At 43.0% G+C, this 144,179-nt stretch overlaps 4 protein-coding genes across 6 annotated transcripts in view; all 4 read right to left on the bottom strand.

The window, feature by feature from the left end:
• Window positions 1-825, bottom strand: part of TUBB3 (tubulin beta 3 class III) — a 10,466-nt gene extending 9,641 nt beyond the window's left edge. Inside the window, exon 1 of the mRNA XM_075281966.1 lies at window positions 617-825. Within this exon, the coding sequence (XP_075138067.1) occupies window positions 617-673 (57 nt within the window). The 5' untranslated portion in view covers window positions 674-825. The remainder of the gene's footprint in view (window positions 1-616) is intronic.
• A 14,202-nt stretch (window positions 826-15,027) lies between these two features.
• Window positions 15,028-15,984, bottom strand: MC1R (melanocortin 1 receptor). Its single transcript, XM_075281967.1, has one exon. It carries the CDS (start codon window positions 15,982-15,984, stop codon window positions 15,028-15,030), a length of 957 nt encoding a protein of 318 aa, XP_075138068.1.
• Window positions 15,985-69,425: 53,441 nt separating this feature from the next.
• TCF25 (TCF25 ribosome quality control complex subunit) lies at window positions 69,426-93,447 on the bottom strand. 2 transcript variants are annotated; one of them, XM_075281970.1, is made up of 18 exons: window positions 93,196-93,447; window positions 92,231-92,365; window positions 92,069-92,143; window positions 90,688-90,833; window positions 89,844-89,909; window positions 89,428-89,510; window positions 89,162-89,292; window positions 87,666-87,765; window positions 87,496-87,589; window positions 85,998-86,090; window positions 84,418-84,523; window positions 77,816-77,975; window positions 77,105-77,192; window positions 76,572-76,730; window positions 74,771-74,861; window positions 73,161-73,240; window positions 72,622-72,694; window positions 69,426-69,679 (listed from the first exon to the last, which is right to left on the bottom strand). In XM_075281970.1, the coding sequence occupies exons 1-18, from the start codon at window positions 93,373-93,375 to the stop codon at window positions 69,515-69,517; spliced, it is 2,025 nt and encodes a 674-aa protein (XP_075138071.1). In that variant the 5' UTR covers window positions 93,376-93,447; the 3' UTR covers window positions 69,426-69,514. The 2 variants fall into 2 exon arrangements, with proteins under 2 accessions (XP_075138071.1, XP_075138072.1); XM_075281971.1 differs by having other exon boundaries at window positions 90,688-90,830.
• Window positions 93,448-100,090: 6,643 nt separating this feature from the next.
• On the bottom strand, window positions 100,091-140,806 carry SPIRE2 (spire type actin nucleation factor 2). 2 transcript variants are annotated; one of them, XM_075281964.1, is made up of 15 exons: window positions 140,481-140,806; window positions 120,897-120,940; window positions 111,021-111,365; window positions 110,871-110,939; window positions 107,827-107,991; window positions 107,390-107,476; window positions 107,176-107,299; window positions 105,290-105,453; window positions 104,293-104,509; window positions 104,096-104,217; window positions 103,799-103,933; window positions 103,420-103,487; window positions 102,538-102,565; window positions 102,121-102,236; window positions 100,091-100,713 (listed from the first exon to the last, which is right to left on the bottom strand). In XM_075281964.1, exons 1-15 carry the CDS (start codon window positions 140,725-140,727, stop codon window positions 100,506-100,508), a joined length of 2,139 nt encoding a protein of 712 aa, XP_075138065.1. In that variant the 5' UTR covers window positions 140,728-140,806; the 3' UTR covers window positions 100,091-100,505. The 2 variants fall into 2 exon arrangements, with proteins under 2 accessions (XP_075138065.1, XP_075138066.1); XM_075281965.1 differs by having other exon boundaries at window positions 105,290-105,378.
• Between the last annotated feature and the right edge of the window lie 3,373 nt (window positions 140,807-144,179).

Genomic DNA, 144,179 nt, shown 5'->3' with positions numbered 1-144,179 from the left:
TCCATGTAGTGCCCCTTATCCTGCTGCAATACCCACTTCGCCCTTTGTTCCCGTGCTGCAGTAATGGGTGTGGTTCTGCAGCAATGGGCTGCTTCAATGGCTGAGCCCACCCAGCATCTGATCACTGTCTGGTGCCATAGACATGTCACTGGCACAGACACCTGTACTACACTACTGCAAATGCTACCATCATCCACAATTCTACACCCTAGTACCCCTCTATAGCACTGACAGGTGCTGATATGTATAGGGGGCAATAAATCAACGACTTCTGGGAGGGGACACCAGTCAAGGTTATTTAAGGTTTCAATGACACAAGCCAATAACTTGTAACATCAAATTGTCTATTCATTAGGTGACAAGGAAGAGATAACTGATTCTATAGGAATGATACTGGTAGGGCTTGCAGGAAACAATCAGTAGGTAGGGTGTACAATTCTGCAAACATTTTACTACGTAAACTAAAGCTAATGCAAAAAGATGCGCATATATATATATATATATATATATATATATATGTAAAATAAATTCGAACTATGTATTTATCTCTACCAGCCTGCAGCAGTGGGCACCTGCCTAGATACCTGCACGTGGAATGTATGACTAGGGCACCTACCTTGGCCCCGATCTGGTTGCCGCACTGGCCGGCCTGGATGTGCACAATTTCCCTCATACTTGCTCAGGTCTGGCTTTGGATGCGGGCACTGGAGGCGGTGGTTGTGCAGACAACACCTTATAAACATAGCTACGTGACGTCATCATTCCCTCAAGCCAATCACAAACTACCTGCGACACGCCGCAACATCTCTGCAACATCAGCACCGGCGGCGGGGACGCGCACGACACGCCCAGCTTCTTATCTGCCTGAACGCGCGCTGTCCCTTCCACTACACAGCAGGGTGGCGGGAACGCCCTTGACTGTGTATAGCGGGTGCCGGGCTGGGTCCTGCGCGCGCCCTGATAAGACATGGCGGCGGTAGCTGCATGAGGGGATTATGAGGGGCTCGCTCCCCCCCCTCCTCCGGCTATGGCGTTTGTAATAGCTCAAAATTTAGGCCGGAACTGCGCAGTAACTTTGGGCTCTTAAGCCATCATGTGCTCAGAGAACACTGGCCCAGATTTACTAATACTTATTGTAAATTCGCCAGATTTACCTCAGTGTGAGATAAAAGTGACCTTACACTGTCTAGTCCCAAATTTATATAACCTTTTATTTGCCTTATTTTGACCCAAAATATTATAATGCCATTATGGAGCATGATTTATGTCAGACTCTTTTTCTGGGAATCCACTGCCATATGACTAGCAAGTCGAAAACCTCTAGCCCAGATTAGCAGCCCCATTTATAACAGTGTCTAGTCCTAACTATTGTAGTATACCTGGACCACCGTGCCGGCCTGCAATGTCGCTAATGGAGGTGAATGAGGTCACCATTTTGTGACTCAGGATTGCAGCGACAATGGCAGACTAGGACTCACAATGACTCTGTCTACTTGTATTACTTGTGACATTACAGGCAACATGGCCGAAGTGACTGTATCCCTAGCCATAGGCTGCTATAGACTGACAGACAAGATATGTATTCATAAAAAGGAAAATTTGAGCCTGGTATGAGGAAGTCTCAGCATAATACTTGTAGTGGGTGAGTATGTGGGGATAAAATGGCCGCTTCAGATCTAAATGGCTTCTTACCTTGAAAAATTACCAGATGCGAAACCCAACATTTAATTGGATAAAATTGTCATAACAGAATCAATCATAACAGTATGGCATAGTGTGGTCCATGGTATTATGACCATCAGGACTCCCACTTATCCAGAAAGCAGGGTGCCCAGGTACTCAAGTCAAAGGGAGATATGGAAGAATGCCTGCTAAGGGCTCGTTCACATCTGCTCCCGGTCTCCATTCTGCAGGTTTCCATTTCCTGCACAAAACAGAGGCAGGAGACGGAAACCTGCAGGACTCTTTCATACCCATTTATTTGAATGGGTTTGAAAGATGTGCGGCGGTGAGCATTTTATGCTCTCTGCCGCGAAACCGGTTTTTTAAACTCGGACATGCAGTACTCTGTGTCCGATTTTTAAAAAACGGTTTTACAGCGGAGAGCATAAAAATCTCACGGCCGGACCCGCTCTGACAGCTTTCCGTCTTCTGCATGCAGAAAACGGAAAGCTGAGAACGGAGATCGAACGCTAGTGTGAACCTAGCGTAAGCTATTCCTTTATGATTTAGAGGCTGTCATGTAGGATGACCACACATTAGCTGTAACAACTTCACTTACCTGGCATACGCGGGGCTTTGCCATTGCTTTTTAGCATATCAACTTTCCTCTCAATGAATAGGGGTCTTTGATGTCAACCTCAAAAATAAAACTTTTATGAAATATCAGCAGGATAAACTTCTTAAAGGCCACAAGGCTTTAGTTACTTCACAGCTGAGATTCATAATTCTCTCAGGCGGCTTTTCATCTATGAAAAACGGTCTATGTGCCAACCGTATGTCCCGGCCTGACCGCGGCTGTGTGAATGCAACTCACTACGTAAAAGTGAGTTATGAAGTGGGCTCCTGAATACCAGGATCACTAATATACAGCTTTATTTCAGTTCAGTACGATAAATCTGGGAAATATGTCTGTCAAATATACTGTGTGTCATAGATACAACACAGACATGTTTTCCTTGACTAATCCATAACTTTAAACCAGGACAGAAGAGAAAGAGAAGGATGGCACTGCTGCTTCCCAATAAATGTACAGAGGGGTGTATGAACTCTCCTCTATGCTTTAACTTGGATCGAGAGACCAATTAACAAAAAGACAATAGCGGTGCTCCACAGGCCCAGAAAAAACAGCAAATTGCAATGTAAGAAACAAGAAAAAACATGGGCGGGCACTCACCAGTCGGTAGTCAGTAATTCTTCTTAAAATCAGTGCCTTTATTAGGTATTTTTTAAAAAACTTCCTTTGGAGGGAGAAGAGGCATTTTTAGGCAAAAAAAAAAAGGGCAACAGCCGTTTTGCGTTCAACCGAACGCTTTTTCAAGCCAGGTTTCCGGTTAAAAAAAAAAAGTGTCCCAAGCCAGTCATCATTGGCCTCATACCTGTACCCTATTGCAGGCCGACCTGTTCTGAGGGCTCCCAGGCCTGCCATAGGAATATTACTATTGCAGCTCTTCTATGATCAGCCTCAATAGTAGTGCATCAAAAGTCACATAGACTGCGATATAGTTGCATTGCAGTCTATGGGACTAGCAATAAGAAGACTACAGGTTCAAGCTCCCTGGGGGCTAATAAAATAGTACAAAAATTAAAAAAAAAAAGGTTTTAAAAATATAAAAGAAAACCCAGAACTTAAAAATGACAGAGCTGGGAATGCCCTCCCTCCTGACGCTACTCGTCCATAGACTAGTACTGGGGGACATTCCTCACCGCTCAGTGTCATGGCTTGGCAGTAAGGAACACCCTCTTTGACAGTACAGCGCTATGGACTCTACTGTCAGGAGGGGTGTTCCTCACAGACTGTCAGAAACGCCCTTTTCACGGGGAAGAGCTATGGTAATGGCACCAATAGCTCTTCACCAGGGGAACATAACAGGAAAGCCAATAGTGCGCTGAATTCAGTGCACTGTCGGCTTTCTAGAGATATACAGTATAAAACTGCATGTGCCCGAGGGCATGAAAGGTCCTCTTTAAATAGGCTGGGGGCAGTGAAATTTTTTTTAAAAAGACTACACCATACTCACCTTTCCATGGGGTTCCGGTGCCTCCCTGCTCGATTTAGCCTTCTCGGTCTTGTACTGATGTGTGGCGGAAATACCAGCCACACGTGACTGCTAAAGTCAATCAGCTGCTTTAGTGAAGGGCATACAATGTGACATCACAGGTCTCTTGCTGAGTCCGCTGATTGGCCTGCTGAGACCAATCAGCAACTTCAGCAGAACTCAGGAAGAAGATCCCATGAGAAGGCGCCGTAGCAGAAGGACTGGAACACGCTGGGAGGACATTGGAGCACAGGGAACAGAAGTAGATTCATCTAGTCATGCAGTCACCATACTAAGTCACTTCCTGTAACTGACTGACATGTCTGTCACTGTCAGACCTTAGCCTGGTGTAAAAAACATCTGACAGGTTCTTTTTAAAGATAATCATTTGACAGCATGATATGGATGTCTAAGTATTTACAATACAGTGAACTCACTTGCTTGAAGACAAACATATGTTATATAATATATATACCCAGAGGGTCATACAAGCTGGACCGTGAGCTGAAAGGGGCTCTATCACTAGATATACGTGTTATGAGCTAAAGATATGCCTGAACAGCCTTTAACCCTTTCCCGACATCCGCTGTACTATTACAGCGCATGCCAGGTGTGTAACTATGGCGACCGCAGTAGACAATCGGTGCTAATGTCTCCGATCGGTCCCCGGACCAATCAGAGACATTAACTCCTCCGGCGCCGCGGTCAAAGGCGGCGGAGGCGCATGGGCGCCGCCATTTTGCCAGTGATCGCCGGCACCTGGAGCATGCTCCAGGGCCGACGTTACGTTTCCATGACAGCCGTGAGCCTTGTCAAGGCTCCCAGCCGGTCTGCTTTCTCTTGATGATTTTTTGCAATGCATTAGCATTGTAATGCATTGCATTAGTAATCAGACCCCCTGGAGTTCAAGACCCCTAGGGGGTCTAATAAATGCAAAAAAAAGAATGAAAAAAAATATATAAAAATTATTAAAAAGTATTAAAAATTCAAATCACCCCCCTTTCCCTAGAGCACATATAAAAGTAGTTAAATACTGTGAATCACATATATGTTAGGTATCCCTGTGTCCGAAATCGCCCGTTCTACAAATCTATAAAAATATTTTTCCTGTACGGTAAACGCCGTAGCGGGAAAAATAGTCAAAAGTGCCAAACCGCAGTTTATTCACTGTTTTGATTATGATAAAAATTTGAATAAAAAGTGATCAAAGCAAAAGCATTTCCCGAAAATAGTAGAACTAAAAAGTACACTCAGCCCCGCAAAAAAAGACGCCCTATGCATCTCCGTACACTGACGTATAAAAAAGTTACAGCTGTCAGAATATGGCGACTTTTAGAAGAAAAAAAAATTAACACAATTTTGGATTTTTTTTAAGGGGTTAAAATGTAAATAAAACCATATAAATTTTGTTATCCCCGGAATCGTACCGAAACACAGAATACAGGGGACACTTCATTTTGGCTGCACAGTGAACGCCATAAAACCAAAGCCCATAAGAAAGTCGCAGAAATGCACTTTTTCTTCAAATCCACCCCATTCTGAATTTGTTTCCACCTTCCCAGTACATTATACAGAATAATTAATGGTGGAATCATGAAGAAAAATTTGTCCCGCAAAGATGAAGACCTCACATGGCTCTGGGAGCGGAAAAATAAAAAAGTTGTGGGGTTTAGAAGGAGGGGAGTCAAAAATGAAAATCAAAAAATGCCATCGGCGGGACGGGATTAAGAAGGCTATTCAAGTGCTGCTATTAGTTTGTAAAAAGACCACCCCCCCCCCCCCCCCGTTTTTGTTTCTTAGGCTGAATTCACACGGAGTAAATTGGAGCACGATCTGGCACGTATACGGCGTATCAGAGTTTGTGCGCTCAAAAAGATCCCATTGATTTCAATGGGAGTTACGATCGTATACAACGCGTAATTTTGCGCCCGTAATTTTGTGGCCACTTTACTCCGTGTGAATTCACCCTTACCTTGGAAATCGATATGCAAATAAGCTTGATCGTGCACGGTGGCCGTTGCGTGCAACCCTTAGCATCATAGCTTCTGGACGCCCACCGCTGCCTCGAAGCCCCCTTCCCCCCGCTTGTTCACTGACTCGATCGTTGGCAGTTTCTATTGAAATAACGTGCGTGCGCAGTAGCACTCCCTCCGGCGCACTACTGCGCATGCTCCAGTGCCAGCTCGCAATGTTCTCTATGGGAAAATGGCGCTGGAGTGCACGTGTGTTATTTCAAGCACATTTACATATCAATTTCCAAGATAAGAAACAAAAACGGGGGGTGGGGGGGGGTCTTTTTACAAACTAATAGCAGCACCTGAATAGACTTTTTTAAGGCTATTCAGGCATATCTTTAGCTCATAACACATATATCTAGTGATAGAGCCCTTGAAATATTAGCGACAGAAGTTAAAACAGCCATATGGACATTGTAAAGATAATACTTATCTTAAAGAGGTTGTTCTAGCTGTATATTTTTTTTAAATTAAGCTGTGGGCTAATAAAAAAAAATTGCGGGCTGTGACATCCCGTGTCCTACCTCAGGCCACTGACTGGCCCCAGCGGTCATGTGCGGCAGGGACTTCTGCTGGAAGAATACAATGGAGCTGCAGGACCAAATTGTATCTATTTTTATTTTTTTCACCTCCCCTGGCCTAATTAAAAAAATAGCCTGGACAACCCCTTCAGAATATATGGCCAACTAAATATTCATGGAAGCCATAATCTCACACCACACCAAACACATTTGGTTCTCATGTCTAATGTTGCTGTGACTATTAACCCCACAGCAGATTGTGTAGATCCAAGTAAAGCTGCTCTTTAGTGATTTCTGGCATCATGATAAGGCTGCTTAGTCATTGTATAGTAAAAAGATCTCCATCTCCTGCATATATACTGTCACATCTGCACTGATCATTTCAGTTCTGTCATAAAAGCAGAAAAACGAAAATGACAGAAGTGCCAAATCTGTCACATAATAGACACTAATGGTCTCATTTTACCAGGAAAAATAGCGCAATATCCTGCTCCGCATTTTCTGCTCTATCCACACAAACAATGTATATATAATGTATACTATAGGATTTGTTTTTGTCATTTCAAGCAATAACGCCATATGCATAAAAAATGGAACTTGTTGCTAATAGCGACCAATCAGACTTCACTAGACACTCTTGAAATGGTCGCCGAAAAAGAAAAAATGGCCACTGGTTGTTTGCCATTGGCAGGAAGACCAAGTTCCAGTAGTAATACCCCTAATATGGCACTAACTGTATTTGCTGCAGGAACCAGAATCAGTTTGTTATACGGTGGAAATAGTATAATATGTGGGTATATGTATATATGTGGTATGATATGTGTGTATATTTTGAACAATACATTCTCTGTTTTCCTTATTACAGCTTATTGAGCTCTATTATGGCCTTCGCTGTATCATCCCCCTAAATGACTGCATGGATCATCTTAGATCATTGCTGTACAGTCACACTGCTCTATGCAGAGCGCATATTTTTTAAATGATGATAATATTATAAGAAGTCCACCCTGTATAAGTGCACAGAGCCACAGAGTCATACGCAGTTACTCAGCATTATTACCAGTAATCACTATTACCATAGACTATCATTACAGACTATACCAAGTGGAGGGGGTAAAAGATCCTCCTGTGATGTGACACGCCCAGGGCAACACAAAGCATCCTTCATCGGGGAGTGGGGATGGGAGTATCAAGGATTGAGGAGGGAGCAGATAATAGGACCTGCTCCTTGACACTGGTCCTTTGGGATATCCCTTGGGCCTTAAAGCAGAAGAGGGGGAGAATGCATGAGTCATATATTTGGGAAGAGGCAGATGTTTCATGGGGGATGGGAGGGAGATGTCTGAGTCATGTTGCTGTGAAGACAATAGCCTGCTACCCCTTCCTCTTTAGCGTAGTCCCTGTCATCTGCAGGCACTTTGTTTCCTTTTTTAATGATGGAAGTGCTTGTCCGTCAAACTACCTGTTACATTTCCGTATAAATCACTGATGTACAGGTTGGCAGTGTCTTTCATCATGTGGATAAATGATGGGAAGTGACTCCTATATTTAGTAAAGATTGTCAGACCATTGCTGCTATACAGTAAATTGGATATACTGTACATATAAAGTCCCTGTAATCTGGCATTTATATCTGTAGATGCTGGATTATCAGGTATTTCTAGTTTTTACTTTTTAAGAATAGGGAACCTTCAGGAAGTGCCCTAGATAAAAAGACAATACAACATTTGCTAATATAATTTTGGTTTCCTAATAAGAGAGGATATCCAGATTATCAGATGCTGGATTAGAGGAATTTCATTGTATATATATATATTTATTGATTTTTATATAGAGACATGTTCATAATTGGACACAAACTGTAGAATTTAAATAATGTATAAGGACTACAAAACTGTCCAGATTATTAAAAAATACTAGACATCTAAAAGTCTAGGACATTCCACAATTCAGTCAATTCAAAATTGGGTGGAATTGGAGAAAAAACACATTTGCACCAATTTCTTATGGTTTTAATTTTTATGGCATTCACTATGTGGTAAAAATGACATTTTACCTGTATTCTGTGGATCAGCACAACAACGGTGTTATCAAATTTATTTAGTATTTTTAATGTTTTGATACCAGATAAAAAAATAAAAACTTTGCAAAATGTGTTGCCATGTTCCATATTTACATGTATGCAGCTGGATAAGGCATCTTTTTATGTGAGACAAGATGTAAAGATGTACGTCTGATAGTTTGATCACTTTTTGTAAATTTTTTTAGGAGGCAAAGTGTTGAAAAAACAGTAACAGGACTGAACTGTAGTGGGAAACATCAGAGCACTGAGGACAGGCGAGTAAGTTTTTTTTTTTCACCTTTCCCAGCATTCTCGCAAAAAACTGGTTACCCTGGACAAGTCCTTTAAATTCTTTGTCTGTGAATGGGGGCTATTCACATGACCGATATGTTGCCATACTGTTGTAACTGTTGTGTCAAAATTTTGTTCATGTTCTATGGGGGATCCGTGAACACAAGCGCCCTTAGGGTGCAAGACAGCTGTGAAAAATGGATGTTTTTCACCCTTGTCATCTGTATGTAGCCTTAGGCTATATGTACACTACCAACTGTGCATGCAATGGGGGAACTGATGTCATAGCATGAAGCACTCGGATAATATCCGAGTGGTATCCATCCCCATTGACTTCAATGACACGGACCCCATTATCGTCTATGGGGTCTGTGTGCTTTCACTGCACAGCGCTTGCCAATGCCTTCAGTAGTCCGTTCTGGGGGGAGGGGGGGGGGGCGGGGGAATGGATTACTGATGCAGATGTGAACCAGGCCTTAGCTTAATGACTTTTTTCTACTTACTACTGCAATTAAAAAAGGCAATTCTTAAAATGCTGAAAAAAATGTTGAAAAAAACTGCACAACTGCAACATGAATGCAAGAGAATAGTACCATGTGAACATAGCCTAATGCATATTCCTTCGCTTACAAACTGTTAAAAACTAAAAAAACAGTACAAGGTACAAAAAGGATTCCACATAGTTGCACAGCAGAAACTCAAATCTGTCTTTTTGGACAGAAATGGGTGTCCGTAAAAAAAAAACCAGACCATTTGTGTCAGTTTGCTGTCAGTTTTTTCAGTTTATGTTCATTCTTGACCAATCTGGTTTTTTTTTCTTTTTTCTTTTTCCTACTTCATTCAGAGCATGCACAGAGGAAAAAATGAATTGCAAAAAGGACATAAACAGATGACTATCCATTGTAATCCATTTGTAATCCGCCTTCCATAGAAAACTTATTGACTCGATTATAAGCCTAGGGAAGGAAATCCAGCAGCTACTGGAACATTTCAAAAATTAAATGGCCAGAATTTTTGGGTGCAGTAGATGCTGGTTGCTGGGGAAGGGGAGGGGGTGTTTTGGTTGTCTGTCTCCCCCTTCCCTGAGTTTGAGGTCTGGGGGGGTTTCCCCCCAAATGGAACTCAGCCTGGCTTACTATAGGGTATCTGCAGTGCTCCTATTAACCCCTTCCCGATGGAATAGGAGCACTGCTCAGTATACTCAGTCCAAGCACTTTTAGACACAGGGATACCTATTGTGTATGTGTTTCACAGTAATTTTCTACTTCGAGGGCAGGTTCACACCAGCACCCGATCTCCGTTATGCAGGTTTCCGTTTCCTGCCCGAGAAACTGGGCAGGAGACGGAAACCGGCAGGCAGTTTTCAAACCCATTCATGGGTTTGAAAATTGTCCGCCGGTGAGCGTCTTCTACTCTCCGCAGCAAAACCATTTTTTTTTGTTTAACCAGACACAAAGTCGGACATGCAGGACTTTATGTCTGGTAAAAAAAATAAACGGTTTTGCCGCAGAGAGCAGAAGATGCTCATGGGCGCTCACCGGCGGACACTGGATGCCGGTTTCCGTTTTCTGCTGACAGAAAAGGGAAACCTGCATAACGGAGATCAGGTGCTGGTGTGAACCCGCCCTTATATGTATTCTAGGGAAAGGAGTGATTTACAATTTTTATTTATTTTATTTTTTATTACATTTTTTAAAAACTTTTTTTTCACTATTTTATTAGCCCCCCCCTAGGGGACTTGAGCCTGCAATCATTTGATTGCAAGTCCCATAGGGTCATAGACCAGCTGCAATAGTAGTATAGCGATGACAGGCCTGGGAGCCTTAATTAGGCTCCCGGCTGTCATCGGAACAGGTCGGCTCCTGCGAGCTCGTCACGCAGGAGCCGGCCTGCAACTTTAAAGGTATGGGGCTAACTTTAAACTTTTTTTTGGAGGGAGGGCAACATCTCCTGAGGGCATCTCCGCTGTTAACTCTTACAGCGGAGATGCCGAAGCTCATGCTTGCGATCTCTGATTGCATTGCAGGCATAAGCTTCAATATTGCCACTGTAAGTGTTACAGTGGAGGTGCTGGTTGCTATGGTGGCCACTCTGCAGAGCGGCGCCATTACACATACAGACACTGGGGTGGGTGCCGGGGGCCCGCAGCATGCTGTACATTTCAAACTTCAGAAGTACTTACGGTACTTCTGCTAGCACGCCGGGAACTCCGTGTGTAGTGGAGTGGTGAGGGGGAGGGCGGGGTCTGCGTTCCTGCCCTGCTAGCAGAAAATTACCGTAATGACTCTAGTATAAGCTGAGGAGCACTTTTTCAGCACAAAAACTGTGCTGAAAAACTCGGCTTATACTCGAGTATATACGGTATTTCACATTCTTTTCAAAGCTATTCTTGGCTCTGACTCAAAAAAATTTAGACAAAATCTGCAATAAAAGAAGCTGCGTTTCTGTCCTAGCCTATGGCAGATTCATGACGGACGGATACCAGGTGCAAGTGTGAATGAAGCATGATGATGTCCCTTCATCACAGCCGTCTATAAGCAAATCTGGCAACCTGGGGGCTCCACTAGAGCACATCGCAGGCCAATTTGTATATCTATAAAATATGAATATTTCTGTTTTGCTTCATCTATTTGTTGCCACAATGGTATGCCTCTGCTCATATAGGCTCCCACACTGCATTATTATTGGTTTGGTAAACATCTTGGACTCCCTTTAAGAAAAGCCAAGTGGATTTTTTATCTGTCAGATACTGAGATGTCTGGAAGTTACTTATTTCCCCTTTTCGTTCTAAAATTACAGATTAGATTTTGATGTATACTGCTGCCCCTTCCTCCTTCATATAAATTACCTTTCACAGTTATTTAGAAGGAATTGGACTACAGGTGAAAACATCTTCCAGGTAGATTTCACGCCATGGAGACCAGATCCATAATTTTGGGATTAATAGAACTTTTTCACTTCCATTTGCTTGTTAGGTGGACCTGATCCTAACTACATATGTTGTTACACCCAGCAGATGGATGTTGTGTGACATATGGAGCAAGGTCAGACCTTATAAACACAAGCACATTTTCCTAATAGAATTTATTTTATTAGTGTCTGTCTGGTTTTAAGACATAGTTTTTCCTGTCCATACACAGCTGCTAAATAATTCGACCACTGTCATCATTGTATTCCCTTGTGATTCATCACCTCAGAAGCAGGAAATGGCAAAATCACAGATGCCATAATCCGAATATGTCGAATATGCCTTCTGGCACTGTTCATTCATGCTGGCCATGCACATTAAATGTATATATTGGATATAATTGAATTCAATGGAAGGCTTTTTTTTTCAGCGCTGAATCTGAGGTGGATTCCCCACCAAATTCAGCGCCATTTTCCTCCGTGTGAATGCACCTTAACGCTGAGGCCCCATGGTGCAAAAACGCTGTGTTTTTTTGTTGCAAATTTTGCTGTGTATTTTTTTGAGCCAAAGTCAGGAGTGGCTTGAAAAGGAATGGAAAATGTAAAGGAAGCACCTACATGTTTCCCTTCTGTTTAAACCATCTCTGATTTTGGTTCAAAAAAACGCAGCAAAATCTGCAACAAAAAATGCTGTGTTTCCGCAACATAGGGCTCTAGCCTCAGGCCCCACGGGACGATCGCGGTTCTTCCCGCAGCTCTCTAAATAGAAAGTTGGCAAAGTTTTCCTCTGAGGACTTTCTGTTGCAATTATATCTATGGGAAAGCCACTGGCGTTTCCGTAGCTATAATTGACATGCTGCGATTTAAAAAATTGCGCCGGTGTTGGAAATCACAGCGTGTTCGCGCTGCGGATTTTACCGCAAAGTGAGCATGGGATTCGCATGAATCCCTTCCACTTTGCTGCTACTGTATAACACAGTGATTTTTCCTGCAGTGTTTCCGCCGCGGGCAAATAGCTGCGTTTCCGGCCTATGGGGCCCCGGTCTAAAGGAGCATTTGATATTGTCATCAACATTAGATCAGTGAATGAGAATTGTGTTGCAGTAACCTAGCACTGGCACTACAAAGTGTGTGGAACCATGGCCCCCTCTAGTGTATAGCTCCGATACTGTAGCTCCCTGGATTAATTCATTGGTAAGGGTGCTAGGTGTCAGATCACAACCAATCTTATATTAAAGGCGTAGACTAAAGGTAAGTCAGTATCAAATGACCATAAACCTCCTTAGGCTAAGGCCTCACATAGCGGGCCTCAGCGAAAAAGTGCTGTGGAAAAGACTGCAGGAAGGACTTTTCATAGAAAGTCTGAAGATTTTTCCTCTGCATACTTTCTGTCTCTATTACAGTACGTCTATATGGAAAATACCATTGTAGCGTTTTTGTAAATCGCAGCATGTAAACTGCGGATATTTTTCTACAATGTGAAGATGGGATGAGCCAGAATCCCATCCAATTTGCTGGTACTGTAAAATGCCCCTCCCTTAAAGTCTACAGGTTTCATACAATTGAAATGTTGCCTGTTCAAAACCCACAGCACAAGTCATTTTGGGCTGTTTTTTATTCCCCTGGTCTGTCATTGTACTTTACAGTATGCAACATATGTCCCTGGCCTTAATTTACTTTCCATTATTGTTTTTATAAAATTGCTTTTTACTAAAAGGTATAAATATAATCATATGTGACCATTACTTTTCGGTTACATCTGACGTCTGATAATGCAGGAAAATCATTACTTAAATCATTACTTAAATCATAATCTTTGTTAATTTCATACAAGCAGACCATATATTGCAGACAGACAGCATGTGGAATGAACTATTCTCTCCTGCTCTATGCTACTGGCGCATTTCCTGTCACAGATGCCTGCTGGTTCACTGGATAATAGGAATGTAATATTTCAGCAGTTAGGTTTTCATACATGGTTTTTTTCTTACTTTTAACAATAACATCTACTTTATAGTTATCCACCTTTTATCCTGTGAGGGGACAAATATATCTGTGTAAAGAGAGAGATTAGCTTTCCACCATCTTATCTATGTACAGTATATTCCATATTGTTCTCATAAATGTCCTGTCCTCTCTCTCGCAGCTACTATGAGAGACTTACAATTGTACTTTCTTATCATATTTAGGAAAAAGGTTGGAAGGTTTCTGAGTTTCTCATAACTATTACTTAGTTTCTCACGTTCCATAACAAGACACAGAATGAAAATTAGATATGAGAGTAGTCTAAACTAGTTCTAAGTATCAAGGACATACCGTCCATCTTAGAGCACTGTGCTAGCCTGATTAAAACTAAGATAGTGGACACGGACAACCGTGTGTTAACTCATGTATTGCTTATGCACGTATTTATCATTTGTGAATGCCCATTTTGTACTCTGACCAATGATAAGTCATATTTCTATGTGATGTAGTTTGTTGTGCCTAAATTAGCATACAGCCATTATTCCTCTATAAAAGCTAAGTAACATGTAATAAATGTTAGAACATTTAGATATACATCTGAGTATGTGTGGCTTGTGTTCTCCCCGTACGGGCAACCATTTTGTTTTTAATTTGGAACCGACAGCATGTGCTCCCAGGCGTGTTCCCCCAACAATCCTGTCTGCACATGACATGTACTACTGGTGCTCAGTCTTCACTTGAAGGTATCATTCCTTTCAAAGGATTATTCCAATGATCAGAAGTGATGGTATATTAGGATGGTTAAGGATGGTGATGTGGAGGAAATGAGCTGTATGGACATTTATACTTTTTCCATCAGGGGTTTCCATATTTTTCATGTGCATACTGCAATAATATTTTGTGGGTTAAAATCTCCGAAGTGTACAGTGGCCTTTAGTGTCCATTTGGCATTTCTGAACTTGTGAGACATCTGATTTTATGATGAGTGATACAACTGAAGAAGACGCTTTTGTGACTGGTTTTATTAGTGTTACAGTAAGTGACGGCTCCTAGCACTTTATTAAATGACATTTGATACTATATAACTGTAGTGCTTTCATTTAGGTGATTTATATAGTCCCTCCCAAACTTAACATATGACATAACTTAACATATCAGACTGATCAACAGGCCACTCATAGCCACACTTATGTCTTATATACTGTACACTTATAGCTTTGTAATTGTCATCATATATAGTGGAAAAGGTCTGTGTTATATCTCTGAGTCCATTGCTGAAAGGTACTTTGAGAAGATGATGGATTAAAATTCACGGTTGTCCATAAAAAAGTATCTCAGTTATAAGTGTCTCTGGCCATACTTGAATTGCTGCATGATGCTAATGGTATGTATTTACCAGCAGTCTGTTTATAGCAAAGTCAAAGGTACATTCTTGGGGGAAGGAGAGGACTTTGACAAGAAGTTCATATATTCTTTGGGCTTCTGTCCCCCCCATTCCCCCTGTACCGTCACTGAGAACAACACAACACAATGTCTTTTAGGGTTTTTCTCAGCTCCCGGCTTCGGAAGGCATAGATAATAGGGTCAATAATAGAATTAAATATCATTAGGACAAAAGTGATGTTGAAGTACTTAAAGTATTCACGGCAGAAGGGGTGTTTAGGGCAGGACACAATTAGGGTGAGGTGAAGGAAAAAGGGTCCCCAGCACAGAAAGAAGATGCCAAGCAACATAGTTAGTGTGATGGCACCCCTAAGCTTGGCTGCTGCTTGATGTGGAGAGAACCCCCGTCGTACTCCTTTTTGTTGGGCCATAATGATCTGGGAATGTTTTCTTGCAAGAACGAACATGTGGATGTAGAGACCCAACATTAAGACCAACATGAAGATGAAAAAACCAATAAGACACAAGATGACAACATGATTGTCTGAAAACACTATGAATGTAATGCTGCAAGCAGTGCTGGCAAGCCAAATTCCAGTAATAGCGCTGACCACCCTTCGTTGGGTTATGATGTTATGGTATCTCAGAGCATAGAAGATTGTGACATATCGGTCCACAGCGATAGCTCCAAGGAATGAGAGGGATGTCACCAAGGAACAGAGAATCATTGTGTCAACAATGTTATCCATCATTTTGACCACAGGTTCATTATACTCTATGACGGCATGGCGTAGAAGGATAAGGATTAGGGTCTCTATTAGGTTACTGATACTGACCAACATATCTGACGCAGCCAGACAGCAGATAAAATAATACATTGGAGAGTGAAGGTTGTGATTTTTTGCAATAGCCACGACGACCAGGATGTTCTCCAGCAGACTGAGCAGACATAGGAATAAGAAGACCCCTTTTGGGACTTCAATATGAATGATGGTTGTTTCATTAGACTTCACCTCTATGGCATTTTGGATAGTAAAGTTTGTGATATTGATGCCATACTGTAGACTGGTCAATGGGGTCATACTGAGCTGCAGCCTGGGGAATAAAATAACAGATAAGGTTAGACAATCACTAATGTATCCCTTCTGTTCACAGCTAACACAGGATATCTTGATGGAAACCAATAGACAACCTCTTGCTACCCCACAACCTTCATCAAGGTTTTAACTAAATTATTATTTTATATATAGTGGACCAACCTTTACTTGCCATTTCCTGGCATTGATCCCCAGACTACACCGGTATGTAGTTTTACATGCAGTTTGGGTTGGTAATGCTGTGAGGCATATTGAATATTAAAGTCCCATGTGTGGGGTGACATAGCAGGGAAGCATTGCAGAAAACTTAATAATGTGAAGTATTTAAAGGGGTATTCCCATGACTCTTGTTCTGCAGCCTGAAGGCTCTGTACTCTCTTCACTTCCTGGATTTCTCGCACATTGGTGGGTGGGGTATCACTTGCTCTGCTATCTGCTATGATCCACAGTATGACACTGATGTGGAAACTGATGTAGCAGAGCTGGATTTGAGTCAGCTTGCATTACATACAGAGGTAATGGACTCCCTATCTCAGCCCTTATCAGCCAAATTCAATTAAACCGGCTGATAAGTGGAAAAGCTGAAGATAGACAGCACAGTAATCCCAGAGCTCTCACCTCCCCTATATGAGGAGCTCCTTGCATGTCAGACCCTCCCTCCCCCCCTGAGATCAGGCAGCTAGTCACTTGACAAATGAGCAGATAATCCCAAGGGCCAGTGTCAACAATGAAGTGAATAAATTAAGATAGCGGCCAAACAAAGCAGTTTTTATAAAGCAATGTATTTAGGAAAATTCTTATATCCACATAAACTATCAGTATAGATAGAATTCTTGTTATGGGACAACCCCTTTAAATGTCACCACTTACCAAATCCTTGATTACAGCCGAATTTATACTCCAGATCTGCATTTTCATTGAAAATAGTCAACAAGCCTGTCATTATACATACCCCTAAGGACATAGCTAGTGAATATGGTTTTCTGTTCAGATTTGTGGGTGTAAAATGCATAGTGTAACAGCAAAAGGAATGAAATTTTAAAGAATCCCATCCACACCCTGTGGAAAAAATAAGCATGAGGCCTGGGGCCTACATTGCAAAAACACATAATTTTGGCCGCAGCACAAAAACTGTTTTACACTACCTTCAAAGTGAATGGGATTCTGGCTAATTCCATCCACACATTGCAAAAGAAATCTGGACCAGAAAAGGTTAGTTCACACGTAGTTTCTTGATCCGGATTTTGACATAGGAAGCTGCGTCAGAATCCAGACCAAAATGCGCCTGCCGCGGCTAGCCACGACTGTCATGGCTTCCGACAGTCGCGGCATTCCACTCCGGCTTAGGCCCAAAGGAATGGGCCTAGTCTGGAGGGATTGTCTTTATGCGGAGGCCGTGGAGGCGGAATCCGCGTCAAGATAGGGAAGTTCGCTTCCTTTTTCGCTTATGGATAAAGGAGTTGACCGACTCCTATGAAACTCAATGGGAGGCGGTTTTCTGAGCCGGATTTTGACGCGGATTCCGTGTCAAAATCCAGACCAAAAAAACTACGTGTGAACTAGCCCAAATGCTGCAATTAAAAAAAAAAAAGTAATGTTTTTGTTAATTGCACCATGTCAACTATACCTATTTGCCACAAACTAGCTACTAATACTCTGATACTTAGATGTTGTGTTTAGCAAATAGTACAATGCACACTCCTTTATTATGATAGGAAAACCATCTGTATGAAATTGGAGCATTACAGAGACATGACATGGCTCATGCACCTCAGTGAAAGTCTGAATACTACTCTGTTCAAAACTGAGCTCTAATATTACTGTATTTACAATCCCTCATAATTTATAGTCATTTATTTCCTCTGATAAAAGAATGGAAGATTATTGATTATTTTCAGCTGAATAGAATGCAAAGAAGTTTTCTCATGAACAACAATTATCACCTATCCAAAGGACAAAATGGTTCCTAAATTCCCTGGGTGAGTGGAGTAGTAGTGCACATGCTTGGCCACTGCTCCATTCACTGCTGTGTGACTGACAGAATGACATACTCAGCTATCTCTGTCAGTGTGATAGAACTGAATAGAATGGAGTAGTGGTCACTCATGTATTACTGCTCCATTCACATAGTGAATTGCAGGGGGATTCAGAGACTCCCAGCCATTATACATTTATCAGCCATATTGTGTTTATGGGAAAACACCTTCAGGCCACTTTCACATGATCAGTAGTTAGTAGGCATTTTGCATCTATATTTCTAAAGCAAAACTAGGAATGGTACCAACAGGGAAAAAGCTTAATGGAAACATTTTCACTTCTGTGTTTTGGACCCACTTCTGGTTTTTACTTTCAAATACTGTGTAAAAGTGGTCCAAAAGAGAAAAGGGCAACTTATACATCCAGGTCATGCTTTTGCTTCAGATAAACATGCGGCTTCACCTGATGAAGTGGCAAGTTTTTTTTTTTGTTTTTTTTTTGTAGATTGTGAGCCCCATTAAGGGATCACAATGCACTTTTTTTTTCTTTCCTATCAGTATGTTTTTCATAGAATGGGAGGAAATCCATGCAAACACGGGGAGAACATACAAACTCCTTGCAGATGTTGGTCCTGGCAGGATTCAAACTCCAGGCTGCAGTGCTAACCACTGGGCTACCATGTTGCCCCTTGAAGTGGCAAGTTTAAACAGTCTGCAGCCTAGATCAGAATGATCTGCCTTAGATCTAAGTAACTACGAGTGACAGACAAATAAAGGGTTGTGCGATTATGACAGTATCTGTTGAACCTGGTCTACTTTATATACATGAAGCACAGGGCTCTAAAGCAGACCTGGGCAAAGCCCGGCCCCCGGGCCATATCCGGCCCTCTGACTGATTCAATCCGGCCCGCACAGCTTTGACTAGGGAGGCGTGTCTAGGGGGCGTGTCTTAGTGCCGGCCTAAGATGGCGACATGTGAGTGTGTCATAAGGTACTGAAAGATGTAAGGTGAGCTGCAGGGGGGAGTGTGTGTCTCTGTCTGTATGTGTCTGTCTGTCTATATGTGTGTCTATATGTGTTTGTCTGTCTATATGTGTGTCTGTATGTGTGTGTCTATATGTGTCTGTCTATATGTCTGTCTATATGTGTGTGTGTCTATATGTGTCTGTCTGTCTATATGTGTCTGTCTGTCTATATGTGTCTGTCTGTCTATATGTGTGTGTGTCTATATGTGTTTGTCTGTCTATATGTGTGTCTGTATGTGTCTGTCTATATGTGTCTGTCTATATGTCTGTCTATATGTCTCTGTCTGTCTATATGTGTCTGTCTATATGTGTGTCTGTCTATGTGTGTGTCTGTATGTGTGTGTCTATGTGTCTGTCTGTCTGTGTGTGTGTCTCAGTAACCTAGGGGCAGAGATGGAAGAGGAATGTTATACTAGGGCAGAGCTGGCAGATGGGGGGGGGGGGGGGCGGCATGAAACTGGGGGTAGATGAAGAGGGCACTTAGACTGGGGGGACATTAAACCATGGAGGAAGCTGTAGGGGGACTTGTCTGCCTCTAGTTGTCCCCAGTTTAATGTCACCCTCCAGCTACCCCTACGGTTTAATGTCTGCTTCCCGATTTTAATGTCCCCCTCTAGTTGCCCCCATTTTCATGTCCCGCTCCAGCTGTCAATTTATTGCCCTCCTCCAACTACCCCCACTGTTTAATGTCCCCCTCCAGCTGCTCCAGTTTCATGTCCCCTCTAGTTTCCACCAGTTTATACTGGGGCACCAGGAGAGGGAGCTAATACTGTGGGGCAGTTGGAAGGGAACATTATAATGTGGGGGCATATAGTGTACGGGTGACTGTAGGAGGATTATACTTTGTGGGGGCACATGGAAAGATGATTGGGAATGGGCAGAGTCAATGTAGAAGTGGGTGGAGCTAAATTTGCAGTGGCACGGCCCTCTAGCATAGTTTCAATTTCTTATGTGGCCCCATGGGAAAATTAATTGCCCACCCCTGCTCTAAAGGAATACAACAATGCAGAAATATTGTTATATTCTCATTCTAATGCATATACTATTCAAAAACAGATCCAAGTTCACACAGAGTTTTTTGGTCAGGATTTTGACACAGAATCCGCGTCAAAATCTGCCTCCAAAAACCGCCTAACAATAGAGTCCTGTGTAATCCGGTAGTGTTTTTTCCGCTATTGGAAGAAAGAAGCGAAATTACCTTTCTACAGGCGGATTCCACCTGAAAAAAACAACAGGAGTCAATGGGAGGCGGAAAAACCGCTAGTGGTTTTTGAAGCGGTCTTGACTAGAGATGAGCGAACAGTGTTCTATCGAACTCATGTTCGATCGGATATTAGGCTGTTCGGCATGTTCGAATCGAATCGAACACCGCGTGGTAAAGTGCGCCATTACTCGATTCCCCTCCCACCTTCCCTGGCGCCTTTTTTGCTCCAATAACAGCGCAGGGTAGGTGGGACAGGAACTACGACACCGGTGACGTTGAAAAAAGTAGGCAAAACCCATTGGCTGCCGAAAACATGTGACCTCTAATTTAAAAGAACAGCGCCGCCCAGGTTCGCGTCATTCTGAGCTTGCAATTCACCGAGGACGGAGGTTTCCGTCCAGCTAGCTAGGGCTTAGATTCTGGGTAGGCAGGGACAGGCTAGGATAGGAAGGAGAAGACAACCACAACAGCTCTTGTAAGAGAAGCTTGTCAGTGTAACGTGGCACTGACGGGCTCAATCGCCGCAACCCAGCTTTCCCAGGATCCTGAATGGAATACACTGTCAGTGTATTCCCGTATACCCGATATATATCCCCGATACCCGTTCCAACGGTGTGCCCCCCCACCTTCACCCCAGAAATACCCTGCAAGTCCCCTAGCAATAGAATTGGGGCTATATACACCCACTATTTTTGCTACTGCCATATAGTGCCAGTTTCTGACTGGTAATTCAAAGAATATATTGGGGTTATAAATACCCTCATTTCTTGCTACTGGTATATAGTGCCATTGTCTGACTGGGAATTCAAAGAATATATTGGGGTTACGTGCACCCACAATTTTTACTACTGGTATACAGTGCCATTGTCTGACTGGGAATTCAAAGAATATATTGGGAATACAAATACCCTCATTTCTTGCTACTGCCATATAGTGCCAGTTTCTGACTGGTAATTCAAAGAATATATTGGGGTTACGTGCACCCACAATTTTTACTACTGGTATACAGTGCCATTGTCTGACTGGGAATTCAAAGAATATATTGGGAATACAAATACCCTCATTTCTTGCTACTGCCATATAGTGCCAGTTTCTGACTGGTAATTCAAAGAATATATTGGGGTTACGTGCACCCACAATTTTTACTACTGGTATACAGTGCCATTGTCTGACTGGGAATTCAAAGAATATATTGGGAATACAAATACCCTCATTTCTTGCTACTGCCATATAGTGCCAGTTTCTGACTGGTAATTCAAAGAATATATTGGGGTTACGTGCACCCACAATTTTTACTACTGGTATACAGTGCCATTGTCTGACTGGGAATTCAAAGAATATATTGGGGTTATAAATACCCTCATTTCTTGCTACTGCCATATAGTGCCAGTTTCTTACTGGTAATTCAAAGAATATATTGGGGTTACGTGCACCCACAATTTTTACTACTGGTATACAGTGCCATTGTCTGACTGGGAATTCAAAGAATATATTGGGGTTATAAATACCCTCATTTCTTGCTACTGCCATATAGTGCCAGTTTCTGACTGGTAATTCAAAGAATATATTGGGGTTACGTGCACCCACAATTTTTACTACTGGTATACAGTGCCATTGTCTGACTGGGAATTCAAAGAATATATTGGGAATACAAATACCCTCATTTCTTGCTACTGCCATATAGTGCCAGTTTCTGACTGGTAATTCAAAGAATATATTGGGGTTACGTGCACCCACAATTTTTACTACTGGTATACAGTGCCATTGTCTGACTGGGAATTCAAAGAATATATTGGGAATACAAATACCCTCATTTCTTGCTACTGCCATATAGTGCCAGTGTCTGACTGGTAATTCAAAGAATATATTGGGGTTACGTGCACCCACAATTTTTACTACTGGTATACAGTGCCATTGTCTGACTGGGAATTCAAAGAATATATTGGGGTTATAAATACCCTCATTTCTTGCTACTGCCATATAGTGCCAGTTTCTGACTGGTAATTCAAAGAATATATTGGGGTTACGTGCACCCACAATTTTTACTACTGGTATACAGTGCCATTGTCTGACTGGGAATTCAAAGAATATATTGGGGTTATAAATACCCTCATTTCTTGCTACTGCCATATAGTGCCAGTTTCTGACTGGTAATTCAAAGAATATATTGGGGTTACGTGCACCCACAATTTTTACTACTGGTATACAGTGCCATTGTCTGACTGGGAATTCAAAGAATATATTGGGGTTATAAATACCCTCATTTCTTGCTACTGGTATATAGTGCCATTGTCTGACTGGGAATTCAAAGAATATATTGGGGTTACGTGCACCCACAATTTTTACTACTGGTATACAGTGCCATTGTCTGACTGGGAATTCAAAGAATATATTGGGGTTATAAATACCCTCATTTCTTGCTACTGCCATATAGTGCCAGTTTCTGACTGGTAATTCAAAGAATATATTGGGGTTACGTGCACCCACAATTTTTACTACTGGTATACAGTGCCATTGTCTGACTGGGAATTCAAAGAATATATTGGGAATACAAATACCCTCATTTCTTGCTACTGCCATATAGTGCCAGTTTCTGACTGGTAATTCAAAGAATATATTGGGGTTACGTGCACCCACAATTTTTACTACTGGTATACAGTGCCATTGTCTGACTGGAAATTCAAAGAATATATTGGGGTTATAAATACCCTCATTTCTTGCTACTGCCATATAGTGCCAGTTTCTGACTGGTAATTCAAAGAATATATTGGGGTTACGTGCACCCACAATTTTTACTACTGGTATACAGTGCCATTGTCTGACTGGGAATTCAAAGAATATATTGGGAATACAAATACCCTCATTTCTTGCTACTGCCATATAGTGCCAGTTTCTGACTGGTAATTCAAAGAATATATTGGGGTTACGTGCACCCACAATTTTTACTACTGGTATACAGTGCCATTGTCTGACTGGGAATTCAAAGAATATATTGGGGTTATAAATACCCTCATTTCTTGCTACTGCCATATAGTGCCAGTTTCTGACTGGTAATTCAAAGAATATATTGGGGTTACGTGCACCCACAATTTTTACTACTGGTATACAGTGCCATTGTCTGACTGGGAATTCAAAGAATATATTGGGGTTATAAATACCCTCATTTCTTGCTACTGGTATATAGTGCCATTGTCTGACTGGGAATTCAAAGAATATATTGGGGTTACGTGCACCCACAATTTTTACTACTGGTATACAGTGCCATTGTCTGACTGGGAATTCAAAGAATATATTGGGGTTATAAATACCCTCATTTCTTGCTACTGGTATATAGTGCCATTGTCTGACTGGGAATTCAAAGAATATATTGGGGTTACGTGCACCCACAATTTTTACTACTGGTATACAGTGCCATTGTCTGACTGGGAATTCAAAGAATATATTGGGGTTATAAATACCCTCATTTCTTGCTACTGCCATATAGTGCCAGTTTCTGACTGGTAATTCAAAGAATATATTGGGGTTACGTGCACCCACAATTTTTACTACTGGTATACAGTGCCATTGTCTGACTGGGAATTCAAAGAATATATTGGGGTTATAAATACCCTCATTTCTTGCTACTGCCATATAGTGCCAGTTTCTGACTGGTAATTCAAAGAATATATTGGGGTTACGTGCACCCACAATTTTTACTACTGGTATACAGTGCCATTGTCTGACTGGGAATTCAAAGAATATATTGGGGTTATAAATACCCTCATTTCTTGCTACTGGTATATAGTGCCATTTTCTGACTGGGAATTCAAAGAATATATTGGGGTTACGTGCACCCACAATTTTTACTACTGGTATACAGTGCCATTGTCTGACTGGGAATTCAAAGAATATATTGGGGTTATAAATACCCTCATTTCTTGCTACTGCCATATAGTGCCAGTTTCTGACTGGTAATTCAAAGAATATATTGGGGTTACGTGCACCCACAATTTTTACTACTGGTATACAGTGCCATTGTCTGACTGGGAATACAAATACCCTCATTTCTTGCTACTGCCATATAGTGCCAGTTTCTGACTGGTAATTCAAAGAATATATTGGGGTTACGTGCACCCACAATTTTTACTACTGGTATACAGTGCCATTGTCTGACTGGGAATTCAAAGAATATATTGGGAATACAAATACCCTCATTTCTTGCTACTGCCATATAGTGCCAGTTTCTGACTGGTAATTCAAAGAATATATTGGGGTTACGTGCACCCACAATTTTTACTACTGGTATACAGTGCCATTGTCTGACTGGGAATTCAAAGAATATATTGGGGTTATAAATACCCTCATTTCTTGCTACTGCCATATAGTGCCAGTTTCTGACTGGTAATTCAAAGAATATATTGGGGTTACGTGCACCCACAATTTTTACTACTGGTATACAGTGCCATTGTCTGACTGGGAATTCAAAGAATATATTGGGAATACAAATACCCTCATTTCTTGCTACTGCCATATAGTGCCAGTTTCTGACTGGTAATTCAAAGAATATATTGGGGTTACGTGCACCCACAATTTTTACTACTGGTATACAGTGCCAATTTCTAACTAGGAATTCAAAATGCGCAAGGCTCCCGGAAAGGGACGTGGACGAGGCCGTGGGCGAGGTCGGGGGAATGGTTCTGGGGAGCAAGGTAGCAGTGAAGCCACAGGGCGTCCCGTGCCTACTCCTGTGGGGCAGCAAGCATTGCGCCACTCCACAGTGCCAGGGTTGCTTGCCACATTAACTAAACTGCAGGGTACAAACCTTAGTAGGCCCGAGAACCAGGAACAGGTCTTGCAATGGCTGTCAGAGAACGCTTACAGCACATTGTCCAGCAGCCAGTCAGACTCTGCCTCCTCTCCTCCTATTACCCAACAGTCTTGTCTTCCTTCCTCCCAAAATTCCGAAGCTTTACAGAACAATAACCCAAACTGTCCCTGCTCCCCAGAGCTGTTCTCCGCTCCTTTCATTGTCCCTCAACCTGCCTCTCCACGTCACGATTCCACGAACCTAACAGAGGAGCATCTGTGTCCAGATGCTCAAACACTAGAGTCTCCTCCATCTCCGTTCGATTTGGTGGTGGATGACCAGCAACCCACCCTCATCGACGATGATGTGACGCAGTTGCCGTCAGGGCATCCAGTTGATCGGCGCATTGTGCGGGAGGAGGAGATGAGACAGGAGTTGGAAGAGGAAGTGGTGGATGATGAGGACATTGACCCGACCTGGACAGGGGGGATGTCAAGCGGGGAAAGTAGTGTGGATGTTGAGGCAGGTGCAGCACCAAAAAGGGTAGCTAGAGGCAGAGGCAGAGGTCAGCAGCTTAGGCGAAGCCAGGCCACACCCGGAATCTCCCAAGATGTTCCAGTTCGTACCCAGCCCCGAAAAACTCCCACCTCGAGGGCACGTTTCTCGAAGGTGTGGAGTTTTTTCAAAGAATGCGCCGAGGACAGATATAGTGTTGTCTGCACAATTTGCCTCTCGAAATTGATTAGGGGCTCTGAGAAGAGCAACCTGTCCACCACTTCAATGCGCCGTCATTTGGAATCCAAGCACTGGAATCAGTGGCAGGCAGCAACGGCAGGACAAAGGCCGCCTGCCGTTCACGCCACTGCCACTGCCTCTGCCACTGCCTCTGCCTCTGCCACTGCCACTGCTGACTGTGCTGGCGATGCACTCCAGAGGACGAGCCAGGACACCACTTCATCTGCCTCCGCCACATTGTTGACTTCTCCCTCATCCTCCCCTGTTCCTGTCTTATCTCCTTCTCCTGCACCATCAAAGGCACCATCAGGCGCTTCTTTACAACAACCCACCATCTCTCAGACATTGGAGCGGCGGCAGAAATACACTGCTAACCACCCACACGCGCAAGCCTTGAACGCCAACATCGCTAAACTGCTGGCCCAGGAGATGTTGGCGTTCCGGCTTGTTGAAACTCCCGCCTTCCTGGACCTGATGGCAACTGCGGCACCTCGCTATGCCGTCCCTAGCCGTCACTACTTCTCCCGGTGTGCCGTCCCCGCCTTGCACCAGCACGTGTCACTCAACATCAGGCGGGCCCTTAGTTCCGCGCTTTGCACAAAGGTCCATTTGACCACCGACGCGTGGACAAGTGCATGCGGACAGGGACGCTACATTTCACTGACGGCACACTGGGTGAATGTAGTTGAGGCTGGGACTGCTTCCCAAACTGGCCCGGTGTACCTCGTCTCCCCGCCTAACATTCCTGGCAGGGACACGAGAAGAACACCCCCCTCCTCCTCCTCCTCTACCGCCTCCTCCTCCGCCACCGCCTCCTCCTCCGCCACCGCCTCCTCCTCCGCTGTTAGATTGACCCCAGCTACGAGTTGGAAACGTTGCAACACTGGCGTTGGTAGACATCAGCAGGCTGTGCTGAAGCTGATCAGCTTGGGGGACAGACAGCACACTGCCTCCGAGGTGAGGGATGCCCTCCTCGATGAGACGGCAATATGGTTTGAGCCGCTGCACCTGGGCCCAGGCATGGTCGTTTGTGATAACGGCCGGAACCTGGTAGCAGCTCTGGAGCTTGCCGGACTCCAACATGTTCCATGCCTGGCCCACGTCTTCAACCTAGTGGTGCAACGTTTCCTAAAGAGCTACCCCAATGTTCCAGAGCTACTGGTGAAAGTGCGGCGCATGTGCGCCCACTTTCGCAAGTCGACAGTAGCCGCTGCTAGCTTAAAATCTCTCCAGCAACGCCTGCATGTGCCACAACACCGGCTTTTGTGCGACGTCCCCACACGCTGGAACTCAACGTTTCAGATGTTGAATAGAGTGGTTGAGCAGCAGAGACCTTTGATGGAATACCAGCTACAAAACCCTAGGGTGCCACAAAGTCAGCTGCCTCAGTTTCACATCCATGAGTGGCCATGGATGAGAGACCTTTGTGACATCCTACGGGTCTTTGAGGAGTCCACAAGGAGGGTGAGCTCTGAGGATGCGATGGTGAGCCTTACAATCCCGCTCTTGTGTGTTCTGAGAGAATCCCTGATTGACATCAGGGATAACTCAGATCACACAGAGGAGTTAGGGATAGCATCCGATCCGTCACAGCTGGAGAGTAGGTCCACACATCTGTCCGCTTCACTGCGTTTAATGGAGGAGGAGGAGGAGGAGGAAGAAGAGTTGTCCGATGATGTGATGGTGATACAGGAGGCTTCCGGGCAACTTCGAATCGTCCCATTGTTGCAGCGCGGATGGGTAGACATGGAGGATGAGGAGGAAATGGAGATTGAACTTTCCGGTGGGGCCAGAGGAGTCATGCCAACTAACACTGTGGCAGACATGGCTGAGTTCATGTTGGGGTGCTTTACAACCGACAAGCGTATTGTCAAAATCATGGAGGACAACCAGTACTGGATCTTTGCTATCCTTGACCCCCGGTATAAAAACAACATCTCGTCTTTTATTCCGGTAGAGGGGAGGGCCAATCGCATCAATGCTTGCCACAGGCAATTGGTGCAGAATATGATGGAGATGTTTCCAGCATGTGACGTTGGCGGCAGGGAGGGCAGTTCCTCCAGTAGGCAACCAAGTTCTCACCGGTCCACACAAACGAGGGGCACACTGTCTAAGGTCTGGGACACCTTGATGGCACCCCCTCGCCAAAGTGCCGCCACGGAGGGTCCTAGTGTCACCAGGCGTGAGAAGTATAGGCGCATGTTGCGGGAATACCTTTCCGACCACAGCCCTGTCCTCTCCGACCCCTCTGCGCCCTACACGTATTGGGTGTCGAAGTTGGACCTGTGGCTTGAACTTGCCCTATATGCCTTGGAGGTGCTGTCCTGTCCTGCCGCCAGCGTCCTATCTGAGAGGGTGTTCAGTGCAGCCGGTGGCATCATCACTGACAAGCGCACCCGTCTGTCAGCTGAGAGTGCCGACCGGCTCACTTTGATAAAAATGAACCACCACTGGGTAGAGCCGTCATTTTTGTGCCCACCTGTGTAAAGCACCCCAACATGAAACTCCATGTCTGTACTCAACCTCTCCAATTCCTCCGCATCCTCATACTCATCCACCATAAGCGTTGCACAATTCTGCTAATACTAGGCTCCCTCCACCCTGATTTCCCCCAACTCTGCTGGTTAGAGGCTCCCTCCACCCTGATTTCCACCAACTCTGCTGGTTAGAGGCTCCCTCCACCATGAATTGGTCCAAACTGGGCTGTTTAGCGGCTCCCTCCACCATGAATTGGTCCAAACTGGGGTTTTTAGAGGCTCCCTCCACCATGAATTGGTCCAAACTGGGGTTTTTAGAGGCTCCCTCCACCATGAATTGGTCCAAACTGGGGGGTTTTAGAGGCTCCCTCCACCATGAATTTGCCCAAACTGGGCTGGTTAGAGGTTCCCTCCACCATGAATTGGTCCAAACTGGGCTGGTTAGAGGCTCCCTCCACCATGAATTTCCCAAAACTTGGCTGTTTAGAGGCTCCCTCCACCATTAATTGGTCCAAACTGGGCTGGTTAGAGGCTCCCTCCACCATGAATTTGCCCAAACTGGGCTGTTTAGAGGCTCCCTCCACCATGAATTTGCCCAAACTGGGCTGGTTAGAGGCTCCCTCCACCATGAATTGGTCCAAACTGGGCTGGTTAGAGGCTCCCTCCACCATGAATTTCCCAAAACTTGGCTGTTTAGAGGCTCCCTCCACCATTAATTGGTCCAAACTGGGCTGGTTAGAGGCTCCCTCCACCATGAATTTGCCCAAACTGGGCTGTTTAGAGGCGCCCTCCACCATGAATTTCCCAAACTGGGCTGTTTAGAGGCTCCCTCCACCATTAATTGGTCCAAACTGGGCTGTTTAGAGGCTCCCTCCACCATGAATTGGTCCAAACTGGGCTGTTTAGAGGCTCCCTCCACCATGAATTTGCCCAAACTGGGCTGTTTAGAGGCTCCCTCCACCATGAATTTGCCCAAACTGGGCTGGTTAGAGGCTCCCTCCACCATGAATTGGTCCAAACTGGGTTTTTTAGAGGCTCCCTCCACCATGAATTTGCCCAAACTGGGCTGGTTAGAGGCTCCCTCCACCATGAATTGGTCCAAACTGGGCTGGTTAGAGGCTCCCTCCACCATGAATTTCCCAAAACTTGGCTGTTTAGAGGCTCCCTCCACCATTAATTGGTCCAAACTGGGCTGGTTAGAGGCTCCCTCCACCATGAATTTGCCCAAACTGGGCTGTTTAGAGGCTCCCTCCACCATGAATTTGCCCAAACTGGGCTGGTTAGAGGCTCCCTCCACCATGAATTGGTCCAAACTGGGTTTTTTAGAGGCTCCCTCCACCATGAATTTGCCCAAACTGGGCTGGTTAGAGGCTCCCTCCACCATTAATTGGTCCAAACTGGGCTGGTTAGAGGCTCCCTCCACCATGAATTTGCCCAAACTGGGCTGTTTAGAGGCTCCCTCCACCATGAATTGGTCCAAACTGGGGTTTTTAGGGGCTCCCTCCACCATGAATTTCCCAAAACTTGGCTGTTTAGAGGCTCCCTCCACCATTAATTGGTCCAAACTGGGCTGGTTAGAGGCTCCCTCCACCATGAATTTGCCCAAACTGGGCTGTTTAGAGGCTCCCTCCACCATGAATTGGTCCAAACTGGGGTTTTTAGGGGCTCCCTCCACCATGAATTTCCCAAAACTTGGCTGTTTAGAGGCTCCCTCCACCATTAATTGGTCCAAACTGGGCTGGTTAGAGGCTCCCTCCACCATGAATTTGCCCAAACTGGGCTGTTTAGAGGCTCCCTCCACCATGAATTTGCCCAAACTGGGCTGTTTAGAGGCTCCCTCCACCATGAATTTGCCCAAACTGGGCTGGTTAGAGGCTCCCTCCACCATGAATTTCCCAAAACTTGGCTGTTTAGAGGCTCCCTCCACCATTAATTGGTCCAAACTGGGCTGGTTAAAGGCTCCCTCCACCATGAATTTGCCCAAACTGGGCTGTTTAGAGGCTCCCTCCACCATGAATTTCCCAAAACTTGGCTGTTTAGAGGCTCCCTCCACCATTAATTGGTCCAAACTGGGCTGTTTAGAGGCTCCCTCCACCATGAATTGGTCCAAACTGGGCTGTTTAGAGGCTCCCTCCACCATGAATTTGCCCAAACTGGGCTGTTTAGAGGCTCCCTCCACCATGAATTTGCCCAAACTGGGCTGGTTAGAGGCTCCCTCCACCATGAATTGGTCCAAACTGGGTTTTTTAGAGGCTCCCTCCACCATGAATTTGCCCAAACTGGGCTGGTTAGAGGCTCCCTCCACCATGAATTGGTCCAAACTGGGCTGGTTAGAGGCTCCCTCCACCATGAATTTCCCAAAACTTGGCTGTTTAGAGGCTCCCTCCACCATTAATTGGTCCAAACTGGGCTGGTTAGAGGCTCCCTCCACCATGAATTTGCCCAAACTGGGCTGTTTAGAGGCTCCTTCCACCATGAATTGGTCCAAACTGGGGTTTTTAGGGGCTCCCTCCACCATGAATTTCCCAAAACTTGGCTGTTTAGAGGCTCCCTCCACCATTAATTGGTCCAAACTGGGCTGGTTAGAGGCTCCCTCCACCATGAATTTGCCCAAACTGGGCTGTTTAGAGGCTCCCTCCACCATGAATTTGCCCAAACTGGGCTGTTTAGAGGCTCCCTCCACCATGAATTGGTCCAAACTGGGTTTTTTAGAGGCTCCCTCCACCATGAATTGGTCCAAACTTGGCTGTTTAGAGGCTCCCTCCACCATTAATTGGTCCAAACTGGGCTGGTTAGAGGCTCCCTCCACCATGAATTGGTCCAAACTGGGTTTTTTAGAGGCTCCCTCCACCATGAATTTGCCCAAACTGGGCTGGTTAGAGGCTCCCTCCACCATGAATTGGTCCAAACTGGGCTGGTTAGAGGCTCCCTCCACCATGAATTTCCCAAAACTTGGCTGTTTAGAGGCTCCCTCCACCATTAATTGGTCCAAACTGGGCTGGTTAGAGGCTCCCTCCACCATGAATTTGCCCAAACTGGGCTGTTTAGAGGCTCCCTCCACCATGAATTTGCCCAAACTGGGCTGGTTAGAGGCTCCCTCCACCATGAATTGGTCCAAACTGGGTTTTTTAGAGGCTCCCTCCACCATGAATTGGTCCAAACTTGGCTGTTTAGAGGCTCCCTCCACCATGAATTGGTCCAAACTTGGCTGTTTAGAGGCTCCCTCCACCATTAATTGGTCCAAACTGGGCTGGTTAGAGGCTCCCTCCACCATGAATTGGTCCAAACTGGGGTTTTTAGGGGCTCCCTCCACCATGAATTTCCCAAAACTTGGCTGTTTAGAGGCTCCCTCCACCATTAATTGGTCCAAACTGGGCTGGTTAGAGGCTCCCTCCACCATGAATTTGCCCAAACTGGGCTGTTTAGAGGCTCCCTCCACCATGAATTTGCCCAAACTGGGCTGGTTAGAGGCTCCCTCCACCATGAATTGGTCCAAACTGGGTTTTTTAGAGGCTCCCTCCACCATGAATTGGTCCAAACTTGGCTGTTTAGAGGCTCCCTCCACCATGAATTGGTCCAAACTTGGCTGGTTAGAGGCTCCCTCCACCATGAATTGGTCCAAACTGGGTTTTTTAGAGGCTCCCTCCACCATGAATTTGCCCAAACTGGGCTGGTTAGAGGCTCCCTCCACCATGAATTGGTCCAAACTGGGCTGGTTAGAGGCTCCCTCCACCATGAATTTCCCAAAACTTGGCTGTTTAGAGGCTCCCTCCACCATGAATTGGTCCAAACTGGGGTTTTTAGGGGCTCCCTCCACCATGAATTTCCCAAAACTTGGCTGTTTAGAGGCTCCCTCCACCATGAATTTGCCCAAACTGGGCTGGTTAGAGGCTCCCTCCACCATGAATTGGTCCAAACTGGGTTTTTTAGAGGCTCCCTCCACCATGAATTGGTCCAAACTTGGCTGTTTAGAGGCTCCCTCCACCATTAATTGGTCCAAACTGGGCTGGTTAGAGGCTCCCTCCACCATGAATTGGTCCAAACTGGGTTTTTTAGAGGCTCCCTCCACCATGAATTTGCCCAAACTGGGCTGGTTAGAGGCTCCCTCCACCATGAATTGGTCCAAACTGGGCTGGTTAGAGGCTCCCTCCACCATGAATTTCCCAAAACTTGGCTGTTTAGAGGCTCCCTCCACCATTAATTGGTCCAAACTGGGCTGGTTAGAGGCTCCCTCCACCATGAATTTGCCCAAACTGGGCTGTTTAGAGGCTCCCTCCACCATGAATTGGTCCAAACTGGGGTTTTTAGGGGCTCCCTCCACCATGAATTTCCCAAAACTTGGCTGTTTAGAGGCTCCCTCCACCATTAATTGGTCCAAACTGGGCTGGTTAGAGGCTCCCTCCACCATGAATTTGCCCAAACTGGGCTGTTTAGAGGCTCCCTCCACCATGAATTTGCCCAAACTGGGCTGGTTAGAGGCTCCCTCCACCATGAATTGGTCCAAACTGGGTTTTTTAGAGGCTCCCTCCACCATGAATTGGTCCAAACTTGGCTGTTTAGAGGCTCCCTCCACCATTAATTGGTCCAAACTGGGCTGGTTAGAGGCTCCCTCCACCATGAATTGGTCCAAACTGGGTTTTTTAGAGGCTCCCTCCACCATGAATTTGCCCAAACTGGGCTGGTTAGAGGCTCCCTCCACCATGAATTGGTCCAAACTGGGCTGGTTAGAGGCTCCCTCCACCATGAATTTCCCAAAACTTGGCTGTTTAGAGGCTCCCTCCACCATTAATTGGTCCAAACTGGGCTGGTTAGAGGCTCCCTCCACCATGAATTTGCCCAAACTGGGCTGTTTAGAGGCTCCCTCCACCATTAATTGGTCCAAACTGGGCTGGTTAGAGGCTCCCTCCACCATGAATTGGTCCAAACTGGGTTTTTTAGAGGCTCCCTCCACCATGAATTGGTCCAAACTGGGTTTTTTAGAGGCTCCCTCCACCATGAATTTGCCCAAACTGGGCTGGTTAGAGGCTCCCTCCACCATGAATTGGTCCAAACTGGGCTGGTTAGAGGCTCCCTCCACCATTAATTGGTCCAAACTGGGCTGTTTAAAGGCTCCCTCCACCATGAATTTGCCCAAACTGGGCTGGTTAGAGGCTCCCTCCACCATGAATTGGTCCAAACTGGGTTTTTTAGAGGCTCCCTCCACCATGAATTTGCCCAAACTGGGCTGGTTAGAGGCTCCCTCCACCATGAATTGGTCCAAACTGGGGTTTTTAGAGGCTCCCTCCACCATGAATTTGCCCAAACTGGGGTGTTTAGAGGCTCCCTCCACCATGAATTTGCCCAAACTCTGCTGGTTAGAGGCTCAATCCACCCTGATTTTCAAAACAAATGTTGGTGCCAACCTCAACTTACTACAAGGGCCAAATTCACTGCTGGTGACAAGCTCTCCTCACTGCAAGTGCCAAATACACATGTTTCAAGGTGTTTTCCTACTGTCAGAGAAGTGGTATTGAGTGTGTAAAGTGTGTAGTTGTTAGGCTGTGATGTTGGGGTAATAGAGGGTCTTTGGTGTGTTAGATGCCCCCAGACATGCTTCCCCTGCTGTCCCAGTGTCATTCCAGAGGTGTTGGCATCATTTCCTGGGGTGTCATAGTGGACTTGGTGACCCTCCAGACACGGATTTGGGTTTCCCCCTTAACGAGTATCTGTTCCCCATAGACTATAATGGGGTTCGAAACCCGTTCGAACACACGAACATTGAGCGGCTGTTCGAATCGAATTTCGAACCTCGAACATTTTAGTGTTCGCTCATCTCTAGTCTTGACCACTACTGTTTTTTTCAAGGTCCATACGATGTAAAAAACCTCTTCAAAAAACCATTTCCTAATTCCTGAGGGTCCATTCACATTGCGTTTTAGGGCGAGGAAAAAATCAATTTCAGGAATTAGGAAATGTTTTTTTTTTTCCTTCCACTAGTGGAAAAAAAGCTAGCGGAACTCTTAGGGCTAGTTCACATGGGGCAAAATGGTCAGGATTTTGACATGGAAACCGCCTCAAAATCCTGTCGCCTCCCATTGAAATCAATAGGAGCTGGTCATTTCCTTTTTCCGTGAACAATTTGTTCCAGTGCTCGCTAGAAAAAGAAGCGAGCTTCCCTTTCTTCAGACGGATTCCGCGGCTGATTCAGCCGCGTCGTCTGCCTCACAACACCACCCTCCGGACTAGGCCCATTCATTTGGGCCTAATTCGGAGTGGAAAGCCGCGACGGGATGCTGGTGCACTGCACCGACATCCCGTCGCGGCAGCTGCGACTAAATGTGTTCACGCGGAACCCTATGTGAACTAACAAATATTTAGAACTCTATGGAGAGGAGTTTTTTCCACATGGATTCTGACACTGATTCAGCGCCAAAATACTTGCCAAATAACGCTGTGTGACCGGACCCTTAAATATAATAGGCTGGATCAAGGTTGAGTGAAACAGTGTCAGAGTCTCTCGGCTGTGCATAACCAAATACTATGATATTCAAGACCAGAAATCACACTACATTTTTTTACAGTTGAGTAAAAATACTCCTCTTATAATTTTTGAGGAGTATTTCAGCAAATGTGTATGAAATTTGCAGTAATACAAATTAATAATAATTAGGTATACATAATGTACATATGTTGACCCTTCAAATAGCTGGCCAGTTGGGATCCTAGGTCTTGGAATGTTATTGATCGTTAAAGGGGTTGTCCCATCACAAGGATCCTATCTATACTGCTAGTTTATGTGGATTTAAGACTTTTCTTAATGTATTCGCTTCATTGTTTACACTAGTTTCTATGGCCCTTGGGATTATCTGCTCATTTGTCAAGTGATGTAGCTGCCTGCTCTCAGGGGGGGAGGGAGGGGCTGGGAGCAGCTCTGAGCTGTTTGTGTCTTTTAAGTAGCGGAGCTTCTCAGATAGGGGAGGTGAGAGCTCTAGGATTTCTGAGCTCTTAACAGTCGGTTTAATTGAATTTGGCTGATAAGGGCTGAGATAGGCATTCCGTTACCTCTGTATGTAATGCAAGTTGACTCAAATCCCCAGCTCTGCTACATCAGTTTCCACATCAGTGTCATACTGTGGATCATAGCAGAGCAAGTGAAACCCCGCCCACTAGCTCTGCTACATCAGCTTCACACTGTGGTAATTCATTTACAACCAATCTCGCGCAAGTGAAACCTCGCCCACCTACAGTATGTGCTGAGAAAAGCAGGAAGTGAAGAGAGCACAACAGCCTGTAGGTTAGTGAACAAGCGTCATGGGAATACCCCTTTAAGGCTGGGGCACCACTGTTTGAAAGCGCCCTGGGAAAAATTGCGGCGTTTTACAGTACTTGCAAAGTGGATGGGATTCATGCGAATTCCATGCCCACTTTGCGGTAAAAACCGCAGCGCGGACATGCTGCAATTTCCAAAACTGGCGCGGTTTTGGAAATCGCAGCATGTCAATTATAGCTATGGAAATGCCAGCGGCTTCCCTGTAGATACAGTCCTACGAAAAAGTTTGGGCACCCCTATTAATCTTAATCATTTTTAGTTCTAAATATTTTGGTGTTTATAACAGCCATTTCAGTTTGATATATCTAATAACTGATGGACACAGTAATATTTCAGGATTGAAATGAGGTTTATTGTACTAACAGAAAATGTGCAATATGCATTAAACCAAAATTTGACCGGTGCAAAAGTATGGGCACCTCAACAGAAAAGTGACATTAATATTTAGTAGATCCTCCTTTTGCAAAGATAACAGCCTCTAGTCGCTTCCTGTAGCTTTTAATCAGTTCCTGGATCCTGGATAAAGGTATTTTGGACAAACAATTCAAGTTCAGTTAAGTTAGATGGTCGCCGAGCATGGACAGCCCGCTTCAAATCATCCCACAGATGTTCAATGATATTCAGGTCTGGGGACTGGGATGGCCATTCCAGAACATTGTAATTGTTCCTCTGCATGAATGCCTCAGGATTTGGAGCGGTGTTTTGGATCATTGTCTTGCTGAAATATCCATCCCCGGCGTAACTTCAACTTCGTCACTGATTCTTGAACATTATTCTCAAGAATCTGCTGATACTGAGTGGAATCCATGCGACTCTCAACTTTAACAAGATTCCCGATGCCGGCATTGGCCACACAGCCCCAAAGCATGATGGAACCTCCACCAAATTTTACAGTGGGTAGCATGTGTTTTTCTTGGAATGCTGTTTCTTTTTGGACGCCATGCATAATGCCTTTTTTTATAACCAAACAACTCAATTTTTGTTTCCAAAATGAAGCTGCCTTGTCCAAATGTGCTTTTTCATACCTTATTTGTGGCGTACGTGCAGAAACGGCTTCTCTCATCACTCTCCCATACAGCTTCTATTTGTGCAAAGTGTGCTGTATAGTTGACCGATGCACAGTGACACCATCTGCAGCAAGATGATGCTGCAGCTCTTTGGAGGTGGTCTGTGGATTGTCCTTGACTGTTTTCACCATTCTTCTTCTCTGCCTTTTTGATATTTTTCTTGGCCTGCCACTTCTGGGCTTAACAAGAACTGTCCCTGTGGTCTTCCATTTCCTTACTATGTTCCTCACAGTGGAAACTGACAGGTTAAATCTCTGAGACAACTTTTTGTATCCTTCCCCTGAACAACTATGTTGAACAATCTTTGTTTTCAGATCATTTGAGAGTTGTTTTGAGTAGCCCATGATGCCACTCTTCAGAGGAGATTCAAATAGGAGATCAACTTGCAATTGGCCACCTTAAATACCTTTTCTTATGATTGGATACATCTGGCTATGAAGTTCAAAGCTCACTGAGGTTACAAAACCAATTTTGTGCTTCAGTAAGTCAGTAAAAAGTAGTTAGGGGAATTCAAATCAATAAAATGATAAGGGTGCCCATACTTTTGCACCGGTCAAATTTTGGTTTAATGCATATTGCACATTTTCTGTTAGTACAATAAACCTCATTTCAATCCTGAAATATTACTGTGTCCATCAGTTATTAGATATATCAAACTGAAATGGCTGTTGCAAACACCAAAATATTTAGAACAAAAAATGATTAAGATTAATAGGGGTGCCCAAACTTTTTCATAGGACTGTATAATGTTAATAGAAAGTCTGAGAAGGAAAACGCTGGGAAAAATATGCAAATCTGTCTCCCAAGATGTAAACAGGGAGACAGTGCCTCTGTTATGCTGCCCTCTATTTTTCCCATGTTCCCTTGCAGTGGAGCAACTATGGCTGTATAAGTCTCCACACACCTGAGAAGGTGGTCTCTCCCCAAGGATAGACGTTATCCCCATAATCTGGTCTCTCAGCCTCTCACTTAAACCAAATCAATTCTCTCTAGGCTGCGCTGACGAAGTCCAAAGAGACAGAAACGGTGCCGTCCGTAGCTGAGAAATTGATTTGGTTATAACCTCACATCATGCAGTGAAGACTTCTGGGAAGTTGGGCATGATGTTCAGGGTGCTTGCTATAGAGGGCAGCATAACAGAGGCACTGTCTCCCTGTTTACATCTTGGGAGACAGATTTGCATATTCTTCCCATGTTCCCTTGCAGTGGAGCAACTATGGCTGTATAAGTCTCCACACACCTGAGAAGGTGGTCTCTACCTAAGGAGAGACGTTATCCCCATAATAAGGAAAACTCTGTGAACTTTCTGTTCAAAGCGCTGCGGGAAGAACCACAATGCGATGCGGGAACGCAGCTTTTTTTTGTTACAGATTTTGCTGCAGTTTTTTGAGGCAAAGTCAAGAATGGCTACAAAAGGAATGGGAAATATATAGGGAACTCTTATACTTCTGTCTTCTGCTCATTCCACTCAGTGGAGCTGCGCCTATTAACATATGCTAAGAACTAGACTTGGTGGAGGTGGTGAAAGGTCCTTTTAAATTTAGGCAATTCTTTATTTTTTTACATTTTGATTTTTCTCCTGCTATATGATGCAGGAAACCTAATGTGTTTATTTCTGGCTAAGCTTTTTATAAAGTTTATATAAACATTTACATTTTAGTTTTCTTTAGCCTCCTCCCCAATACTACTGTTTTGCCTTTTATGGTAAAATCCCTGAATTGCTATTGAGGCCAACCACACACAGGCCTCAATAATAGTACTGCTATAAGAAGCCTGGGAACCTTCTTAAGCCTCATGGCTGCTATAGCAACCGATCAGCTCACGTGATGTCACTTCATGGGAGTCTTTTGTTAAAGTCTTCTTACCCCCTCAGATGCCGCTCTCTGATCTCAGGCACTGCAGTGAAAAGCAGCAGAGAGCGCACAGCAATGTGCCCACTCTCTTCTTAAACAAGCATGCCATGTTTAGATTCATCGTACATGCAAGGAACAGTATCATGCATAGCAAGACCATTTGCACCTAGCTTTTAAATATCTTCAGATATTGGAATAAAACTGTATCAAAACTTTATTGTGTGAAAATAGCCTAAAGTCAAATAATTCCAAAGTTAGTAAACTTACTTAGATACATTAGTGCCCAAAGCTTCAGATCAGGGTTTAAGGCTAAGGTCCCATTGGGACAACCCACAGCTATAAAGCGCCGTGGGAAAAAAACGCAGCGGGCACAGCATCGTGGTTCTTCCCACAGAGCCTTAAACAGAAAGTTTGCAGAGTTTTCCTCTGCCGGCTTTGTGTTACAATTATACCTATAGGGAAACCACCGGCGTTTCTGTAGATTTAATTGACATGCTGCCAACTTTGGAAAACGTGGCGGTTTTTTTTACCGCAAAGTAAGTATGGGATTCACAAGAATTCCATCCACTTTTCAGTTACTGCAAATTGTGGCGTTTCCGACCCATGGGGATTCAATCATTAATATGATAGCATGATCATTGGAATTAATGATCATTGCTACTTGTTGTCCCTACTGTACTAGGGATTAGTAAGAGATTTTTTTTTAACCTACTCTCTTTAGAGTAGAAAATCACTAAACTCTCCAGAGACACATGCTCAAATTCTTAAGAAAATCTATGAATAAATACTTTTAGCACCTGATATATTTTAGAATTGTAAATTGGTTTTGATAATCTGTCAGATATCTATAAATCCTAGTGTAAATTATAAAAATGGTCAGACATTTATAGACCATTCCCATTATGTGAATTACCAGGAGTCATTCTAGATTAAGATCCAGATCTTCCACATCTTGCAAACCATATTCGCTGGTACAAATAAAGCTCCAAATAGGATTTAACTATGCTCTCACTTTTTGATAGTTTATGTTAAGATTATGTCTTTGGTGATCCTAAATCACGAAACTATATGGATTCAACATGCACATGGAAGAATTCATCTGAGTCATTTAGTCTACTATATGGACATGCATTCAATGAGTGTTCTATCAAGACTAAAGCTCACCTAGGAGTCTGTCATGTGAAGACTTTGTATAACAATTCAAATAGAACCCATTTAAGACTGAGGTCCCACGTTGTGGAAACGCAGCTTTTTTTGTTGCTGATTTTGCTGAGGTTTTTTGAGCCAAAGTCAGCAATGGATTGAGCAGAAGGGAGAAGTATAAGAAGGTTCCTATATTTTTTCATTCCTTTTGTAGCCAGTTTTGGCTTTGGCTCGAAAAACCACAGCAAAACCTGCAACAAAAAAGCTGCTTTTCTACAATGTGGTGCCTTAACCTAAACATGAGAAATTCACAGAATTCATTGGGAGGGCTGACAATACTGACACAACTCTGTTCACATTAAGGAGATTTATCAAAACTGATGCAAGGGAAAGGTGAAACAGTTGACACCAGCTACCTGTTATCATTTTCCCAAAAACTATTTTAGAAATAAGAGCTGGAATCTGATTGGTTGCGATTGTAACTGCTCTTCTCTATCTTTGTAATAATTTTCAAAAATTTCTCCCTTTCTGTTCCAAAGCTCATTTGATAAAAGATGGTTACAATACAGCCAAGATGTGTCATTATGTAATAAGTAGGGAGATATACTACCCACCAAATAATCCCATTATGGTCTATAGATGACCTCAATACTTACCAAATGTCCTTCACAGGCTTTGTATTGTGCAAATACCAGCGATGCCAAGTCAGTCCCTATTAACTTGTAGGTGGATGAAAATGCCTTGGCCCTGAAGGCAGTGTTGGCCTCTCCTTTGTGCACCCTTCCAAATGAGATTTCACTTAAAGTTTGTGGGGATCAATGCTTTTAGTTCTTTTGGTTCCCCTTGTACATTTTGATGCCTTATCAATTACAACAGTTTTTATAGTTCTGTCTCGTGGGTAATCGCTTGTGCACAGGGCAGTTTCCCACTGTTCTTCTGACATACCAGGTTGATGTCCTTCTGCTTGGATAGACTCACAGTAGATTAAGTCTTCAAGCTTCTCCTGTCGACAGCAAGTCCAGATGGTGGAGTACACAGCATGTGCTTTAAGAGTTCTCCTAGCAGGATTCATTCACTTCATATACCTTTTGGCTCCCTCTTTTCTTAGTACGTTATTCCACTTACCAAGTACTAGGAAAGATCTATTTCTTCAGATGAGATGAGGACAAAGAATGTATCATTCTTTCTGTGTAAAGTCCTTAAAAGCATCTTCTGAGCCCCTCCTAGAATGCCAGGACACATGCACATGACTGAGGCGGCCAGAGGCAGTGGAAAGTTATGAAACCATCAAAACCATTCAATAAGCATCCACCACCCTTTAATTAACAAACAAGCAACTGGGTCATCAGTACGTATATATAATATGTGAACTTACTGTATGATGGGAATTTATGGATTTTATTTATATTGCCCTCTGAAGTTATGACAGTACATCTCTGTGTTTACCCCATCATAGCTAAAAAGTCCTAAGTAACAGACTATTATATATTGTATGATAGAGTTATCCGGTGTTTATGGTTGGGTACAATGTAGTTCACTGTTTTCCTGTAAACAGTTTCTTTGGCCAATGACTATCAAAATCCAATCAATGGAACACAAGGATCTAATGTGATTCTGGATGGTTTGAGCTTCAAATCTAAATTTACTAATTTTCAAACTTTTTTTTTTTTTTTTAATCAAAAAAACACATTTGTGGCTGTATACTACAGTATAAACCAGTGATGGCGAACCTTTTAGAGACTGAGTGCCCAAACTGCAACCCAAAACCCACTAAATTATCGTGACGTGCCAACATGGCAATTTAAACTTTATACTTTGCAGATCCACAATTGCGGACTGTTACGGACCCACAAATTACAGTCATGTGAATGGGGCTTTACAGAGCTTTCAAAAATACAAACAACTTTGTACTGAAATGTATAGCTATCTGCATTTAGTACTCTGAACAATTAATGTTCACTACTTACATAACACAGGATCTGTTTTATAATGACCGTGCAAAGTTCTTACAGCCTGTACTAATATCACATCTGCTATAAAACAGATACTGTGTGATATAAATAGTGAGGGGACCCCAGACAGTATTATATGCTCCGCAATTGCTTCCAACCCCACAGTATTATATGCTCCATAGTAGCCCCCCACAGGATTATATGTTTCACAGTGGCACCCACACACAGTATTATATGCTTATCAATATGCCCCCCCCAGTATTATATGCTCCTCAGTATGCATCCCCCAGTATTATATGCTCCTCAGTATGCATCCCCCAGTATTATATGCTCCTCAGTTCGTCCCTCCTACACACAGTATTATATGCTGCTCAGTACGCAACCCCCCAGTATTATATGCACCTCAGTACCCACACACACAGTATTATATGCTCCTCAGTATGCATCCCCCAGTATTATATGCTCCTCAGTACGCCCCCTCCCACACACAGTATTATATGCTCCTCAATACACGTAATCTCCGTGTTATATGCTCTATGGTACGCCCCCCAGTATTATATGCTCTTTAGTACATCCCCCCAGTATTATATGCTCCTCAGTACCCACACACACACACAGTATTATATGCTCATTACACATTCACACACATAATATTCACACACATTCACACACTCTTATACTCACCCATGAAGAGCTGCCAGCATCCACTTCCTTTTGACTGCGGGTGCTGATGACTCATGTCATCACGCCTGCGTCGGGCCACAGGTCAAACTCTGCAATCAGTGTAGGCTTGTAGGTCTCGCAATCTGCGCAATCTGCGGCCTACACTGACAGCTTTCAGTTGTATGTGCATTTGCACATACAACTGAAGGCAGCGATTGCTCATCAACAAGGAATCCTGTACTGGATTCCCCATTAGTGAGCGATCCAGGTGACCACACACGTGCCAGCATAGAGGGCTATGTGTGCCCTCTCTGGCACGTGTGCCATAGGTTCGCCATCAGTGGTATAAATCAAGATAGAATTGCATACAGATGACATTGGACAACTAAATAAAATAAAAGTTTGTAGAGAAATATTAACATATTTTTAATGAATGTTGGAACTTCCATCATGGCAGCTGTAATAGCTTTTGGGAATATGCTGTAGCTGTGAGTAGCCTTGCTATTTCTTGCAAAACTGAATATATGGTGGGCAAAAGGGGAAGGTGCTTTAAAGGGGTTAGCCATTTTCAGACCACTATTGAGAAACAAATGTTATTGTTTATATAATGAAAAGTTGTACAATTTTCCAATATACTTTCTGTATCAATTCCTCATAGTTTTCTAGTTCTCTGCTTGCTACCATTCACTCTGTTACTTCTAGTGGATAAAACTCTGACCATGGTCATGTGGTATACAGTCTGTCATCATGTGATTCACACAGGTGCACAGCTCATTATAGTCACAGCACAGTAATCAGACACATGCCTGGTAATGAGCTGTTCACCTGTGTGTCCATCACATGACCATGGAATGTATGTCACATGACCATGGATTGTATGGACTGTATACCACATGACCACGGACTGTATACCACATGACCACGGTCAGAGTTTTATCCACTAGAAGTAACAGAATGAATGACAGCAGTCAGAGATGTAGAAAACTTGAGAAATTGGATCTTAGAATCATTTTATTATACAAACAATAACATTTGTCTCTCAATATTGGTCTGAAAGTCTCGCAAGTGTCGCAGCCACCTAGTGGCAACTTGTTTGTGAGACATGTACAAATTTGGTGTAGAAATTGCCAGTGATGCAACACAGCAACTCAATTTTTGTTTCCAAAATGAAGCTGCCTTGTCCAAATGTGCTTTTTCATACCTCAGGCAACTCTATTTGTGGCGTACGTGCAGAAACGGCTTCTTTCTCATCACTCTCCCATACAGCTTCTATTTGTGCAAAGTGCGCTGTATAGTTGACCGATGCACAGTGACACCATCTGCAGCAAGATGATGCTGCAGCTCTTTGGAGGTGGTCTGTGGATTGTCCTTGACTGTTCTCACCATTCTTCTTCTCTGCCTTTCTGATATTTTTCTTGGCCTGCCACTTCTGGGCTTAACAAGAACTGTCCCTGTGGTCTTCCATTTCCTTACTATGTTCCTCACAGTGGAAACTGACAGGTTAAATCTCTGAGACAACTTTTTGTATCCTTCCCCTGAACAACTATGTTGAACAATCTTTGTTTTCAGATCATTTGAGAGTTGTTTTGAGTAGCCCATGATGCCACTCTTCAGAGGAGATTCAAATAGGAGATCAACTTGCAATTGGCCACCTTAAATACCTTTTCTTATGATTGGATACATCTGGCTATGAAGTTCAAAGCTCACTGAGGTTACAAAACCAATTTTGTGCTTCAGTAAGTCAGTAAAAAGTAGTTAGGGGAATTCAAATCAATAAAATGATAAGGGTGCCCATACTTTTGCACCGGTCAAATTTTGGTTTAATGCATATTGCACATTTTCTGTTAGTACAATAAACCTCATTTCAATCCTGAAATATTACTGTGTCCATCAGTTATTAGATATATCAAACTGAAATGGCTGTTGCAAACACCAAAATATTTAGAACAAAAAATGATTAAGATTAATAGGGGTGCCCAAACTTTTTCATAGGACTGTAACTGTTGTAAAGTTCATCTGCCATGTTGGATTTTTCCAGTTATTGGCAGGAGCTGTAACTGAAAAGTCCTTCATATTAACAACAGGTCTACATCCTATTATTAGAGATGAGCGAACACTAAAATGTTCGAGGTTCGAAATTTGAATCGAACAGCCGCTCACTGTTCGTGTGTTCGAACGGGTTTCGAACCCCATTATAGTCTATGGGGAACATATACTCGTTAAGGGGGAAACCCAAATCCGTGTCTGGAGGGTCACCAAGTCCACTATGACACCCCACGAAATGATGCCAACACCTCTGGAATGACACTGGGACAGCAGGGGAAGCATGTCTGGGGGCATCTAACACACCAAAGACCCTCTATTACCCCAACATCACAGCCTAACAACTACACACTTTACACACTCAATACCACCTCTCTGACAGTAGGAAAACACCTTGAAACATGTGTATTTGGCACTTGGAGTGAGGAGAGCTTGTCATCAGCAGTGAATTTGGCCCTTGTAGTAAGTTGAGGTTGGCACCAACATTTGTTTTGAAAATCAGGGTGGATTGAGCCTCTAACCAGCAGAGTTTTGGCAAATTCATGGTGGAGGGAGCCTCTAAACACCCCAGTTTGGGAAAATTCATGGTGGAGGGAGCCTCTAAAAACCCCAGTTTGGACCAATTCATGGTGGAGGGAGCCTCTAAAAACCCCAGTTTGGACCAATTCATGGTGGAGGGAGCCTCTAAAAACCCCAGTTTGGACCAATTCATGGTGGAGGGAGCCTCTAAACAGCCCAGTTTGGGCAAATTCATGGTGGAGGGAGCCTCTAAAAACCCCAGTTTGGACCAATTCATGGTGGAGGGAGCCTCTAAATAGCCCAGTTTGGGCAAATTCATGGTGGAGGGAGCCTCTAACCAGCCCAGTTTGGGCAAATTCATGGTGGAGGGAGCCTCTAAAAACCCCAGTTTGGACCAATTCATGGTGGAGGGAGCCTCTAAACAGCCCAGTTTGGGCAAATTCATGGTGGAGGGAGACTCTAACCAGCCCAGTTTGGGCAAATTCATGGTGGAGGGAGCCTCTAAAAACCCCAGTTTGGACCAATTCATGGTGGAGGGAGCCTCTAAACAGCCCAGTTTGGACCAATTCATGGTGGAGGGAGCCTCTAAACAGCCCAGTTTGGACCAATTCATGGTGGAGGGAGCCTCTAAACAGCCCAGTTTGGGCAAATTCATGGTGGATGGAGCCTCTAAAAACCCCAGTTTGGACCAATTCATGGTGGAGGGAGCCTCTAAACAGCCCAGTTTTGGCAAATTCATGGTGGAGGGAGCCTCTAACCAGCCCAGTTTGGGCAAATTCATGGTGGAGGGAGCCTCTAAAAACCCCAGTTTGGACCAATTCATGGTGGAAGGAGCCTCTAAACAGCCCAGTTTGGACCAATTCATGGTGGAGGGAGCCTCTAACCAGCCCAGTTTGGGCAAATTCATGGTGGAGGGAGCCTCTAACCAGCCCAGTTTGGGCAAATTCATGGTGGAGGGAGCCTCTAAAAACCCCAGTTTGGACCAATTCATGGTGGAGGGAGCCTCTAAACAGCCCAGTTTGGGCAAATTCATGGTGGAGGGAGACTCTAACCAGCCCAGTTTGGGCAAATTCATGGTGGAGGGAGCCTCTAAAAACCCCAGTTTGGACCAATTCATGGTGGAGGGAGCCTCTAAACAGCCCAGTTTGGGCAAATTCATGGTGGAGGGAGCCTCTAAAAACCCCAGTTTGGACCAATTCATGGTGGAGGGAGCCTCTAAACAGCAGAGTTGTGGGAAATCAGGGTGGAGGGAGCCTCTAACCAGCAGAGTTGTGGGAAATCAGGGTGGAGGGAGCCTCTAACCAGCAGAGTTGTGGGAAATCAGGGTGGAGGGAGCCTCTAACCAGCAGAGTTGTGGGAAATCAGGGTGGAGGGAGCCTCTAACCAGCAGAGTTGGGGGAAATCAGGGTGGAGGGAGCCTCTAACCAGCAGAGTTGGGGGAAATCAGGGTGGAGGGAGCCTCTAACCAGCAGAGTTGTGGGAAATCAGGGTGGAGGGAGCCTAGTATTAGCAGAATTGTGCAACGCTTATGGTGGATGAGTATGAGGATGCGGAGGAATTGGAGAGGTTGAGCACAGACATGGAGTTTCATGTTGGGGTGCTTTACACAGGTGGGCACAAAAATGAAGGCTCTATCCAGTGGTGGTTCATTTTTATCAAAGTGAGCCGGTCGGCACTCTCAGCTGACAGACGGGTGCACTTGTCAGTGATGATGCCACCGGCTGCACTGAACACCCTCTCAGATAGGATGCTGGCTGCAGGACAGGATAGCACCTCCAAGGCATATAGGGCAAGTTCAAGCCACAGGTCCAACTTCGACACCCAATACGTGTAGGGCGCAGAGGGGTCGGAGAGGACAGGGCTGTGGTCGGAAAGGTATTCCCGCAACATGCGCCTATACTTCTCACGCCTGGTGACACTAGGACCCTCCGTGGCGGCACTTTGGCGAGGGGGTGCCATCAAGGTGTCCCAGACCTTAGACAGTGTGCCGCTCGTTTGTGTGGACCGGTGAGAACTTGGTCGCCTACTGGAGGAACTGCCCTCCATGCCGCCAACGTCACATGCTGGAAACATCTCCATCATATTCTGCACCAATTGCCTGTGGCAAGCATTGATGCGATTGGCCCTCCCCTCTACCGGAATAAAAGAGGAGATGTTGTTTTTATACCGGGGGTCAAGGATAGCAAAGATCCAGTACTGGTTGTCCTCCATGATTTTGACAATACGCTTGTCGGTTGTAAAGCACCCCAACATGAACTCAGCCATGTCTGCCACAGTGTTAGTTGGCATGACTCCTCTGGCCCCACCGGAAAGTTCAATCTCCATTTCCTCCTCATCGTCCATGTCTACCCATCCGCGCTGCAACAATGGGACGATTCGAAGTTGCCCGGAAGCCTCCTGTATCACCATCACATCATCGGACAACTCTTCTTCCTCCTCCTCCATTAAACGCGATGAAGCGGACAGATGTGTGGACCTACTCTCCAGCTGTGACGGATCGGATGCTATCCCTGACTCCTCTGTGTGATCTGAGTTATCCCTGATGTCAATCAGGGATTCTCTCAGAACACACAAGAGCGGGATTGTAAGGCTCACCATCGCATCCTCAGAGCTCACCCTCCTTGTGGACTCCTCAAACACCCGTAGGATGTCACAAAGGTCTCTCATCCATGGCCACTCATGGATGAGAAACTGAGGCAGCTGACTTTGTGGCACCCTAGGGTTTTGTAGCTGGTATTCCATCAAATGTCTCTGCTGCTCAACCACTCTATTCAACATCTGAAACGTTGAGTTCCAGCGTGTGGGGACGTCGCACAAAAGCCGGTGTTGTGGCACATGCAGGCGTTGCTGGAGAGATTTTAAGCTAGCAGCGGCTACTGTCGACTTGCGAAAGTGGGCGCACATGCGCCGCACTTTCACCAGTAGCTCTGGAACATTGGGGTAGCTCTTTAGGAAACGTTGCACCACTAGGTTGAAGACGTGGGCCAGGCATGGAACATGTTGGAGTCTGGCAAGCTCCAGAGCTGCTACCAGGTTCCGGCCGTTATCACAAACGACCATGCCTGGGCCCAGGTGCAGCGGCTCAAACCATATTGCCGTCTCATCGAGGAGGGCATCCCTCACCTCGGAGGCAGTGTGCTGTCTGTCCCCCAAGCTGATCAGCTTCAGCACGGCCTGCTGACATCTACCAACGCCAGTGCTGCAACGTTTCCAACTCGTAGCTGGGGTCAATCTAACAGCGGAGGAGGAGGCGGTGGCGGAGGAGGAGGCGGTGGCGGAGGAGGAGGCAGTGGAGGAGGAGGAGGAGGGGGGTGTTCTTCTCATGTCCCTGCCAGGAATGTTAGGCGGGGAGACGAGGTACACCGGGCCAGTTTGGGAAGCAGTCCCAGCCTCAACTACATTCACCCAGTGTGCCGTCAGTGAAATGTAGCGTCCCTGTCCGCATGCACTTGTCCACGCGTCGGTGGTCAAGTGGACCTTTGTGCAAAGCGCGGAACTAAGGGCCCGCCTGATGTTGAGTGACACGTGCTGGTGCAAGGCGGGGACGGCACACCGGGAGAAGTAGTGACGGCTAGGGACGGCATAGCGAGGTGCCGCAGTTGCCATCAGGTCCAGGAAGGCGGGAGTTTCAACAAGCCGGAACGCCAACATCTCCTGGGCCAGCAGTTTAGCGATGTTGGCGTTCAAGGCTTGCACGTGTGGGTGGTTAGCGGTGTATTTCTGCCGCCGCTCCAATGTCAGAGATGGTGGGTTGTTGTAAAGAAGCGCCTGATGGTGCCTTTGATGGTGCAGGAGAAGGAGATAAGACAGGAACAGGGGAGGATGAGGAAGAAGTCAACAAAGTGGCGGAGGCAGATGAAGTGGTGTCCTGGCTCGTCCTCTGGAGTGCATCGCCAGCACAGTCAGCAGTGGCAGAGGCAGAGGCGTGAACGGCAGGCGGCCTTTGTCCTGCCGTTGCTGCCTGCCACTGATTCCAGTGCTTGGATTCCAAATGACGGCGCATTGAAGTGGTGGACAGGTTGCTCTTCTCAGAGCCCCTAATCAATTTCGAGAGGCAAATTGTGCAAACAACACTATATCTGTCCTCGGCGCATTCCTTGAAAAAACTCCACACCTTTGAGAAACGTGCCCTCGAGGTGGGAGTTTTTCGGGGCTGGGTACGAACTGGAACATCTTGGGAGATTCCGGGTGTGGCCTGGCTTCGCCTAAGCTGCTGACCTCTGCCTCTGCCTCTAGCTACCCTTTTTGGTGCTGCACCTGCCTCAACATCCACACTACTTTCCCCGCTTGACATCCCCCCTGTCCAGGTCGGGTCAGTGTCCTCATCATTCACCACTTCCTCTTCCAACTCCTGTCTCATCTCCTCCTCCCGCACAATGCGCAGGTCAACTGGATGCCCTGACGGCAACTGCGTCACATCGTCGTCGATGAGGGTGGGTTGCTGGTCATCCACCACCAAATCGAACGGAGATGGAGGAGACTCTAGTGTTTAAGCATCTGGACACAGATGCTCCTCTGTTAGGTTCGTGGAATCGCGACGTGGAGGGGAAGGTTGAGGGACAATGAAAGGAGCGGAGAACAGCTCTGGGGAGCAGGGACAGTTGGGGTTATTGTTCTGTGAAGCTTGGGAATTTTGGGAGGAAGGAGGACAAGACTGTTGGGTAATAGGAGGAGAGGAGGCAGAGTCTGACTGGCTGCTGGACAATGTGCTGTAAGCGTTATCCGACACCTGTTATCCAACACCTGTTATCCGAAACCTGTTCCTGGTTCTCGGGCCTACTAAGGTTTGTACCCTGCAGTTTAGTTAATGTGGCAAGCAACCCTGGCACTGTGGAGTGGCGCAATGCTTGCTGCCCCACAGGAGTAGGCACGGGACGCCCTGTGGCTTCACTGCTACCTTGCTCCCCAGAACCATTCCCCCGACCTCGCCCACGGCCTCGTCCACGTCCCTTTCCGGGAGCCTTGCGCATTTTGAATTCCCAGTCAGAAACTGGCACTATATAGCAGTAGCAAGAAATGAGGGTATTTGTAAACCCAATATATTCCTGGAATTCCCAGTCAGACAATGGCACTATATGGCAGTAGCAAGAAATGAGGGTATTTGTAACCCCAATATATTCTTTGAATTCCCAGTCAGACAATGGCACTATATGGCAGTAGCAAGAAATGAGGGTATTTGTAACCCCAATATATTCTTTGAATTCCCAGTCAGACAAAGGCACTATATAGCAGTAGCAAGAAATGAGGGTATTTGTAAACCCAATATATTATTGGAATTCCCAGTCAGACAATGGCACTATATGGCAGTAGCAAGAAATGAGGGTATTTGTAACCCCAATATATTCTTTAAATTCCCAGTCAGACAATGGCACTATATGGCAGTAGCAAGAAATGAGGGTATTTGTAACCCCAATATATTCTTTGAATTCCCAGTCAGACAATGGCACTATATGGCAGTAGCAAGAAATGAGGGTATTTGTAACCCCAATATATTCTTTGAATTCCCAGTCAGACAATGGCACTATATGGCAGTAGCAAGAAATGAGGGTATTTGTAACCCCAATATATTATTGGAATTCCCAGTCAGACAATGGCACTATATGGCAATAGCAAGAAATGAGGGTATTTGTAAACCCAATATATTCCTGGAATTCCCAGTCAGACAATGGCACTATATGGCAGTAGCAAGAAATGAGGGTATTTGTAAACCCAATATATTCTTTGAATTCCCAGTCAGACAATGGCACTATATGGCAGTAGCAAGAAATGAGGGTATTTGTAAACCCAATATATTCTTTGAATTCCCAGTCAGACAATGGCACTATATGGCAGTAGCAAGAAATGAGGGCATTTGTAACCCCAATATATTCTTTGAATTCCCAGTCAGACAATGGCACTATATGGCAGTAGCAAAAATAGTGGGTGTATATAGCCCCAATTCTATTGCTAGGGGACTTGCAGGGTATTTCTGAAGTGAAGGTGGGGGGGGGGGCACACCGTTGGAACGGGGATTTGGGGTGTATATATGGGGTATACGGGAATACACTGTCAGTGTATTCCATTCAGGATCCTGGGAAAGCTGGGTTGCGGCGATTGAGCCCGTCAGTGCCACGTTACACTGACAAGCTTCTCCCTGGAATTTAGCTCTTACAAGAACTGTTGGTTGTCTTCTCCTTCCTATCCTAGCCTGTCCCTGCCTACCCAGAATCTAAGCCCTAGCTAACTGGATGGAAACCTCCGTCCCCGGTGAATTGCAAGCTCAGAATGACGCAAACCTGGGCGGCGCTGTTCTTTTAAATTAGAGGTCACATGTTTTCGGCAGCCAATGGGTTTTTCCTACTTTTTTCAACGTCACCGGTGTCGTAGTTCCTGTCCCACCTACCCTGCGCTGTTATTGGAGCAAAAAAGGCGCCAGGGAAGGTGGGAGGGGAATCGAGTAATGGCGCACTTTACCACGCGGTGTTCGATTCGATTCGAACATGCCGAACAGCCTAATATCCGATCGAACATGAGTTCGATAGAACACTGTTCGCTCATCTCTACCTATTATACAAAGCTACTACATGCGATAGAACACACAGATATTGATCTGTCATTATGCTCTTTTAATCTATGTCTAAGATGACAACTGTCTGACCAATCATAGACAAGAAGCCTGAATGACCTATTAGCATTATTTTCTTCGCTGTTGGGTTTCTCTTACCTTTTTAATGACAGCGATAGAGTAATCTACAAGCCTAATTCTTTCCATAATTATATGGAAACCTGAAAGTCCATGTTATAAATCATTGAGATCTTTCAAGAATTGTTAACATAGACTTTCAAAACGGATCTATGGTTTTCTCACTTGACAAATTTGATTCTACCAAATCTGTATGGCTACCATAAAACGATAGTATTTCAAAAAATATAAGGAAAGATTGTAGCTCACCGCTTCTGTTGGTTTATAAGTATAGTCCACTGGGTGCACGGCCAAATGGCTCCGGACTCCTGGAGCACAGTAAGTCCAATCACATGTAAAAAGATTAGGTCCGCACTCTTATATTCTTTAAAATTTCATCTTTATTCCATTCTTTTAAAAGTACATCTTCTTACAAAAATAAAGTGTGAGCCAGAGCTAGTGATGATTTTTTAAGTCACTTTGGGGAGTTTTTGCACACTTTATTTTTGTAAGAAGATGTACTTTTAAAAGAATGGAATAAAGATGAAATTTTAAGGAATACAGGAGTGCGGACCTAATCTTTTTACATGTGATAAAACGATAGTATTTACGTAAGTAGTTTTTATCCATTTATGTATAGCAGCTTGAGCTTCATAAGGTTATTCTTTATTTGAAAGAAAAGACTGTAATTGAAACAAGAGGCCTCTTCATAGGAGATCCGGGAACTAATATGGACAATTCTCCATTTATAGTAAGCCCTATGGCAGGTCCAGAGCAGCTGCCTTTTTGCTTAGGGAAATAATGTTTTATTAGTAATTTAACTGCCAGAGTGCAAATAAATGCAGCAGTGTGACACAAAGTGACCAATAAGTCATTTCTAAGGCCTCATATGCTGATAAAACTGTAATTTGCTTTGTGTATTTTGTAGACTTTGTATATGTGTATATTGCTCAGTATCATCACTATTCCATACAGTCCTATGAAAAAGTTTGGGCACCCCTATTAATCTTAATCATTTTTAGTTCTAAATATTTTGGTATTTGCAACAGCCATTTCAGTTTGATATATCTAATAACTGATGGACACAGTAATATTTCAGGATTGAAATGAGGTTTATTGTACTAACAGAAAATGTGCAATATGCATTAAACCAAAATTTGACCGGTGCAAAAGTATGGGCACCTCAACAGAAAAGTGACATTAATATTTAGTAGATCCTCCTTTTGCAAAGATAACAGCCTCTAGTCGCTTCCTGTAGCTTTTAATCAGTTCCTGGATCCTGGATGAAGGTATTTTGGACAAACAATTCAAGTTCAGTTAAGTTAGATGGTCGCCGAGCATGGACAGCCCGCTTCAAATCATCCCACAGATGTTCAATGATATTCAGGTCTGGGGACTGGGATGGCCATTCCAGAACATTGTAATTGTTCCTCTGCATGAATGCCTGAGTTGATTTGGAGCAGTGTTTTGGATCATTGTCTTGCTGAAATATCCATCCCCGGCGTAACTTCAACTTCGTCACTGATTCTTGAACATTATTCTCAAGAATCTGCTGATACTGAGTGGAATCCATGCGACCCTCAACTTTAACAAGATTCCCGGTACCGGCATTGGCCACACAGCCCCAAAGCATGATGGAACCTCCACCAAATTTTACAGTGGGTAGCAAGTGTTTTTCTTGGAATGCTGTTTCTTTTTGGACGCCATGCATAACGCCTTTTTTTTATAACCAAACAACTCAATCTTTGTTTCCAAAATGAAGTTGGCTTCTCCAAATGTGCTTTTGCATACCTCAGGCAAATCTATTTGTGGCGTACGTGCAGAAACGGCTTCTTTCTCATCACTCTCCCATACAGCTTCTATTTGTGCAAAGTGCGCTGTATAGTTGACCGATGCACAGTGACACCATCTGCAGCAAGATGATGCTGCAGCTCTTTGGAGGTGGTCTGTGGATTGTCCTTGACTGTTCTCACCATTCTTCTTCTCTGCCTTTCTGATATTTTTCTTGGCCTGCCACTTCTGGGCTTAACAAGAACTGTCCCTGTGGTCTTCCATTTCCTTACTATGTTCCTATGTCACTTTTCTGTTGAGATGCCCATATTTTTGCACCGGTCAAATTTTGGTTTAATGCATATTGCACATTTTCTGTTAGTACAATAAACCTCATTTTAATCCTGAAATATTACTGTGTCCATCAGTTATTAGATATATCAAACTGAAATGGCTGCTGCAAACACCAAAATATTTAGAACTAAAAATGATTAAGATTAATAGGGGTGCCCAAACTTTTTCATAGGACTGTACATATAAAAAGGATTGCCTTATAATAACAATAAATGTGGTTTAGTGATGGGATGATCACTGCAGGTCTAGCTTTGTAAATTCTTGGCAAGCAGATGATATTGCTGAGGCAAGCCGTGGTTTTTATATGCCAGACATTTAACTACACTCTTTGACAACAAAAATAATCCACCCAGAAGGAAATTTTAGAATCGAATCGAACTTTCTATATGTGTATGTAATGATTATATATACACGTGGACAGAATTGTTGGTGCCCCTCGTTTAATGAAAGAAAAACCCACGTTGGTCACAGAAATAACTTGAATTTGACAAAAAGTAATAATAAACAAACTACATGTTGACAAGCCACAAAGCTTCCGGGAGAATGTCCTATGGACAGATGAGACAAAAATCAAACTTTTTGGCAAGGCACATCAGCTCTATGTTCACAAAGGGAAAAATGAAGTATATCTTGAAAAGAACACTGTCCCTACTGTGATACATGGAGGAGGCTCTGTTATGTTCTGGGGCTGCTTTGCTGCATGTGGCACAGAGTGTCTTGTATCTGTGCAGGGTACAATGAAATCTCAAGACTATCAAGAGATTCTAAAGAGAAATATGCTGTCTCAGTTGCAGGTCATGGGTCTTGCAACGGGATATTGACCTAAAACACACAGCTAAAAACACCCAAGAATGGCTAAGAGGGAAACATTGGACTATTATTCTGAAGTGACCTTCTATGAGCCCTGACCTAAATCCTATTGAGCATCTTTGGAAGGAGCTGAAACATGGCGTCTGAAAAAGGCCCCCTTCAAACCCGAGTCCACTGGAGCAGTTTGCCCATGAGGAGTGGGCCAAAATACCTGCTGAGAGGTGCAGAAGTCTCATTGACAGATACAGGAATCGTTTGATTTCAGTGATTGCCTCAAATGGTTGTGCAACAAAATATTAAGTTACGGGAACCATCATTTCTGTCCAGGCCTGTTTCATGGGTTTTATTATTAAAAAAATTCTGTTGCAGCGAAAAGCAACGTTCATTTGTTCACTTTCATAGAATTTTTATTTATTATTACTGTGACCATTGTGGGTTTTTTTTTCCATTAAACAAGAGGTACCAACAATGTTGTCCACGTGTGTATGTAAGTGACTACAGTGTTAAAGTCAAAGGATAAGTTTATTGGGTAAAAGTGTACAAATGAAAGCTAGCCTGAATACAAGAAAAGATATGTCTGATCATGGAGGCATTCCGGTGCCACATTGTATCATGCAGTTCATTTGCCCACAGATATTGCAGCTGGGCCTGTAAATCCTACTCACTCATAGGTTACCATGTTCGCATCACATCCCCATAAATGGTCAGTTGGCGATAAATCTGATGACTGGGCAAGACAAGATTGTGTTGCAATCTGGCGGAGACATTCCTGGGAAACCCTTCTTGTGTTTGGTGAGCATTATCCTGCCAAGAGAGGCAAAGCATGTGGCCACAGAGTCCTCTGCACATATCACTTAGGCTGGGTTCACACTAAACGGACACAAAACAATGGACAGTAACTGATGGCTATTAGTTACTGTCCATTATAAGTCCATTTCCCATCGACTTCAATGTTAGGCTGTATTCACACAGAGTAACGCCAGGCGTTTTTTGTGTGCTTTTTGCACATAGCAGTGGCGTTGCCCGGTTTTTAACGCGGCGTATACGCGGCGTTAACGCGGCGCTATGTGCAAAAAACACACAAAAAATGCCTGGCGTTACTCTGTGTGAATACAGCCTTAAAAAAATAACGGACACTTGCCATCCGTTTTTTCTAACGACACAAAAGTCCTGCATGTAGGATTCTTTGTCCGCTGAAAAAGAATGGACTTCTGACAGATTGTGTGTAAACGAACATTAAGCCCTCGTTCACATCAGTGTTTGGATTCCGTCCAGGGAAGTCCGCATGGGGTCCACTGTGGTTTCCAATGTGATTACTGCTAGATCTCCGCAGGGATCGTGTGGACAGTAAAGTAGTTCCCATTATAGTCTATGGGGTCTGTGTGCTTTTACAGCACAGTGCTTGTAATTGTGTTTGTATTCCGCTCAGGGGGTCTCCATGTGGACTCTTCCCAGATGGAATACAAAAGCAGATGTGAACCGGGACCACACGGTGGCTCAGTGTGCAGCGCTGGAGTCCTCGGTTCGAATCCTGCCAAGGGTAAAAAACCATCTGCAAGGAGTTTGTGTGTTCTCTCCATGTTTGTGTGAATTTCCATCCCATACTCCAAAGACATATTGATAGGGAAAAATGTACATTGTGATCCCTATGTGGGGCTCACAATCTACATTTAAAAAAAAAAAAAAGCAGATGTGAACCAACCCTAACGGATACCATAAAAATACCATTGAAATGAATGGAAATTTTAATGAATTTCTGACAGTTCAGCCAATGTCCTTTGCTAAAATCTTGTAACGGACAACAGCTACAGACACTGCTGATGGTCACCAATAGTAGTTTGAATGCCCCCTTAGCTGTTAGTGACCCTTGAATCGCTGCTAGGGGTGACTGACTGTCGTATGCAATGGCTCCCCAGATCGATACACCAGCAGTTGGATGAGTTGCTCCACAGCAAATGTGCCATAAGGGCTCAGTACTCAAACCTGATTATCATAAACTTATTTACTGTATAGAGTATGGTCTGGCAGCACTCCAACCATTAGATTTGCAGAGCACAGCAGGTGAGGGGAGTCTCATTCCTCAGCATCCCCTGCTGGTGCACATTCTCCTTGTGATGTCACCAGGTCTGCTCTGCTCCTTCTGTAGAGGAGACCGAGGAATGAGATCCCTACACACACTTTTTTTTTTCACTGTGCTCTGCAAAGCTAATCAATGGGGCACCAGGGGACCATAAACTATAGAATAAGCAAGTTTGTACAGTGACCTAAATGCACTGTAAACAAATGTATATCACCACATAACCCTTTATTGTATTGTATGGTAATAAATTTGTGAATTTTAACCCTTTTTTCATAAATGTATAAATGCCTTAAAGAGGTTTTCCCATCTCAGTATTTCAGCAGTTTGTCTGCAGTCTCTTCTCACTTCTTGTATTTCTCTACCCCAATCTCTTGCTGAACGCGCCTGAGAAGTCTCACAACACTTATGCAGAACAGATAATATGCAGATGCTTGCAGAGAATGGACTCAGTGTTATTTGTGTGTTTACATATAGAGATAACAGACCAGGCTTTATCAGCAAAACTGCAACTAGTTGAATGAATTGTTCTGCCAGCAAGAGCAGTGAGTGATGTCACTTGTCCTATCACAAAGGTCTGTGGTTATGGTAACTGTTATGTCAGTCCAGGTAGCTGCAACGGGGCTAAGGGATAGCAGTAGGGAATCTCGCCCTGCACTACTCCCACTAGCTATCCCGGTCCCTGCCTCACGGGTGTGGGTCGGCTGTACTCAGGCTAAGCCTGACCCCGACAGCTCCTCTCTCACTGATTCCGTAGGCCTAGAGGGAAGTGGGAGAAGGAATGCCCTATAAGACCTCTAGGGACTGGAGACTAAAGGGGGTCACCCCTAACGAACAAGTGAAGCTGCTACTGACAGGGACTGACAAGGGTGTGCGCTGACTAACAACACAAGCAGCACACAGGAAAAATGTGGGAAAGGATTCCCCCAAACCAATATGGGAAGGAACCTTACACTAGGAAATAAACACAGGGAAACTGAGTAGAAATCAAAGGATAAGGCAATTCACTCACACAGTCAATTATACACTGAGGGAGGATTGGTGAACACAGAAGGGAAAACACACAAACCAACTCGTTCACCCAGACCTCCCAAAAATCAACCACGGAACTTCCTCTATCCCAGAACACCACCTACTCCTCCTGCTAAGGCCTAGCTCTGTAAAAGCGACACTCAGCACAGAACCATGGGAGGCATGGGTTTAAATACAGAGTAGAGACCACTCCTCCCAGGTGCAAATGGGAGGACAGACTAATCAACCAGGAGATAAAGCTGCCTACCATCAGTGCGCACGTGCAAGTCAGAAGGTGTGCACCAATACTCACGACAGGACAACCCCGCAGCGCCAGGATGCCACCCCAGACACTGCGCAGCCAAAAACTCCCCAGGTAAGAAAAATAGAAAGTAAAGAACCTAAATACTCCTAACAGGATCCTCCCCTCAAGGAGAAGACTCCGGATTCTCTAGGAGCATCCTTCTTCGGGAACTCCTTGTGGAATTTCTCCACGAGTCTGGGAGCTGACACATCCGACTCCAGGACCCAAGAATTATCCTCAGGACCGTATCCCTTCCATGCCACCAGATACCATAGCTTCCCCCGAACATATTTGCTATCCAGAACTCGGGATATCTCATACTCCCCGGACTCAGAAACTGGTGGAACCTTAACTGGAGACGTTCCCTTCTTGGCCTTCTTTAACAAGGAGACATGGAAGACCCGGTTTACCTTCCACCTTTTAGGTAGTTGCAGCTGCGCCGCCACTTCATTTACCATCTTGATGATCTTAAAAGGACCCACAAACCTGGGACCCAGCTTCTTGCTAGGAACCTTCAACCTGATATTCTTGGTGGACAACCAAACCATCTCACCAGGGAAGAACTGCAACTCTCTTCTCTTCCGATCCGCCTGGACCTGGACGCCCGCACCAGATTCTCTCGGATACGGGACCATACCCCTTGCAGCTTTTTAGAAAATAGCTCCTCCTCCGGAACTGGGGAAGAAATGGAAGAAAATACTCCGAAAACAGGATGTCTACCACCGGAGCAAAAAAAAGGTGTGGTACCTGTGGCATTGGAATCATGGTTGTTTAGGGAAAATTCTGCCAGGGGGAGAAAGGCAGCCCAATTATTCTGGTTCTCTCGAACAAAACACCTCAAAAACTGTTCCACATCCTGATTCTTCCTCTCTGTTTGTCCGTTAGACTCTGGGTGAAACCCGGAGGAAAACGACAGTGTAACTCCCAACCTGCTGCAAAAAGCCCGCCAGAATTTAGCCACAAATTGCGGTCCCCTGTCCGAAACGATCTCCTCAGGAAGACCATGCAACCTTACAATTTCTTTAATAAACGCCTCAGATAGTGTCTTGGCACATGGCAGCCTGGAAAACGGTATCAAATGGCACATTTTCGTGAAGCGGTCAACGACTACCCAAATGACCGTGAAACCCTTAGACACCGGAAGGCCCGTGATGAAATCCATAGACAGATGAGTCCAAGGTGCCTTAGGAGGTTCCAATGGATGTAGAAGACCGTGGGGATGGGTATGCGACGCCTTGGCTCTTGCACAGACCGAACAATTTTGAACAAACTGCAAGACCTCCTTACTCCACCCTGGCCACCAAAAATTCCTAGACACCAATCTCATGGTCTCTGAAACACCCGGGTGACCGGCAAGAACCGACTCGTGACACTCCCTCAGGAGACTTTGTCGGAGAGTAGTTGGGACAAAAAGCTTGTTTCTAGGTATCTTGGAAGGTGCAGCGTGTTGCGCTTCGATCAAGGCCTTCTCCAATTTCGCGCCCAATACTGCTACCACCACTCCATCCCCAAGAATAGTGGCAGGCGCCTCTCGTTCCTCCTCAGTCGACATATACCGGGATAAAGCATCAGCCTTAACATTCTTTGAACCCGGCACATAAGTCACGTTAAAATGGAACCGCGCAAAAAATAGAGCCCATCTGGCCTGCCGTGCATTTAATCTCTTCGCCGACCCAAGATAAATCAAATTCTTGTGGTCAGTAAATACCTGGACTGGCCTTCTGGCCCCCTCCAGGAAATGACGCCAATGTTCGAACGCTAGTTTTATTGCTAGTAGTTCCCTATCTCCGATGTCATAATTCCGTTCAGAGGCAGAGAATTTCTTAGAAAAGAAGGCACAGGGATGCGTACCCTCCTCGAACTCCTGAGAAAGTACTGCTCCCACCCCCACCGAGGAGGCATCCACCTCCACTCGGAAGGCCAACCTCTCATCCGGCTGTCTCAAAATGGGAGCGGACGAGAATCGCTTCTTCAGTTCTTCAAACGCAGCTAGCGCCTCTGGCGACCACTTAGCACAGTCAGCCCCCTTCTTAGTCAAGTCCGAGATAGGTTTCACAACCTCAGAAAATCCCTTGATAAACTGGCGATAATAGTTGGAGAACCCCAAGAACCGTTGGACCGCCTTTAGGTTCTCGGGTCGCGGCCACTCCAAGACTGCCCTGACCTTCTCAGGGTCCATCTCGAACCCCTTGTCCGATAGGATATAGCCAAGGAAACATAATTTATTGACCGCGAACACACATTTCTCCAGCTTAGCACTTAATTGGTTAACCCTCAGGAGATCTAAAACCTCTCTCACTCTCTCCCAATGAGTCTCCAAATCCGGGGTGTAAATGAGTATATCGTCCAGATAGACCACAACCCCCCTCCCTATGACGGCACTTAGTACATCATTAATAAAATTCTGAAAAAACGCAGGCGCATTGGTTAGACCGAAAGGCATCACAAGATTCTCAAAGTGTCCTAGGGGTGTGTTAAACGCTGTTTTCCACTCATCCCCCTTCTTGATTCTCAGCAAGTTATACGCCCCACGTAAATCTATTTTACTAAACCAGCGGGCTCCCGTAATCTGGCTGAATAGATCCGAGATCAACGGAATGGGATAGGGGTTCCGCACCGTGATTTTGTTAATCTCCCTAAAATCCAAACAAGGGCGCAACCCTCCATCTTTCTTCTTTACAAAGAAAAACCCCACTGCTACTGGGGACTTAGATGGGCGAATATGCCCCACCTCTAGACTCCCCTCAATATACTCTTTGAGCGCCTCCCTCTCCGGAATAGTGAGATTGTACAACCTTGTCTTGGGTAACACTGCATTAGGTATAAATTTAATCGAGCAATCATAGGTGCGATGTGGTGGTAATGTCTTGGCTGCCCTTTCCTCAAAGACCTCCCTGAACTCACATATTTCTTGAGGCAAATTGTCTATAGACAAAGACATAACGGATATGGGCAGACATCGACCATTACACCCCTGCCCCCAAGAAACTACTGACTCGGTCTCCCAGTTGATAATAGGGTTATGCTGCTTCAGCCAGGGCCACCCCAAAACTACTTGTGCTGGTAACTTGGACAACAAGAACAAGTCAATCTCTTCCCTGTGGCCACCCACAATAAACTCCAAACCCTCCACCTGTTTGGAGATGACAGCTTGCTGTAGAGGGGTCTTATCAATAGCCCACACCGGTATCTGAGACTCCAAGACCAAAGGACTCACCCTTAATTGCTCACAAAACTCTGAGTCAATAAGGTTGACTGCCGAACCACAATCAACCAAAATCCGGCACTTCTGCCCATTTACCCATCCTTCAAGGGTCAACCCGGCAGTCTGAGTACAGGAAATATGCACACCTCCCTCCTTAGTAGGTTTTCTCCCTTTACCCTCAATAGACCTGGGGTTATTACTCTCCTTGGCGAACCATTCTCTGGAGGGGCATACCCTTGCTACATGTCCCATCCCTCCACACACAAAACAGCGTACTGTGCGGGACCCTTCACTCTTGGGTCTTGCACTTCGCACAGTGGCCCCAATCTGCATGGGTTGGTCCCCCGGGTCCTCTCTAAAAACAGAGAATTGAGGAGGGCTAAGCCCCCCAGGACTCTTGTCTCCACGCTCCCGGAGGCGCCGTCCAACTCTAATTGCCAGCTGCATGGCCTCATCTAGATCTCCCAGAACAGGGTGAGAAACTAGATGGTCTTTAACCTGGTCCGAGAGCCCTGTCTCAAACTGACTAAGTAGAGCGGGGTCATTCCAGTGTACTTCTGCTGCCCACCTACGAAACTCTGTGCAATATTTCTCTATAGCGTGATCCCCTTGCACCACACGTCGTAGGTTATACTCAGCCGTGCGTACCCTGTCTGGGTCGTCATACAGTAACCCCATTGTGGAGAAAAACGCCTCTACAGTTAGTAAGCAAGCTGAGTCGGCTGGTAACGAATGTGCCCAGATGAGGGGATCATCTCTCAATAAAGTAATAATAATCCCAACTCTCTGTACCTCAGAACCGGAGGAAAACGGCCGTAGCCGGAAATACAAAAGACAGTCCTTTTGAAATCGGAAAAAATCTGACCTCTTACCTCGGAAGGGTTCAGGTAAGCTGACTTTTGGCTCCAGAGGCCGACCCACAGGGGCGCTACTCACCTGCCTCTGTATGCCCTCCACCTGAGAGGCTGTGTGTTGAGCCAACTGCTGTACTTGAGATACGCCAGAAGCTTGGATGGCATCCATTCGTAGCTTGATCCCCTTCATCTCAGTGGAAATCTGCTGCACCGCCTGGTACAACTGTTTCAGGTCCGTCATAATGCAAACAAACCTTTTTTTTTTTTTTTTTTTACCGGCTGAGTGTACTGTTATGTCAGTCCAGGTAGCTGCAACGGGGCTAAGGGATAGCAGTAGGGAATCTCGCCCTGCACTACTCCCACTAGCTATCCCGGTCCCTGCCTCACGGGTGTGGGTCGGCTGTACTCAGGCTAAGCCTGACCCAGACAGCTCCTCTCTCACTGATTCCGTAGGCCTAGAGGGAAGTGGGAGAAGGAATGCCCTATAAGACCTCTAGGGACTGGAGACTAAAGGGGGTCACCCCTAACGAACAAGTGAAGCTGCTACTGACAGGGACTGACAAGGGTGTGCGCTGACTAACAACACAAGCAGCACACAGGAAAAATGTGGGAAAAGATTCCCCCAAACCAATATGGGAAGGAACCTTACACTAGGAAACAAACACAGGGAAACTGAGTAGAAATCAAAGGATAAGGCAATTCACTCACACAGTCAATTATACACTGAGGGAGGATTGGTGAACACAGAAGGGAAAACACACAAACCAACTCGTTCACCCAGACCTCCCAAAAATCAACCACGGAACTTCCTCTATCCCAGAACACCACCTACTCCTCCTGCTAAGGCCTAGCTCTGTAAAAGCGACACTCAGCACAGAACCATGGGAGGCATGGGTTTAAATACAGAGTAGAGACCACTCCTCCCAGGTGCAAATGGGAGGACAGACTAATCAACCAGGAGATAAAGCTGCCTACCATCAGTGCGCACGTGCAAGTCAGAAGGTGTGCACCAATACTCACGACAGGACAACCCCGCAGCGCCAGGATGCCACCCCAGACACTGCGCAGCCAAAAACTCCCCAGGTAAGAAAAATAGAAAGTAGAGAACCTAAATACTCCTAACAGTAACGCTGTGTAAACAATGTTAGAATAAGTTCACATAGCAGGGAAACAAAGCAGCATTTCTAAAGCAATATACTGTATTTAGGAAAAGTCTTCAACTTACATAAGCTACCAGTATAGATAGGATCCTTAAGCTGGGAATACCCCTTTAATAATAAGTCTTCAATATGCAGAATACAAATAGCTTTGTAACTTCATGAAGCTATACACCAGAAAAACATCAAATTTTCATATTTCCAGATTTCACCTATGTTTATCAGACATGGTTAACAGTAATACATATCATGTATGACTTCAAGACCTGTAAATGACTATAAAGCAGAATGTCAGGCACTTGCTGTGTCGACAATTCACATTTCTGCAGGTGGTAGATGAGCAGTGATGTAGCATCTGATCTCATCTGCTCTTCACCCTATGTAACTTCATGTGTGTCTGAATTTATTAACATTAGAGAACATCAGGGAGTTTTTTTGCTGCTTGCAGCAGGGAGAATCCAAAGCTGACCTTGGTTTTGTGGGTGAAGCGTGTCAACTATCTATTGTTGCGGAAAAAAGTACAATTTAACAATATGAGTGTCTGATTCTAAGGGCTCGTTCACATCTGCGCCCCGGATTTCCATTCTGCATGTTTCCGTTTCCTGCACAAAAATGGGCAGGAGATGGAAACCTGCAGTCATGTTTCAAAGCCATTCATTTGAATGTGTTTGAAAAATGTCTGGCCGTGATCGCCGGTGAGTGTTTTATGCTCTCCGCGGCAAAACCGTTATTTTTTTTTTTTTTAACCGTACACAGAGTAGGACATGCAGGACTTTGTGTCCGGTTACAAAAAAAACAGTTTCACCGTGGAGAGCATAAAACGCTCACCGGCGCTCATGGCTGGACTCGGCATGACAGGTTTCCATCTTCTGCTTGCAGACCCGAACGCTGGTGTGAACGTCTGGGCTTTTTACATAGGATCTTAAATAAAAGGTATTTTCTCCCCATTATGTTAGTGATCCCTCCTGTTACAGTCAGACAGTCATTCCACTCACTTTAGAATTTTGTACTATCCCACCTGGGAAAACTGAATTATACTTTCTGAATTTTTTGAGGAACATCTTCATGTCTGTTACTGCAGCAAACAGAGGTTGTATAGTAAATGGAAACTGCTTCACATGATGCAACCAAATCTCCCAGTGAAGGGACAGAATATGAAAGAAACAATTTTTGAGGCAATATGTTTGTCACTTTCCCACACGGTTTTGTGCAAGCACCTGCATTTATTCCAACTTACTTAATTCAGACAATGGAGGCAGTAACAGAAATTTCTGCAACTAAATCTGCTGCGTAATATTTCAACAGAATGGCTCTACACTGAGTGTGACACTGACAGTAGTATTCATAGGATGTCTTATTTTGAAAATTCCTTCCCATAAAAGTGCCTATATACCTTTAAAAACAATTCCTCCTATCTCAACCATACACAGACATGCTCAGTTCAGAGCCATTTCAGCTGAAATCAAAAAGATTGAAAAACATTTTTCTAATGTGTATGTGGGCCAATAGACTTGTTACAGCATACTCAGCAAATAAGGAAAGGGGGGTGCCTTTACAGCAATAGCCAAGAGTACTATCAAACTTCTGACTAAATCCTTTTGTAGTTTACATTCATAAGGCTACGTACACGTTTGCAACAAATTCTCAGTTGGAGACACTGTTGCAATGTCTGCTGGAATTGGCAAACAGAAAAGCCCTGCATGCATGGCTTTTTTATCCACCATTTTCAGTTTTAAAACAACAGACAACCATGGACCTCTAGTCAAATTGATTCTAGTCAATGGGGTCCAACGGGCTCCGCATGTAACCGCTATTTTAGTGATGCGCCTATCCGTTGTTCTGGCACATCAGAGATCCAATGCTAATGTAAAAACATGAAACATCAATTTCAAGAATCCATGAGAAACTAGCTTATGTGTTTCAGGGCAATAAGCCCCTTACTCAGAGCCTAACAAAACACATACACATTCTGAATTTAAAGTCCATGTGCTATTGCTTGGTGTGGTTTCTTCTCCATATGGACTTCAAATTCAGAATATGTATGTGTTTTGTTAGGCTATGAGTAAGGGGCTTATTGCCCTGAAACGTGTAAGCTACTCATATTTGTTTCTCATGGATCCTTGAAATCGATGTTTGATGTTTTTATTGTTATGGAATAAAAGCTAAATTTTATTTAACATAACTTTGGATGCTGGGATTATATACTGAGTATCTACATCTACTCCATATTCCCTTGGAGTCCAGGGAATTGAATTTCTGTGCATCAACTTTTCTCATGGTTGGAGTCGGAAGTTTAACATCATTATATTCCTGGGTGAGCTGTGATTTTTTTCCCCCTTTTCCCCATTTTTTTCTATTAATGAACTCTAATGTAAACTTGGTGTCTGTCTGTTTATCTGAATACATATCAGAATGTTAGTAATATTCAAAGGGTTAACTATTGCACTTCTGTATGTGGCAGGTAGGGGAACACCCTGAGGGGTCTTCTTTGGGATATTTACTAACTGCTCCCATCTCTCAGACTTCTTTGTTGTGGTCTTGGGACCATAGCACAATGAAATCTTCTCACCCATGTGAAACACAAGTTCTGGTATTTTTAGTCTGTGTAACAAAGGGCTCTTTTATTGCATTGGCAAATTTAGCAAATCTGTGTCATTGGATGTCCCCTAAAGCCAAACATGGAGAGACTTGTGAGCTGTGCTCTGATTTAGCTCTAATGACATAGTCTTGTTGACTGTTTATATAAGAACTTGGAAATCACCATTCCCTACAAAGGTAGATTGATCAATCTACTGTATCTCTCTTCTCAATACACCCTCTCCTGTTTTGTACACTGTGGGATGTAAATTAGACTAGCAACCCATCATCTTCATTGAGATGCCAGGCAGTCCAGGCAGTCTTTGCACTGTATCCATGGTCTTCTGGAAAAGCCAAGGGAACAGTCGTTGAGTCCGAGTATCCAGCAGACCACCCATGTCTGTGATATTATAGCTGATTCTTTGAAGTGTGACCTTTTGTCTAACCACTCTTCTGGCTTCTCCCTCAGTTGCCACTATTGTTTTGACCCTGCATTATCCTGACTATTCTTGCTTGATAATTTTAGACTTATTGTTCTTCTTTGATTCTGACGTCTTATTTGACCTTGACTCCAATTTGGTGTTGTTATATTTCATCTATAGCATACCTGGCTCTGACCCATGCTAGCAGGGCCGGTTTAACACGCTGGTGAGCCAAGTGACCTCAAAAGTGGGTCCCCTTTAATTTAAGGCTGCTTTCACATACCCAGGTTTGGGCCAGTCTGTGTATTAGACAGATTTAGCAGCCTGAACCTGGTTCAGCTGCACAGATATCAACATGTTCAGTTTAGCTGGTAAATCCAGCTGATACATGGACTGAATCTGATCATATGCATTTGTATACAATAACATTGGGAAAAAAATGTCAACTTTTCTGGTTCTTTAATGAAAGCAACTGTTTCCGATACATTTCAGTGTGCTGAATAGGACCAGTTAGAGACAGACAAGAGGTCTGTCCCAAGAGGACTGGATTCCATAAAGGACTTGGTTAAGCTGTTTCTGTTATCACTGACAAGCTGAATAAAGCCACTTCATTTGGTTTGCCATTACCTGATCTGCTGTTTATTTGGCATCCACCAACACCTCTGTTGAGTCCAGGAAACTGCTAACTTTGATGTTAAATTACCCCCAATTGTCGCAGTATATTAGCACTTGCTTGCACATTGTTCACAGAGCTCTAGAATGCCTCTATTTTAGTTTAAACATTATACCTGTGAGAATAAAAATAATTATTTTTTGTCTTTTTGATATTTTTATGTTTCATAATCAATAACTCTTTTCGATCAAGGGTGAATAAAGGGCATGCATCATGTATTTTAAAATCAGTGTTGCCAAATGTCTTGGATTTTCACCTTAATGTGTAACTAAACTTTTGGACAACGAAAGATTGTGAATGACAATCTGTTTTTCCTTAGCCCAAACAGCAGCACAACTGGGGATATTCCTGCCCCTATGAGCTGTTAGGACAGGTGGAATTTTTAATTACCTAACAGCATTTGACCCCTATAAGAGGCCGGAAGCCCTGCTCCTCCCTTGTGTTAGTAACAAGTATAAGATATGACAAATTTTCCACAGAAATAATCTACATAATATATAACAGAATAATACAATCCAGCATAGGGAGGGAGCCTTGTGCTGCTGTTTGGGCTAAGGGAAAACAGATTGTCATTCACAATCTTTCGTTCCCCCTACGCCCAACAGCAGCACAACTGGGGATTTAGCAAGTATCACTTTCTACCCCAGGGTGGGTTCTTGGCAGGCTGATGCCAATACCGAGTGTCCAAACACTGTAGATTCCATCGTCCGCCAATTCAGTCTATAATGTTTGGCGAAGGTTAGATGCGAACTCCAGGAAGCCGCGGCGCATATCTGCTCCAAGGAAAGGAAACGGCTCTCGGCCCACGAGGTTGCTACTGCTCGGGTGGCGTGGGCACGGACAAAAGTCTGGTACTGGGAGATCTTGAGCACGTAGGGAGCAGATAATGGCTTCCCTAATCCATCTTGATAGAGTTGGTTTGGATGCTTTGGTACCTTTAGTGTGGCCCTCTACGTTGATAAGCAAGTTCTCTGATTTCCGGAAAGGCGCAGTGCGCTCCAGGTAAATCTGTAATGCTCTCACCAAGTCCAACTTGTGCATCTTCTCTTTTTTTTTTTTTTTTTACCTGCAGCCGCGGCCCTTACAGCGGGGCGCGGACTGCGCATGCGCGGCTTAACGGAAGCGGTCCCTGGCTCGGGCGGAACCTGGCGCAGAGAACTAGTTCCCCAGGCCCGCCGGAGCAGATAGGTTCCCTCTCTGCCGGACCCCGCCGCAGCCACGATGACCAAGCTGCAGGGAGCTACACCGCTTCAGAGAGGGAAGACAGCCTTCACACAAGTCAAGGAGACCCTGAGAGCCGCGTCTTCAAGGTAATCCATAGGGGGGAGAGGGGACCCCTATAGGAGGCCCGAATCCCTCTCCCTGTCCACCTGTCCTGTCCCACAGGACAGAAAAAAACACAAGGGAGGAGCAGGGCTTCCGGCCTCTTACAGGGGTCAAATGCTGTTAGGTAATTAAAAATTCCACCTGTCCTAACAGCTCATAGGGGCAGGAATATCCCCAGTTGTGCTGCTGTTGGGCGTAGTTTTTGATTTTCTGGCAGTAAAGGGGCTGTCTGGGATAAATTAAAACTTTATCGCTATGCTAAACCCCTTCCTCTACCTAGTTTCTAACATATCCCTTTAAAAAAATGTATATTTACCCATATACCTGGGAGCACATTTTTTGATTTCTTGGTGACGTTCCGTTTCAGCATTTCTGGAGACGGGAGGCCACCAGTTCTCCTCTCTCCCTCCCTCCAACCCCTTCATACTCACCAACGCTGACTTCTTCTGCAGGTTGTCACTTCCTTCACATCTTGGGCTTTAGTCTTAAAGGGGTTTTCTGGGCAAAAAGCTTTTTTTTTAGAGCTAAGTCAATAAATGCACCCAAATACCTTTAGTAGTGTTTTGAGGTAATTCTGGGTGTCTCTGGGAGCTCCTTGTACCTTCTGCATTTGCTTACATGCTTTACTTTTACTGACCATCTGGACAATTCACTCCAAATATGTTCATATATTCTTCATGTCACATCGTCTTCTGGGGAAATGCTTCCAGGATAAGGTTGCCCGAGCACGGTTCCTCTAAACCTGGTCAAAGGCGTCACTTTTTCAATAGATGAGGCAAAATAACTTTAAAATATGGATAGGATGCTTTACTTGCCCTTTCCTTTGATGTCAGAAGGCATTTTCCAGTGAGTGAACACTTATGAGTTTTTCTATGGCAATAGTAAAATGGAAACTATTGTTCTAGAATATTTTTTATAACTGCATATGAGCTCCATGACAATCTGCACAAATTTAACAAAGTTTTCAGATTTGTCTAGCAATTGAAACTGGTGAAATTCTTGATAGAAAGGCATCCTGTGGTTTTCATTATCTAGATTTTTCTTCAATATATGAAAAGAATATTGAAAATATCCATCCATCCCCCAGTTTTCTCTATATGCAGAGGCTGGTCCTCTTCAGCAATAAGGAATCTCTCTCTATTCCCACATAATCAGCAATAAACCATAGTATTGATCACAGGTACCAAGTAAGGTCAAGGCAGTTCACCACTGGAACAAACTCAATTTCATGTATACCGTGTGACTAGTCTAATTCTGAAGGGACTGCTGTACTTCACATGAGATTTATTAACAATCTGAATACTTGAGCTCCTTGCTTCACACTTCATAAGATTTGCAGGACACTCACATGTTCTCAATGATGGGCAGATAGAAAACACATGCTTTCTAGAAGAGAAGTATATAATCCAGGAACTGCAGTGAATCTGGCATGGAGTCATAATGTAAAGCATTATCATATCCTGAGACCATCACAGGGTTGTACATTTCTATTTATTGCACTGTACAGTTTGTGTAAAAGTGTGTGGAGGGGCAGAGGGCAGCCTAGTGAACTGCACCCAGCATTAGTCCCACTCTTCATCTCCTTCCCCATCGGGATTGTCTTCTCGCGGAGGTTCTTGGAACTGGATATTTGCCAACATGTCTCTCATTGCTGCCATGAGCCGATTCACACCTCGATTTAAGTCCCGGACAGCTCCAGCTTCTTCACCCTCTGCGACAGCCTCACCCTGTAATACAAGGTCATAATTTAGAGCCTATAAGACTATGCTTGGCATTCCCAAACCTGCTGGTGCACAGTTTGTTTCTTTCTCCGAGCTGCCCATCATCATGAAACACCCCTCCTTCTTTAAACTAGCCAGTACATGTACATTACTGTCCCACTCCTCTGCTACAGACATACACACTCAGCAGTTCACAAGTGGACATGTGACACTAACTCTGGGTGGAAAAATGTTGTGTGTTTTTTTTTTTTTTAAAGAAATAAGAAAATTCTTTTTAATAATAATAAAAAAATGCTGTTAGCGGCTTTATAATCATTAGATAAATCATCAGAACACTTGTCCCATAGACTACAATACAACTGTATTGAAGTTTATGGGAAACCCCCATTTCCACCAACCCCTGGTTCACATCTGCGTTGATCCGTTCAGAGAGTCACAGATTCACGGGGAAATCCGTCCTTAAATCCATGGCAAATTCCTATTTGTGAAATTACTCTAAAGCTTCTTATATTGAAATACACTACTTATTTATGAAAAGTTGTATATAACTGGAGTTATGATTTAAGGTGGTCATGGTCGTGTGAGGCCCATTGCAAGTTTTGCTATAAGGCCCCAAAGTTTCTTGTTACGCCCCTGACACTAAGTCTACTTTCACACCACAGTATTTTAGTTTAACAGATGACTTGAGACAGTGCCTAGTATATGGGCTAAACTAAGTGTCATCCATCCTGTATAGGCATCCATGTTTAAAATAAAATACTCTTTGATATGTAATGATTTTTAACTGGATACAACTGCGCTATTCCATGAGGTGGAAAACCAGAAACATGGGGTAAATGGGACAGGTTTCTGTGGATTAGTTTGCCATATGCATTGGGAGTTTTCCTGGTACATGCGGTAAACTAGGTACTGCGATAAAGATCACCATGGTGGAAACAGAGAGCAGCAGGATAAGAAAAATAACAAGAAGACCCTCCTGGCCTAGCGAAACTAATGCTAAAAAGAAGGCATTGTGTGTATTTTTGGCTGATTATTATAATAACATGGGTGTGTGACAGGAAAACCTACAGAGCATATACTGCTTAGCCATTGTATTGGGACACTACTGTAATACAGTACTGAGTGAGGGGAGATATAAATAGAAGTCATAGAAGACCGTTCTGTAGACTGAAAGAAAAAAATGAGACTCATATGAAATGTTTCAATACAGCCTTCAGGAGGGACCTTGTCCACACTTATGGACTGTTAACCATCTTCTACTGGGTTTCCCTGAAGCTTTTTCATTCAACCAGAGGTGTCAGTGCCATATTTTCAGGCGAAACCAATACTTTCACACCACCAAAGAAGCACAGAATGGCGAAAGACAGTGAGACCCTCAAAATGCATTAAATGGAATAAATTGGTTTCTGTGTACATGACTATGTCTGGGCTGTTGAGTTCCAACTTTACAACTGCGGGATTGGTAACTACTCCATCAGGCTAGTGAACTCTGGTTTATATACCACAGCTTTATAGAAAGTTACTTGTTATTCTGCTGAATGTTAAGACGTTTCCACTTCTTTTGATGTTCTATGTTGTATTAAAGTTGTTAATTGGGCAGAGTCAAATACCAATATACTTGTCATTTCCTCACACTATGGCCACAATACGCAGATGGGAAGTCCAATCTCTTTCAAAATATGAACTGAACAATTTTTTTTGTTTTCATCCCAAGAAAGAAATACCTCCATCTGAGAGACCTTGATAGATGGGATTAATGAAATATGATTTATCTGTCCAGTGTATAGAAGCCTTAACCCTTTATGGACACAATCAGTTTTGACCTTCAAGATGCATCCCACTTTTTCAAATAAGATGTGTTATTTTATGTGTTACTTTAGAAAGCTTTTACTCATCCTTTTGTATTGGGACACATTGTACGTTATATTAGTGGTAAGTTTTGGTGAAAATGGTTAGAATTTATTTAGAAAAAGATGCAAAGTTTACATAAAAAAATGGAAAAATTAGCAAATTTCAAAATTTACATTTCTTTGCTTCTAAGGCAGATAGTTATAGCTCACAGATTAGGTAATGATTAAAGGGGCTCTATCATTGGAATAACGTGTTTTTTGATATGCCTGAGTAGCCTTTAAAAAGGCTATTCAGGTGCTGCTATCCTTCTTTTAAAAGACCCCCCCCTGTTTTTATTATATACCGGTAAAACCAATATGTAAATGAGCCTGTCCGTGCACCCTGGGCGTTCCTCCAAGCCTGCGTGCACCCCCGTGTCATGCCTTCAAACCACTCCCTCTGCAGCTTGTGCTCAAAGTTAGTCCTCCTCCTCTCTCCATATAACCCCGCCTCCAGCATCTCTCATATCGTTCCTGTACATTGAAATGTCGGGCATGCGCAGTAACGCTCCCTTCTGAGCGCTACTGCACATGCATGAGCGCCATTTTCTTGTGGACAGTGAAAGAAAGCGCACAAGAAAATTGTGCTTGGGGATGTGAAGTAGCGCTCAGAAGGAAGCGTTACTGCATATGACCGACAAAAAACACGTTATTCCAATGATAGAGCCCCTTTAATATGTCTACGCTATGTTGGCATCATTTTTTGTACGCTCCCATTTTTAGGATCTTAGAAGTCTTTTTAGTTAAGCAGCAATACCAGCTTAAGTGACCAATTCAGTTCTGAAGTGGCTTTGGAGGCCTAAGCATTAGAAACCCTCCCGTACATCACCCTATTTCTAAGACTGCACCCTTCAAAGTGTATTTCATTGCTGGTAGCTTGTATGCAAAGACTAGGGAAGTTCTTCTCAAGTATACCGCATTGTGTTCCCTTTATTTCAAGGTCTTAGAAAAGTCTTTCAAAATATTGTAAAGAAAGAACCCTCCTTATTTAGATGATAACAACAAAAAAACATCAGAGCACCATAAATCTAACAGAAAGAATTTTAGGTTTTAACCCACCTGCATATTAAAATTTGGCAAAAGTGACCTAAAGAACAAGGATAAGGTCCCTTCATTTGATGGTCTGTTTGGCCTGATAGGGAAGAAGAGAAGCAAATGAAACTTAAATCATGCAAATAAAAATATACATCAACCAAACAGGGTCAGAATAGAAAATGTGTAGAAGAAAATATCACTAAGGGCTTGTTCACATCTGCACCCGGGACTCCGTTCTGCAGGTTTCCATTTCCTGCACAAAACAGGGCAGGAGACGGAACCCATTCATTTGAATGGGTTTGAAAAGTGTCCGGCAGTGAGCGTTTTATGCTCTCCGCGACTAAACAGTTTTTTTTTAAAAAAAACGGACACAGAGTCGGACATTGCAGTACTCCGTGTCCGGTTTAAAAAAAAACTGTTTTGCCGTGGAGAGCATAAAATGCTCACCGGCACTCACGGCAGGACTCGGCATGACAGGTTTCCGTCTTCTGCATGCAGAAGACGGAAACCTGATAACGGAGACCCGAACGCTGGTGTGAACCTAGCGTAAGCACTACACTTACCTTTCAGGCCTTGTGTAAGAGACCACAGAGTCCAGTGGAGGTAATGGATCAAAGCTGAGCACAGGCTGCGATGTCACATCCTGAAGACAGAACAATAACAATCACAAATTAACAGTAAAAAAAAAAAAAAAAAAAAAAAAAAAAAAAAGTTAGTATGACAATAACGGTGGATTATATGGTACTCACAAGATAATATGTAGGATGGAGTTTTATGATTCACAGAAAATTCCAGAAATTTGTTCCACTTTAATGTAACGCAAGAACGTTTTGATCACCAATTTCATACTATCACCCATCACCAATCAATGCTGTATAGTGTATTAGTACGGTCTGTAAATGTCTGTCGGATGACAGGGGCCAGCTATAATCAAATTATACCTAAACTTACAAAGTATTAGAATATAAAGCTCATCTTCACTATTCCATAATATTAGAGCTTATTCCCTTTCCTATGTAGCAGACCTCAGTGTTGGAGTATATGCAGCAGGATCAGAAATAGAGTCCATTCTACATACAACGGGTGCCACCTGTGCTGTATAGGTGACAAATGCCACCAGCAGGCTGTAAAAGGACGCCATTGTGGTCACGTGACTGCTAAGGCCAATCAGTGGCCTCAGGAAGAGACCTGTGATGTCACAGGTAGTAAAATTGCCTGCCCCTCGCTGAGACCGATGATTGGCCTTAGTAGTCAGAGAAGACCGGACCACACAGGGAGGCACCGGAGCACCGTGGAAAGGGTGTATGATTTTTTTGATTTTTTTTCACTGCCCCTAGCCTATTTAAAACTTAAATAGGTTGTCCATTTTTGGATAAATACATTGTACCAAGCCATGCAACTGTTCTGGATGTGTTTTCAGCAACCAGATGTAAAAAAATTTTCCATTCAATGACAACAAGCTGATCCTTCTAAAAAGAGGGAATGAAAACCGCAAGAATATCAGAAAGTTACACCACAGAAACTCATCTTTGCAAAGGATCTTTAGTCCATACAAAGATTTCTCTGCAGATCTTACTAAATCCCCACTTAATTGATGCAAACTAAATAAAAGTTATATTCATCGTTGTATAACTATGAGCTTAACATTTGCCAAGGTTTTTTTTTTTAATTAGAAAGATGCAATTTTAACTTGAACACGTTTTTAGTGATGTCCATTCAGTTTTCTGTTCATATATATGAATGATGAGGTTACTGTGATGTAACTGAAAGCTGCAGCACCTCTAGATCTAGACTAGAGAATAAAGTAATAGCAAGTTATGAAATGTGGGTGGAATTATTTTAAATAGACATTAAGAGTTAACATTTCCAAAAACACATCTTTTAGTGGCTCCATTGTGTAGATAGAACAGGACTCAATGGTGATATTTGATTACTAAAAAAAGAAGCCACAAATAAGTGAATTGCAGATTCTTAGTGTTGCTGTAGCTCCCAGTGAAAAAGAAACAGGCAGCCATTTGTTTTGTAATGCCATCTAAGCATTCTCAGATTAAGGAGTGCTTGATATCTTGTGATATTATAAACATTAGGCTCTTATCTCTTAGAATTAAAAACACTAGGAAAGTTTTCCTTCTCCGCCCCCTTAAGATCACACACAGAGTAGCCGGATACTTACTAGAGGCAGTGCAGCATTCGCTCCCTTGATCTCAGACAAGATGACATGACGATGTATGTTCCTGGGGGCACTCTGATAGCGAGTCTTTCTCCTGGGGATGGAAAAAAGCTGATGTAAATCAGTACAACAATCACAAGTCTTTCAATATCCTATAAGTACAGGGTGATCCAGCTATTTCCATCCACAGATAAAGCTTTCATGTTCATCAATGGGCCCTTGTTCTCAGATGTTCACACTTCTTATATATAAGACAGTGTTAAAAGGGGATGTACCGGGCCATAACTTCTTAAATAATCTGGCATCATAATGAGCATCTAGATTAATACTTTAGGGCTAGTTCACACGGGGTTCTGCGTGAACACATTCCATCGCAGCTGCTGCGATGGGAAGCCGGTGCAGTGCACTGGCATCCCGTTACGGCTTTCCGCTCCGGATTAGGCCCAAATGAATGGCCTAGTCCGGAGGGTGTTGTCGCGAGGCAGACGCTGTAGCTGAATCAGCCGCAGAATCCGCTTGAAGAAAGGGCAGCTCGCTTCTTTTTTCCACGAGCAGCAACAAACTGCTGACGGAAAAAGGAAATGACCGGCTCCCATTGATTTCAATGGGAGGTGACAGGATTTTGATGTGGATTCCGCGTCAAAATCCTGACCATTTTGTCCTGTGTGAACTAGCCCTTAGGGCTATTCAGATTAATGCAGGTTGTCCACGAAACACTGATGTAACCAATAAACCATATAGCTATGATGTGTTACTATACAAGTGGATTCATTGACATTGGGAGTCCCTGTGGCCTACTCTGCAGAGAAAGAATCTAGGAAATAGAACTTAGATTTATAGCTACACTTACTGCCAAAGTATAATGCACAATCCCGGAATGAGTGTGGCAGGATTCCAGCTATGCAGTTTCATCAATATACTGGAAATACCAGCAGTGAAGCTACAACTTCTTACACACTGAATTCAGGGTTGTCACCGGTGCCCAGTCCTTTATAATTCTATCAGTCTGCCTAGCTTTGCTTGGTAATTGGACCATCAACCATCCCACACCCCAAGTTGTTTGTTACCACACAGTTCCATTATGAGTCTTGGGACGATAGCCTCTTCTGTAAATCACTGGGTTGTGGTTTTGGTACAGGCAGATATGCTGAGTGATGCTGGGGATAAATGTTGTATATGGCCACCCTTCCCCTTTCTTTTAAAAAGGACTGACCACTTTCTATAATTTAGGCTGTACAATTTTCCAATATCCTTTCTGTATCAATTCCTCATTTTTTCCTAGATCTCTGCTTACTTTAATTCATTTTACTTACTCCTCTTTGGATTAAAATCAGTCCATGGTCATGTGATATACAGTCCATGGTCATGTGATATACAGTCCATGGTCATGTGATACATAGTCCATAGTCATGTGATATACAGTCCATGATCATGAAATGGACACACAGGTGCACAGCTCGTTACCAGGCAGATGTCTGATTACTGTGCTGTGACTATCTGTGCACCTGTGCGTCCATCACATGACCATGGACTATATATCACATGACTATGGACTGTATATCACATGACCATGGACTGTATATCACATGACCATGGACTGATTCTAATCCAAAGAGGAGTAAGCAAAATGACTGACAGTAAGCAGAGATCTAGAAAAATGCATGAGGAATTAATACAGAAAATTTGTTGGAAAATTGTACAACCAAACAATACACTTTGTTCTCAATACTGGTCTGAAAGTGGCCAACTACTTTTAAACCCTTATTGAGAAAACCAAAAAAGAACGCAACTTTCATCTTCTCACCTGAGCTCACACTCTTTTATTACAGGATCATTATTGTCAACCATGCGCAAAACTTCCCGGACATTCTGCTCTAACCAGGACATAACTGAAGGATCCTTCCAGAGGCTGTGACATCGTCCAATATAGAGAGAGGTCAGCTGCGACAGTGCAACAGGTTGACTGTGGAAAATATGTTTAAAAAGTTAAATACACATTTTCACTGAAAAGGCTAATATAATTCCTTATTCCTTAAAGAACCCCATTCAATTGTGTCAGAGAAATGTCCACCAATGTCTTGACCACCTTAACAACAGGTCTGCATACTTCATTCAATTTGGAATAGTTTGTATTATTTAAACAATAGCCAATATCGCCAGGAAAATAATATCAGGAGACAATACAACTATAATGCAGAGTCCAAAGCACATGGTTTCACAGAGTCTTGGCTTGCATGGTGACTGTGTATGTGTGAAGAATCTATACAAGGACTCTCTGACAACCCTGCAGCCGGCTTTAGCTTTGCTTTAATAAAACATAAAATTATTATTATTTACCTTATTTGAGCAACCGCTCCAAAAAATGGATGTGAAGCTACAGCAGAGTCGGGCTGAACTCCACAAGCATCAAGAAGGGGAATGAGAACTACAATAAAGAGATAATAAATCACAGGACAATGGTTTAACAATGATTATGTTAGCGAGAAATAAATGCAGGTCTTTAGAAAGCAAAGAGTACGTGGAGGACAAAACTAATTCCAAGCTTAACAGAAGAGGACAAAAAAGATGTCAAAGTAGTGATGGTAAACTTATGGTACACACAAGGATTTGTCTGCAGAACAGGTGAGCAGTCCAGCTAACACTACACCAGAGTGCTAGCCTTTACCAACATTATATATGGACTATGATTAAAGGGGTTGTCCAGGAATTACAGTTCTCTGCCAGGAGAACAAGGAAGGCGATATATTAACAGTAGCGCCTGGAGGTTTGTTCCAGTGGAATTCCTAGTCACTGATTGGCCTCAGCAGTCACAGGAAAGGACATCACTCACACATGTCACCAGTGACATCCCCGGTGTTGGACATCAACAGATTTAATACTCTAAGGATAGTACATCAATGTTAGAAACTGGATAACCTCTTTAAGGTATATTAGAAAGATGATAGATGTTACTATGTAGGTCAAGCACCTATGAATGGAGAACATTTGAGAACAAACAATAACTGTAGCAAAGGGTAGAAGAGTCTTTCTTCTAGATGGGGCACATACCTCCTGGGAACATTATAAGAGCTTGCTGTATGAGGTGTGAAGCTCTGTCATAGGTTGTCACCTGCTCCTGTTCTGACACCTCATCTTGCTGACTGTACAGTAAGAGAGCCAGTGGTACAGAAAATGCAAAGTTGGGCAGTTGTGATAGATTCCGATGAGCCTGAACATGAAACAAAAAAAAAGTTATTAAAAATTGTTACATAAAGGGGCAAAAAAATTTTCTTCAACCATTAATCAAGGAATGAATTTGATGTAAAACAAGCAAGAAGCAGATAATTTCATTTGTGTGCTTTCTGGCAGAGAATTTGTGCTAATCTAACCCTAGTTACACCTTGATAGGCTAGGGATAGATACTGTGGGGAAGGTAGCTTGGTAGCAGCAATGGTGGGGACCCAACCAATCAGAGACAGGGACACAATGTCTGGTGCAAACAGGTTTATTTGGGAATAAAAGCCAAAAAATAAACCTTCAGGTCAAGCACAGAATAAACAAAAATAAAATACAGCCTTAACTTCAGGCAATATGGCAAACAAAACTTTACTCCTCCGAGCTCTAACTAAACAGTAAAAAAAAACCCTGAACTATACGTGTAGCTTACTTGGTAACACGAACAAAACCTAAGTAGCACAGTACAGTCTCACCAGATTCTCAGTGTCTCAGAAAGTAGTAATTTAGCTGCACGCACACGTTTTAGCTTGAAGTGAAAAGAAGTAATCCTTTAATTTGTGACTTCATAACAGGTTTTTGTACAAAAAAATTACACACCATGTAAAGCATCAGGACAAAGAATGACCAAGCTGTACAGTCATGGCCAAAAATTTTGAGAATGACGCAAATATTATATTTTCACATGATCTGCTGCCCTCTGGTTTTTATGTGTGTTTGTCAGATGTTTTTATCACATACAGAAATATAATTGCAATCATATTATGAGTAACAAAAGCTTATATTGACAGTTAGAATGAGTTAATGCAGCAAGTCAATATTTGCAGTGTTGACCCTTCTTCTTCAGGACCTCTGCAATTCTCCCTGGCATGCTCTCAATCAACTTCTGGACCAAATCCTGACTGATAGCAGTCCATTCTTGCACAATCAATGCTTGCATTTTTTCAGAATTTGTAGGTTTTTGTTTGTCCACCCGTCTTTTGATGATTGACCACAAGTTCTCAATGGGATTAAGATCTGGGGAGTTTCCAGGCCATGGACCCAAAATCTCTATGTTTTGTTCCCTGAGCCATTTAGTTATCACCTTTGCTTTATGGCAAGGTGCTCCATCATGCTGGAAAAGGCATTGTTGATCGCCAAACTGCTCTTGGACGGTTGGGAGAAGTTGATCTTGGAGGACATTCTGGTACCATTCTTTATTCATGGCTGCGTTTTTAGGCAAGACTGTGAGAGAGCCGATTCCCTTGGCTGAGAAGCAACCCCACACATGAATGGTTTCAGGATGCTTTACAGTTGACATAAGACAAGACTGGTGGTAGCGCTCACCTCGTCTTCTCCGAATAAGCTGTTTTCCAGATGTCCCAAACAATCTAAAAGGGGATTCATCAGAGAAAATGACTTTACCCCAGTCCTCAGCAGTCCACTCCCTGTACCTTTTGCAGAATATCAGTCTGTCCCTGATGTTTTTTCTGGAGAAAAGTGGCTTCTTTGCTGCCCTCCTTGAGACCAGGCCTTGCTCCAAGAGTCTCCGCCTCACAGTGCATGCAGATGCACTCACACCTGCCTGCTGCCATTCCTGAGCAAGCTCTGCACTGCTGGTAGCCCGATCCCGCAGCTGAAACACTTTTAAGAGACGGTTCTGACACTTGCTGGTCTTTCTTGGGCGCCCTGGAGCCTTTTTGCCAACAATGGAACCTCTCTCCTTGAAGTTCTTGATGATGCGATAGATTGTTGACTGAGGTGCAATCTTTCTAGCTGCGATACTCTTCCCTGTTAGGCCATTTTTGCGCAGTGCAATGATGACTGCACGTGTTTCTTTAGAGATAACCATGGTTAACAGAAGCGAAACAATGATGCCAAGCACCAGCCTCCTTTTAAAGTGTCCAGTGGTGTCATTCTTACTTAATCATGACAGATTGATCTCCAGCCCTGTCCTCATCAACACCCACACCTGTGTTAATGGAGCAATCACTGAAACGATGTTAGCTGGTCCTTTTAAGGCAGGGCTGCAGTGATGTTGAAATGCGTTTTGGGGGATAAAGTTCATTTTCTAGGCAAATATTGACTTTGCAAGTAATTGCTGTTAAGCTGATCACTCTTTATAACATTCTGGAGTATATGCAAATTGTCATTAGAAAAACTGAAGCAGTAGACTTTGTGAAAATTAATATTTGTATCATTCTCAAAACTTTTGGCCATGACTGTAGATCAAAATTATTCTGCAACATTTCGGTCAGATGACCTTCATCTGGCTAGATCCATACCAGCTATGTCATTGTTCACTCCTGCTACCTAGCTGTTATGAAGTCACAAATAAAATGATTTCTTCTTCTTACTTCAAGTTAAAACGTGCATGTGCAGCTAAGGGGGCGTTCACACTACCGTCTGTGTCCAACAGGTAGTGTCCGCTCCTAGTGTCCGTTCAAAATCTGGCATGGACATTAGGAGTGGACACTAGCTGTGTCCGTGACACCTGTCATTTATTTAAATGGCGATCGGGTGCGTTCTTTTGCACTCCGTGCCCTTCCTTCACTGTCCGCATGTAAAGATGTCTGACTTTTCAAGCGGACAGAAAAACCTACATGTTGGGTTTTTCTGTCCTCTTGAAAAGTCGAATATCTTTACATGCGGACAGTGAAGGAAGGGCACGGAGTGCAAAAGAACGCACCCGATCGCCATTTAAATAAATGACAGGTGTCACGGACACAGCTAGTGTCCACTCCTAATGTCCATGCCAGATTTTGAACATGACACTAGGAGCGGACACTACCTGTCGGACACAGACGGTAGTGTGAACGCCCCCTTAGTTACTACTTTCTGGATATGGGTTGGGGAACCCTTTTTTGCTTAGCACCATCAAGAGGTTTTCTAAGAGTGTGTGGTTCCACTGTTAATATAAGTTCTCAGTGTTTCATGACAGACCCAGGCTCCTCATCTCGCTCCCAGGATCTGCCCTGAAGTGCAGGCTCTGCAGCCTTTTATGGCCCAGTAAAGCGTCTAGGTCCCACACCTGGACAAAATATATGTCAGAAACCTGGGGCCGATACATTGGGACTCTAGCACTCTGCCTGCCACTTTCTCGCAACAGATTGGGATTGATGTCTTGTCTTGTTACCCGGGGTTTCTACTGCTGACAGACCAGTGGGGGTGCCCTTTATAGGTCACATTACTAGAGAGAGGTATGGAAAGGAGGCAGTGATTTTCCTTGCTCAGATTATTGATATTTGATGCTCTATGATCCTGAAACAATCAGTATGGACCCAAACTTAAAGGAAACCTGTCACATGGTTTTCCTATCCTAAATTGGATCCAGCGTGTACAGTAATGAGGTTTTTAATGGCGCACTTCACTAAGCTTTCTGTTGTTGTAAAGTCAGGTTATAAGCTTTTAATACCTTTGACTGGACTAGGAAAATTTACCTTAACCAGGGGGTGGGAACAGCTTCACCTAACCATGCAGTCCTTGCACTAAATCACACCCTGTACAGCATGACTAACATGTACATTACTGACAGACTTCAGATGTCAGACTGATGTCCTACCCGACTGCAGGCCTGACGGTGTGATTTAGCATGATAACTATATGACTAGATGAAGATGGCCACCCTGACTAGATAAGGTAAATTTTCCTAAGTCAGGCTAAGGTTTTAAAAGCTTGGAACCATTTTTTTTAAATTCTCTTTTTATGATAATGAAGGTAGTCACCTTGCTAAGCAGTTATCTGCCTCCAGGTTTATTACAGAGGTGTTATCCTTCATTGTCATACTGCCTGTGATGATGAGGACTGCTGAGAAATGATCTTTACAGAACAGGAAATCTCATCCTATTCTGAGACTTGATGCCATAGTGAAAACTGTTAGATTTCAAGTTGAAAAATGTAAAATAAAAAAGAAGAAAATTTATTTATTTTTTTCAAAAAGAAAACTTTACTTTGGGCAAGGACATAAGGATTTTTAATACTGTTTTGCTCAAGGGAAGCTGAGCTGCCTTCTTCCTTCACACCCTATCATCACCAGCAAAAGGAACTGAAATAAATAAATAAACTTCCTGGGAACACTCTGCCCAACCTTTCAATTGCTATATACTTTGGGAATTGGAGCTGTAAATTTCAGCTCCCCCTGCTTGTTCCTCATTTGTGTCTCAATGTTGCTCCTTCACTTTCCCCTACCACTACATTCCTTAACTTTGAAATTGCAACTCAAAGAAGGACAAGCTATAACGTTATACAAATCATGGATGTAGCAGGGCTCACTAAGATCTGCAAACACGGTAATCAGATCAGATCACGTGGTGTGGGATGATGTGTCCCAGGAGCTTTTTTTCACCAGGACAATGCCAGGCTGCATGTTACTAGTGCTACTATACGCAGCCTATGTGGACTTTATGGCCTGCAGTGTCTCGGGAATAGTCATCCATTGAAGGCATATCTGAGATGTCATTTTTTTGCAACTGCAAAGAGAGCAGCCAGAAGACAATCTTTGTGATTTGGTGCCCAAGTGAATTTAGCACGGCATAGCATTTTTCAGGTGATGCAAGTGAATTGAATTCATGTTTTGGATATTTTGATTCCATTTTTATCTTTTGCATATTATTAACATGTCTATCAATCAAATGATCCATTATCGCAAGACTTTCCCCTTCTTGGTGTTACAATTCCTTGTTGAGGATTGTATGATATCCACATTCACACATTGGTCACTTTTTCATTTTATCTAACTTTCTTTAGTGCTTATTCCCAGAGCTGCTTTAACCATAGAGCAAATAGTAGATCCACACTGGGGCGATGGTAGTAGGGGGCCTCCCCCTGCTGCCCTGCATATAAGCTGTATAAATTCATAAGCAGTGAACTCCCCCTAATGGTGTATAATTAAAAAGGAAAAAAATTCATAGGTAATCTGTCAGTATGATTATGATGGCCTTCCCTATTTCAGGGAAGCATAAAGTAGTGACAAACACCCTTTTTACTAATACAGGCTGCGTTCACACGTAGTAAAGTGGAGCACAATCTGGTACGTATACGGCGTGTCAGAGTTTGAGCGCTCAAAAAGATCCCATTGATTTCAATGGGAGTTACGAGTGTATACGCCGCGTAATTTTGCGCCCACAAAATTACGCAGCGTATACGCTCGTAACGCCCATTGAAATCAATGGGATCTTTTTGAGCGTGCAAACTCTGACACGCCGTATACGTACCAGATTGTGCTCCACTTTACTACGTGTGATCGCAGCCACATTGTGCAAGCGAAGTATTGAAAACCAGAAGTGCTTCATATCCATAAGCTGTGGGTTAGCCTAGCCCACCAGTGACTGACAGCTTACTTCTCATGGACAGAACGGCCGAAATTATGTGCTAACCTTTTCTGTGAGACATATATACAACTAGCATCTGCCTGCGACTTCGTCTGCAGGTTAGTGTTGGCGCTGAGCCGCTTATATGTAGCCAATTGCTGTTGTAGATGATCAGCCTGCTCCCGCGTCTCGGCTCTGCTATATCGCAGCATATGCGCAGAATACTCAGTTGTATGTACATCTCTGCATATGGAGAGCGTGATCAGCTGTGCTACAGCGCTGCTTAAGCTCTGCTACATCTGGCCATTTGGATTATAGGGGTGTTCTTATGTCAGTGTGTGAGAAGATTCTGTGTTACAAAGGGCTGAATGGATGTTGCTGAAATGTGCCAAAGTTGGTTCAGCCTGCTCCCGTGTCTCGGCTCTGCTACATCTCTGCATATGCGTAGGATACCCAGCTGTATGTACATGTTTGCATATGGAGAGCCTAAAGAGGTGTGTTACAGTGCTGCGTAAGCTCTGCTACATTGGGCAATTGTGATTACAGAGGTTTTGTTATGTGACTGTCTGAGCAGCTTCTGTGTTACAAAGGCCTGAATGGATGTTGCTGAAATGTGCCAAAGTTTTCCCCCTCCCCCATCAAAGGCAGAACAACACATTCCCCCGTCGTACTCACTGAAACTCTACACCTGATATAGTCCTCTTGCCCACACATAGACTGCATGTTCTGTAGTCTCCTGATCCTCCATGAGACTCCATTATCTTTCAGCTTTCACACTGTCCAGCTTCATCCTATATAGCTCCGCCCACAAAATAGCATGTAGCTCCACCCACTGTCTAGCATAATCCTATCCTATAAAGGCTGAAGGACCTGTGACGATGTCATCACAGGTCCTTTAGTGTTGTGTGAACCCAAATACCTTCACTGCGGTCGTGTAGAGACGTCATTTACCAGGATAAAAAGTAGCCTATGTTTTAATTGGGGTTCCTATATATGCATGTGGCAAATTTCATGCAAATCCGTACAGCCGATTTTGCATGATTCAGGAACAAATATTCAAACCCACAAACATCCAAACCCACAAACTTTCATAATCTACAAAAAACTTTTGGGCTGGTGTTTCCCAATTTTTATGTGACCAATACTCACCTCCCACTCCTCATACATCCGGATAAGAAGCAAGTACTCCCGTGCACGCAGAGCCAGGTAATCAGCCAGTAGCAGCATACAAAGTGGATCATTCTCTGGATCAAGACTGTAAAATGTAATGTCAGTAGATAAGTCAGATTGATCACCAGTCCAGTATTAAAAGTTACTGGTTAATACCATATCTAGCCCCTTCAGGCCACAGGCACTTTTCTATTTTAGTTTTCGACTCCCCTCATTCCAAATCCCCATAACTTTTTTATTTTTCCGTTCACAGAGCCATATGAGGGAGTAATGTTTGTGGGACAAATTGTACTTTGTAATGGTACCATTTAATATTCCATCTGATAAAATAAGACTAAAAAAAATAAGTCTTTTTGCAGGGGCCAGAGGTACTTTTTAGTTACACCATTTTGGAGACTGTGTATTGCTTTGATAGCTTTTTATGCATATTTTCAATAGATGTGAAACAGTGAACAAAAGGCGTTCTGACTAGGGTACTTTGATTTTTGTAACGGTACAACTTTTTTTTTTCTTTCCTGACACAGGAATACTTAAGGAGTTCTTTGTTCACTTTTTTTTTTAACTTATATATGTATTCTAGGGAAAGGGAGGAGATTTGAATATTTAATTTGTTTTATTTTTTTTACTGTATTTATTAGACCCTTTAAGCATCTTCAACCCCAGGAAAGGGGGTCTGATCACTAATGTAATGTATTACAATGCTAATACATTGCAAATTGCCGACACATATATTACAGACTGAGTAGAGCAGCCTGTAACAGAAATAAATGCCAGACAACCCTGTGAATGTTCGAAAGGCTCTTGGCTGTCATGTTAATGGACTGCCAGGCCTGGATCTCATTCTGGGGGGTCGAAGTTCTACCCCAAAATGGCAGTGCCCATGTGCCTTAGCACCTTAGTCAGCGTTGACCGAGGTGCCAAGGGTTTTAATGCCAGCAATTAGTGTAGGCACTGATTGTGGCCATTAGCAGCGGGTTTTTGCTGTATAATACAACAGAGATCCAGTGGCTGTGGAGAAGGGAAGGTTGACGTAGGATTCTCCTGCCAGCTGACTGATTTATTGTCTTATTCTGTGCACTAGTAGCCTCTTATCTACAACCTAGCAGTGTTAAAATAGAACAGAATAGCAGAGTGTAACAGCCGCAATTACATTGGTATCTGTTCTATTCCCGCTCCCATTCATGCACTAATATGTAGAAAGTAACTCTGCCTGAAAAGTAGAGAAGAAGGCATATATATGTAATAAAATATATTACTAAGTTCCATATAACCTTTTCATATATATTCATTTATGAAAAGTTCCTCATAACTGGAGGTTAAAAATGTTGTACCACAATAGACATTTATCACATATCCACAGGACCATCTCACATCTCTAAAACTGAAATCCCCAAACCTTGTCCCAACTAACACGGTCTCACGGACAGTCTGCACTTCATAATTGTGTTCCACTGTTTCCATAATTCCCACACCTTAGTTCGGTCAGCTTACCACCATTTTGATTTGTGACACATAATTATTATATTGGGAGACTATACAAGTAAAATACACTCACTCACCTGAGGATTAGTTTACAGAACTCCAGTGAAGTCCTTAGGCAGCCTCTCTTCTCCAAGAATATCATGTGCTTGAAAAGAGCCAAGTAAAACGCTCTACAAACAGAGGGAAAAAGTGAACAGGTTTCCCTCATTTGAAAAATAACTAAATCTTGCAAAAAGTTTAATACATAAGTGCAGTACAACATTATTGCCATGGGCCCAGGAGCCTTGTATGACTAAGTATGGTTGTCAGTTTCTGTCTATGGCCCATGAAGTTCTTTAACCACTTCAATACCGAGCCAATGTTTGGTCCAGGACTAGAGATGAGCGAGTACTGTTCCGAAACGGCAGTTTCGAATAGCACGCACCCATAGGAATGAATGGATGCAGCCGGCTCCATTCATTCCTATGGGTGCGTGCTATTCGAAACTGCCGTTTCGGAACAGTACTCGCTCATCTCTATCCAGGACCAGACTCATCATTTTCGGGTTTTTTTTATGTGTGGTTTTGAGGGCTTTAACATTTTTATCATATGAGTTATTCAACTAATTTCTGCGTCTTTTTTCAGTGACACATTGGGCTTTATTTTTATGTTTTTATTTTTATTTGTGTTTTAATTTTTTTATATCCAGGAAAATATAAAAAAATAAATTTAAAAAAAAGAGGAGGGAAACGTGTGTTTTTCACTTAACTTTGTTTTATTTAATAGAACTAAAAAGTGCTACTAAATAAACTTTTTAAAATAGTTTTTCCTATCCATTATGGTAATTTTATTTTATAATGTGGGGTGGGGCAAGAACCTGTAAGAAGGGCGGTTTATTGGCGTATTATTTTATGTGTTTTTTTTAAAATTATTATTTTTTTCATAGTGTTTCTGTAAGGTCATAATAGACCTTTGGGAAAATCTGATCACTTTTTCTTTGGGGAAGGTTGATTTTCCCTGTAACTGGGGCTGGTACGTTTATCCCCAGTTACAGGAGGAATGCAGCCTCCTGCACATTACTATAGAGCTGATCTGGGACCTGTAGGACCCAGCGCTTCTAACATGCTCTGATCCTGACGGATTACGTGAACGCCAGGGTCAGAAGGGAGCCGCATCATGGTGGCACCCATAGCTGTGTATATAGCACTCATTCAGTGCTGTGCACACAGCGATTAGGGAAGGCAGGGACAATAATAAACCGCCCCTGCCTTCTCTAGGGGGCGCTGGTTGTAGTTTCAGCCGGCTTCCACATTTCAGCAGCTGCATGATTTCCGGTACATCCTTGCAGAACAAGGCAACCACTTTGGACATAAATACTCTATATGCAGTCCGGAATTGAGTAAGAACATACACATTCTATCAGCTACTAGTCTTTAAAAAAAAAAAAACTGAGGAAAACTTGTATATAAAAGTAAAAGCACTGGAAGTAAGTTATGGCCAAAAAGTAGACATATCCTATGAATATGCTTTAAATGTATGTAATAGGTAAAGCCCTTTAAATACTAAACATACTGCAACATAGCCATGGCATCGCACCTGTTTTCCGATCGGCAATAATCAAGTCTGCAGGTCCCACTAGTGAGACTGAAAACTGGATGGAATGCACACTCCAGACTGTAGAGGGCTCTCTCTGCAAATAAAGGCAACGTAATGACAGTCAGTAATACAAAGACAAAGAGCGAAAATCTGCAAGTTGGTATATTTACCAATTAGGTCTCTGGCCATTTCCTGATCCTCCTGAAGACGGCACACATCACTGAGCTGCAGCAAAGAGTCTACATGATATGGGTTCATCTGAAGCAGTAACTGAAGCAAGACACAAAATAGAATGGCACATAAAGTGAGATTCATATATACCGTATTTTTCGGACTATAAGACGCACTTTTCCCCCCCAAATTTCGGAGGAAAATTAGGGTGCGTCTTATAGTCCGAATGTGGGGGGAGGAGCGGATTTACAGCATGGCCGCGCTACTACCACTGCTGGTTTTCTGCAGCGGCAGGAGCGTGACAATACTGCAGGCCCCGGCAGCTAAAACACTCCCCAGCATCCACCGGTCTATTACAGCAGATGCCGGGGACTGTCTTAGCTGCTGGGGCCTGCAGATTGCCACGCTCCTGCCGCTGAAGAAAACCAGCGGTGGCAGTAGCACGGCCAGGCTGCAAATCCGCTCCTCCTCCGCAGGTCCCGGCAGTTTAAAGTTAGCCCAGGGCTGGTCCCCACTGGCCCCATACCTTTAGTGATGCAGGCCGGCTCCTGCACGGCGAGGCCGCAGGAGCCGACCTGTTCCGATGACAGCTGGGAGCCTAATGAAGGCTCCCAGGTCTGTCATAGCTATATATTACTATCGCGGCTGGTCTATGACACTCCGCGATAGTAATGTATAGAATCTCCCATAGACGGCAATACACTTGTATTGCCGTCTATGGGACTTGCAATCAAATGATTGCAGGTTCAAGCCCCCTAGGCGGGGGATAATAAAATAGTAAAAAACACACTTAAAAAAAATATAATAAAAAATAAAATAAATAAAAGTTCACCTCCTTTCCCTAGAATACATATAAAAGTATAACATTACTGTAAAACATATACATTAGGTATCCAGGTGTCTGAAAATGCCCGGTCTACTAATATTTTTATGTACAGTGAACGTCAAAATCAAAAGTGCTAAACCGCCGGGTTTTTCTCACCGTTTTGCCTCTGATTTAAATAAAAAGTGATCTAAGCAATAAACATTTCCCAAAATGGTATAACTAAAAAGTACACCTGGCCCCACAAAAAAAACGCCCTATACATCCCCGTACAGCTGCAGGGTCACCTGTCAATGTGGCCTTGAAGCTGTTCCAAAACTACAACTCCCATACATTAAATATTTTACCATTTTTTGCCAGAAATTTTTTTTCCCTATTTTTCTCCTCTAAAACCTGGGTGCGTCTTATAGTCCAGTGCGTCTTATATATATATATATATATATATATATATATATATATATATATATATATATATATATAGAGTAAGGCCCTGATATGATTCCATGATTCCTTTAGCTTTCCAGTTTTCACCTGAGAGATCTTGTTGACCAAGCAATACCACAAAGGTATGTGCTCTCTGCTTCAATATGTAGAGAGGTCACAAGCTTTCTGTATGAACAGGTATTGCCCAAAAAAAAAAAAAACAAGGTTGAAACAAGGTCCATCTCTTACCACAATATTGTTTGGATCCATTGACTCTACAGCATCCAGGAACTTAAACTGAACCTGCTGGTAATCCCTCTGATGCTCAAAGGTGAAATATTGGACCCCTCGCTTGGTCTCTAGAAGACTCATAGTAATACCTATGAAAGACAATAGATTTAGTAAATAGACTGACCTTGAAAAGAATCTCACGCTACAGAGATTGGTTAGTATAGTGGATTTAGACAAGTGGTAGAGAAAACTAGTTTATTTGCTATATTTTTAGCGGTACTCACCTGTTTTACTGAATCTTGGCCATGTGTTTTTTGGAGATGTCAGCCACGTGCTTCTATGATGAAGCCGTTGCCTTTGTCGTGGTCTGCAATTTCAAGATCCATATAATCTTAGCTATTTATTGAAGTAAAGCTATGTCAATGAGTTATTCTTTAAAACTGGTGGAGAGGAAAAGTAGAGTAGCTGCCCAAAGCATCCTGATTCAAGCTCTCATATTATTAAGAAACTGAAAGTCACATTTTTATGGGGCAACTAATACACTTTCTCCTAGTACTCATTTCACAAAATCTCCATTATTCTCATTATCTTCCAACACTGCAAGTCAGTCGAGAAACATGTGAAACCCCATGCTGCCATGTTAAATCTGGTATATATGCTTTAAACAATAGGCAGGAGATGATGCATTGATACAACCCACCTCTGATCTCCCATGACTGCTCGGGTGCCAAAAAATTTCTTAAGCTCGGTCTCTGGGTTCAGGTTCCTACAAACAGAAATACTGTAGGTTATAATGACAGAAGGACAGAATAGGCCGTACAATGTCATATAATGTGGATTTATCTTGAGCACAGAGTGGAGGAAGCGAGACACACAATGGTGTTATATTTAGGTTGATGCGCAATTCAGCAGGACTTGGTGGTTGTTGACTTAGACTGATCAACAGGAGCTCCAGGGGTTAGACCACAGATTATATATATATATATATATATATATATATATAAAAAAAGATCTTATGTCCCAGCATGCATGTTTGGGGTTATTTAGGTATAATGGTAAACTATTTTTCTGTAGATGTGTTTGCAGCAAACATATGACACACATGGAGATGTAGACAACGATTCTGTAGTTAGCCAGGTGAAATTAACATCAATAATAACTCCAACATACATACACAGTCATCACAATAGACAAAACTGTAATACCAGATATTTCTCATTCTAATGAATCTCCAATACTATAAATGCTGCTTCCTGCTAGTCATGTGGTATTGATTTTTCTCTTTGAACAATGCAAGTACCTAGTTCAAACTGCAGGTGTCTATTCTTTTTTTATTATATACCCTGCTCAGCAGTCTAGGTACCATATATATATATATATATATATATATATATATATATATATATATATATATAATTTCTGTGTGGTTTTTCATGTTTTTACTTCAGCACATGTGCTTGATATTTTTATATGCCATCATGCAGTATTAATAAGGCTGGTATTTTTATATGAATTGCCACTATAGAAGAAATACTTCACTGTACCTGTGTTCAACATATAGCAGAGGACGGGTATCTGCATTGCTGCTGTTGTTCTGGATCTGGTACGCAAGTCCATTGGTGTTTTCTATCCTCTCTAAAATACTGTCAATGTCTCCAAGCTCATTGCCGCCCTCTACAGTGCCATCCTGCTGCATGTGGTTGGAAAACAAAATGGTGACAAGTGATGTGTTGCACAATAATGTACAAATACACAATGCAAACTAAGGCTACGTTCACACTACCATTATATGTCATCATAGAGGATGACAGCAACAGAGTAATAGAAACAGATGGAGCCTCCTACATTTGTGCCTATTTCCATTGACTCTAATGTAAACAATATCATATTCATAACAATATCATTATGACAAGACGCTATCTTGTCAAGTTTGTTTACTTTTGCAATGGAAGAAAAAGTCCTGCGTGTATTGATCCCAAAATGAATCCAGCACATAATGTACAGAGCTTGCACTTAGGCGGCGTTCATACTGCCACTGCTGTACGCCCCAGGGTGTCCGCTGTAAATCGGACAGCAGACTGTTTGTTTATTTATAGTAATGTTAATTTGTCCAATTACTTCTGGTCTCATTAAATGAGGCGGCTTTTTAGAAAAATGGTTGCAAATCCTAAACGTTTCACTGGATATTTTTGTTCAACCCCTTGCAATAAACTTGAAAGTCTACAATTCAAATGTATCTCAGTGGTTTCATTTCAAATCCAATGTGGTGGCATGAAGATAGTGTCACTGTCCAAATATTTCTGGACCTATCTGTACACTATGTTTTTCTCCGCTCACACAGTAACATTCCTGACCAAGTGTTGTGCAAGACAAAAGTCAGAGGGAGAACTTCTTGTCACCTAGTCCTAGCAAGGGAAGGAGGAGGGGGGGGGGGGGGGGGGAAATGTCTGCTTTTAACTACCCTCCAGCACATTACCACATACGGACAAACAAGACCGGGGTCCTGTCTATGAACCAAATCAACTAAGCTGAATCTATGCATTATATATGAATTAAATAATGTTATATAAAGGCTGAGGGGGGGGGATTGTTTACCCCCTCAATGACAGCTGTTTACCTGGCTAAATACTGTTAAGGCAAGGTCTCTGTATGAGACTCCGCCACAGATTCTTGTATGGAGGACTTTTCTCTCCAGCGGTTTTATTGGCGCAACCCCAATGGACACGGACGGACCCCATGAGATCCCCTATGTGGTCCGTGGGTGTCTACAGGTAACCGCTGTTTTAGCAGATGGGCTCTCCGTCATTGGAGCCCACCTGAGGACAGGAATGACAGACATCCCGGCTCAAGTTTGAAGCTAGTCTAAGAAACGGGTGGTCTCATATAAAATACAATTTCCGTCACTATCCACAATGGATATCTTACCTGACTATCACCAGGCGCAGATTTCTTCACTTTTTTTTTCTTTTTCTTCTTCTTTGTTTTATTACTAGATGTGGTCTAAAAAGGTATATCAAATTACAATAGAATGCAGACAAGGATGTGCGTAATTCAACACTCATCTTAAAGCAGAAGTGGCGGCCATACCGGAGTTGAAGTAGTCCCACTGGGGTCATTTTCAGGTTTTTCTTGTCCGTTGGGCTCCTCTTCATCTGTAAGTCTGGACTGTGCTGTCTGGCCGGGGTCCGGATCACTCTGGGGATCTTCATCTGGTTCAGTGATCTGTGAGAAACAAGTTACATGCTCTGTGTGATCTAACACTTTCCTTCTACAAAAAAGGAGAGCACATTCCCAATATCTCACCTTACCATAAACTTAGTTGTCCCTCCAATTTCATTCTATTACTGATCTAACACTAGGCAGGAGAGAAGCAGGGTGTATGCTGGGTGGTACAGCTGCCAAAGCAAATGTCCATGTCTTGTACACAAGCCCTAGCACTAAGAACAGGACTTATGCAGAAGAACCTCTGGGCATTGTAAAGATGTCTTGGCGCCTGTACCTCCCTCCCATTGTGCTCCCTGTAACCGTATGCCCAATGTTTTATTGAGGATCTCCTAGTGCCTACCACAGTGAGTAGGACATACAGATCTGTGGCTGTCACCCAGTATATCCCATTAATGCAAAAGTCAGGAAGACTAGCAGACTGTAAACGCCTGGATTTCTGTTGCCATTGACTGTAAGTTCCTGTTGGAAGATGATTGAAATGTCACTTGTTATTAGTCCTGACACATCCATTAACATCTATTTACTATTAGACTGGACCTCATATGAATAGAGGAGGCCGGGGTAGCTTACAGACACATCTGGAACAAAGTCCTACAAGCCTTATTCTTCTTTCCCCATATATGGTCCCATATATGGACAGCAGAGGACCATATGGGTTCACCTATATAAATTCTCTGATAGATCTTGGTTCCATTGTTATGATGACCATCTGATGTCCACGATACTAGAATAGCATAGCACACTCAACCCTGCAGCCTGTGAACACATTACACGTAACTTCTGACAGCTGCTGTTCTTCTGTTCTCCCACTAGATGGCAGTACTCACCAGCTGGAATGGGTTGCTCAGGCCCCGTTCCTCCAATAGTTTGCGGTTCCCCTTGTTTTTCCGGTTCCGTGGCTCGGGCTGTAGAGGTTCCTCTTCCTCCTCCTCTATCTCCTCAGGGCCACCGGGTACCTCTTGTCCCCTCTGTTCGCCCCGCAGCCTCCGCAGGGCCCGGCGGGACATGGTTCCGGCTTACACCCGCGGGCGGCGAGCACGTAAGTAACTAAAGCTCAAGAACGAGCACGGAAGAGCTGACACTGCGCATGCGTTCGTGTAATGCCAGACTCCTGGTGTGCCAACACGCTGTGGCCACTAGGTGGGGATAAAGAAGCATGTGTTCAAATTATTGCTGTCGAGGGATGCCGCCACCTAGCGGTAGAATCGTACATTTATTACCACAATTGAAAGGTGTTTATTTATAAACCAAATTGTCACCTTAGTGTACTTCTTTGTTCTTGGACTGACTGTAGAAACTAATACAAACATTTCATTTGTGACAAGTGACTTGAATAATATTGTGTATGTAGTGACAGTGGAACCTGTCAAAGGATGTAATAAATGAGGCGGAAAGTAAACAGCCATTGGAGTGTCAAATTGTGATTATTACAGGTCAGTTGGTGAAGTGTCCCTGCTATACAGTGGTTGTTACCTACCAAAAGTGTCCTGAGAAAGGACAGCCAGGGAATTGGTGACAGGTTCATGGCAACCCAAGACCTTATGTACACAACCAAGCCTCTCCCGCTGTTTATAGAGCAGGTCCAATCCTAATCTGTGGTATCACAATGGACATCAGAGGTCAATGGGAATGGACGGCACTCAAGTGACTCTCAGTGCATTCAGCTATAAGAATTCCAAAATACAAACTCAGTCATGCACAAGAAGCCTTATGGATGCTTGTGGGGAGTGAAGCCTAGCTCGTCGGATCCATTTGCAGAAGAGCTAATGTAGCTCAAATTGTTGAAAAATATGCTAGCTATGACAAAAAGGCCCCTGAATGCCCAGTACCTCACAGCCTGTGTATGGAGCTGTGTAACAACATACTGGCTAAGATACACTATGCAAGATGGCGGAGGCATTGTGTTACTCTGGGGAACGTTCTGCTAGGAAATCGCGGAAAGGATTCATGGAAAGGAAAATTACCAGAAAGGCAATTTTACCACTCCATATCATCCTTGGCAGCACAACATATGGAACTGAAACGCAGTATAAAAAAAGGGAGGGTTACTGTGACCCTGCTTGAACCTCCTGTGTGCAAAAAATGGTATTCCTGGAGACAACGACGTCCAGCCTATAGAGGTTGGCGAAGGTGGACAAGCAAAATACAAAATGAAAGCTGTGCAGTGATCGGTTGCTATGAGCAGCTAAAATAGTTTTGCTTTTGGATGGACTAATAAATTTACCTCGCATAGTTTATTTCATCCCTAGAGGAATAATGAACATACGAACAAGTGAAGTGAAGACGCTGTGATGAATAACTGTACGATGGCATCTTTACACAAGTGAGCAGGTGTCAGCCCTTGTTCTTCCCATTAAATTGAATGGAGAGAACCTTTGAGCTTATAAGGTACTCACTCTGTCCAGGTAGATGGAGTCTTTTGATATCAAGAGTATGGTGACTCTTCTACTGGATTGGAAGGATCAAGAAAAAAAGGTTGGTTAAAGGGATCCTACCATTAAAACTCAAATTTTTGTCCCTAATACGTAGGAATAGCCTTAAGAAAGGCTATTCTTCTCCTACCTTTAGATGTCTTCTCTGCGCCGCCGTTCGGTATAAATCCCGGTTTTCGTCGGTATGCAAATGAGTTCTCTCACAGCACTGGGGGTGGGCCCCAGCACTCAAACAGCACTAGGGGCATCCTCTATGCTGCGAGAGAACTCTCCAGTGTCGCCTCTTTTCGCGTCTTCTTGCGGCGGTGGTTTCAAACTTCTAGACCTCGGGCCTAGGGCAAAGCCGACTGCCCATGCCCGCCGACCACAAGAAAATGGCCGCTTACACAGTGTTGTAAGTGGCCACTTTCTTGTGCCGGCAGGCATGCGCAGTCGGCTGCCCGAGGCCTAGAAGTTTGAAGCCAGCACCGGAAGAAGACGTGAAGAGAGGCCGTTCCTGAAGAACATGGAGAGTTCTCTGGCAGCATTGTGGACGCCCCCAGTGCTGCAAGAGAACTCATTTGCATACCGATGAAAACCAGGATTTATACCAAACGGCGTCGCAGAGAAGACATCTAAAGGTAGGAGAAGAATAGCCTTTCTTAAGGCTATTCCTATGTATTGGGGACATAAAATTTAATTTTAATGATAGGGTCCCTTTAAAAGATCTCGGTTGTCATCTGAGACAACCTTAGCCAAAAAAATAAAGGTACAGCACCAAGGCTTGCGGAATTAGGTAAGGTTCTTTGTAGGAAAGTGCCTGAAGCTCAGCTACTCTTTTAGGTGAGGCGATGGCAACTAACAGTAAAATCTATTCTGACAAAAATTTTAATAGTAAGTAATAGCTCAGAGGAAGCCAGGCCACATGCACACAGTTGCAGAGAGTATTAGTGCATACATCACACACAGGAGCTAAGTGTGGAGGTGCACACACTTGGAAGGTCTATAAGACACAAGCATCAGGTGCCAGGTTCAAAGCCTCTTGGAATGGGTGCTAGGGGTTGGTCTGCCCCTGTCTCCTAGGACCTATATATTTCATCTCCCCCCATTCAATTGCGCAAGTATGCCCTACACCTCTTACTGCTACTCCTCACCTCCGCTAGGTGCTTGATTACTAAGCATTGGCGGCAGCCAGCCCCTCTGGCACTTGAAGATCTGTATGCTAGGATCAGAAACGTGTGGTCACTGGAGTATCTGACAGCTGTGCTTAACGAGGAGGAGAAATTTCATGCTATCTGGAATCTGTGGGATGCATTTTGGCCCACCGAAACCTCTCTGACCTGATACCAACTGGACTTTCCCTTCCCTGTTGACGTTTTTCCCTTGTCTTCTCTGTCCTTGTGTTTTCCTGTTTAGTCTTTTATCTCCTTGTTGTCGTCTGTTTTTTTCTGTTTGGATCGTTTTCTTTAAGACTTTCCTCATCTGATATTGTTGTACCGGTTTATTGTACTGCTTCTTTATTTGTATATATTTTTTGAAAGAAACAGGTTGTCGTCCTTGTTGTTTCTCTATATTGATAAACTCCTTTAAATAAACAGTTTAAAAAAAAAAAAAAAGACACAAGCCTCAAAGTAATAGATACACACGCCTAAAGGGGCTCTATCATTGGGAAAAGTAATTTTTAACTAAGAACATACATACATAGCCTTTAGAAAGGCTATTCCACACACACCTTTTGTATGTAAATTGCCTCAGTGGTTTTTGAATAAGTCCGTTTTTATTCATATGCTAATTAGCTTCCAGCCAGCACAGGAAGTTCCCAGCAGCCGCCTCTCTGCTATTCTCTCCTATCTGTGTGTGCAAGCAGGAAGTCAGCAGCAGCAGCCTGTGCTGTACACATACATAGGAAAGAATAGCAGAGGGTGCACGATGAGACTTCTGGGGTGCACCAAGAGGCTAATTAGCATATAAATAAAAATGGGCTCATTCAAAAACCACTGAGACGATTTACATACAAAAGGTAGGTGTGGAATAGCCTTTCTAAAGGCTAAGCAAGGATGTGCTTAGTTAAAAATGTATTTTCCCAATGATGATTTAACCCTAGTGTGCCCACCTTTTCCACCTGCTGGAGATGTCTTTCATCATCGGGAACATTGTATCACATCTACAGGGACTGTCCCTTAATCCGTCATTTTTGGACGAAGTTCAGACTGCACTCTTTATACAGCGTATTCCACTGGATCCACTCACCTATTTGCTTAAAGGGAATCTCTCTAATTTTTACCTAAGCATACGATTGTACACACATAAGACAGGGCTCAGTAAACTTCCGATGCTTGTTGCTGACTAATTAGCATATGAATAAAAGTGGGCTCATTCAAAAACAACTGAGGGGATTAACAAACAAATGGTATGTGTGGAATCGCCTTTCTAAAGGCTATGTAAATATATGCTTAGTTAAAAGTGATTTTTCGCAATGATAGAATCCCTTTAACTTACCTCCTTGACAAAAAGACATCTAAGCTATTTCTAAACCTCTGCACTGCTGCAAAAACACTCATGGCTGTCCACTGGAAGAGTGTTTTCCCCCCTACACTGCCTGCACTTGTTGCTTGTATGAAGGATGTCCATTGCCTACAATTCTTGACTGCCACCCTCAACAATACCGTGGAAGCATTCCAATCTGTTTGGTCCCCATGGGATACCTATTATATTCTTTGAGGTCTCTGATCCTTCCCCATCTCACCTTCTTGTTTCTCCTCTGTCCTTTGTGGTTTGTGTTTATTACCTCTGTTGATCTATATTTGTACTTGTTCTCGGATGGCAACTGTTACACTACCTTTTCCTGTATCCTTATGGTTTTCTCTAGTCATATTCTTAAACTGAATACAAATTACCTCCCTGATACAAGGGTGGAGAGCAAACCCCAAACCGCTGATACACGCAGGGAAATGGAAGGGCTGACAGAAATCCACAAAAGGGAAGTGTTCTTCATCCTAATAGAAAGAGTAAATAAAAATAGGAGTAGTTCTTGTCTGGGGAGGGGGGGGGTTTATATTGGTATGTCTCCCTCTACCATTGGATATCTGATAATATTAGTTAAACCCTCTTGGCCTTTCTTCTGTCTTAGTAGGCAAGATGCCCAACAAACCCATATCTTGTGCTACCAAGGATGTTATAGAAAACCTGATTTGCATCAGCGGTAATAGAGCTTATATCTGAATGATCTGGATAATCGAAACACCAAAATGCTGAGGGTGATAGCGCCTTTCAGATGATGTAGGTCATTGTGCTTTTTAGACCTGCAATAGGTTCTCTTTAATATTGCATCTACCTTTTAGAGGTTTTGTACCTTCCACAATCAACATGGTGGAATTAGCTTGGACTTGATGGGCCTGTGTCTTTAATCACACTTATCAACTATATAACTATGTGAAATATATAGAAAAAGCTTTCAATGCCTTTCCCTTGTACGACCCAACAAACAAATTGAGCTATTCCATTGTGTATATAGATACCCAAGTGAGAACAGGGCAGTAGATATCTGGTGAGGTGGCACTAGATTTATGATGGCACAATGAGCTGCCTTCAGCTTGTCAAGCACATTTACCCAGATTATTATTGCCACCCCAATCCCTCTCCCCCCACCCAGCTTTATTCAGAATAATGTAGAGAGGACCCCAATTTCTACACACAAAAGAAGTACTCAACACTGTATATGTAGAAAAGACCATCTTTACTGCAGTGCGACATTATCTGACGAGTGCTGTCAGGGAGATGCAGTTATCCAAGGTACCTATACATTATATATATATATTTACACAATCATTCAGTCTTTACATTTTTTGGTATCATTTTTTAAATTTTCTTACAAAAATAGGATTTGAACCACCTAAGGACGTGCTAGGGGCTGGAGAAATGTTGCCCTGCAACAGTCAATCAGCTCTGGCAGTCCTGAAGGGGTTAAATCTCAGTCGGCGCACCTGTACTTTTCCATATTAAGGTCCTGTGTCTGTAAATGCAGTCCATATAGCAGTGCAGCAGCAGTGATACACGTCTGGATTTAACAAGAGGGGGTTGGGGAAAGCAGATGTGGTCATTTGCTGTCTGTGTTCAGCATAAAGGCAATTCAGGGGTAGTGGAGTGCAGGTTGCTACATGCAGTGGGTACAATGCAGGTTACTATAAGGTTTGGATGGGGCTGTGAGTATGACTGAACTTCCCTCTGTGAACTGGAATGTCCATGCCTTAAAGTGCAGCTCTAGTCAAAAAGTATAAATTCAGTTTTTATGTGGATTAGTTTAGATAATCTACACCCATAATCCTATGTACCTGAGACCTTGTAATATGGCATTCTCAGGGGTTCTCTTGGTCTGCTTCTACTCTTTATAGAATATGACACCACTCACTCTGTTCTGTACGGAGTTATCTGGATGCCGCATCTTACTTTGGTTATAGGGGGAAGAATATCTAAACAGAGGGTTGGGTTATGATGCCTATACTCAAGAATCTAAGATATCATCATAGTCCTGGAGACCAGCTCGTGGTGGGACCACAGGTTGGGGACATTGTGAGAGACGATTCACTCTTACACTTTATTCACATGTCCGTATTCTGTGGTTGATACGTTTTTCACATCTCTGAATGGATATGTATGCAGACTGTAAAAAAAACAAACTCAGATATGTGAATATAGCCTTATCTAAGTAGAAACATTGAGAATTCACTATAATATTTAGGTATTGCAACCTCTGACTACAGTCCCTTTATATCTTACATCATGATCTAGATTGCTAAAGTGCTTTTCAGCAGATTTGTCCAATAGTAATGCCAGTTGTTATTAAACTACAAGTCCCATCATGTCAACAAGCGGGATAGCCCGAAATTGCCATTCCTAACAACAATATGTCGTTCCAATTATAAGCCTACAGTGTTGGTTTTGTAGATTACTCCTATATGCTTATATCACCCCCCATGTACTGACTGAAACCCTCTACGGTGTGATCTATTTCTTGGGGACTCTTGGCCTCTCACTGCTTATAGAATTATTTTTCATGGTTATAGATGTGAAAATTGATTTGGAAAATGCTGGAATCCTCTTATTCTCTGTTCTGTAATGTATCACAACTAGTAGTGATCAAGCCCGTAGTCTTGTATTCACAGCAATGTTCCATAGGAGAAAGAAAGTGTTAAATAGGTCTCCTCCAGGAAAGAGAAGATCTATTGTTTAATGAAATGTGTAGTTTATCCGAGCACTTACATTTCAAAATAGAGAACCTAGGAAATCCACTGAGATTCTCCAGGATATACAGTCCTAGGGCGCTCTTATTCTAAGAATCATTGACCCAGCTGACACTTCCAGTGACCCTGCCTTGGAAGCATAGATGCTATAATAAAGTTACCATGTGTCAAATGCAACTGTCAGCTCCATATACCCATCATTATAATACTGTTCCTACCAAAAAAATATGCTGCAGATAGAGAAAGGTCTGACTCAAGATCAGACCACAGCGACCACTGATGAACCCAACACAGCGCTTCTTCTCAAGGCATCAGCTTACATTGATCGGTTCATTCAATAGAAGCTTAATAAGATATATATATATACTGGAGAGATTACAAGTGCCTAGATTGGAAGGGGTTAACACTTGCTCCCCCTCTTCCACAGGACTCTATGTTAGCATGATGAAACATTGGAAACATGGTAGAAGGTGCTGCTGCATTTCATCACAGTTTCTTAACTGTCCGATATTGGGGATGAGAGGACACCGGTCTAGATCTGGTGTTTAGGATATCCACACTTTTTCGACTGGAGCAGACCACATCACGGATGAAGCTGGCACAATCAGAACACACGTCCTTCAGAGCAGACCCCTGAGCATAGATATGGGGGAACTGAACCTCTACATTCTTCCAGGACAGGCCACTGCAGGGTCTAGGCAAAAGCATGAACATCAGTACAGGGTACAATTCTAGTCACATATCAAAATTATACCAATATATTTGTATTCTTGTCCATATAGAGAACTATTATAAGCAGGTGATAAATTCTTTCCTGAACCCATAAATGTTATCATGTTAGTTCCCTTTCCTTGCTCCACTTGGTCAATTTACTTATTTCTAAGCTAGGGGCAATAATGGACACAAGACAAAAGCACCTCCCAAATATGTCTGCTATCCACTCAGGTGGACATCTATATATGGACCGTTGTGTTATAGGAATTATTCACTATTTATTTGTATTCTTATATGAACTAGATACCTGTTAGGGCTCGGTTCACATCTGCGCTCGGTCTCCGTTCATACAGGTTTCCGTTTCCTGCACAAAACAGAGGCAGGAGACAGAAACCTGCAAGACTGTTTCATACCCATTCATTTCAATGAGTTTGAAAGATGTCCGGCCATGAGCACTGGTGAGCATTTTATGCTCTCCGCCGCGAAACCGGTTTTTTAAAACCAGACACAGAGTCGGACATGCAGTACTCTGTGTCCGGTTTTAAAAAATGGTTTCGCCCAGAGAGCATAAAACGCTCACCGGCGCTCACGGCCGGAACCGGAAAACAGAAAGCTCAGAACGGACTCCGGGTGCTAGTGTGAACCCAGCGTCATTTATGTATCCATGTGTATGATATCTTTAGTGTATATTATATTCTCTCACTCGCCCGCCCTGTGTTGATCTGTTTGTGTTTTCTGTCATATGTATATACTTAACCTATGTATGTATTTATGTTATGAATTAATAAACATGAACTTCGTGTTATTCAGGTTATTTATTTTTTTATGCTATTATAATCTCTGTGTTTTATAGGTGCAGCGGTGTTCCACTCTGACTTTAGGTTCACATCTGCATTCGGTATTCCGCTTAGGGACCCCTCCGAACGGAATACCGAACGCTTTGAAAAACGGCGAGCTTATGCAATCACATGGACCCCATAAACTATACGGTGTCCACATAGAACATGTGGAGAGAAAAGTATTTCATGAACTACTTTACTCCCCGCATGACTCGTGTGGACACAGCATGGAAAACACATGGATCCCATTATAGTCTGTGGGTTGTGTGCGCTTTCACTGCTCACCGCTTGTGAGTGCATTTGTTATTCCATTCAAGGGGTCTCCAAGTGGACTCCCCGAATGGAATACCGAACGCAGATGTAAACCAGGCCTGAGGCAAAATGGGGGAAAATAAAATAAAGAAAAACCATATACAGCATTAAAAAATTTCCTAATTTAGTATAAGTGCTATTTGTGCATCATTCTTGGTCATAGTGAATAGATATTGCTCTTTTATGGTGTGTTTTAACTTCACCTTTTAAGTCAAAGAGCAGAATTGGATACTTACTGGAAGGTGTCCCGCCTTTTGTGAGCATGTCCACTTGTGCCGATTACTCCTTGAGGGCTCTCAAACCCTACACTGTAGACTGGAATGTGTCCCAACTTCTTGGCAGGGAGCTTCATCTATTATCAGAGACAACATTGGGTGAAGACAAAGGGATAGTTCAAAGGTCATCTGTTAGCTACCATACCAGTACATGACGGACAGATGTTATAAGTTATATACAGACGGCTAAGGTTCTGGAGTATCAGAAATACTGGATTAATGGAATTGGTGGATGGACAGATTCTGCAGATTAATTCTATGAACAATAGTACTAAATTCTGAAACCAAAGTCAAATACTACAAGTGCCAAACTATCTGTCCTTCAAACCACAGGTAGGTCGGGTATTGTACCTTAAAAGCTGCAAACTGAATTCTTACCTTAACACTGCAGGAGCCACAAGCAGACCTAGAAAGAAGCAACAATTTTTAATAGATTTTTCACTTTCAAATATTATTAAATTCGACTTTATAATGTATGAATTTTACAATACTATAAAACTAGGGCACAAAAGAGAACTACTGGATTTTTTGCAATTAGAATTTACGATCACAGCACCCTTGGGATCTTAATACAACTTCATTGCAGTGTACTATCCATGTTTGTAATAGCAAGAGAGCGCACGGACTCATTCTTTTCTATGGCTATGTCCCTATGCACACAACCATATTTTATTATAGGTCAGGTTATTGGGTGGCCAATAGCACATATGCAAAACTCCTTTTCCTGCAGTTTTGCCACCCATGCTTTTAATTCACGGCAGGTTGGTTACAGCACAGTCGTCTGCAACCAACCTAAATCAGAGAGAGGAGGGAGGGGCAGTGTGATACTGAGGCTTCATGCACGATTGGAGGTACAGTCCATCTGTGTTCCGATGATCCATTCCGATATTTATAGAGCAGTTCGTATAATATATCAGAATGGAACAGGGCATTGGAACACAAACAGACTACACACTTGTGTCATGTACATGAAGACTTACCTCTTTGGAGCATCAGCAATGCCCTTGCTGCATATTGTCAAAAACAGCGATATCTCGGCAAGGGAGGCACCAATTCACATAGGGAAAACGCTGCTTTGTTGATATGCTGGGTTCTAGAGATAGACTCCCTTAAAATTTGATAACACTGTGGCCAAAGCAAAGACACAAAGCTGCCCATTCCTAATTATGCTAAAAACTACTATGATTTATTTGATCTGTGCCTACAGTAATTGTAGTCCTCCTGACTCCATTTTTAGACTTATATAATCACATAGCTCACCTTTTACAGAATAGACAATTTGCTGGCCAAGAGAACAAGGGGAATTTCGTTCGGCAACAGCAGCAAACCTAGGGAATGAAACATTAACTCCATGATGATGTGTTTAATGCACAAACCCCAGACACCAGGACTGGGAGGAGAAGTCAGTATAGCTAAATATTTATTTAGGGGGTGCATGTTTTATATGGATAACAGATCTTCAGATTGTCTCTTCCTTCTAGCACATCAATGAGGGTCTCAGCTGGAAACAACCCAGATCAATAGGTGCCATAACCATACCTATGTAACAGAACCCAAGATTCTGCAGTTTGTTCTTCTTGTGCTACCCATACAATGTGGAAAGAGTTTGATGGTAAAAGATGATGGCTGTCATGCATACCTTTCCTTTCTTTAGGTTAGTGTACAGCTCTTTGCTTTGCAAAAACTTCTCCATCTCTGCCTTCACAAGTACCCGGCGTACGTTTATAACCTCTTCTACAGTTAATGCCAATGTGTCCACTGGGTGACTAAACTCCTGCAAAAGGGACATGACCTTCTGTGACAAAGGAACAGATCTTTCGAATATCGTCAGCCATGATCTTTCTAATATGGTCAGCCATAACCAGTGTAAAAGAGAATATGAGATATGTATGACTAAGTAGTGACAAGTCCTCTTTTGACAGTAGATGACGCTTACCAGCCAACGATGCTTGGAGCTGCTGTCTAAGGATGACTCTGGTTCTGCTCTCTCTTGCACAGAGCTTAGGGAACTACGACTAGGTGAAGGGGTTCCAGAGCTGCCATAATCTGAATAACCCCCTGTAAGAGAAATGTGATATTATTGTAGCAATACATAGTGTAATAAAATGTAGAGAGGTGGCAGCAATGGCTTACTCAAATTCCGATGCAATGGTCTGTGTGGGATGTTCATGCTGCCTGATCGAGCCCGGGATTCTGGTCCTTGTTGTTCTTGAACTGCTTCCCTCTGTGGCCTGTGTCCCATTTCACTCTGTAACTGTGCCAGGTCCTGCTCTGAGAATGAGCGGTCACGTTTCAGTGGTAATGGAGCACTGGTCACTCGTCGCAGCTCGGAATTAGGAGAGTCATCGTCCTGCAATAAGACAGTGGTACCTTACTATAGCATCATTATGTAAAATAACCTACAGAGTTATACAGGTTACATGTATGCCATAGTTTTCTAAATTCCACGTTTTCCCTATAATTATTCCTTGCACTGCTGTATCCCAGCTGCCACCTTGCAATAAAACTTTATGACTTGCTTTAGTTATTAGAAACAACGATTTGTACAATCAAATCACAAAAGAAAACTCTGTACAGACACTGAACAAGAAGAGTATGCGAGCAGATTTAAAGTATATAGGTATGTTCACACAGCGGAAAATGAAAAAGATTTCCTCTTCATTTTCTGTCACCATTTTCCAGCTGCGGTGTATCCGCCACAAGATGCCGATATAGGGCACTCCATTACAGGTTTCCATTGCTAATAAGGTCTGATCAGGTGGGAGTCTCAAGCCGCGAGATCCATGGCTCGATCGAGCAGGACACATATTTTCAGTGTCAGTGTCATTCTGCAATCTCTGCCTCTCATTGAAAACAAATTCCTTGAATGAACCGTAATTGTCCTTTTACTTTTATTAGGTGTATGTGTTTGGGCGGTTGCTCTACATTTTTGTAATATATTTTAATAACCTATTGTATTGTGTGTGTGAATGTACGAGTAACTCAACTCTTTATAAAGAATAGCTGTATATGTAAACTAAGAAATAGTATTTATAGGTGGACATGCACTAATATTTCTGCTTATGCAGGTCACCCCAAAATGGTATTCCCAGCCTTGCTTATTCCAGTCTCAATGTGCATGTGTTTGTACCTCAGACAGATTCATCTCTTCCATTTCTGCCAGCGTGGGAGCCTTGAGTAGGATGCGGGGACGTGCTCGTGGAGCCGCGTTGTCCGGAACTGAGAGGTTAATACAAGATGTTGACTTCATGTCAGTGGAATAAGCATCCACAATACATGGGAGTGAGCCAAATCCTAATAGAGAGTACATCATAGAATATTAAGACAATTGACATAGATGATAGATAGATATGTTCTGATACAAATAAAATGGCCGCAGGGCCTGAATACAAGAGGAGTAAAAAGGGACAAATGGCTGGAGCGTTTGTCACATGGGTATCTCATCAGCTTCTCAAGATAATTGTCAACAGAGTCTGACTACATACTGCATTAATATAAAATTTCTAAAAACTGCAATTTTGTGCAAAAATATAAATCATACTTGCAACAAAATTGTAAGTTTTTTCAGGGCTTGGATACCAGTTTTCTGACCCACAAGCCATAATGAATCACGTCCTATATCCACTGCCGCTCCCTGTCCAGTCTTCTAAATCAGTTCTGCCCCAAAATCAGTTTCAAATTCCACTTTAAGTTCGGGGCCCCACATGGCGTAAATTCTAGTAAATCCCATCAAAACATTGCGTATGAACAGTGGACACGCTACGATTTTCAAAACAGTCACAGTTTTGGAAATTGCAGCACGTCAATTATACCTACGGAAAATCAGCGGTTTCCCTATAGGTATAATTGAAGCTTAAAGTCCTCAGAGGAAACCTCTGAAGACTTTCTGTGAGAAGTGCTGGGGAAAGAAACCGTGCTGTGTTGCCGCCACTTCTTTGCTGCGGCCGCCGCATGGGGTCTTAGCCTAAATCAGCCACCATTCAATTCAATGGAGAATAAATAAAACATCGTGCTCAATCTTCTAGATTTTCCTAGAGAACGATCTTTGAAATGAATGGGAGGTTGAAAAATACTTGCTGGTACTGAATTTGACGTGGAATTTGCACATTGCGGCATTTTCCGCAGTGGTTTTAGGGCTAGTTCACACGTGAACAAAGGGGCGGATTTTGACAGTGGATTTCGCTTCAAAATCCTCCCCTTTACAATGGTGGTCTATGTAGACCACCGGGCTTTTTTTTCCCGCTAGCGGCAGGCTGCCGCTAGCGGAGAAAAGAAGGGACATGCCCTTTCTTCAGGCCCCGGCAGCTCCCTCCTATGTCGGCTCATTCATTTGAGCCGACAGCGGAGGGGAAAGCCGCAACCGCGGAAGGCGGGTTTTGACAAGAGAGAGACGCGGCTCACCGCGTCTCTCTCGGTGTCAAAACCCGCGCGGGCAGTTCACGTGTGAACTGACCCTAAACAAGCAAAAATTCTGCTTCCGTATTCTTGAACAAGAAATTTTCTTCTACAGCTTTCACTATGTGAGCCTGGCCTTGCCATTAGAGTGTTATCTGAGTTAAGCCGGGTTCACACTGGGTTTTTTGGACAGGATTTTGATGCGGAATCCACGTCAAAATCTGGCTAAAAAAACCGCCTCACATTTAATTCAATGGGTTCCTTTTTTCCGCCAGCAGTGTATTCCCACTTGCAGAAAAAAAAGAAGCGACATGCCCTTTTTTGAAGCGGATTCCACTGCAGAGTCCGTGGTGCGACACCTCCCTCCCGACTAGGCCCATTCATTTGGGCCTAATCAGGAGGAGAATGCTGCGACTGGCTGCCGGTGCACTGTATGCACTGAACCGGCATCCAGTTGCGGCTAGCTGTTTTTGAACCGGATTCTGAGGCGCCTCAGTGTCAAAATCTGGTCCAAAAACCCCCCGTGTGAACCCGGCTTTATTCTTCCTTTCCCTTCTGCATAAGAAGTTGGATACGGCATCCAAAAACCAATATACAATATGGTACTCTTTGCTACTGCACCTTTCTGTCCAGTTTTTGTCGTCTGCACAGGACGCAGTTTAGGTTCTTGTTTAATCTCCTCCAGAATCTTCTCATGGAGACTTCTTTGTTTGAGGGGCAATGGGGGTAGATTCCGTTTGGAAACCTGTAGTGAACAGAAGTGGTCATTTTGGGGAGGGAGGGAGAGTAATCATAGTCCTTTGTTTAATGAATTACATAAGAAGGTCTTCCTTACCGGCTTCAGAGGAGGACGAGATCTGATGAAGTCCAGTATTAATTCATGAGCATCCTTCTTGACCTTGGGAGGAATGTCTCCCCCTACCTGTGAAACAGTGAATTTCTTCATTTTTGCCAGAGAAATATTGCACCTTACAGATTTATATTTATACACTCATTGACAAAAAAAAAAATAAAGAAAGAAATAATGCTCCTTTATCAAGTTAGTATAAAAAAAATTACCTAAAACTGGACGAAATATTTTTCACCAGAAATTCACCAAATTTTGGTACATTGTACACAACATTCTAGATGTGAACAAAAGGCTGCAGATGTAATATAGAGCAATTAGAACAGTGTACCGGTAGTAAAGTTCCACCCATAGCGATTCTAATGCTATTTTACATAAAAACAACAGGGGAGATCTGGTGAAGTCATTAGCTGGACAGTACTAACCATGACCTTGCGTAGTTTATAGTTTCGTGCCCTGATGTCCTGCATAAGCATCTCGAATGGAGTGAGCTCGTATTCGGTGGGCAAGGAGTTAAACGTCTTCTCCCGCACCTTCTTCAACTGTACCCCATGTCGCAGATCTCTCATCAGCTGCACCCATAAACGTGCCTGTAGAGCACAAGACACGAAGTGTGATACGCACAGCACTGAGCTCAGAATAGAACAGACACAACTATGAGACATGCACACATTACATAGCATGTACTGTGCAACACACAGCACAGAACATACAACTACACAAACAGTGGATGCAGCATTGTAGAACACACAATGACTGCAAGACATGACAGCCGGCTGCAGAAATGCAAGTCTAGGAACACTCACATGATGCTCAGAGAGTAACAGGTGCATCTCAGGGTTTAATACATCCAGCTGGTCTTATGTGCAAGGAGCTTTCCCTCTGACTATGAGAATAAGGGGGTATGCACATGGTGCAGTTTGCTGCAGTTAAAACTGCATCAAAACTGGAACAGATCTCTGGTCTGATCTCTTTAACATGCTTCACATGTAAAATTAAAAAACTGCACCAAAAACTGCACGCATTTATATCTGATGTAGGTCTAACTGTATCCTCCTGTACCATACGCATGCACACATACATAGGGGCAGCCAATGATTGCACGATTATACAGTATTATTATGCAATTATTAGCCACCACATGCAGCTGTTTTTACATAAGTGTGCACTCTATTGGGTGTTATGTGATATAAAGCCAGGGCTACACTGCAGCTTTTTGTAGGGTGACCAATTGACTGCAGCCCACTAGATTGCACACAATACCATTCATTTGCATTGCAGCTGTTGCTCAATAGGTAAAATCAATTAGTCATGCTACAAAAAGTTGCAGTGTAACTCTGACCAGGAGGTTAAGGCCTCATTCACACAACTGTGGATAAGGCTAAAGTCCCACGTTGCGGAAACGCAGCTTTTTTTGTTGCAGATTTCTGTTGTGTTTTTTTGAGCCAAAGCCAGGAGTGGAATGAGCAGAAGGCAGAAGTATAAGAACTTCCTATATAGTTGCCATTCCTTTTGTAGCCACTCCTGGCTTTGGCTCAAAAAACTGCAGCAAAATCTGCAACAAAAAAAGCTGCATTTGTGCAGCGTAGGGCCTTAGGCTTAGGTGCTTCCCGAGTTTTCCTCCGCAGACTTTCTGCTACAATTATATCTATAGGAAAGTCGCTGGCGTTTCCGTGAAACGATCTTCAAACCGTGACGGTTTTGGAAATCACAGCGTGTCTGCAATGCGATTTTTTTTCCACAAAGTGGACATGGTATTCGCACGAATCCTATCCACTTTGCAAGTACTGTAAAACACCACAATTTTTACCGTGGAGTTTCTGGACAGTGAGGCTCCGGCCTTAGGCTAAAGCCCCACATTGCGGAAAAACAGCTTTTTCTGTTGCAGATTTTGCTGTGTTTTTTTGAGCCAAAGCCAGGAGTGGATTGAACAGAACAAAGAAGTACAATTACTTTTTAGAGATTTCCCATTCCTTTTTTAGCCATTCTTGGCTTTGGCTCAAAAAAATGCAACAAAAAAAGCTGCGCTTCAGCAGCCATTTTTGACTTTGCAGATTTTGCTACGTTTTTTTGAGCCAAAGTCAAAAATAGCTACAAAAGGAATGGGAAATCTCTAAAAAGTAATTGTAATTTTTCCTTCTGTTCAATCCACTCCTGACTTTGGCTCAAGAAACCGGAACAAAATCTGCAACAAATAAAGCTGCATTTCCGCAATGTGGGGCTTCAGCCTGAAAACAGCTTTGAAAAAAATTCATAAGACAGTCTATTTTTGTCACAGCTGTTTGGCATCCATGAAACAGCTTTTTTTCATGGATCCCTTATACACTTGACTCTATTCAGGGACCAATGAAAATAGAAAATATAGGACATGTTCTATTTTTGACCGTTTTGTTTTTTGTTTTTTTTAATTTGCAAAAAAATTGGACATGAGAATGTCCCCATTACAATCAAAGCAGCACATTTATTAAGCTATTTGTAATTTTTTAGCGTAAAAACTGCCTTTTCTGGTCTTTTTCTCCCCTATCTTTAATTTATAAAGCATTTGTGCCCTCTTCCATGCCCTTATCACTTTTACTTTTTGTCAGGAAAAGGGGGTACAGCATGGATGGAGATCCTTTTTACACTTCATGAATTTTGTTTTGTTTTTTTTCTTTAAATTGTGCTGATTCAGATTTTTATTTTTTTTTTTTGCGCCAAAGCCAGTATTGGATTAAAAAGAAATGGGTAATATAAAGATTTATAATTCTCGGCAGCAAAATCAACACAAGAAGATCTACGCAAAAAAAAGAAATCCATGACCCAAATTTACTTAGGCAAATGTGCCTTAATTTTGCACACCGTGGCACATCTCAGATGTTGTGCCCTGCTGTCAACCTTGAAACTAAAACCCAATGTAGCAAGCTGGGCGCATCATGTTTTTTTCTGTAGCGATTTTCACAGAAAGTCCACAGAGTTTTCCTCTGAGGACTTTCTGCCCCTATTGTACCTATACGAAAGACATCAAGTATAATTGACATGCTGTGATCTTTGGCGCAAGAAAGGGCCTTGCACCAAGAGCTATATCATCACCCATCTATGCCAGACAACTGGTTGCTGACACAGGCTGGTCCACTGTGGGTTTGTCATAGACATACAGTACATGTGGCCTTAACTTTATGCTCAAAACATACATTTATTTTTATTTGCATGGCTGCATCTTCACTTTATCAGAGATCAGTATATATGTTTGCTTTGCACAGACATGGATGGATATATGGGAATGTGTGCTGTAGTATGGTATGGAAGAGCACACGTGTATTATGGCCTACCATGAAACACAACTTTTGTTTCTCATGGATTATGGATTTCTCTTTTGAAATCAACTTTTGCATAAAACTGGAAGCATAAAAATCCATCTAATATCAGTAGTGACTACAAATACTTTTAAACAATTGAAAGAATATCTGGTCTAACCATCCCTCCTTCTCACCCAGTCTGTGTTCTGCAGGTTCACAAGTCCATCTGGTTCTGTCTCCTCCACTCTCATCTTCATCAGCATCTAAGAAATCAAAACCAATGTCTTATAAAGAATATTGGGAGAACGTTGTCAGTTTCAGGTCATGTTGGACTTCACACTTACCTCTTTGGCTTCCCGTATTTTTTGGAGAAAAGCTTGAAGTTCTACAGTCTCTGCAAACAGCGCTCTACAAACAGCTTGGTAGTGGACTGCTGCTTCATGAGGCTCTGGAAGATGGGATGCACAGAAACGCAGAACTCCCGAAAAACTCCGTACAACCTTTGGAGGACCTTCTTCATCTTCATCCTCTGTTCCTTCATAGCCCTCATCTGTCATGATGCCCTCAGAGTCACTGGCAGCCATGAGATCGATGAGCTGCTCCAATTGCGGACTGAGCTCTCGCTCCTCGCTCTCGTCGAGTCCCCAGTCCAGTGCCCGGTATATGGTAAAACCCAGACATTGCACCATCTGCAGAGATAAGCAGGAGACAGAACTTTTGGTAAAAGGCTATAAATACTTTAATAGGCTAAAAATACTGTTAACCTATCCTAAATATAGGTCACTAAAATTAGATCTGTGGGGTCTTGACAACCATGGGGGGGTTTTGACAACCATCTGGGCTTTTGGTTCCATGAACACGTCCGAGGGAGCATCCAAGTGTCCATTCTGTTCCAACGAAAATAGAGCAGTTCCTATCCTGTTCCGTTTCATTGAAACACAATGGATCACAAGTCACCATAGAGGTGTTATGAAGAGAACTTCATAACAGAATGCACTTGGATGACACTTCGAGTGTCATTCGACTTTATTCCACTGCAAAATTGGTCCAAACTCGGATGCATAATTGATCATGTGCATGAAGTCTTAGGCTGAGTTCAGACGGGATTTTTGGTCAGGATTTTGATGTGGAATCGGTGTCAAAATCCTGACCGAAAGAACGGCTGCCATTGAAATCAAGGGGGGCTGGTTGTTTCTTTTTTACGCATGCGGTTTGTTGCTCTTTCTTCAGGCGGTTTCTGCGGCCAGATGCACTGCACCGGCATCCACTCGCGACTACCCGTTTTTTTGGTCCGGAATCTGAGGGGGCCGCCGCGTCAAATTCCAGACCAAAAAAACCTGTCTGAACTCAGCCTAAGGGCCTATTCACTTGGAGGAGTATTGCACTGATTTTAATGCGGATTTCTCAAAATCAGCTCCAAATTTCACCTCTCATTGTTTTCAATGGCAAGCAGAGTTTAAAGCAGGACACTGAAAAAATAAGAGTCTCTATGCATATTCCATGGTTGATGGATTCCATTCCATGAATGATTCAGCCACATGGTCTGTGGTGCAAGCCAATCTGCTTTTTAGGCTCACTCATCAGAGCCTAGTCAGCAGGTGAAAGCCGTAATGGAAAGCCAAACGGACGGGAATGGAGGAGAAATTCTTCTTCGATTTCTGCCATGTAAGCCCTAAGTCTAAGGCCCCACAGGCCGTATCCGCAGCACTAAAGCGCTGCGGGAAGAACCGCTGCGGGAACGCATTGCGGTTCTTTCCGCAGCGCTTTTAAGAGAAATTTCACAGAGTTTTCCTCTGCGGAATTTCTCTTAACATTATATCTACGGTAAAGCCGCCGGCGTTTCCGTAGATATAATTGACATGCTGTGTTTTCCAAAGCCACAACGGCTTTGCAAATCGCAGCGTGTCCGCGCTGCGATCTTTTCCACAAAGTGGGGATGGGATTCATATGAATCCCATCCACTTTGCCTGCACTGTACAACGCCACGATTTTTCCCGCAGCATCTCCGCTGCGGGCAAATCGCGTCGTTTACGTTCCGTGGGGCCCCGGCCTAAATCTCCCGCAAGGTGTTCTAAAAACAGCTGTAACATGGCTGTTTTTGACATTTGTGTGAATAAGGCCTCAAGCTGGTTTAACACAGACTTGTTTGGGCCCATTCATGTATCAGTCACATTGCTGGCCTGACTGCACCTTGTCTGAATTTAGTTAAGTTTAGCCGAGCCACATACGAGCCAGTAAATGTAGCCATGGACCAATTTTTCAAGCAAAAACATAAATTTACAGTATAAACTTACAATAGTACATGTAGTTGCAGCAGATAAGGCTGAGCACATTGGTTATACTGGGCTTGTCAGGTGCTGGGTAGGTACAATGTAAATTGTAAGGGCACTTTTCTGCTGGACATTATAAGGACTGTTTTATTTTCAGACTATTGACAGCTCTAGGCAGATACAGCTATGGCAGAAATAAATACTTTTCCAGAATAAACAGTATTCTACTTGCTAGAAACAGTAATCCATTCTTCTTATAACATCGGATCAAATCACTATACTTAGAATATTACAGGTAATACACAACAGGTTAACATTTGAATAAAAGGATATCCACAACTGAGGTTATCAAATTTCTGAATAGTTAAATGTAATATGTACAAAAGGAAGTTCAGCAAATAGAGCATGCCCCAGAAATAGCCAGGAGTGGTGAAACTTAAGTTGTGAAAGGAGGACTTCACATGCTTGACCGACATTTAACTTACTGATATGCTTTTGGTTTACTTTTGATAGTATAATAAATGCTTTTTATAAGAAACTGAAAAATCCTTAGCACTTTACCAACAGAAGCCCCCATGTATGTTTCACTCTGTTCCAGGATGTTGTAGATACTGGGGGGCCATAAGGAGTGTGTGCTAACTACTGGCAACCGATGGATGAGACAGAGGATTATTTGATTTGGAATTAGAAGAGACCTAGATCGGGAGATTTGGCAAGACTGGCCTTTCACATTCCAGTCTTCATCCTGTGACTTGGAGTGAGTTCCACCTAATTTAGGGTTCATTCACACGGAGGCAAATGGTGAGGAATTTGGTGTGGAATTTCAGCGCTGAAAAAAAAGCCTTCCATTGACTTCAACAGGTTCCTTTTTCTGCTAGAAACCCATTGAAGTCAATGGGAGGCTTTTTTCAGCACTGAAATTCCACACCAAATTCCTCACCATTTTCCTCCGTGTGAATAGACCCTTAGGCGCATCTCCTGCCCTTCATGCACCAGAACTGACATATATTTGAGCTAGAATTTACGACAGTTTCTGATGTACATTATAGTAAATCTGCCTGGTTCCTTAGGGACCTCTCCCTGCTGCTGAGCCCTGCCCAAAGGACGAACACATTATAAAAAAATAAATAAATCAGAAATCATCAGAAGTATCACACTTTAGGTTGTAACCATGGCCATGCGCCAAAAATGTAAACTTTATCTGACCCAAAAATTCTGTTGTATGGAAGGTAACACTCTTCTAAAGTGGAGCTATGGTTTTTGGAGAGATTATCAGACCTAATCATCTGGTAATTTGTCTACAGCACTTGTCCCTTTCTTTTACAAGACTGGCAGCATTAAAAACCCACCCGATTCATGAATGAAATGGCAACCCTGTGCCACCCACATTCTGACATCATGTTCTTATGACTTCCAGGACTGGTGACCACACTTTCTACGCCTAGTACACAAAGACACAATGTCTATGGTCATTGCTAATTCTTCTGTGCAGTAGTCATAGCTTGTCTTTTCTTCACCTGGGCCAAATGTCCAGGTTGATGCCCTCTGTATCTAAATACCATGGTGTTAGTTGGCACCCATGAGAATGACCAGCTGGCAATAATAGTAAATGCCAAACTAGCCCGCTAGAGGCCCCATTTCTATATAGCACAGAGCAATATATGTGATAGAAAAATATCTGATCATTGCATGAACTAAGGCAGGCCAGAGCTAGAAACTCTGCCAGAAATTCTATAAAAGTGGACCCTATATGAAAAGCTTCTGGACAACTACAAACCGTCTGTTAGGACAGGTCGAGACCTCCGCTGTACTGCGCGGAGGCACCTGACCCAATCCCTGTCCAGCGCTGGCACTTCCGGGGTCAAGGGGGTCAGTGGTGGGCCTGAGGCTATTTAGGCCTCATTTTGGTTTCGGCCCACTGCTGGTTATTCGTTTCCCTGTGGTATCAGCTCCCCTAGCGACGGGCCTCTCCAGTTCCCTGTCTCCTGTCCTGCTACCTCCTGCCTCTTTCCCTGTACCTGGTTTTGCTGTGGATGTGTATGCTTGCCTTACAGAGCTCTCCTCCGCGGTCCTGACTTGGCACCTTCCTGACCTCCTGTGTGTGACCTTTGGCTTCCTTCCTTTTTGGTTCCTGTTTTGGCTACTCCGTTTACCTCCAGTGTATGACCCGGCTTCCCTGACTACACTTCTGCCTATGCCTTCTGCTATAACGTGACCTCCAGTTATCGACTCGGCTTGTTTGACCACAAATTTGTTCCTTGGGTATATGCATGACTCCCCTGGATTACCCTCCTGCTCATCTGCGACTCCACTTCATCCTGCTCTCTTGCACTTCACTCTAAGGTTAGAGTCTGGGTCCTTCTGGGTCCTCCTACTTGGGGTTCGCTGGGTGTGCGTCGCTCCCTCTCGGCAGTTGCGGATCCGGGCCTCGGACTTTTATGAAGTCCAACTCCACCATCAGGATCTCTGGTGAAGAACTCCGGGGCCTGGTTCTGCTCCGGTTAGGAGAGCGTAGCCCACCCAGGACTGTTTTTGCCTCAGCGCTTGGGGATTCTAGTTGCCCAGGACTTACTCGAGTTATTTGTTGCATCAGGTTCTTAAAACCGTCGTTCCCTCTTTTAATCCAGACAAGATTGATGACTGTCATAGGAGTCACAACAAGAGTCAGTAACTGCTGCTCTACATCACAGATCTACCATGGCCTACTTCCTAAATATAGCTCTAACTGATGAATATCCAAAAATAACATCAGTTTTTGTCAAATGTAGTACATCTTACAAAGATTTAATACATTGCTTCCTTACTGCAGAAAACAAAATTCCTCTTTTACTGCACTACTATTCCCAGCATGTCCAGAGTCAGTGGCTACCTACAGACATTGCAAAAGGGGGCTATACATAAGGGGACGAGTATTCCCTGGTGACAGTAGTATCACAAATGGTAGGTGGTGGCCCTATTACAGATTTTGCACTGGGCCCAGAAGATTCAGGTTATGCCTGATGCATTTCAGCTCTTCTTCAGAGTTGTCTTCTACTAGAAATACAGTATTTGTTTTGGTGTTTTATAAGAACCACTATATCACCTCATTGGTTCTAATAGGTAGGCACAAGAAAAATGAGTCCCAATACTGAAAAGCCTCTGCTTTCCACATGAGGTGTAGTCACATGAATTCCTAGCTCTATAAAATAGTCAGGTATAACCTCATTGATGGATGATGCTCATTTGTAACTGTAGCGGCAGCTGCTGCTCCTTCTGGTGGTTACTCTGCTGCAGTCTCCTTCTGTAGGATACATGTATGCCCCTTTGCTGACGCTTAAAAGAGTTGTTCAGAACTTTGAGAACATGGCTGCATTCTTCTTCTCAGGAAGTGATCTCCATTCTGTTCAAAAGAATGGGATTGAGCTGCAGCATGGCCATGTGTCCAACAGACATGATGTCACTTCCAGAGAAGAAGAAAGCAGTCATGCTTTTGAAGCTCTGCATAACTCCTATAATGGCCAGCACACACACTCTAAGCCTTATCATTCAAATCCTGTTGCCCAGAACATATTTAAAGTTGCTTTACTGTGAACCTGATGTCTGAACAATATAGGTTCATAGCTTGCTAGCTCCTACAAATTTGTTACTCTGCATTCGTTGGCTTTGACTTTTGCCTCATTTCTGACTCCACTTTGATCCTGTTCTTCTCCTGTTCTTGTCCTGCTGGTCTTGGCTGACCTTGCTTCTGACTTATACACCTGTGTTGCCCAACGCCTTAGGGTCCATTCACACGAAGGTAAATGGTGTGGAATTTGGTGTGGAATTTTCCATGCTGAAAAAAAAGCCTCCCATTGATTTCAATGGGTTCTGCTAGCTTTTTTTCCCCACTTCCCTTGTGACCAGAGGCATATCTTGTGAACAGAAGCTCCTGGGCCCAAATGCAAAATCTTTGTGCCATTTAGAATAGTGGTATATTTTATGTGGCAGAGGATCCTTTGGGGCCCTTTCAGGGTCTAAATCCCAGTAGACACTGCTACTGCTTCACCCCTTATGGCCATGCCCCTTGCTTGTGACACTAGGGAGTGAGGGGACTGTGAAGGAGATGTCAGTCATGCCCAGGAGCTGTGATCAGCACTAGGACAGGGTGTCTAGGCTGAAGCTGCTCCCACCTCCATGGTGACTACTTATGTTAATTTCCATTTGACCTTTTATGCTTTCAAAAATTTATAACTTCAAAAACAAGATTACAAAGGGGCAACAATGGAAAGATAAATACTTTATCCTGCACATGATGGTGTCCTGTTTATGGTGGAAAAATCACCGGACATTTAAATTAAAAAAGTAACAACCCTAGTCAAGCTTTGCCCAGAGTGTACCTTTAAATATTCTATTTCGCTGTCTCTTAAAGGTTTTCTTTCCATGGATATAACCACATTTAAATTTGTAGACAATGAATAGTTAAACATTTTTGCAAATATAAGTGTTTAAACATTTTGCAGAGTTTTAAAGATCTTCTCTAACAATCTTACTGGTGACAGTCTGTTAATATGTTACCAATGGATATGACCACGAATGCAGAAACTTTTTACGATCTGGCACATATGACAACCCTAAGAAAGATTTCCTTATTGTGGCCGGGTTATCTTCTCATTCACTTAGTGTCTCTTCTGATAACCTGGCCACAATAAGGAAATCATGACTTGGTTTCTAACAACTAACGGACGATTAAATGCTATGTTTGTATGAAAACCCCTTTAGGCCAGGGAACCATGCTACAAAAACCACAGAGTTTACAGTACCTGCAGATTCTGGCCAATCCCATCCACACATTGCAAAAAAATACCCTCAGCGGAAATGCTGTGATTTAGAAAATCCACCATGTCAATTATTCCTAGGGAAATGCTGGCGTTTTCCATATTGGTATAATAGGGACAGAAAGTCAGCAGAGGAAAACTTTGCAGACCTTCTATGAAAATCGCTGCAGAAGAATACGCAATGCGTTTCCATCACAGTCTTTCTGCAGCATCCACTGGCTTCAGCTCACTGCGTGAGCTCACATTGTGGAAAAGCTGCTTTTTTTCCAGGTTTTACTGTGTTTCTTTTTTTAGCCAAAACCATGTGTAGAGCCTCCCATATATTTCTCATTCCTTTTGCAGTCATTCCTGGTTTTGGCTCAAAAAAATGGAACAAAATCTGAAACAACAACAAAAAAAGCAGCTTTTCCACAACATGGGGCCTTAGCCTTAAGATGCCCTGCACATAAATGCAAGGTCGCATTTATGAAGTCATGTTGTACGTGTGGGTCTAATGACAATCCCCAGATGGCAGATATCAACAGAAATAAGGATCGGTTTCAACATAACCAATCTGTTGATGATAAGCCACTGACAGTCTCCTTTACTCATGGAGAACATATGCACGCTTGGCCAAACTGAGCAAACGTGTTAGGCTGGGTTCACACGGGGTTTTTTGATCCGGAACATTAGGCGGAGGTCGCTGCAGGTTCGGGACCAAAAAACGGGTAGCGGCGACTGAATGTCGGTGCACTTCACCGGCATCCAGTCGTGCTCCGCTCCGGATTAGGCCCAATGATTGGGCCTAGTCGGAAGGAGGAAGTGTCTTCAGGCCGAATCGCAAGGCGTCTCCGCCTGAAGAATGAGCATGTCGCTTCTTTTTTCCTGGAGCCGGAAGAAATGGCTCCTGGAAAGAAGAACTGACCGGATCCCATTGATTTCAATAAGAGCCACCTTTTTGGTCAGGATTTTGAGGTGGATACAGCCTCAAAATCCTGACCAAAAAACCCCGTGTGAACTTACCCTTAGAGGAAGTCAGGAGCAACACATGTTGGGGGAAATAACATTGGGATGTGGCATGCTGAACATATATATGTGTTTTAATTCCTTTTGTGTCTTCTACAGCTTTATCGGACTGTGAAATGGTAAACCTTCATGATCCATGATTTAGATGGCACTCTCACAGTGGTCAGGTGTGGAATTAGGCTCCCAACCCACATATATCAGTAAGTAAGAGACTTTGCAGTCGTATAAGTATACAGTAGAAATAGTGAGTTTATTCACCAATCAGGCGATCATAGAAACTCAGAAATCGTAGAGTATATATACGTAATGGTTCGGTCAGCTAACTTTGATCATACTCATTTTTTTGAGTTTCTGTGCACGGCTGGTTGGTGGATAAACTCACAATTTCTGCATTTAGCTTATGATGTAGTAATATATAGTAATTTACTGCAATGTAACTGTCAGGAGAACCCCAGCACTAAGTCAACTGAGTAATGTGAGAATTGTGGCAAATATACCCAGTTATACATTAAGTTGGGAAAGAGAAATATATCATTGCTTGGGTGACAGTAGCGAGGGAGCGTTAACAATGGCGGTATTGGTAGTCACTTTACTTCTGTCTCCTTTTAGAGGTAAGGATAAGTGGTGACATTCGAGAAACAGGGTCTTACAGTCTGTGGTATTATCAAGATTTGACTGAATTTAGCATTGTGTATTTTGCCCCCTTTTTTTCTTCAAAAAGGAACAATGGCTCTTTTTTTATTGCTTTCTGGCTTGATGGGCTCTTTTATGCTGCCCATATAGTGGATTGCATTTGTGCCTTTTTTGCCCCTTTTTAAACAGGTGCAGGTTATAAATACAACGTGAAAAGGCCACACTCCCTTTTCTCAAGAAGAAGCAAAAGCGGCAATGACAGCATAATATCTGGAAAAATCATGCAAACGCTTTATAGACAAATCGCAAAGCAGAAAAAGACAACAATAAGTGCGTTTTATGCCCAAAAAAATGCACAAGTAACTTAATAAATGTGCCCAATGCATTTTCTTACATGCTATGTCCTCAGACATAAACTACAAAAGAATATCACATGTACTAGAAAATAGGGCATGGCTGGCTGTGAATTAGGGGATATCTGAACCACAATGCAATTATCCCATTATAAATGGAATACTAATTAAAATCTTATGCAAACAGGTTTGTCATAAAACTAGACTTGCAGGGAATGAAGTGGAAATGCAGTAGTATATAAAGCTCTGCCAGACACAATTCTCACACTACTTTTGTTGATTTTATGTTATATCATGTCGCATGACGTAGTTAAAGCAATGTTGGCATCTTGTACCCAGAGTCGTGGCCTCTGTTATAAGTGGAATCCATTTGGTATATTATTTAGCACTTCAAAAGTCAAATTTCAAAAAGCTTTATTCCATATTGTCATAAAAAAGACTTGATCACACAGCTACAAACAATAATGGTACATTAAAAGATGCTTAATGTTGTGCTTAGTGCTGGAACGTTTCGGTCCCCCATGGACCTTCGTCTGCAGGACATCTGATATAGCGTGATGAATAGAAAAGAGCTGTGCATAAATTAATAATCCAAAATTTGCTATGTTTTTTCCAACATCTTCTGGCACCAATTGACAAGATTGTATATAACTTGTTTTATGAGTGCATATCTTTTTTGCATATATATTTTTTGTATATAAGTGGAATTCATGACATCTATTAGGGAAAAACCTAAACTGCATTTTCAATATCAAAGCTAAGGCCCCTCGTTGCAGAAACACAGCTTTTTCTGTTGCAGATTTTGTTGCTTTTTTTTTTAGCCAAAGCAAAAAGTGCCTACAAAAGGAATGGGAAATATATAGGAAGTTCTTATTCTTCTACCTTCTGCTCAATCCACTCCTGACTTTGGCTCAAAAAACCATAGCAAAAACTGCAACTAAATAGATGTGTTTCTGCAAAGTGGGGATTTAGCCTAAAAGAAATCTTGAAAAGCTGGGTGGCAACCCCAATAGTATATTGGCTGCCGCAGAGCCTTCTCATGAGTGGATACAGCTGACTTCAAATAACATGACCAGAGGCTTACTGACTTTCTTTCAATATAGACTTATAGGCCCAGCATATAATACTTGGTCAAGCATGTGACCTGATCTGGTTACAGCTCTTACCTGCGTCTCTGTGAGTGACGAAAGGGGGGCACTCCCAGTAGTCCCTGGAGATAGAAAAGAGGAACATGCATTATTACATCTGACCAACTATACTATCAGAGTCTTTAGAGTTTTGTACTCTACATATAGTACTGTACGATATGACCTCACCTAATGCTATGTTGGGGTCTGACCTCTGGGACCCCCACAGATCCTAAGATTGAAGGGGCTGCGTCACTAACTTGATGCTACAGCCATTCTCAGTCTTTTCCTGATATATACAAAACATTTTACAGTTTGGACATTTCTGGCGAACATCAGTGACTTATGTCAAGATTATGTAACCTCCTTACATGTACTCATTCTAATGGTTCATCTAATTGGTGCAGTACTCAAGATGCAATAAAATGGTTAATCCTTGGGCTGGTAACCGCAGGGTGTGTGTCTAGGTGATGAGTTGTAGATAAAGTAACAGGACGCTCCAACACCTTCTGTGAATTCACTGTTTGCATTGTGATCAGCGTCCAACACAACAGATTCCCAGAGACAAAGCTCAGTAGATACCAAATATAGAACATAAGATCTATAACCTGTTCTGACCACCAACATAAAGGGTAGAGGCCAAGCCTGCTTGCTGTATACGATCTATGGACATTTCTCTATATATGTCACTGGTATGATAGCTGATTTCAGCTGTACTGCCACTCATACCCACAAACTCTTTTGTAGCAGAGTATTTGGGGAGCTTTTGAGAAATTTGTTGGGACAATTTAGCTATTCGAGTTTGCTAGTTTGCCTTCTTTTCTCCAGGAGCATAGCCCCTAAAACTTCCTACACCACCTGGATCTCCACAAGCAGAATAGCACCTTTCAACAACAAGGTAACCGTGAAAAGCTAAATGTTTCTTTTTTGACTTATAAAAGGATTTTTCTGGTATTTTTTTAGGAAAAAGGAGTGTACAAAACATAAAAGTGTCATAAAGATAACATAGGTAGCATAATAGATAAGGCCTGGTTCACATCTGTGTTCGGTATTTCATTTGGGGAGTCCACATGGGGACCTTCTGAAAGGAATATGAGACGCATTGACAAGCGGTGAGCTTATGAACGCACATAGACTATAATGGGGTCCATGTATTTTCTGTGCGGTGTCCGCACGAGTCATGCGGAGAGAAAAGTACTTCATGAACCACTTTCCTCTCCGCATGACTCATGCGGAAAACACACAGACCCTATTATAGTCTATGGGGTCCATGTGCTTTCATAAGCTCACTGCTTGTCAATGCACTCGGTATTCCGTCGAGGGGGGTCCCCATGCGGACTCCCCGAATGGAATACCGAACGCAGATGTGAACCGGACCTAACATAATGTGCAAAATAAAAATATAATACATCAATACAATATAATAAAAATATACCATAAGGTGAGCAATATATACTTTCACAACCCCAGAGGTCAGCTCCAGACTATTGTTGTCTATGTATGTGGAGCACAAGACCTCGGGCAAGCTGGCAGCCCTCATAATCATGTACAGAAACTAGAATAAAAATAATACAATCAGAAAATAAAAACAAAGTGGTATATTTCACTATCTGGTTTTAATAAATAAAAATATAGTGACACATTCCCTTTGTTTGGGCCCCATGTTGCAAAAATGCAAAATGTATGGGATTTTGGCTAATGGTAATTCCACTATATCGAACAAAGAGCATGCTTCATCATATCCCTTGAAACATAAACCGGAGGAGCCAGATAAATGGTCTTTACTGATATGTGACAGCGGGGGGTTACTCTAGGATTTCTATTTATTGGAGGAGAAATGCTCTGTATGGAATACACCGAAACCCATTTGACCTGAAAATTGTTTATTGTCCTAAATGCTAAAGTCCTCTGCATAAAACAACACCTAATACAAACATTATGCTTGTGTCTTGTTTGTTTCAAAATCCATTTATATATGCCATGTAAAGTCAAACATCCTACACAAACATGACAATGCTGCCAGATACTCCTACAGTCAGAGCATCAATTATACTTGTGTGTGCTCAGTGTCAAGAGATTACTGCAGAACCCTCCATCATACAGAACATGGACCTACCCTCACGTATAGATGTCCTCCACTAGCCTAGCTAGAGTCCTATTCTATAATAAAACTGTGCTACATGGCACATGAGGGATTGCTGCAATCCATATATTGTAGTAGAGAAGCAGAAGATGTTTTCTAGGAACAGGAGCCATTCCAGTGGTGGTAGACTGGTTGGTGCTCTTATATCCTATGTTCTTCCAGAACAACAGAAACACAAACACAAGACTAGTTATAGCAAATAAACATAAGTGCGGGGGAAATAAACCTGTGTAATGCAGATATACACAGCCTAACCTGAAACCATTAATTGTTCATCACAGGGTCAGCCACAAACCACAGAGTCCTGAGATAGAGCATAATAAGTATTGTGTCCGATCTTCTATGTGAATGTCCACATTGGGTGATATCAAGAAGATAAGAAACCACTATATACTAACCCATGGAACAAGGAGTGAAAAATGACCAGACTGACACCTGGTCACATCTGTCTATGGTCCCTTCTTCTTTTAATGATGGTTGTATCAATGTCAAAGTGTATCCAACAGAAGACATAATAGACAACAATGTGTAGAATTAAAGACATTAAACTTATTACCATGCTGAGATATGATGACTGAAAGTTACAGGCACAAATACTACTGAAATATATTCTATCGATACATCTCAGCATAGATGCAGGACATTGAAATATTGTTGTCACCGCTTTTAACACACAGTTATTTTACATTCCTTATGGTTGATTTTTAACGTATATTACATACAGTACCTAAACACAACAGAACAGCTACACCCTCACAGGCCATACTTTACAGTCCCTTGGCATAGGTGAACATGTATGGTTTCTTTTGGTGTAAACTGCAATAAATACCACGTACAGTACATTGTGAAACAGACAAAGGGACCCTGCCAGACATCTCCCGAATGCCTCAGAGTGACAAGTGGGCCGCTGAATATGTAGATGCACCTGAATTATTAGTAACTTCTGATTTCATATCTATCTATCTAATCTATCTATCTATCTATCTATCTATCTATCTATCTATCTATCTATCATGTATTCTGAGCTACACAACTACCTGGGACATGTCGTGATGATAATGATAATTACACTGTTTTCAGCTGTATGTCTTTTCCCTATTCAGTCAATGCAGAGCGTCTCATACATGAGTAATGTTTAACATTGTGATAATCTGCAGTAATGTATTGTTGTGACACATGAGTAATGTCCGTGCTATGATATTACCTGTGTGTGCACTGCTAGAGTTACTGAGTCATGTATAATAGTAGTGACAGCAATGGAACCACCTAAACTAAACAAATCCCTGTTGAGATATTCAGTTCGTCATACTGCCACACTGCCAGGGGTATATACGGAGCAAAGATATAAATCAGCCCTCTTTTCAGGATCTGCTTTAAACCAACACACTCCTAACCATTTTCATGAGTTATGTACATAGTCTACTTCCTTGTTTTCTAACACTGCAGCTAACATTTTATTTCTTGAAGGCCTTGTATGACTGAAACTTTGCTGTTACTTGCTTGTAAACCATGATGTTTGAGATCAGCTTTCTCCTCCTCTATAGAAAGACTCATTTACAACTAGATAACTCCCATGTCCCACTTGGTTATGGCCCTGGCCTTCATCTATAGCTGAACTATTGCTTGGTTATGCAGAATTGATGCCACTGTAATGACTATACTACCTACGCTACTTTATTGTTAGGAGCCGGGCTGGAGCCTCCAGCACTGCCACATCCTTCAGGGGGAGGACTGTAACCTCTGCGGTAGTTTGTGGGGGTTGCGGCTTTCCTGGGACCGGAGCATGGACCTCCAGGTCCCCGAATTTACCTAGTCCATCTCTACCATCAGGATCTCTGGTGAAGACCTCTGGGGCCTGGTTCTGCTCCAGTTTGGAGGGCGTTGGATGCTCAGTACTGTTTTATCTCAGTGTGCCGGGGAGTCTGGTTATCCAGGACTGTCTGTCTGTTCTATACTGCATTTGGTTCATAACATTTATTTTTTCCAAACTTTACTGAACTCTCCAGTGTATTCCTGTTGCCCACTGGTTCCCTCTTGTGGGTTACTTTAGACTCTCTGAGTTTTAAGCCAGCTAATACGTTGCAATTTATTTGAGCAAAATGGTGAAATTTCTCCATATATCCCCCTTCCAATGCTCTGAAACAATTTTTTCCAGGTGTTGACAACTTACAATCCTTGACATGGTGGTGAGTAATTTGCCTTGAGAAGACTCATGTTTTCTGTTCTGCAGACCTTCTTTACCTTGAGGCTCTCAAATCCTCAATACCTCACTTTAGAAAAGATTTGATACATCCAGAGTAAATGCTAGCCTATGAGTTTACCTCTGTGATGACCTTCATCATCTCTTAACATCTGTTGAATGGATTTGGCAAACACCCCAGCATTCACAGGATGTCATCTCTGCTGTCTGTTCCTCAGTGAACAGCGTTACCCATCACATTCCTCATAATTATAGCAATAAATGGGAATCAGACCTGGCTGGTCCATAGGACCGAGCATCCTGGGATAGTGCATGGAATGCCACAGCTATGGGCACCACTTTCATAGAATCTGCCTAAATCTTTATGTGCTTGTACACGGTCTCTGCTCAAATAGCTGATTTAGTTACTACCCTTTCATCTGTTTTAGAGGGTATGCCTTTAATGGTGCCATGTTATAATTGTGATGCACTGATCCATGATTTAAAGCCCTAGTCTGTTGTATCCTCAATATGATATAATATTTGCAATCTTTAATATTCTGCCCACAAGGAAAACGGCTTAATGAATTTACCAGCAGTCGGACAAGTTCAGGCGGTTCATGAAATGAAGAAAGAGTCAAATCAAAGCTCATCAAGGACAATTACGCCGAGCGAGAGAGAAAACCATGACACGTGCTGGGAAGATGCACTGAATTCCCATGATGGTTCTCCATAGGCATCTCTGCATTAATATCCATATATCACTTGTGTCTGACTGTGAACCTGCTCACTTATAATGTAGTATATAGCCCTTGTACTGACTCTTTAAGCTACATGTCGGCGAAATAATCACAAGGACTTATGAATAGAATTTGTGACAAAAGATGTGAATTATCACATGGATTAGACAAAATCTTCCTTTGAGCTGATTCCTATAGTATTTTACACAGCTTTGCAATACAAAACCGCCAACAAGTGCCAATATACAGAATATAACATTTTCAGACAAGCTTTATTCATGTAGATATACATTCATTCACTGCGGTTTTATCAATGATCCTAAAAGCAGCAGCTGTAACATGACAGCCGCTTACTGCAAAGTATTCAGAGTACTGAATGATAGCATGGGGGAATCCATGATCAGAATGACTCTTTGTGACCCTAAATTAATTTTAATATCCCATAGTCATCTACGTATGGGCATAACTACCAGGATAGCAGACATAACAATGGATATAGGACTTGAAATGGCTCCATCATGTGTATGATAAAGTATTTCTCTTTCCATTGGCATCCTCTGTAATCTTTCTGTTGCAACAAAGTGAAGTTCTAAATGTCTTAAAGCAGGGGTCCTCAAACTTTTTAAACAGTGAGCTGAAGGCAGAGCGGGTCGCACAGACATCGGGAGCGGTGCCCTCCAATAGGTAAAGTGAAGTGCGCTCCATGGCCTGGCCCAAGATCCCCAGGAGCTTCATTATAAATGCACGCCTACCGGCGTTGTCGGCAGGGCCAGACAGAAGTACTTGGCGGGCAGCATGTGGCCCACGGGCCGCAGTTTGAGGACCCCTGTCTTAAAGCATAAAGAGTCCTATGTAAATTCTAAGTAGTCACGGTGGGCGGTGAACAGCTTCAGCCTAGTCACACTAGGCTATCACACCTACATGATCACTTGTGGGAAAAGGGGGGAGAGGAATATTCAGCCACCAGCAGCAATAACAGAAAATTTGGATTAATATATAACCGTTCCACTTAACTTTCCTTGAGATGCCGGGTATCGCATGGAACTAACCCCTTCGGCTGGGAGCTGTAAATATGCAGATCGATCGTAAAATAGAATCAGCGTAACCCCGTTTGGAAAGATAAAACTCCTCTTTATTTAGTCCATGAAAATTCTTTTCACACGCATGTCACAATCTTGGGAACTGCGCCAGACAGACGCGTTTCGTATAAAAGTTTCCTTTCTCAAAGACTGGTACCAGTCTTTGAGAAAGGAAACTTTTATCTGAAACGCGTGAGTCTGGCGCAGGTCCCAAGATTGTGACATGCGTGTGAAAAGAATTTTCATGGACTAAATAAAGAGGAGTTTTATCTTTCCAAACGGGGTTACGCTCGTTCTATTTTACGATCGATCTGCATATCACACCTACATGGCATGACTAACATGTCCACTCATGATATCAAGGAGTGGGGGGTCTGTAAGAAAAATATCAATACTGCCCAGGACGCTTACTTAGCAAGTGAACAGAGAGACCATAAACCCAGAAATTACTAGAATATCTGATCTGTGCGGGGTCTGGTTGTCTGACCCTAACTGATCACACACCATTGACCTATTCTGTGAGTAGGTGATCAGTATGTAAAACCAAGGACTGGAAAATCCCATTAGGTGAAGGCCCCACATGGTATAACGCTGCGTTTTACAGTCACTGCAAAGTGGATGGGATTCTAGTGAATCCCATCCATACATTGCAAAAACATATGCGCAACGGACATGAAGCATGTCAATTATACCTACGGAAACAACAGCAATTTCCCTATAGGTATAATGGAAGCAGAAAGTCTGCAGAGGAAACCTCTATGGACTTTCTGTGAAAAAAGAGCTGTGTGGAAAAAAACGCAACGCGCTGCTGCCACGGATTTTCTGTGGCCCACTATGTGGATCCTTAGCTAAAAGTGGCAGAGGGGCCTTCGGGCCCCTTTAAGCACACATAGAACTATATAACAATACAATATAGAAAATGGCATGTAGATGACTTGTGCTCACAGGGGACTTTTAGCTCCCCAATGGAGTCTTTCTTTAATCCATAATTATACATGTGCATTAAGGATAATTAAGATAATTATATATCGCTCTTGCACTTGCTGTTTTCTGTCGCACCATTCATGTCTATGTCAGTATTCAGAATCGCTTTCTGTTAGCAAAACTGGAAATATTAGTGCTGAAAACCGCATGCCTACACTTATTAGAAGTTAATAGAGCAGAAGTTGGAAGAGACGTGAAACAATACAGCTGTTTATGGTTCATATACCACAATAGATGCAGCAATGCCCAATGATACAGAGTACAAACATGCTATGTTAGGTGTCGGTGCATTAGTCACTATATCTTACACTGATATTCTTTATTTACAGAGATACAAGCCCATCATACAGTAGACATGTATGTATCTCATTATGTGTGTGATGATGGGTAAGTATCCTGAAGCTAACTATCTGGTGAAGAACTACAAGTATTAGAATAATATCAGTCATAGCCTGCAAAGGTATGCCCGGACTTGTCATTCTAAGACAACATATTTTACATACTAGGCTAAAAAGTCATTGCTCTACCCAGCTTTAACTGGGGCGAATTTATCGTTGAAAATGTGGTACAATTCTGGTGAAATCTGTACCAAAAAACTGGCATACATGCTTACATACATTACATTTATTAAGCGTTTAGGACACATTCTTATCATTTTTGTGCCTTGCTTGGCAGGGGGTAGGTTTTTTTTGAAAAGTGGCATGGCATTAAAGTGATACCATGTGCCTAAAGTGCACCAAAATTGTGGCTATTTTTTTCTTAACAACTATGTCAGCTAATAAGTGTGTAAACGTAGACTAGATAGTCTAGCAATATGCCAGATAAACTGAGACTAAAAAGTCTAGCAATGCACCAGATTCATCATTAGAATGAACATAATGACTGTGAAAAATGGCAGTGTCCTTCTTTTGAAGTCCATGGAAATGACAGTGAATAATGGCCATTATAAAACCATGAATGCATATGTGCCTATTCGCACTGCTTTATCTACAGTCCTATGAAAAAGTTTGGGCACCCCTATTAATCTTAATCATTTTTAGTTCTAAATATTTTGGTGTTTGCAGCAGCCATTTCAGTTTGATATATCTAATAACTGATGGACACAGTAATATTTCAGGATTGAAATGAGGTTTATTGTACTAACAGAAAACTTGCAATATGCATTAAACCAAAATTTGACCGGTGCAAAAGTATGGGCACCTCAACAGAAAAGTGACATTAATATTTAGTAGATCCTCCTTTTGCAAAGATAACAGCCTCTAGTCGCTTCCTGTAGCTTTTAATCAGTTCCTGGATCCTGGATGAAGGTATTTTGGACCATTCCTCTTTACAAAACAATTCAAGTTCAGTTAAGTTTGATGGTCGCCGAGCATGGAGAGCCCGCTCTCAAATGATCTGAAAACAAAGATTGTTCAACATAGTTGTTCAGGGGAAGGATACAAAAAGTTGTCTCAGAGATTTAACCTGTCAGTTTCCACTGTGAGGAACATAGTAAGGAAATGGAAGACCACAGGGACAGTTCTTGTTAAGCCCAGAAGTGGCAGGCCAAGAAAAATACCAGAAAGGCAGAGAAGAAGAATAGTGAGAACAGTCAAGGACAATCCACAGACCACCTCCAAAGAGCTGCAGCATCATTTTGCTGCAGATGGTGTCACTGAGCATCGGTCAGCAATACAGCGGACTTTGCACAAGGAGAAGCTGTATGGGAGAATGATGAGAAAGAAGCCGTTTCTGCAAGCACACCACAAACAGAGTCACCTGAGGTATGCAAAAGCACATTTGGACAAGCCAGCTTCATTTTGGAAGAAGGCCTTGTGGACTGATGAAGCAAAGATTGAGTTGTTTGGTCATACAAAAAGGCGTTATGCATGGTGTCCAAAAAAAACAGCATTCCAAGAAAAACACTTGCTATCCACTGTAAAATTTGGTGAAGGTTCCATCATGCTTTGGGGCTGTGTGGCCAATGCCGGCATCGGGAATCTTGTTAAATTTGAGGGTCGCATGGATTCCACTCAGTATCAGCAGATTCTTGAGAATAATGTTCAAGAATCAGTGACGAAGTTGAAGTTACGCCGGGGATGGATATTTCAGCAAGACAATGATCCAAAACACCGCTCCAAATCGACTCAGGCATTCATGCAGAGGAACAATTACAATGTTCTGGAATGGCCATCCCAGTCCCCAGACCTGAATATCATTGAACATCTGTGGGATGATTTGAAGCGGGCTCTCCATGCTCGGCGACCATCAAACTTAACTGAACTTGAATTGTTTTGTAAAGAGGAATGGTCCAAAATACCTTCATCCAGGATCCAGGAACTGATTAAAAGCTACAGGAAGCGACTAGAGGCTGTTATCTTTGCAAAAGGAGGATCTACTAAATATTAATGTCACTTTTCTGTTGAGGTGCCCATACTTTTGTACCGGTCAAATTTTGGTTTAATGCATATTGTGCATTTTCTGTTAGTACAATAAACCTCATTTCAATCCTGAAATATTACTGTGTCCATCAGTTATTAGATATATCAAACTGAAATGGCTGTTGCAAACACCAAAATATTTAGAACTAAAAATGATTAAGATTAATAGGGGTGCCCAAACTTTTTCATAGGACTGTATATCTGCTTTGACAGACAAAGACAGAGCATGTTAGTTTTTTTTGACAGCCCTGAAAAATGATCCCATTCACTGCCTTTGTTACTAAAAGAGCTATAACATGACCATTTTTCACTCTTGTGTGAATATGATCTTAAATAATGAATCTGGCACCATTTAAGACTGTCTAGATTAGGTTTGCAGAAACCCCCCCCATTAAAGATTACATGAAATATACACTAATGTGCTAGCAATGGTGTAATATTAGCCTATTTAGTGACCACTGGAGCCCACTTTGGGCCATTAAACATAAATGAATGTCCTCCAGCCATGAAATACATATTCGTAATAATATTAATGTACAAATGTGTTTCATACTATATGCCAAATGTAAGGGAATGGCCTAGGACTCCAATGACCAGGGGCACAACTATATATGGTGAAGTGGTAGGAGTCACTACCGGGGCCTTGGACCTGAGGAGCCGCAAAGGTCCCTCTATCACATAAAATACTTCACTATTCTAAATAGCACAGGATACATCGGGGCCCCATTACAGATTCTGCATTTGGGCCAAATAATGTCAAGTTATGCCTTTGCCAGGGACTATATGCCACATAAATGTATATAATGTTTACTACTATAGGTGGGTTTAAGTAATTCCAAGAGGGCTGATGCTTCTTCTAGATCAATCTATATACTGTATATAACTGTCTCTAGCTCCTGTTTCATTGGAAAAGCTATGAAGAAATTCTGTGCTGTACTTTGCTAACTCAGCACTTGTATGTTTGAGTCAGTAGAAAAGTAGAAATCCTGCTGAGTGGAAATTATCCTGTTATTATCTCCGTATTACAGTTCACCTGGGAAGGAAATGATCCAGAACATTGTGCATGTATCCTCAGCATCAGGAATGGCAGATCGGTCCTCGACATAAAAAACTCGTAAATCGTATATGTGTAACATTTAGTTTACCTACAGCACCAGTAGTCAGTTCTATTATATATAGACTGCATGTAAAGAAAACACTGCCTCCCTATGCCTGAATATATACATCCTGGTCATGGATCATTGTTTGCTGATATTTATGCTGAATTACAGCAAAAACAAGGCAATTTCTGCAATCTATATACAGGCCCTAAGGGTAGGATCACACTACCATTATTCAATGTCCGTTGCTCTCATCTTTCACAGGATAAGAGAAGAGCAACAGACATTGAATGACAGATGCATACAGAGCCCCCTGCGTCGGGTATCCGTCTGTATTCACCCCCATCAAAAAACATTTTTTATTATTCCTGTTGGGACTTTTTCTTCAGCGCCGTCTTACTGTTTACATTAAAGTCAATGGGAACTGACACAGACACTGGGGACTCCATCTGTGTCTGTTATTATTAATATCCGTTACTGTCATCCTATGACGGATGAAAGCATTGGACATTAATAACTGTAGTGTGAACATTGCCTTTAGTCTTTCTGATCTTGACTTTCATGCTGACTTTGCCCACTAGCTTACTCAGTCAGATGTTTGTTATCTGCGTCTCGATATCAGAGAAATAGTAGAGACACTTTGTTGTGACACACTTATTCTACCGACTTTTCTATCTGCCTACAGGTTTATTTAATTTGTTATGGCCTCCTGCAAAGCATTACTGTACAGTATACATATATAATAATATTGGTGTCCCATCAAGACACCCCCTTTTCCAATTCAGCTGACTCATTGACTAGTTTATTGTCCTGTACCCATGTTACAGAACTGATATCTCTGGAGCAAGTTTATCCTGTTGGATTGCATGCTGTCCATTGTAATGATATACTGACCACCTGTAATACTGTACATGTATGTTGCCCAACCATGTCCCAATCACTGGGGGACATTTTATTGAATGGGATCAATGCAGGAGTATATGAATGTGTTATGGGCCTCTTAGTGAGTATAATACTGAATGGGACCCAGAAGAGACTACGGAGGCATCATCACTGTATGCTATACATTGAAAGGTGCTATTACTGTTTTAGGGCACAAAGGGACATGACAGGAATGGGCAAAATGTTATAGTGGACATGGGCAAGATTAGGAATACAGCATATTAACAAAAAAAATTGCTGTGCCACACGTCTTTATGTCTTCTAAGAGTGGTAGTGTTGGGGGAGTCTACTAGATATCTTTGTAATGGGGCCATCTATGTGTTAAAATGGCCCTGTACAGTTCACAAAGCTTTAAGCCCAATATACTATATCTATTTCTATATAACTGAATTTTATTAGCATTGGAATTAAACACTGTCCAGTATTGAATTGTTTTAATGTACTCTAAACATCATACAATACCATATATTACATGCACTGTATATATTATTCCTAGTACAAGCACTCTATATATCATAACTTGACAGAATGGACATGGTAACAGTACATATATACAACAGAAGCCTGTAGCCATAGATGCTTCGTACCCTATGTTCTCTAGCCTATGTTCTGGGTATAGTGCAGGCGCAGATATTGTATGAATATTATTTCCACATGCATTATGGCCATTTAGGTACTATAGATGCTATAGGGCCCTCAGTAGAGGGATCAGCTCCTACATCATGGGTGTTCGGAAACTTCACAAGGCTCCCTTTTACACAAGGAATGCAATATTAGCAAAGTGAGGAAGTTCTGGCCCAAGTGTAAATTTGTCCTACAAAGCATGAGAAACTATAAGGGAGAAGGGGATTACAAAATACCTGGCAATGCCAATGCAGAGGTGGTAGAAACTCTCTGTAGTACAGGGTGGTAGAAACTCGCTCCAGTACAGGGCTCCACCCTTGGGCTCCTCTTCATTTGGTTCCCTGTTTTGTTCCTCTATTATCACATATAGTAACACTTATTATCTATTATCATCATATTATCATGGTTTTCAGATGTGGTAAATTGCGCCACTACCATATATGTGAACTGGTTATAAAGCGTTCCAAAAACAGAGCCATTCTTGTCCAAGGGCTGTGCGTTTTATCATAGCATATTTAAATAGCGTTGCCTGCTATGCCAGACACAGCCCATTGCTAAAGGGGGCGTTGTTTCTAAGCAAAGCACCCCTTTTAGCTTCAGTCAGAGGCCTATACTCAATACATTAGTGGAGTATTTATAGCCTCTGATTTTTACTGAAACGTCTAGCCTTACCCTAATGTATTCCATTGACATTGGCAATCCTATTTCCAGGATGCATTTAGTGCAGGGCTTGGTGAATGCCGAGGGCTATGGCCTTTTACCCTGCACAGATAGAAGCCATATTTTTAACAACAGAAAGAAAAATGTAGTCAGGAAATGTAAAGAGCAAAATGTCTGTTTTCTGCCGTGTAATAGAATTGTGCACTAGTGTGTGAAGTTCATTCTGGGGACTGGTATTTCAATAATGTACAGAATCTGTAAAGACATAAATAGTCAATGCTGCTGTTAAAGGCGTTGTCCAGTATTTTTGGGCACCTACCGTCAGTATTAAGTAAGGGGGAAGGGTTTCTCTGGCACATGTCCTACATATCTTTACATACACTGTTCTGCAACCTGCGGCTCTCTAGCTCTTGTGAAACTACAACTCCAAGCATGTCCTGACTATATGAAAGAACATAAAAACATCCTAAACATGCTATGACTAAGAGACCATAAGACAGGTCTCAAAACGTGTAGGCTTATTTTTCTTATCTTTCTGGTTCCATGTTGTAGATTTTTAATTGACATGAAGTAAAAGTTACATTTTATTTTTTACTATTTGGGAGTGCTGGATGTTTTTATGTTTTTTCGTACATGCAATTCATCCTTACAGTCGGGGATTTCCTTGCACCCCTCTTCATATGTGCCATCCATGATGCTCAAGGATTGTGAGTAGAGCAATTTTCATCTTTTTCATGCCCTGACTATACCTTATTTAGGCTGGTTTTGCACATCCGATATGAGTAAAAACCATGGCAAAAATCACATGTTGATATAAAATGTTCCTAGAACTGTTGCTATGGAATATACATCATCACAGTTTTACAACATGTTTATGTCCCCACTTTGACTTCATCACATAAACATCATAAAAATGCGAGAGATTGTCATGCAGTATGCCCTAAAACCACACAATTTTAACCACTTACTATAAAAAATTCTTGTTACTTCTTTAGAAAATCCTTATGGTGCGATTACTACTGTGCAATGTCCCCAATCTGTGGCTCAGGGTGGTTTGCCTACATGCGGCTCCCTACGAACAGCTATATTGTGCACTGGTGGTCCTGGGAATACATAGTATTATTACAACTTTGCGGTACGATCACAACCACATTACTTACAATTATTAGAGATGAGCGAACACTAAAATGTTCGAGGTTCGAAATTCGATTCGAACAGCCGCACACTGTTCGAGTGTTCGAATGGGTTTCGAACCCCATTATAGTCTATGGGGAACATAAACTCGTTAAGGGGGAAACCCAAATTCGTGTCTGGAGGGTCACCAAGTCCACTATGACACCCCAGGAAATGATACCAACACCCTGGAATGACACTGGGACAGCAGGGGAAGCATGTCTGGGGGCATAAAAGTCACTTTATTTCATGGAAATCCCTGTCAGTTTGCGATTTTCGCAAGCTAACTTTTCCCCATAGAAATGCATTGGCCAGTGCTGATTGGCCAGAGTACGGAACTCGACCAATCAGCGCTGGCTCTGCTGGAGGAGGCGGAGTCTAAGATAGCTCCACACCAGTCTCCATTCAGGTCCGACCTTAGACTCCGCCTCCTCCGGCAGAGCCAGCGCTGATTGGCCGAAGGCTGGCCAATGCATTCCTATGCGAATGCAGACTTAGCAGTGCTGAGTCAGTTTTGCTCAACTACACATCTGATGCACACTCGGCACTGCTACATCAGATGTAGCAATCTGATGTAGCAGAGCCGAGGGTGCACTAGAACCCCTGTGCAAACTCAGTTCACGCTAATAGAATGCATTGGCCAGCGCTGATTGGCCAATGCATTCTATTAGCCCGATGAAGTAGAGCTGAATGTGTGTGCTAAGCACACACATTCAGCACTGCTTCATCAAGCCAATACAATGCATTAGCCAGTGCTGATTGGCCAGAGTACGGAATTCGGCCAATCAGCGCTGGCCAATGCATTCTATTAGCCCGATGAAGTAGAGCTGAATGTGTGTGCTAAGCACACACATTCAGCACTGCTTCATCAAGCCAATACAATGCATTAGCCAATGCTGATTGGCCAGAGTACGGAATTCGGCCAATCAGCGCTGGCTCTGCCGGAGGAGGCGGAGTCTAAGGTCGGACCTGAATGGAGACTGGTGTGGAGCGATCTTAGACTCCGCCTCCTCCAGCAGAGCCAGCGCTGATTGGTCGAGTTCCGTACTCTGGCCAATCAGCGCTGGCCAATGCATTCTATTAGCCCGATGAAGTAGAGCTGAATGTGTGTGCTTAGCACACACATTCAGCTCTACTTCATCAGGCTAATAGAATACATTGGCCAATCAGCGCTGGCCAATGCATTCTATTAGCTTGATGAAGCAGAGTGTGCACAAGGGTTCAAGCGCACCCTCGGCTCTGATGTAGCAGAGCCGAGGGTGCACAAGGGTTCAAGTGCACCCTCGGCTCTCCTACATCAGAGCCGAGGGTGCGCTTGAACCCTTGTGCAGCCTCAGCTCTGCTACATCAGAGCCGAGGGTGCGCTTGAACCCTTGTGCACACTCTGCTTCATCAAGCTAATAGAATGCATTGGCCAGCACTGATTGGCCAGAGTACGGAATTCGGCCAATCAGCGCTGGCCAATGCATCCCTATGGGAAAAAGTTTATCTCACAAAAATCACAATTACACACCCGATAGAGCCCCAAAAAGTTATTTTTAATAACATTCCCCCCTAAATAAAGGTTATCCCTAGCTATCCCTGCCTGTACAGCTATCCCTGTCTCATAGTCACAAAGTTCACATTCTCATATGACCCGGATTTGAAATCCACTATTCGTCTAAAATGGAGGTCACCTGATTTCGGCAGCCAATGACTTTTTCCAATTTTTTTCAATGCCCCCAGTGTCGTAGTTCCTGTCCCACCTCCCCTGCGCTGTTATTGGTGCAAAAAAGGCGCCAGGGAAGGTGGGAGGGGAATCGAATTTTGGCGCACTTTACCACGTGGTGTTCGATTCGATTCGAACATGGCGAACACCCTGATATCCGATCGAACATGTGTTCGATAGAACACTGTTCGCTCATCTCTAACAATTATCACTGAAGTAAGGACAACATGAATCTGTCAAATCTCGCTGTCAGTGAATGGGAATATATATATATATATATATATATATATATATATATATATATTTATATATATATATATATATATATATATATATATATATATATATATATATATATAGAATACAATAAAACTGCCCTGACCTAATGCTGAGAGCTACCACACTGATATTAGTCTAGACAAACATACTTAAGGTTAAAGCCACATATGTCGATTTTTGTATGGCTATAAACCACAATGCCATGGGCCCAGCTTTTAACCTTTGCAAAGCAAAACTTGAAAACTGCAGAACATGCAATAATAATTGACATGCTGCATGCTCAAAACCTGCAGCACAAGACACTTTATACAGCGGGTTTTTCTTTCAGTGGGTGAATGGGGTTTGTTTGAACCTCATCCACTACACTGCTAGCTGAGCCCGCAATACGTGTCCTTGGTTTTTCAGGCTTGGTTTTTCAGCTGTTCACGTGCTGCCAGGCTTGGCACTATACTGTGTATGGACTAGGAAGCAGAGGGTTTCCTACACTGTATAGTAATTGTTTTAACGGTAACGGTCTTTATTGTAGCTCCCCTTTAAGTGAATCAGAGCTTTGCAGCAGTAACGTTGTAGGCCATTATACAAAGTATGGAGCCTTCTGCTTCCTAGTCTGTACACAGTATAGCACCATGCCCAGGAGCAGTCCTGAGTGTACACTGTATAGAACCAGACCCAGCAGCAGTCGATCTGGCCCCCCAACTATGAAATACTGATGGCCTGTCCTGATGACAGGCCACCAAAAAATGTCTATATGATATGAAGTTCAGGCTGCTTACCTTTAATATGACCGTATAAACTGGTTATATTTCTAGGAAACCCTCAGCTGTGACAACTGTTCTGTTTGTAGCATTTGACTGTATACATAAATGTTCACATTCCATGGCAGTAAGGAGAGATATTAGGGTTATAGATATACTAAGTATTGGAATATTGCATAACTTTTCATTATGTAATGACTAATGCAGGATTAGCGCAGGACCTGAGGGAGCGCATTATGACTCTTAGACTTCTGGACTCTTTCTTTGTTAGCTCCCTGAGATCCTGTTTCACACACTTGGTCCAGATTCCATCTAGACAAACAAAGTGCATAGATTCTTCTGACATATGCAGACTGCTTAAGAAAGACATACAGCTATTCTGTGACACACGCTGAAAATTGCTTTGCTAAATGCTTGGGTGATATTGTCAGCCTCCCTCTGCGTGCTGTCAGGAATGCTACACAATAAATGATAGGGTAGGGGCTCATTCACTGCATTGACAGGGTTGTGGCTTCTGAGAATCCCCCTCTGCACAGTGTGACATGCATCTGTCTCTGGTTCAGTGCTGGTCTGCATGTTGCAGTGGGAGGTGGGGAATGTGAAGCGAGATGCTGCTGTATGGCGCAGGCTGCAGATTGTAAACAATGGGCAGGTGCAGAGCCGTGATCTTGGCACCAATAACCACAAACAATAAGGTAGAATGGACTGAGGTACAGGGTCCCTGGCAGAAATTTGTGGGCCTTGCACAAGTTGGTGTAACAGTATATTCCCATGAATAGATGTATGCAGGGCAACCAGGCATTCCTACACTGCAGTAATATAATATGGACATCACAGGGGAGATTCAGTTGCCTCATGTTTATATGAGGGTCATTAACCTCATTAAAATAAAGTATTTCTTGGCAACAGTGGAGTAACACTATACATATATGGAATAACAGTAGTGCAGGTAAAGGGTGATGTATCATGTGTAAGGGAAAGTTATCTGCATACATGATACATGAGGTCTCCTTGATTAATAAAGGCAATGGTGGATGAATCCGCTTTAATTATGGTGATGTCCTAACCCTTCTAGTAACCTATGGTAAATATGACTGGAATGTAGGTGGCCACCAACTTGTAGAATAGCCATATTGTTTTCCAGTTATAGCTGTGCAACCTTTGCAGAACTACAGGTATCAGCACTGACAGTTGGCTAGCTTGTTACACATACACAATGCTATATTCTCTGTAGTGTACAGATAAAGCCATGTTGAAATTGACATTTTGAAAGAGAACCTTCCACCATCTCTGCCAGCGCCAACTCTTTGCATCCTTTAATTAAAACAAACAGCACCGATTACTCAGGAATGGTGAGGGCTAGAGAATAATCCAACTACACCAGAACTAGTGGAGCAGCAACTATTCAGGGATGCAAAATGATGAAGATGCTGAAGATGGTGAAAGGTCGTCTTTAATAGCACGTTCACCTATTTGCCGCCGTAGAGGCTGCCTACAAAGTGCATCACCTGCTCTGGATGCGGGTGAACATTTGCTGACAGGTTACCGCCAACAGATTGCAAGCAATCACTAGGACCCAGAACGTCTAAAGCAGCCATGCACTTTTCTTGATACTCTATGGAGAGCCCCTGATAACACACCCCAATATCATGATCTGCCATTGGAACACTTGTCTCTTTCACTTCCTTCCAAATAATTACAGACGTACAAATATAGCAGAGCTGAACTTGTCATTATGGTAATTATTGCATGTTGCAATAGTTCTGAAGTTCAGATAACACTTTGCAATATCATCATGAGTTTTGCCATATGACAAACTAAGTTCGTCCACATCAGTACAAACATGTCTGACCTATTTATGACCAAGTTTCCAGTTATTTGTAAGGAATCAATATGACCTTGCACTATTACTACTCTCAGCATACCGCCCAGTACTCCTCCATCCTCACTCATATTAATTTAGCAACTGCTGAGCTGTTTTCTACTTTATTAACCTGGCCAAAGACATACACACAGATCAGCTGACCCACAGCGGAGCATTGGTTGAAAAAAATGTATGTTAAATTATTTAAAGTCTTTTATGACTTACAAATTGTGCTAGTTATGACTGGTGGTGGTGCAACCTTTGGGATCCCCCGTTTATGACTCCTGGGATTATTGGCCTCAATGGTTAACTGTAGTGAGCATGCTCTACTGACCCTTGTGGAGTAGCATAGTGAGTGTGCTTAGCTCACTTTATTGGCGGGTTTACTAGACAAATGCAGCCACTATTCCGTTACGAATGGAAACTTCCAGTTTTTGGACCTGGCGGTGGTCTAAAGGGCTTTACCCTCATCAGTTTGACATGGACCCGATGGAATGTTGTAGCTAATATTACAGACATACTGAAGCAATAAGACAACATGACTGATAAACAACTTCTGATCTAGTCAATGGTAGTGTGTTCTGATACTGGTTTGGTTTATATCAATGAATAAAACCTCCCACTACTACCCCTAATATTCTGCTCCACTGATCCGGTGACTACTTTTAGGAAGTATTGGGCTATTGGGCCACCAACACATAAACAATACAACCCATATGACCAATGGCAAGCGATGGTACAAGCCATGGCATCAAAACCATCTTCAGCAATGGAAGCCAGAGTATGTATAAATGTATAACATATATACTTTCCTGTATGTATTCTTCATGTATGCAAACGTATATGTATACAGTGTGCAGATCAGATCTATATACTCCTCCCCACTCACTTGTACTATAGACTGCCAGCTCTTGGGTACAGGGATCACATACTGTATATTCTCACACAGTGCAGGTATATGGGTAACACTCACCCGGGGTGCCCTGCTCCTCCGGTACCACTGTGACTGTCCCATCCCGGTGCAGCAGCAGAGATGCCGGGTCTCGTATCCTGGTCCAGGGTGCCAAGGATCCCTGTGCCAGTCCCCGGGCACACTGGTAACACACGGCCCACGCCTGCTCCTCATTGATGGGCTGCTCGTAGGATTTCAGCACCTCCTCCAGGGACAGTTCCCCGCGTCCCCCAGGTGTCCCCCCGCCGCTGGTGTTAGCCTTGGCCATACGGGCAGCTCCATCACCGGGCACACACGGTACGGCTCTCCATCACACGGGCGGCCAGCCAGGGAGAGTCCGGTGCAGGGATGTGCTGGCGCCGCCTTCTCCTAGCCCTCCTACCGGGCATTGTCATCAGCTGGGAGGGGTGAGAGCAGGCTACACACAAGGGAGGCTGCTGGATCTATATTATATATACACATACATACAGTGTACTTTATTACTTCCTATAGGTAGTGACTGCACAGACTCTGCATGCCATATAGGCTATGTTCACACCTCCATTATTTTTCTCCAGTTTTTCTGTTTTGCCATGAAAATGGAGAAGTCAATAACAAATTAGTATTTCTGATTCCATATGGTGGACACAAAGGACGCTGACAGACCCATTCACTATCATCAGGTCCTTCCGCTTCCATAATACTGTGCGTCATTTAGCTATACAACATAGCTCATCCCATCCACACATTGCAGAAAAATATGTGCAGCAGAAACGTTGCGATTTACAAAACCGTTGCGGTTTTGGAAATGGCAGCAGGTCAGTTATACCTATAAAAACAACGGTGGTTTCCCTATGGGTATAATTGATGCAGAATTTCTGCAGAGGAAACCTCTGCGTTTTTTCCCATAGCACGCTTCGTGGGACCTTAGCCTTACACTATCTAAAAAATCTGCCCATATTAGTGTATCTGCTCCAAAATTTTTGGCCTTTTCCAAATGCAGTAAAAACAAACAAAAAAATGCAGCATTTTACAGCTCCAGCAAAGTGAAGCAGATTTCATTTCTTGTCATCCCCACATTGTGGAAAAAGACGCTGTGGAAATGCAGCATTTTCAAAAACACAGCGTGTTCATTTTACATGTAACAATGCAGCATTTTCCCCATAGACTTACATGGGAGAAGTAAAAAATGCAAACATTGTGGAAAAGTGCTGAAAACGCTTTTTATTTCCTGCATATTTTTAGTTGCAGTTTGTTACCCCCACGTAGCAGGCCTCAGCAAAAATGTGCTGCGGGAAAAAACGCGGGCGGCAACGCATCATGGTTTTTCCCACAGTGCTTTTCACAGAAAGTCCGCAGAGGTTTGCTCTGTCGACTTTCTGCTTCCATTATACCTGTGGGGAAACTGCCAGCATTTCCGTAGGTATAATTGACATGCTGCGATTTCCAAACCCGCAATATGTCTGCTGCACATATTTTTCTGCAGTGTATGGAGGGCATTCGTTACAATCCCATCCACTCTGCAGAGACTGTAAAACGCCACGTGGGGCCCCAGCCTAATGAAGGAAAAAAAGGTGTGTGACAGCTGTGCACATGGCAGCCCAACCCAGTACAAAGAACAGAGCATACAAGATAAATCAGAGCGATCTGGCCGGCTTCCTGAAACCTCACCTCTTATATACACACATTATATTTGTTACTATGATGCAGCTTGCTTGTAGTCCTGTATACTGTACATGCCTCAAACAATTGTCCTTAGATACAGTACCCGAGTGATCTGCTCTACCTGGCAAATAAAGGGTCTAATACACAGACTTGTGACAGGGCGTGACACCTGAGTGCAGGTCATTCCACATTGCCATACACACCCAACAACATATCTGTGTCACCAAATGACAATGTTTTGGGTATTTTGCTGTTTTGCACACAATTCGCTATTGTAAATTTTCATGTCTGCCTTCTCTGATGCAGATGATTCGGTGCGCACCTCCATTGCATGAGTCCTCAGTAGATTAGAGGTCACAAGGCACGTGTCTATGAATTAAGAGGATAGAACAGCATGCTCTTCTTCCTGACTCCCTAAAACTAGTTGCATATGGGGGCCCTAGACGGTCTGGAAACACTGTCTATACTCCATGGTGTCACTGTAGAGAAGGCCCTGACTTGTCATTTAATGGGTATATTGTAACAATACACTTCCCATGCCACATACCTCTGCAGAAGACTGTACAAAGTGAAGTAACAGAGACACTACACATAAAATATATTAGAAATTTCTGTGGCGTTGGATACACATCATGGTCTCATAGTCTGCTGTAGAGATTTATTCTCATACATACTGTGAGAATTCACACTAGAATAATTGTGGTATTCTACATCACATGCCATATTATAATACAGAACATATTGCGTCATGGAGGCAACAGCAAGCAGTGCATATAGACCTGTAATATGGAGCTGTATGTACTCCATGTGGTACCTTTGATGGTTCCTACATAGACATTAACCTGAAATACCACAAAGGTAACAGAAGATGAACAAGCACAAGGGCTATAGCGCCCATAAGCTTTGTTATACAATTTCCCACTAACACTGAATGATATTTGCAGAATAATAACCCCTACCCATTGTCCAAGTTCTCTATCAAAATTATGTCCTCTGTTCATGTATCAGAAAGATCAGGATGAACAGTTATAAGCCCTGCAGAGTGTTACTAAACATAGACACCTACTATTTCCAGTGCGAGGAATGGAAACTGTGCACAGGGTGGTGACTATGGCCATCAAGAGTAGATATCCTATTAGTTGGTGTTGATCTCTAAGACTTATGTTGTACGTATTCTCATATAGTGCAGGTGCCTTAGGTTGTATTTTACTGCAACATCCATAGCATTATTGTACATCTGGGATCACATGATAGCTTCAGCAGGAAGTCTCTGAATGTTTTAAAAGCTTTTATGGTAGTCATTGTACACAGACTGTAACCGGGCGTTTACAACCAGCAAAGGGTAACAGTCCTGAATGTAAGTGAGTGTCACAATCCTTAATGATTAGCTGTCGGTAATTGTATTACCTAAGGAATAGCTGAAATTTTATAAATCATGAGATATCCTCAGATAAATCCACCTCCGAGGAACTGGATGGAGAAAGTGTTTCTCTACAGACGCTTGTTGCTGCCATTTTATGGGTTCAACACCTGGACACACATTTTTGTACAGCCCCATGGATCAGGAAAAAAAAGTCGGATTTATGATTGAATATATTGAGATGAATGGATCTGTATTGTGTCCATGGTTTTCATGGATATGAAATGCAGATGTGTTAATAAGCCCTTACACCTGTATAACCACATTGGTTTCCTCTTTATGACAATCCCTTTAGGCTAAGTCCACATGTTGCAAGACACAGTATTTTTGGCTGCTGTGGAAACGCAATGGGAAAAAAATGCTGCATTTTACAATAGCAGCAAAGTGAATGAGATTCTGGTTAATCTCATCTACAGGTTGCGGGAAAAAAAGAGCTCCAGAAAGCTGCGTTTTAAAAAAAATGCAGCATATTAATTTTGCCTATAGAATCACAAGGGTTTTCCCTATATATTACATATATTTTTTTCTGCAGCGTTTTTTTTTTTGTTGCGATTCACTAGATGAGAACTTGGCATTAATTTAAAATTCAGAGTCACTTCAGACATTGCAGATTTTTTTGTGTGTGTGTTTGTGAAAATCAGCAATACTTCACAGTG

This window comes from Leptodactylus fuscus, chromosome 7, assembly GCF_031893055.1.
Source record: "Leptodactylus fuscus isolate aLepFus1 chromosome 7, aLepFus1.hap2, whole genome shotgun sequence".
NCBI classification, from domain to species: Eukaryota; Metazoa; Chordata; class Amphibia; order Anura; family Leptodactylidae; genus Leptodactylus; species Leptodactylus fuscus.
The sequence above is the reverse complement of the archived record's forward strand: the minus strand, read 5'-3'. Positions and strand labels throughout refer to the sequence as shown.

Bases quoted from the DNA above. Each gene is read 5' to 3' on its own strand.
- MC1R (XM_075281967.1), bottom strand. From the start codon at position 15,984: ATGACCCCATTGACCAGTCTACAGTATGGCATCAATATCACAAACTTT.
- TCF25 (XM_075281970.1), bottom strand. From the start codon at position 93,375: ATGTCCCGCCGGGCCCTGCGGAGGCTGCGGGGCGAACAGAGGGGACAA. The intron at 92,144-92,230 runs GTATGGCCGCCA...ATACCTTTTTAG, and splicing joins GTGGGACTACTTCAACTCCG to ACCACATCTAGTAATAAAAC. The intron at 86,091-87,495 runs GTGCGATGCCAT...CTCTGTTTGTAG, and splicing joins TATTGCCGATCGGAAAACAG to AGCGTTTTACTTGGCTCTTT.
- SPIRE2 (XM_075281964.1), bottom strand. From the start codon at position 140,727: ATGGCCAAGGCTAACACCAGCGGCGGGGGGACACCTGGGGGACGCGGG. The intron at 120,941-140,480 runs GTGAGTGTTACC...TTCTATCTCCAG, and splicing joins GGAGGAGCAGGGCACCCCGG to GGACTACTGGGAGTGCCCCC. The intron at 111,366-120,896 runs GTAAGAGCTGTA...TTATCTCTGCAG, and splicing joins CGTCACTCACAGAGACGCAG to ATGGTGCAATGTCTGGGTTT.